The sequence below is a fragment of the Rhinolophus hipposideros genome, assembly GCF_964194185.1.
Source record: "Rhinolophus hipposideros genome assembly, chromosome: 3".
Classification (NCBI taxonomy): Eukaryota; Metazoa; Chordata; class Mammalia; order Chiroptera; family Rhinolophidae; genus Rhinolophus; species Rhinolophus hipposideros.
The window spans coordinates 50244874-50389052 of record NC_138049.1 but is presented as its reverse complement, the minus strand read 5'-3'; the positions used below and the strand labels follow the sequence as shown (position 1 = coordinate 50389052).

The following is a 144179-nucleotide window of genomic DNA, read 5'->3' as shown; positions in this document are numbered from 1 at the left end:
ACTGAGATGCCCCACCCCAAAAAGGGTAAGGCCTTTCCTGTTTTCTATTTATTGAACTATAAAAACCCAACATTTCTGAAGCTAAAACCCCAGCATAATATGTGCAATGTTGGAAATTATAACAAGAATTATTCCTGTTAATTCAATAAGTTCTGTCCATTTCTCACTTTAACATTATAATAATTTTACATAACAGTTGTTAGCACTTGACACAGTGCTTTGTTTACATTATCTCTTTAATCCACACAACAATCCTGTGAACATTTATAGATGAGAAAATGGACACACAGAGGTACTATTTTGATTTTCCCAAGGTCACACCATTTATGGGAGGCATAGGTGGTTTCCAATCCCATATCTCCTGATTTTCAAATCTCATTAACATTCTACTACTACCCAGTCTTGCTTTATTTACTAATGTAAATCTCTACATTGTTAACCAAAACTGACAATAAAAATTAATAAAATAAACTACCTATACTTGAGAATTTCAATGCAAAAGCTATACTTTCTTGACACTGTTCTGACTCTTTTAGAGCTGTAATAAGGACTATATGACTCTCTATATGTCAGTGTCATTAGAAATCTCATACACCCAACCAAGACTGTCCACAGATGGAAAAACAAAAGCTTATAAAAGGCACTGGAATTGAACAGAACTGATAGTAATGAAAAGGTAGAAAGACAAACAGCATTTCAGCAATTACATCGTTCTGCCCAGAAAGCTGTCCATTATCAAATATTGGCCTCTTTATGTTGTCATGCAAAAATCTAATTGCACCATTTACCATTTACCTAGTGCTGAGAGAGACCAAAAAAGCCAAGTGTCATTTCTTTAATATTGTCATTTGCCATGATTCCAACACTAGGAGTAGAGACTATATGAAGCCGTAAGAATCTACTCTGTCCTAATATCGGTGAGAATAAATGTGTGTCCCTGGAAAAGTCCTTAGCATCCACATGGTATGTGGAGTTGGGAACAGCTGAAGTGACTGAAGAAGGCATGGCATGAACTTCCAGTGCCTGTCTCATGGAACAGTGCTGGGAGGGCTCAAATGGCTCAATTTAAAAATATGAATATTTTTCAAGGATTAAAATTTTACTCACTTTTAAAAAGAAATGACTTGTAAATCTTTGACTCAACTATCTCACTTCTAGAAATTTACCTAAGAAGAAGAATCTCTTTCTCTCTCTCTTTCTCTCTTTCTCTCCAGGCCCTTCCCAATCTGGCTTCTCCCTCTCCCTCTCTCCCCCTTATGTGGTAATAGTAGCTGGGATTGTAGGGTGGAAGGGGGAAGACAGGAGGGGTTGAAAGAGACTTAATTTTTACTGTATCCTTTTGTACCTTTGGACTTTTGTCCAAAGAACACCTATTACATATACAAGAAATTAACTAATTTAACAGGATTTTTTTTAACCCATGCTTCAAACACACATATTTATAACCCAGAAATTTCTCTTTTAAAAATATTTACAAATAAGCACCAAGAAATCTGTACAAAGGTATTTGGTGCAGTAATGTTTGTAATACAAAAGATTCAATGGAATATAATTTCTTATCAATGGAAGAATGGCTCAATAAATGCCACCACACCCACTCAATGTAAAACTCAGCAGCCATGTAAAAGGATAGTATGTCCATATGCAAAATACTCTGCAAAATAAGTTATTTAAAAAAAAACAACAAAGTGAAGACCAACATTATTAGCTTGTTACCACTTTTGTAAAAAGCAGAGAATATATAAATATAGATACAGATAAAGGTATATATAAATTCCTTATATATTTAGAGACTTTCTAGAAGGAGACTAAGGAAACTAGTAACAGTGGTTAATAGTTGGGAAGGTTTCTGAGAGATTGATAGTTTTTGGTGTATAACCTTTTTTGTTTTTAATATTTAGTCTTGGTATGCACTAATATTTTAAGTAAAAAATGATTGAAAAAAATTAGTGTCTCACCACAATGACACAAAGAAAACCCACATCAGCTACCTATATTAATCAACCTTGTTCTTTATTCATAAATCTGAGCAATCAAGCATTAACAATATCTGAGGAACAGCAGCAGTCCAAAAGAAAAGAAACAAGATGAGCAAAGGAAACAACTGACCTAATGTGAAAGAGAGCTACTTAGTATTCCCAGAGATATTTAAGATGATATTACAATCTCCCTGCTTCCTTCCAAAAAATAAGGAAATAGAAAACAAATTGCTCTTGAAAACTAAAAACATGATTGATAAATATTTAAAAACCACACATTTATACAATCAAAGCAAAAAGAGAAAATATGAAAGAAGAGTTGATGCACAGATGCAATCCTCAAAACACATATTTATCTAATAAAAGTTTCAGAAAGTAACAATAAAAGCAATAGAGATAAAATAATTAAATAAATTATTGAAGAAAATCTCCTAGCGCTGAAGAAAGACACGCGTCTTCATACTGGGAGCCCCAGTGAAAGCCAAACAGAAGACAGGAACAAATGCTCATGAAATATAAGGAAAATAAGGATAAAGAGAAGGTTCCAAAAGATCTTCCTATGGATGAAACAAACCGACAACAACAAAAAGTTTCTTACAGAGGAAAGGGAAACAAATGGCATCAGATTCATCATCAATTAGACCACGGTTGGCATCAGATAACCAAATAACAGTCTCGAATTCAGAGAAAATAATTTTGAACCTGAAATTCAATACCCAAGAATCCTATCAAATGTGAGGGTAAAGCAGATATATTTTCAGACATTAAAAAAAAAAACTGAGAAAGTTTATTTCCCTTGTACCCTAATATGGTTCTTAGTATGGCTAATCCATATTAAAGAAATATTATGGACAATCTTAAGACATGATGTCTTTCTCATATAAAAGAAAAAACAATCAGAAATGTCAAGAGAAACAAACAAATATAAAAAAAGAATGTGGTCCAAATAAAAAGTGGCATGATTTTAAACACTTGATAGAGTGTCTAAAAAAATTAAAGTCCATTTGAGCTGTGCTTAGTAGAACATTCTTTTATGAACACAAGTTTTGTGACATTAAGATTATAGCTTCTCCATATTCCAATCATATTATTTGGTTCTGCAAAAATAAATACTTACATAATCAGATTGTAAAAACTTTACTGATTTTAAATTTTCAAAATCAACCTACAGACCAACATGGAAGATGTAAATATAATTAACAAAAAGAACATACATATGATATATCTTGACAATATAAACGTTGCAACAATATCTGATGATAACTGAACTTGGTTATATGGGAAAGGGAATTGGAAAGGATAAAAGCGCTAATGTTAATCGTGGGGAGCCAGGATTTTGTCTAAAGTTTGACAGATCAAGAAATAGGGCTTCAGTACATAATTTAAAGATATAAAAGTACTCAACAGAAAAGCTAAAATGCAATTAACCCAAATGGGATTAGTAGGATAGGGGTAGAAAGAAAACATGAAAGTAGGCTACGTTTACCAATTTTTATGACATGGAGTCAATTGACACTTTAAGGTTGATAAATCATCTTAATAAGTGGAAGATATTTTACATGAAAATGTTAAAACATTTCTCATTTGCTTCCTTTGGGAAGTGAAGTTAGGCTATGGACAACGAAGTCTTTTCCTTTTTTTTTAATTCACATTTATGCTGTTTGAAATTTTACTTCAATGTTCTTGTACTTTTTTGTTTTGAAAAATGTATTGCTTGTATAAATGGGCTGCCTCATAAAATCTGATCAAGATATTTATATATAGTTTATGTTATTTATATAAACAATATTTATATAAGTATTGTTATTATTGATTATAACAGTAATAATGAATAATAGCTAAATTTTACTGAGGACTTTTTATGTGCTAAAGGTTTAATGAAGACTCCTATGAATCATCAGAATTATGACATAGATATTATTATCGCCTACATTTTATGCACAAGCAAAATAAGATTTAGAGGTCATTTCCCAAATAAGAAGAAATGGAACGTAGGGCTCAAACCCAGGGTTGTCTGACTCCAAAGTTCATGCTTATAACCACTAAACCCCTGTACTTTTCCTGTGATTTTGAACTTGCATCTTGCAAGTCTATTGTTTCTGAAGGGTATATCAGCTCTATAGATGTTTATTTGAATTCAAGCGTGGCTCCTTTGACTAGAGACGGTTTCCAAGACCATCATTTTATATATCAGTTGCACTCAATGTTAGAAGATAACAGAACAATAACCACAAATTCAGAGAGGAGATGATTTTGACGAAAATTCAATATCCAAGGAGCCCATCAACCGTAAGGGTGAGACAGATATATTTTCAGACATAAAAAGGACTGATAAAGTCTATTTATTTTGTACCCTTTCACAAAAAATTACATGAAGATTTATGCAAGAAAGAGAGAATACACGAGTATGCACAACTGAACCTCTCAAGTTGAAAAAAATTCTGTCATTCTCTTCCTAGGTTTATAATCAGAAAAACAAAATCAGCCCTTGTTACTTCATGTGACAAATTACTTAGTTTCTACTTTTTGCAAATAGGAATGGAGTCTGGTAATACTATTATTCGACAAGTGTTTACAATCATATTGCTTGGTGCTGGGGATATGGCAGTGAACTATAGTTTTAAGAGACTCACCATAAGCCAAGCAGTGGCTTGAGGGGTACTGGAGGCCCCGTCATCTCACCAGCTCCCATGGCTACCCTCACTACCAATTCTCCTGATTGTTCACAATTATTTTAGTACTGAAAAAAACAAAACTTCAAGCCCTTCACTCATTTGCCTTTCAAAGCGATTGCTGCCCCAATCCGGTCCCATATAAAAATTCAGAAAACATCATTAGAGCTTAGAATCCAGTGGCTGACAAGCAATTAACCAGAATTATACAATTCGTTACACATATATGAGTGATGACATAAAGGGTTCCAAGTTTTTGATCATAAGATTTTATTATATTAAGCAGAAGAACAAGAAGTTAAGGGCCAACCCATACAACATAGTTACAAAGTAAAGGATAAGAATAATCAATCACATTTCTTTTTTTCAATATACTTTAATAAGTTCTGAATTGCATTTTTACATTTCAAAAGTATTGAAAATTTCCATGTTTCTCATATAGGTATATACTGTACACCAAAATCTCTTTTGGAAGTATGCTTCTGTTTACCAACTTTAAACAAGCCTCAGGATAGTATATATTATTAAGATAACACGAAATGCATCCTTTTCTGAATTCTTTTGATAAACTCCATGGCCTGATATTTTGCAGAAGGCTCTTCAGTTTAAAATAGAAATTCTCTTCTAGAGATAGCTAGAGAAAGATTTGAGATGAAGAAGATTAACCTCTCTTTTGTGGGTCACAGCATTAATGTGCTTCAGCCCTCAGAGCACAGCTGAACTTTTAATCATTGACTTAGTCCCATTTCTTCTTTCCCCCAATGTCTATAAACTGACTTCATTCTGGCACACTGGTTTATTTACACATGGATCCACATATGGTATATTCATTTGATAGTTCCTCCCAATCCCTTCATACTTAATATTGATGTTTGATTAGAGATGAAAAAATAATGCTACCCATATAAGAGACCAAAATCCAGCCCTCTCCTCTCCTTTGCTAAAAGGATAATGTGTTGTTTGGGTGTCCCATCTCCTCTGTATATCCTGGCGCTCAAGAGAGCCAGGGCCAACTCCATATCCCCCGATTTCCTGTTCCCATTGCCAAGCATTAGTTTGGACATGGGCATGTGGTATAATTCTGGGTACTGTGACATACGGGAAATCTGGGAAAGGCTCTCTCCTTATTAATAATAAAAATGATAATTGGGGATAAACATCCCCTGCTGTTGGATGTCATTGTACTTATGATGACTTCAGGAGCTGAGGCGGCCATCTTGCAACCTTGTGGGTAACTAAGTCAAAAGATCCAGGAGGGCAAAACAGAAAGATGCGAAGAACTTAAAATTTCCTGCTCTTGTTGATTAACGAATCAACCAATCTGGAGCTGCCTCACATTCATTCTTCCTGTTATGTGAGATAATAAATGTTCCTCCTTGCTTAAGCCATTTCGAGCCAGGATTTTCTCTCACGTAACAGATAAGTTCTGTACACATCCAAACTAGTACATATAGGTTAGTTCTCTCTGTTATCCCTTTCTTCCTCCACTCTGCCAACATTTTAAATATTCTGAACATAATTTGATTGGAATTAACATTTTTACATAGGTAGACTTAAGCTTTCTTTGGTGATAAGTTTAAAGTCATCCTCACGTTTTACACTTTACCTTGGCAAACTATTTTAAGAAACTGAATCTTATCAAAGATATCTGGTTACCATACCCATGGGGCACTAATTATATTCTTAGATCATGGAAATAGCGGTATGAGACTACACTGTTTTTTGATGGACCAATAAATCCATTTTGACCAAAGACACATTTCCCCTATTAAAAAGAAAAGAAGAAAGAGAAGAAGAAAAAACTGAGTTATATGTGGAAGCTTTCTAAACCTTATTTGAAATTTTTTTGATAGATTTTCATTACAGCAACTCCTTGAAGCCTGACTATTTGGCTTTCACAGTTTAATTTCTCAGCTTTGAGTTAATATTATTCCCTTAATCTCACTAATCCCCTAAGGAAGATGAACATAATGGTGAACTTCATATAAGAAACAGTCTATTAAATTTGAAATGATTAAATTGTATATGTAAAAATAAAATATGAATCCACATTGAATTTATATAACTTCCTGCCAAAATTCCTGAATTTTAAGCCATTTTCCCCTAATACCATCTCCCAATTTCTCCGTATGTGAACTTCATCACGTGTCAGCATTCATAAAATCAATCAGAATAAATTGAAAGATCTATGTTAATTATAAATCGTAACACAAGTCAAGGTTAATTATAATTAGATTTTAAACGTTTTGCTTGAGGGTGCTAAGTTTATTTAGTCTGAAACATATTTTTAAAAAGTAGATGCTTATGTATGAAAGATATACCACAGCTGCAGGGATGGGGAGAACACACTGTGTAGCACTATTCAAATATTACACATTCATCTCAAAAGTAACACAAAGAAGCAGTTTGAATGTAAATTATTCTCAGGCCTTTTTAGCTGTTAAAAGGAAGTGTAAAGGCCATAAATCTCTTAAGCGCTTCTGGGCACTAACAATTTTTTAAAATTCTAACTGAGATGAAGCTAAAGCGCCAACATTCATTTCTGGAGTTTGAGGCCAATTTTGTCATACAAGTGCTTTACTAATATTTTTTCACTCCTGCATTCTGTTCTAAGAGGAGTCCTCCAGAACAAAGCCTTAAATTTAAATCAAAGGCAAATTATTCAGAATCCACCCTACCATACTTCTAGTGGCTCTCTAGTTCCTTATAAGGAAAACTATTGGAGATGGGATTAGAACTTTTAGATGTACCTATTAGGATGTGACACAGACTAACCTCACCCAGTCTGGAAAGAGGGCGGGGACTTCTAAAGTCCAAGAATAGCAGAGTCTAATATGAAAGTGAATCAAGATGTTCCTTAAGGAAAAAATGAAACACTTCTCCTCAAGGAAGATTTGAAGGAATTTTGAAAATTGTAGTTTAGTTATGCAAGACGTAAACATCTGGGGGATCTGGGTGGAAAATGTACAGAGTTCTTATTTTTGTAATTTTTTGAAAAGTCTAAAATTATTACAAAATAAATTTTTAATGCTTTAAAAATATTACTATTTTGGCATGAGAAATTAATTTAATTGTCTAAAAGATTTTACTTTTCTAACCAAGGTCATACTAGTTAACAAGACTATTGTGCTGGAAAGGCTTCCATCAGTTGTCTCAATTCTCATCTTAGTTCTCAGTGGTATTTAAAGACATCAATCTCCACAGATAGATAGATTTTTATTTTCACACAACTGAGTTCTACATAGAGGAAACATCAAGAAACTCAATGTGATGTATGTCAATTATTTTTCAATAAAACTGGAAAAAAGTTTCATGAACATAAGCGTGAGTTTGGTAGGTATCTGGAATCTGATTTCAATATATTAATCTTTTATTTGGTGGTTGATTGAGTTCCTTTCAAATTACTGCATAACATTTCTACGCATAGTCTTCCTTAAAAATAAACCACAAAATTATAGGTTGAAAATGACCTTAGATAATTTTTGACAAAGAAGCTAAAAACATACAATGGACAGCCTCTTCAATAAAGGCGCTGGGAGAATTAGATAGCCACGTGCAAAAGAATGAAACTGGACTGCTATCTGTCACCATGTACCAAAATTAATTCAAAATGGATCAAAGACTTAAGCATAAAACTTGAAACAATAAGCTGCATAGAAGAAAACATAGGTACTAAACTTATGGACCTTGGGTTCAAAGAGCATTTTATGAATTTGACTGTAAAGGCAATGGAAGTTAAAAACTAAAATAAATGAATGGGACTATATAAAACTTAAAAGCTTCTGCACAGCAAAAGAAACCATCGACAAAATAAAGATTCAACCAACTGAATGGGAGAAGACTTTTGCAAACAGTGCCTCTGATAAGGGTCTAATATCCAAAATATACAAGGAACTCATGAAACTCAACAACAAAAAAACAAACAACCCAATTGAAAAATGGGCAGAGGACCTGAAGAGACATTTCTCCAAAGAGGATATACAAATGGCCAATAGACATATGAAAAAATGTTCCACATCACTAATCATCAGAGAAATGCAAATAAAAACCACAATGAGATATCACCTCACCCCAGTCAGAATGGCTTTCATCAACAAGACAAGTAGTAACAAGTGTTGGAGAGGCTGTGGAGAAAAAAGAACCCTCATACACTGTTGGTGGGAATGCAGATTGGTGCAGCCGTTATGGAAGGCAGTATGGAGGTTTCTCAAAAAATTACGAATAGAATTACCATACGACCCAGCAATCCCTCTCTTGGGTATCTACCCAAAAAATTTGAAAACATTTATACATAAAGACACATGTGCTCCAATGTTCATTGCAGCTTTGTTTACGGTGGCCAAGACATGGAAACAACCAAAATGTCCTTCGATAGATGAATGGATAAAGAAGTTGTGGTATATATACACAATGGAATACTTATCAGTGGTAAGAAAAGATGATATAGGAACATTTGTGACAACATGGATGGATCTTGAGAGTATAATGCTAAGCGAAATAAGTCAGACAGAAAAAGCATAGAACCCTATGATTTCACTGACATGTGGTATATAAACCAAAAACAACAAAAGAACAAGACAAACAAATGAGAAACAAAAACTCATAGACACAGACAATAGTTTAGTGGTTACCAGAGGGTAAGGAGGTTGTGGGGAGGGAGATGAGGGTAAGGGGGATCAAATATATGGTGATGGAAGGAGAACTGACTCTAGGTGGTGAACACACAATGGGAATTATAGATGATGTAATACAGAATTGTACACCTGAAATCTATGCAATTTCACTAACAATTGTCACCCCAATAAATTTTTAAAAAAAGAAAATGACCTATAATTATAGACTCATAGACTGGAAGAGCTCAAAACAATCTGATAGGTCATCCTATACAGCCCAGGAATGTAAAGAGACATACACAAGGTCATACAATACAACCTAACACATCACATCACACAACATAACACGTCAGCCTGTTGCAATGCCGGAACCCACCCAGAGTGGCTCATATAAGAGACATTCTTGTAACAATTGAAGAAATTTAAATGTGAAATGGCTACTGAATAATGTTATACAATCATCATTAATTTTCTTAAGTATAATAAAGTATTTCCATTGTTTTTACTCTTAGATGATGCATGTTGAAATATTTGCGACTTTGGAACTTACTACCAATTTTCAAATAATACAGTGCCAGTGTGTGTATGTGTTAATGTGTGTGTATGTTATTATATTGAGAGGGCAAGATAAAGAAATTATGGGAAAAGGTTAACAATTATTTTATTTAGGTAGAAGGGCACCTAGGAATTCAAATCCGTATGTTGAAAATACACAGTAGCACAATACTTCACCAAAAGCCACAATGGCTCTCATAAAGATTGCAGTAAGGACTTTTCTTAGGGCTTTACTGACTCGTTTTAAACAGACAGTTAACAAAGTTGATTTTTCTGCTTTTCTAGAGTACAACAGATTAGAAGCAGAAAGTTAAAAGAAAGAAATGAATGTTAGAGACAGTCAACATCCATTTAACAAACATTTATAAGGAGGCTATTAGACTTGGGAGACATCACTGGCCAGGCTATGATACTGGCCCTAAAGGGACCCACAATTCAGCTGGCGACAGATACATGCAAACAAGTAGCCATAATGATAACTAAGATACTTAATATAATATTAAGCTGTAGATACAACTGTGTTAACAACCAGTGAGCAATAAAATTCACAATGATGATCCCAAGTCATAAGGAAAAGGTCAAATTGTAATTCATATACATTTAGAAGTTTAGAGAAATTAACAGTATATTTCATAAACATTGTTGTGAAGGTATTTTATTACCTAACTGTTTAAAGCTTACAAACAAAGTGCAAATTAGTAGACACAATATAGCTTTGGGGATATGAAGTACAGTATGGGGAATATAATCAACAATGTTGTAAAGATTATGTAAGGTGCCAGATGGGCACTGGACTTATCAAGGGAATCACTTCATAGACTGTGTAGATACATGACCAATGTGCTGTACAACTGAAGCTGAAGTAGAATAATATTGTATGTAAATACTGTATGTATGTGTGTGTGTGTGTGTGTATATATATATATATATATATACATGTGTATATGTATATATATGGTCACAAGAGGTGGAGTACAGCATAAAGAAGATAGTCAATGGTATTATTGTAACAGCTACATAAGATGTCAGAGGGGTAGTAGCTTGGGGGAGGAGGTTACCACTTTGTAAGGGGTTTAAATGTCTAACTATTATGTTGCTTTGTATACCTAAAACTATAAAAATAAAAATTTTTTTAAAAGCTTACAGACGAATGTTTTTACATGTTAAAAAATGTATTTCCCTGAATAGGAAGACTCAATATTCTTAAGATGTCAGTTCTTCCCAAGTTGATGTATAGATTCAATGCAATCCCAATCAAAATCTTAACAAGTTATTTTATGTGTTAACAAACATATAAAGTTTCTATGAAAAGACAAAAGGCCCAGAATAATCAGCACAGTATTGAAGAAGAATGAAGTCTGAGGACTGACACAACCTGACTTTAAGACATACTATAAAGCTATAATGCTTATCAAGACAATGTAGTATTGGTAAAAGAATGGACAAATAGATCAATGAAGCAGAATAGAGACCCTAAAAATAGACCCATACACAAATATAGTCAAACAATCTTTGACAAAGGAACAAAAGCCAATCAATGAAAAAGAAGTCTTTACAACAAATGGTGTTGTAACGACTGGACATCCACATGTTTTAAAAAAAAAAAATCTAGACACTGGCCTTACATCTTTTGCCAAAACTAACTCAAGATGGATCACAGATTAAATGTAAAACACAAAATATAAGACTTCTAGAAGATAACACAGGAGAAAATCTAAGTGACTTGGGGTTAAGTGATGAATTTTTATGTTGAACACCTAAAGCAAAATCCATGAAGGAAAAAAGTGGTAAGTTGACTTCAAGAAAATCAAAATCATCTACTCTGCAAAAGAGAATGTTATGAGAATGAAAAGACAAGCCACAGACTAAGAGAAAATATTTGTAAAACATGTCTGATGAAGGACTTATACCCAAAATATACAAAAAACTCTTAAAACTCAACAATAAGAAAACAAACAACCCAATTACAAAATGGACAAATGATCCAACCAGATACCTCACTAAAGAAGATATACAGGTGGCAAACAAGCAAATAAAAAGATGTTCAACGTCATATATTACTAGAGAACTACAAATTAAAACAGTACATACCTAATAAAATGGCAAAAATACAAAAAACTAACATCAAATGTTAGTATGGATGTGGAACAACAGGAACTCTCATTCATTGTTGGTGTGAATGCAAAATGGTACAGCCACTTTAGAAGACAGTTTGGCAGTTTTGTACGAAATACATAGTTTTTACCATACAATCCAATAATCACACTCTTTACCCAAATGAGTTAAAAACTTAAATCCACACAAAAACCCACACACAAATGTTTATAGCAGCTTTATTCATACTGCTGAAAAAACTAGAAGCAAACAGATATCCTTCAAAAAATGAATGGATGAACAAACTCTGAGACATCCATAACAATGGAATATTATTCAGCAGTAAAAGCAAATGAGCTATCAAGCCATCAGAGAGTATAAAAGACACAAAGGAATCTTAAATGCATATTGCTTAGAAAAAGGAACCAATCTGAAAAGTCTATCTACTATATGATTACAACTATATGTATGACACTCTGGAAAAGCCAAAAATATACTGACAATAAAAAGATCAGTGGTTGCCAAGAGTTCAGGGAGAAGAATGGGGGAGAAATGAATAGGTGGAGGATGAGATGTTTTGGGGAAGTGAAATTATTCTATAGGATACTATCATGATGAATACAAAACTTTATGCATTTGTCAAAACCAATGAAAGTGTGTAACACGAAGAGTGAAACTTAATGTAATGTATGGACTTTAGCTAATAATAATATATCAACTACAGAGTTTAGTCAACCATATGGTATCAATATTGGTTCAATTGCAACAAATATACCACACTAATACAAGATGTTAATAAGGGAAACTGTGTGGTGGGGTGGAGGGGGGCAGAGTATACGGGAACTCTACTATCTGCTCAATTTTCTGCAAACCTAAACTGCTTTACAAAATAGTCTATTAATTCTTTTAATTTATTTTTTGTGTAATACTCATTTTCCCCAAATGCCAAATAACAAAGCTCTATTGGAATAAGCATGTGTTGCTCACAGTTAAGTCTTTATCTACACTAAACTGACTTTTTATGAATTGTCAGTCACTTTTAGATATGCTCAATAATGAGCACATAAATTATGAGTAGGCCCTGGGCAGTTTTTAAAAAGTATGGTCTTTAAACTACCTGCACCAAAATCATTTGGATGCTTGTTAAAAATCATATCCCTACTAAATCAGAACCTCCAGGGGTGGGCAATCTGCATTTTTAACAAGTTCCCTGGGGATTGTGATACACGACAAGTGTGGAAAGCACTACATTAATAGTGTATAAGGATACTTAAGGAATACTCCTATTTTACTGCTTATAAAAAGCAAACAATTAAAACACACCAGCTGCCCAGTAATTGAGAACAGGTTTCCCTTCATCTCCCTGGCACAAGATGTCAATCAGAAATTCATTTTGCAGTTTCAGGAATTTCAGCCATAAGGACTAAATTCTCCAAAAGCATTTTATTATATAACATCATGTTTTTTAAAATGCTGGTTTTTCAGGAAAGAAATAACTAGGTGGGAAATACTAGAATGATGCTTCTGGCCCTTTTGCATTTTGTACATTTTTTAATTGAAGACTTATGAATAATAGTTTTATTAAAGGATTAAAGAAGAAGCTTTCTGATGCTTTATCATTTATTATTCCCCAAATTGAATAAATATCTTTAATAAAATTTTCAGATGACATTGCCAATTCCTTATTTCCCCCAAGAAAATTAATTTCTATAAAATAATTTCAGTCTTGCTCTTTTCAGGAAAACGTAATTTTACTGTGTCTATATCAAAGAAGGTCACAGAGTCAGAATACAGGGCAATGTTTCACAGTGCCCTAGAACAATCATAGAGTGGGCCTGATCAATCCTAGCTGTCATCATTTCTTTCAGACTCTCCACCTTGCCCTTTTGTGACCTTGGCAATCCACCTTTAAGCTGTATAGTCTTGTTACTACCCCAATTTATCCAGCAGTCAAACTTCAAGCAATCTTAGCCATTCTGAGCACAGCAGACATGTGTCTTGCAAATCTTTGCCTTACCTTTCTGGATCCTTTTCCTCTCCCACCAACATGTTCGAGTCCTTCCTTAGAGGAAACAATCTCATGTGAGTCACTTACAATTTAAGGCAGTGCTGCTGAAACTTGAATGTGCATCACAATCACCTGGAAGGCTTGTTAAAACACAGGTTTCTGGGCACCACCAGAGTTTCTCAGTCAGCGGGCCTGAGATAGGACGTGAGACTGTGCATTTCTAACTAGTTACCAGGTAATGCTGATGCCTCTAGTCCAGGAACCACTCTTTGGGAACCACTTGTATAAGGCAATTTGCCACCTTGGTCCTAATAATGTTGTGCCAGGTGTTGTGATTTATGTAAATTGTCCCAAGACTCATCAAAGTAAGAATCCAGATTAACAACCCCTAGAAAGTATATTAGAGATGATACAAATTGACAACACCTTTTGACAGTGATCAGAGCTACCATACATAATTATTTTTCTATTTTCCCAAAGACAATCATGCAAAAAAAATTTCAAGTTAGCACAGGAGAACTTTGGCCTTTTATTTGTTAAACAAATCTTAACTAGCCAGATTGCTAGTCTGTCTGGCCTAAGCACTTTCACTCAATTTCCCATTGCCTACCTCGTAGCCTTGGCTACTCTGTTGGACTTCGATCCACTCATGAAGACCTGTCTCTTCCCATCATGAACCGATACCCCCACTGCCACCCCCTCAAACCCAATCTGCCTTTCTGATCTCTAGTCATGGATCCTCTCCATCTTGGCTCCCTGAGGACCTGAGAAGTTCCAGCCCAACTCCTTTTAGGGCCCCAGGCTTCTAGGTATGTGATAAACCCCTGGCATCAGCCCTCTTGGCTGCCTCCTCCAGTGTGATTTGTAGAAGGATGTTTACTCTCTTTTAAAGGGAACTAGAAGAATGCCAAAACAGCGGTGAGGCAAAGGCCACCCTGGGAATTGGGTAAGTGAAAGTGCCCCCTCAATAGATGTCAGGAGAAAAGGTAGCTTTCACACATAGGAGCATATTGTTGAAGAAACGTCAAGTCCTGTTTTCTTTGATTTTCTCTGATCCTTTCCCTTAGTGAAGTGCCAACCAAAATGGCTGCTCACCTTCATAAAAGAGTGGCACTTTCTGCTGAAAGAAATTGCACGAGGAAGATCAAGATGAAATCCAGAGGAAACCAAGCAATAAGAAAGGTAGGCAATGTTGCCAGCAGAGGGCGGCAGACCCCATTACAAGAGGGACCCCACAGGAAGTCCAGGTCTGTAAATGCCGGTAACCATGGGGACGCCCAAGGGAGTAAATACATTGAACTGTTATTCTTGCCTCCATGTTCTTATTTCTCATGGCTGGAATACTAAGAAGGAAATGTCAGTATTGTGTAAGGAAAGAGCACAGGACTTGGAGTCTGAAACACCGGATTCCAGCATTTTCTAGCTGTTGAACTTGGCCAACAACCCAGAGCGTCCATTTTCTTAACAATGAAATGGTGGGAAAGAAAATAATAAAACCAGTAGCAACCGCCTGTAGCTCATCAAATGCATAGGTTTACTTTGGGGGCCAATAAGTAAAAGGAAACAATCTGTATGCACAAACATTAGTTATTTCCCAGTTGTGAACTCAAAACAAAGGAAGTTTGTTAACCCCAAAAGGCCACCTCAGCTCTTCATTCCACAGGTTTTGATGCCTGAGAGTTCTTTAACCTTATTGCAACTGTGGAAAGATATTCTGGGCATTGGCCTGCTGAGATAGAGGGGATTTCTAGAATAGGAGTCCATTCAGGGAGGCAACAAATCCCGCTCAGCAATTAATGGCACAAACCACTTCGTCCCAATCCCAGGTACTTAAGTGAAGCTGGCAAAAGAGAAACCAGGAGTCACAGTGCAGAGAATTCAGGGGGAAAGATTTAACAGGAAGATCACATGGAGGGCTGTCTTTTCTAAGCACTCACTGGGAAATTGCAGAACCAGTCCGCCCCAGGATACCTCAGGGAAAATATTACTTTGATTGTGTGATTGCACCTTTCACAGAGCACACCAGAGCACTGCTGGGCACTGCAAAACAAGCTAAGAGATCTGGTAGTTATATTATGCCTTTATGGGGTTGCTATGCTTAGCTAATGATGAAAGAAGCACAAAAATTTAAATGCCAAAGTTAAAATCACAAATTCTGGACTAAACTACAAGACAGAGTTCCAGATGATTTCATGCTATTTTTATGTGACAGGCTATTAATTGCAACCACTGCACAAAATTTTTTTATTTTAGGGCAGCTAAGGATTCTCTTGCCTCTAAATCCCAACGAACATTGTCCTCTCTGCTGGAGAAATTTCTCTAACCAATCTTTCTGTCATTTGCCTCATGGGCTTGTTTAAATTGACAGTTGAGAGTTAATTTACACCTTCCTATTTTAACAAAAACAATCCGAGACAAAGGTACCAAGTGATCTATCCCATTTTAATTAAAAGTATAAACTCTGCCACAGATTACATAAATGGGACCCCTTAAGGGGGCTGCTCAGATAAACTAGGAAAATTTTTCTACCCTTGAAATTATTTTCTCAACATATCTGTGCTGGTTACTTTTAAATCTACCTCTATCTCTTCCTTAAAATCCAGCTAACAAACAAATTATTATAGATATTGCCATTTTAGGGAAACAAAATGTATCACCACTGAATTCTTCTATAAGGAAGTCCTTAATGTAGGTAACTGAATTAGAACAATCTCTAGAACAATCTCTATCTTTTTTGTACCTTATCTTAAGTCATATCTTTTTTGAACCTTAGGACAGAACTAGGGATCTTTTCAATTGCAGTGAATATGTATTGTAATTTATTAAAACAAAAGCATACTTTAAATCAATATAGTTTTCTTTTAAATACATACTATAATGCTATTTACTGACACTGTCTGTTGCCTGCCTTCCCGGAACGTAGTAGGAACACACTTCCTTTCCCCTGTGAAATTAGGCAAGGCAAAATGAATTGCTTTGGCCAATGAAATGAGCGAGGAAATGCACATGTCACTTCCTGGCAGAATGCTATATAACAGCCAGTGTCTGACTGGCCCATTCCCTTGCCTAGTGATAGTGTCCAGCTATGCACACCAGGCTCTGAGAGAGGAAATCATGAATCAAGGGACCCTCAGAGCCAAAATGGACACACGGTGCCAAGAACTAATAGACAATAAATCTTTGCTGTTTTAAGCCACTGAGATTTGGGGGTTATTTATATCCCAGAAATATCCAGCCTACCCTGATACCGTATCAGAAAATTTTACCTCAATAATGCACAGGACACAGACCTCTGTACCTGGAGGAAGTCAGGGAAAGTGTCACTACCAGACACAACTGTAGAGGGATTTCATTCTCAAAAAATGGTAGGGAACTGGAGGAAGAGCTAGGCTTTTAAAATCAAGACAGTCCAAGTTCAAAATCTAAATCTGATACTTACTACCCTTGATTACACAGACATGTTCTTAAATTCTCCGAGCCTCAGTTTCCTCTGCCATAAAATTAGGGTAAGAATACCTTTCTTAAATGAGAACCTACATGCAAAATACCTTTCACATAGTAAATTTTCAACATAGATTAATAATAGCTGCTATTATTATCACTTGTTCTTATAGAAAAGAATCAGAAAATGGGCAGTGCAAGAACAGGATAAACATTTCCGCTTGTTCATCCTTGAAAAATGTTATGTTAAGCACTGCCATTCATATTTTCTAGTTAAGCAAGCCCTGTACAGGAAATATAAATTTTATTAATAGCAGTAGTGGCATCTTATGAATGCATAAAATAATGAATATATAGATGTTAAGTACACAGAGAGTCATGATAGAAAAGGACTTATTTATTTACTCAATTTATGAAATTGTGACCTTGAAACTCTTATGAAAAAACGCCATTAATCCCAATTTGTAAAGTACATGAAACTAGCAACAGAAGTGGTGACATAGATAAAGAACAACACAAGAAGAATTAGAATGGCTTTTAAAGCAACATTTCTGTGCTCTGTTCTCATTAAGCCTGTTTTAAAAGGTGAGGTATATTCCTGACCTTAAAAATTAAAATTTCTCACCCCAATCAATCTGGTTTTGTACATTGAGATATATTACCTTCCTCCACAAGTTCTGAAAGGTTTCATAAGCCCCAGGGTAACCAGAGATGAATTTCTTAATAAAATTCAATTTGTAGGGTTTAGATATTATTTACTCCTTGATTGGAGAGCAGTATGTGAGCCTTACCTAACGTGGCTCCATAACTTCTTCGTCTGGCAATAGGAGTAAAATTGATTGAATCTGTTCACGGAATAACACATGGGTTGATCCAATTTTTTTTCTCTCACATCTCACATATCGCCTTGCTATTTATTTTCTGTCAAAATAATCCTAGCACACCAGCCACGAGGCAAAAACATAGATTTTTATCTAAGAATTTTCATCTTTGTTTAGTAAATGATTCTGTCTGTAACAGGTTTCTTCTGCTCACCAAATTCACATAGAAAAAAAACAAAAACAAAAATTCAGGTTTGTCCATTTGTTTCACCTTAGATAAAAATTTGCTGACCCAAGTGCTTGCTTCACATTTGTACTAAGAACTCCTTTCCTCCTTATGTATTTCCAGAGCTATTAGTTCTCTTCAATAATCACTCAGGGCTTAATTACCCCCTCAGAGCCAGAAAACACCATCTACTAGGCACAGCGATGTGCCTGTCTGTTAGTGACATGGGCCAAGTGGAGACCCTGGTGCTTTGGACTCAGCCATGTTTCACGAAGCACTGGCCAGACAAGATAGTCCATATGGGCACTGCCACGCAGGACTTGCAGAGCCTAAAGGAAAATAAATCCTATCATGTTCTCTCTGAATTTATCAGTTCAGGTCATAAATACTTGGACAGAGCCATGAGGGAATCATTGCCAGGAATGGTAAGCATGAACACATGTGACTCTGCAATGGCATTCTCAGTAAGCTGGGATGCCCCTGAATGATCTTTCTGACCAACTGTTAATCACTCAGCTAAACTTAAATGGGGGAGGGGGCACAGGGGAGAGAATAACAATAATGAAACTAAAACACTCAACTCTCATAGCACCTTTTAGGAGAATATCATACAGCACCCATACGCCAAATAATGTAGATAGGGTATTTCAAAGTTGAAAACTGCCTTTGAGTCCCTCTGGGGCTAGGATAGTGGACACAGTAAAGGAGATATCTGATAGAAACTTCCCAGAAGGCTTCAAGTGCTTCAGGCTAAAAGTTACCAAGCACGATGTGGAAATTGGCTGGATAGTCTGCATTTCCTTTGGGCCACATCCTGGGAATCTGGTTGTAATCATGGTTGTTAATGATCAGAACTGGACTTTGGTTGATGATGTATGAAGTGGTATAAGGATGTGGGCTCTTGCGTGCAAATGTACACACTTCATTGACTTGACTCTCAAGTTCCCACACTGTGCTCATCAAAGTGGTATAGGAGCTGCCCCAGAGAGAAATATCCATCCCAAACAGTCAGTTACAAGATAGGCCAGGGAGACTGCAGCCATAGAAAGGAATTCCAGCATGACAGATGTTTGACTGTTAGAAGTTCAGAAAAGCAAAGAAAATGAGAAACAGAAGTATGAAGCTGAGGTTAGAAAGCCTTCTCTCCTAAAGGAGTAGACCACAAAAGCAGTTGCTCTGAAAGCACAAGTTTCCATAAAGCACCTCTAAGAAGATAATCAACAAGAAGGCTTTCCCCTAAGTGCTAAAAATCAGAACACTGCAGGTGACTTGGTTCCATCTTAGAACATCATAAATCAGAGAGACCTGGCTTATAAGCCTCTGGTAAGAAATGATAATAGTTTGCTTTGAGAACATGCAATCCAAATAGAGTTGTTCCTTCTCCTGCTTTAGGACTAGCCTCACTACAGATCTATTTTAAAAAACAAACAAAAGCCTAACTCTGAATCATTGCTGAAGATTTTCATTAAAGGGGCTGGCTGGGAAGAAACAGAGGTATAAATTACAATACACACCACACAGCAACAGCTTCTAAAAATCCTCTCTACTCATCTCTGTCCCCCAAGTCCTATTTCTTGGCACAGCTGCCCCATTCTCATTCTCTGTCTCTTTACATATTCCAGCATTAGTAAGCTCAACTTCTCACTAACCTGTCAGCGTCTTTCCTTTATTACTTAGACAGTTTCAGGCTCTTTGTCATGATCAGTTGTCAATCCTCTGCCCGCTTCTTCCGTCTTTATCTCCAATCATTTCCCCAAATAGATCCAATAGCTCTGCAAAGAAGAATCCTGGCTCCTGAGAAGAGAGAAGAGGGAAAATGTTTATAGGTATAAACTGCTCTTTGAATATTCATTTTTTTCATTACACACACACACACACACACACACACACACGCAGCTACACACTACCAATATACCACAGTTATAGGCTATATGGAGAAACTAAAGTCATTAAAATACTCAGTGACGATCTGACTGTCTAACCCACGCTCCTCACGACCTCATCTAGCCACTCCCGAGCTGTCTGAGATCAGCATTTTCGTTAGCATCTGGCTGTATCCATTTCATCTGACTACACACTAAGTGCCTTAAAACGCCACAAATGTACTCTCTTACAGCTCTGGAGGTCAGAGTCAGAAATGAGTCTCGAGGGGCTAATATTAAGGTGTTGACAAGGCTTGTTCCTTCTGGAGGTTCCAAGGGAGAATCTATTCCTTGCCTCTTCTCACTTCTAGAGACGGCAGGCAGGCTTTCCTTGGCTGCTGGCTGCATCACTCCAGTCTCTTGCTTCTATCGTCACCTTTACGACTCACTCTGATCTCCCACCGTCCTCTTACATGGACCTTTGTGGTTACAATATACTCACCTGAATAATCCAGGATAAGATCTCAAGAGCCTGAACTTCATCAGATCGGCAAAGTCCCTTTTGCCATATGAGGTAACAGTCACAAATTCTACAGAATAGGATGCTGTCTCTCGGTCATAAAGGGATTGATAGACTGACTCAATGTGTAGACAGTGTACTGTGATAGAAAGATCAAGAATGTAAGGACAGCATCCAATCTTTTCAAATTATAAGTAAATCCTGAGCCTCGGGGGGAGGGGGATTATTCACAATATTAGATGTCACAAACTTTATAAAAATTTGTACAAATTCAATGTAAGACACTTGCAAAGTGAAACTGCCAGACTTGCAAAAGATGAATAAATTCATAAAGTCAACAAAAGTTATGGGTGAGACTGCTAGAATTATGAGCAAATCATTGACAAATGATGATTCAGCAGAGACAGAACCTTTTACAATTGAAAAAACAGAAAATCAGTAGGGATGATAACAGTTGGCTACAGCAAAGAAAAATTATTTAAATAACACCTGACTAAGAAAGAATCTTGGGAAAACCGATGAATCCCTCAAATTTTTGCTTATGATGCAAAAATGTGAAATAAATGATATTTAATGATAGAACTGTCTTAGCAAAAATTTTTACCAAAATGAATCAATCCTGATTAATTTCTTGTTCAATTACAATCTTTTATAATTGTAATTATGTTGATTTTATTTTAATAAGACTTATTTTCATAGTGTTTAGTTTTATTTTCCAAGAAAAATAACCAATTCAAACCTTTTTCACTATTTACTATAAAGATTTGGTCCCTAGTCTAAGCAGATTCATTTTAAATAGGTATTTGCTAGTAAACATTGGCCTTAGCTTCCAATGAAGACAAAATGTACTCCACAAAGGCAGGCAAGAGGCCTGAAGTGATAAAGCAGCTGAATAGGGAAATCTATGGAGAGCAGGACCACGTGCCACCTTAAACAGAGCCCTTTTCCCTATCTGGGCCAAAAATTTCCCCTTGCTATAGCCTGAAACTTTAGCTGGGGCAGGGGGAGGGTGGTAGGGAACCACTAGGCTGTTAAACTTCAAAGTGATCATAAAAACTACAGTATCACATAGGAGAGTATTAACATTTCTCAAGGATGGAAAAAAAAAAACCAACACAAACATTTATTGAGTGCTTCCAACATGCAAAATAGGATAGGTGCATTCTCACTAATCCTCTGCATTTTAAGTACCATCCATTTATTCAAGAAGAAGCTAAGGTTCTACAAAAGTTGAATAATTTTCCTGGGATCTCACAGATAGGAAATAGCGAAGTCAAGGGAGAACTGGAGTCTTCCCCATCCTAAATCTGTTTTTACTACACCATGTTTCTTAGCATGATTGCATGCCATGACAGGTGCACCCTTTGTCTCCCAGAACCTGCCTCTCCCTCTCACAAAGGGATAGATTGACCGACTGGATATGTAGAGAGTGTACTGTGATCGAAAGATCAAGAATGTAACAGAGAACCTCCGATCTAGGCCCTTTTCAAGACTTGTCATTTTTGAAGAATAAGAATGTTTGGAGCCTCTCAGAAGACCTCTGCTTCTTCTATAAAATGAGAATATTATTAATACTTGTCCTCATAGATTTACTGACTTCAAGACAACTCACCTTAAAATTCAGATACGTAGCAGTAAGACTCAGTACTAAGTTAAAGATGTCTATTTCATTCTATCCCAATAAAGACATCAGCAGGAATATTTGGAGGGAAGCAAGCTAATTGCAAAATTAATATGGAAAAATAAACGAGCAAGAGTAGTCAAGAGTATTCTGAGAAACGAGAGTAATGAGAAACCAGGGAGGAAAATACATTATAAAGGTACACTAACTAAAGTAAGGTATGATGCCTGTTAGGATAAGACAATAGAACAGAGCAGAGAGTCCTGAAATGGACTAAAACACAAACAGGAATTTAAAATATGATAAAAATGTCTATCTAAATCAGTAGGTAAAAGATGAGTTGTCCAATAATGTTGTGTCAGAACAACTGAGTAGTCATCTGGGGGAAAATGTGTATCTACTTCTGACCTTACACAAAAATAAATTATGGATGGATAAATAATTTCAACATACAAAATACCATTATAATTGCTCAAAGCAAATGGGAAAAAACTTTTACAATCATAGATTAAGATAGTCTTAAAACTACATCAAAACTTAATACTTTCCCATGTAATATAAAAAATAAGGAATTCTACTGTATAACAATTTTTACTTTCTACTTGAAAAGAAATAACAAAGTGGAGAAAAGTAGCCCATTGTTCTTTCTATTCTTCTTCAATACCCTCAGGGTATTTTTCACTTGCTGTTCTTTCTGCATGAAAACGCTCTTTCTCCAGTGTGCAAATAACAAACAGGAGAAAATATTTTCAATACATATAAAGATTCCAACAAATCAATAAGAAAATATCCACAACTCAAAGGAAAAATTCAGCAGAAACAGTAAGTCACAGAAAATTAAATACAAACGGTTTTCCAAAATATTAGAAAGTAGTCAAGCTTACTCAAAATAAGTGAAACTCCAAAAACTCTACGATTCCAGTTTTTAACTATCAGACTGGAGAAAAACAAAACTTTGATTGTATTATATGGGAAAGGTGAAATAATTACTTTCACACAATGTTGGTGGGAATATAAGTAGAACAACCTCTTTATAGAGAAATTTGGGAGTATCTATCTAAAATATATGTAAATCTACAAATTTTTGACACACAAATTACACTTATATCAAAATTAAATATCTGTGAAAATTTACATGTACATATTCTTTTTATTAAATTTATTGGGGTGACATTAGTTATTAAATTATATAGGTTTCAAGTGTACAATTCTATAATGCATCATGTATATATTGCATTGTGTGTTCACCAAAGTCAAATCTCCTTCTGTCATCACATATTTGTTTCCACTTTACTGTCTTATGGTAATCATAAACTATTGTCTGTGTCTATGAGTTTTATTATGCTAAGAGAAATAGGTAAGACAGAAAAAGTCGAAAACCATATAATTTCACTCATATGTGGAATATAAAACTGAAAATAACAAAGGAAGAAGAGAAAACAAACATGTACGTAGTCTAATCCTAATACATCCTATAAAAATACTCAGATATATACAAGTAAGTATGTAAAGGAAAATGAAAATGTAACTTTTTTTTGTAATAGAAAACAATGAGATAAAAATCAAATACCCTTCAGTTGAGGACTGGTTAAATAAATGACAACATTCATAAGATGAAATATTTTGCAGTTTGTAATAGGAGTGAGATATGGTATGCTACCATTTACGTTTTAAGGGATATATGTATACAATTACATGTATACTTTATATGATCAAGGATGGATAAAAACTTGAATTTTTTTATCGTGTTCATGTATTATCTATTCAAGAAATTGAGAAAGAAATGTTCAAGCAAGGCATTGAAATGTTTGGACAATTACCTGTGTTGTACTGTTGCTGGCAGTACACTGAGCTTTGTTGTTGACATAGATAATGAGGAACTGACTGTATATAATCCTTTTTTGTTTATTGAGCATTGAATTCAGTGAAGTCTGAAATTCAATAGGAGATAGTATAATGCAATGCAAATGCATAGTAAGCATTTGGAGTTAGAAGACCTGTGTTCAGTTCCCAGCTCCATGTCTTAAAAGCTGTGTGATCTGGGAAAAGGCACTGACATCTTGAACTGCAGCTTTCTCAACTATCAATAGGGACAAATGCTATCAGGATTTCTTGTGAGGTTCCAATTAGGTGGTGATAAAATTGAAAGTGTCATGTAAACTTCTAGTGGCATAAACATGCTAATTAATATCTAATTAATAAATATCTGAATTTTTCCCTTTTCTTTTCTTTTTATTGTATCTATATGAGAAGATGCATGGTAGCTGAACCTACTGTGGCACTCATTTCACAATAACTGTAAGTCAAACCATCATGCTGTATGCCTTAAACTTGTACAGTGCTTTATGTCAATTATTTTTCAACAAAACTTGGAAATAAGTAAATAACAGCTGAGAATTTAGTGTCCTATGAACTTAAAATGACATAAACAAGCTAGTTAACATATGATTAAATTTTAAGAATTAAGAGACTCAGTGGCCTGAGGAAAAGACAATAATCTAGAAAATCTTGATGAAGGCCACGTGGCAATGAGGATAAATAGAAAATCCTCAGCTGCAACAGTCAAAGATGTTCAATGTACCCAAATACAGAGTGCCATTCACCCATTTGCCCAAAGGGATGAGAGTGGGACATACATTTTTTTTTTCTCTCCTTAGCTTGAACTCCAACCAAGATATTATTCTTCCTCGTCAAGGAATCCATCTGCCCTGGCAGATGTTGACACAAAAAGATACAACTGAGAGGCAGCTGGCCAGAGAGCAGAGAGCTCACCGAAAGACAGAAAACTGACAAGCCATTTCCAGGTGGGCCAGAGCATATCGTCAAGAACACCTTAAACTCATATTTCCATACAATTGTTAAAGGCATGTTATTTAAAATCTAAATTTGACTAACCTCAAATAAAAACTGGGAATAAAAATGTGCAAGGAGTACTAAGGAGCCTAATCTAAGGAAAAGATAATAATACTCAGGAAGCAAGAATGAAGAGAATGATCAGCAGAACACAGACAAGTCAAAGAAAGAAGGAACCAAAGGAATCTGGATGTGAGAATTTTAATACATGCCTGCAAATTCTCTGACACTCTTGTCATCAAAAGGTGGGTTCTATGTTTCCTCCCCTTGAGTCTGGGTTGACTTTAGTGACTGGTTCACCAATAGAATCTGGTAAGAGTGACACTATGTGACTTCCATCGCTGTGGGAACTATGAAGTTCATAGAGGGCTCAGAAAGGTTTGATGCTCTTCTGTTTCAATCTTGAAATTCTTAATAATTTCTGAACAAGGAACCCATGCTTTCATTTTGCATTGGGTCCCACAAATTATGCAGCTAGTCCTGCTCTGAACCTGGGTCAAAAAAGCCAACGTGGCTCCTGCTTGGTTCTCTGGAAGACTGGGGCTCTAGCCCTATGCCACCACAGGAGCACTCTGAATAACCCTGAGGTCACCATGATGGGAGGAAATCAAACTATCCCACCCAAGGAGACCACAGGTGCTCAGACTGCATGAAGAAAGAGGTGCCCCACCAGCCCCCAACTGCTCCAGTTCTAGCCACCATCTGATTGCAAGAACAAGAGAGACCCAGAGCCAGAACTGCCCGGCCGAGCCCTTCCCAAATTCCTGATCAGAAACTGTGAAAGATAATAAAATGGTTATCAATGTGCTAAGTCTTTAAATTTTAGGCTGCCTATTTTTTTCCCCAAAACAACAGTTGACTAGAACATTGGATTATGCCATAAATTCTTAATCTTTGGGGGAGAGAGGAGTAGGTAAGAAAGATTTTCTTTAGATCTTTTTTCTCTAGCTATTAGACATTAAAACAAGAAAGGGAGGTACTTTAGGGGAGGGCCTGGCCTGGAATCAGGAAACAAGGCACATCCTGACAAGTCGCTGCTGGTGCTGACGCTTCCACCTGGAGCCTGGTGAGCCAGGCATCAACTCCAAGAGCCTAACTGAATGAGGAAAAGAGAGTGAAAAGGGACCATGTCTTATTAACCTAACTAATCTCCATTTGGTTTGTGCGTCTCCTGGGATCAACCCTCACGCTGCAGAACCCGTCCACAACTCCACCCTCTGACGCAGTCTGTAGGGCTAAGCGATAAAGGCCAATATTCATCAAGGAGACTCATCCTGAGCCAGACTCTCGACCTACACTAGTTCTACTTCCACAAGCAACTCCACGGGGAAGGTTTTACTGCCCCCATTCTGGGAGTTAGGAAAGGAAGCTTAGAGTAATGAAGTAACTTTATAAAGCTGGCATCTATTGAGTGCTGATTATGTGCAGGCTCTGTTGAGAGCTCCATAAGCATTATCCCACTGAATGCTCACAGCTGAGCTCTAAAAAGGGAATAACGTCATCCCCGTTTTACAACTGATGTACCTAGTTTCAGAGATGCTTGGTAACTTGCCACGGGTCACAGAGTGCTCTTGAGAGAGCAGAGACGCTGGTTCAACACCCTGCTCAGAGCCTCTCTGCTAGGGCAAATCCAAAGGCCAGGCTTGGCCCACAGGGCACGTAAAGCTCCTTCTTCAGGAGAGGGAGGCAGTGACCTCAACATCAATAATACAGTCTTTGGAGACGGGAAGGGGATATACCTCCCTCAATTCCCAAGGCCCTGTTACGACATTGTTGAAATGCATGAACGTTACAGGTTGGGGGATGCATGAAGCCGATTTTATAACAGACAGATACCATCATAAAACTTCAGTGAGTTCATTTTGTGCCCCACAAGGGCTCCCATCAACGGAGTCTGCCATTCAGACTCTCTATAGTTACCAGTGTAAGATTTGGCAGCGGCCTGGAAAAGGCTCTCTGGAAACACACAGGCTCATCCTACCTCTACCTGTGTGAAATGTCTTTGTGTGGTTATAGACCTGAACATTGTTTGGTTCCACTTCTCTCAGAAGAGCAATGCAGCACCTCTGAAAACAAATGCAGTCAGCTGTCCTGTCCAGGCTGCGCCCTGTCACCATTACAAGGGTAATGTGGATTGACACAGACCCTAAGCTTTACCTGTCTCTTCAGCTTATATTCACAAGTTTTTTATAACTTTCAGGGTTGATTATGCTGTCAGTTCCTAAGGTTAGCGACATCACCCCCCCATCAGACACCTCTTCTCCATGTCCTAGATGGGATCTAACACCATCTATTCTCAATCATGGCTTCTTGCTTATTGTGTAAATTGCATTTATCACTCTAACAGGACTTGAAACATCTTGACTACTTTCTCCTATGTGGAACTTGAAATGCATCGATTTCTTTTGCTACAGCCCTAGCTATTGTTTATTATCTGTCAGTTCTAGTTTACTTAGAAGTTGCCTCTACAGAACCTCGCAGTCTAAAACTAGCTCACAAAAAAGAGAATCAAAAGCCATATTTCACCCACATGTTGACACTTGCCGTCCACCTTCCCAATTGTACTCAATTTGTTTCTACAGGAAAGGCCCCTGGCATCTAAGGGTTCTCTTTCCTTCAGTGGCCAGCAGACAGGCCCTCTAAATGCCTCCCGTTGCTAGAAGAAAACAAAGTTGTCATCTTGTGATCAAATTCAGAACTTCTTGTTATTGCTGCCACCATAATGTGTATATCACACAGCAAAGCCATGTGAGCTTCAGTTCCCAGGACTCCCATAAAGTCAGGAATATGCTTATTCCCAAGTCGGTCCTGGGAAATTCCCTCAGAGAAGTAAAGGCAGGTTTAGAGCACAGAGGGGGGACTTTGGAGCCAGAGAGACATGTTGACAAAGTCATTTAATTTCTCTTGATGGGTAGTTTTCTTCTCTGTACATGGAAATGATAATAGCTCACTTTCAGGGTTCATGTAAAAATTGGAAATAATGTCTGAAAAAAACGTATTTTCATGCTTAACAGATAGAAGGTACTCAGTAAACAGTAGCTGTTATTGTTAGGAAAAGAAACTGGTATAACACCTTTCTTTAAAATGTTAGTTTTATTTTTAACAAAGTTACACATGCACATTTTTTAATGGTCAGATGGGGCTATCAGTCTTATTATAAAAACACTACCCCTTGTGTATGCCTACTTTCTATGCACAGACAACACAGACAACACAAACTATTTTCCAAGTTGATTGGATCTGTTTACACTCCCACACTCCATGGGCTCTTTCATTCTAGAAACTCCTATCCTTCGATACTGGGATATTTTTATAATTATTTTTTTATCTACATTCTGACTGATTTCTTCAACTTTGTATTTCCGATCTTCCACTGAATTTTTATTTCTTCTCTCACAGTTTTATTTGTCTAGATCTCTTATTGTTTTCTGAATGTTACATTTTTATAGCCAGTATTTTTTGTCTATGGCTGCAATATCTTCTTTCATCCCTCTGACTATATTAATAACTTTCTTTGGTCATATTTTCTTCTTCCTGTTGCCTTTCCAGTGCCTACTCTCTCCAAGATGCTTCTTTAGGTTGTTTCTGTCTCTCTGCCTTATTGGATGCTTTCCTAAAATCTTTGAAGATCCCTGGTTATCTGCCTCTATTTAAAAGTATTGTACTAACAAGTTTATTAAATTCTGTGTGCATGGGTAGGGCTTGGTAAGTTCATTCTTTTGTGTAGTCATCAGTCTAGGCTGTTTCTCTGGCAAACTCAATGTCAGAAGATAAAGGTGTTTTCTCCTGGGCTGGTCAAATTTTTCAGACAAGACTCTTCCAGGCTCTTGCATATAGGTGCAGCCGGACTCTAATTCTGGGAATCCCTAGGAGAAATAGAGGGAGAGTGGAGTCACAACTGTCAGTATGTAAGCATTACCTTAATCTCCCCGTTTTTAGTTATGGTCCTGCATAAATAAACCTTCACTCTCCTGCCAAGGTTGTACAGAATAGGAGAAAAGACGTTAAGATCTGTTTCTATGTTCATTAGGAAGATAATTTATTCCTTTCTCAAAAAATAGTTCCGAAGTAGACAGGTGGTCCTGGATAGGTACACCTTGCTCCATGAGATAATCCAAAGATCCTAGTATAGTCTATCTGTTGCTCCTCTTCTCCTAGGAAGTCCTCTTCATCTACATGGTCAAAACTAACTCATCACATGATATCTACATTCCAGTCCACCGGAAGAGAGGAGAGATACTGAAGGGCAATTAGCTTCTTTTCTAAGGGCCTAAACCTATCACATCCCATTAGCTAGAATTTATTCATATAGCCATATCTCTCTACAAGACTGGGAATGTAATTGCCAGCTGGACAATATGTGCTCAGCTAAAATGTGATGAAGGGATTCTATTCTAAAAAGAAGAAAGGGAGATTGGATTTGGGGATAGTAGCTTTCTCTTTCACAGCTTCTCAAACAGATTTTCAAGCAGTTCTATTCTTGGCCCCACCACTACAGTTCCCCTTCTAGAAGAATCTGTGACACCAATTCTGTGGCTTTCTTGGGATTTTGCAGTGCTAATCAGATTGCTTTTTTAACTTTCCCAACTCTGGGTCAGGGTTCAGATTTCTCAAATCTGCTTTGCCATTTGCAACTAATCCATCTGCTCTCCAGATTCCAGAATTTCATGGGTGTTGTCTTCTTTCTCCTTTTCCTTGGAGATTTATTCCTTGTTAAAGAAAACCTTTCACTCTTATTTTAGTGCGGAGGTATTTGGGGAGGGAGTGGTGGTTAAATATATGTGCTCAGCCAATTTTAAACAATTCTCATTTCACCAATTCTGACTTTTAATCAGGATTAAAGGTGATACGTAGGCATCTGCTTTTGGTCTTTCACTGGTCATCTTTCATTTGCTCATTTATTCATTTTATAAGTATATATTAGGTGTTTGCTATATGGCCATCATTGTGACAGGCACTAGAGATAATGGCTTTATCAACCTGATAGCCCAGAGGCAGAAACAGATAATAAATAATTAAGAAGTAAACGTAAAAATTAAGAAACATGAGATAAAGAAAACAAACGTTACACTGGAATGGACAACAAAGAGATAAGAGAAAGCCTCTTTGAAGTGGTAACATTGCAGAGAAGCAAGGTGCATGTGCTAAACTTGCTTTGTTTGAGGCACTAAAAAGACTCCGATGACTTTATGGCTTCCCAGCTTTACAACTTCTTACTTTCTGACTTCTAAATAGTTCTATAAAATTTCCTTTTTTTCCTCCTCAACTTATACGTGGTAGTGTTATAATGAATAGAACATTACGCTTTGGCTGAGAAGACAAGGGTTCAAATGCCAACTCTGCCATTTTCCAGCATGTGACTCAGCCAAGTTATTCCTCTTCTCAGAATTTAATGTCCTCAGTTGAAAAAGTGAAAAATTACAAAAGGCTTATAGTAAGAACTAAATTAGATAATTCACATGGAAGTGCCTGGAGTATAGTACGTACACAGAAATTGTTTAAACTAAATCTGAATATTGAATACATTATCAGCTAACATTAAACTTGGATTCTCACCCAAACTGGCAAAAGACTCATTAATTAGTTTTCTACTCAGATGAGGAAAAAAGAGAAAAATGCAAATGTTTCAAACAAGTATCCTAGGTAATGACATCAGAATGATGGCGTCAGATCCATGGCTTCTCCATTTAGAATGAAATCTCACGGTGACTTACCAACCATATTGTGTAAGGCAGAGTTATGCCGTTGGACTTCTAGTTCAAGGGTAGGGATGTAACATGCCTCAACATTGTCTTCCCATAACCTATTACAGAACTACAATTAATGGACTTATCTAATGTGTTTTAAGTAATTCCTTTTTCATCACTTATGAACTCTTAGAAGACATAAAAGTTTGGATTTGAAGTACTCATTTATTTTTCCATGACTTAATGTCTTGAATATCATGAAATGCCCCTAGTGGTTTTATTTATTCTTAATTCAACAAATCCTTATCATTCATTTTGTAGATATACAATACTGTGTTAATGTGCTGGGAAGAATACAAAAATTATCCTAATATTTGTGGTTGAAAATATAATACAGTTTACTCCAAAGTCTTTTTTTCAGTGATTCAGAGTGAACTTTATGATGTTACAACATCTCAGAGTAATCATTATGAACACCAGTTACAATTCTATATGAACCTACTTATAAAGACTGAGTAAGATCTATAAAACATAAAATATTGGCAAAAGAGTGACTTACTCTTTTCTCTGTGCTGCCATAGCACTCTGTTCTGTAGAGAATTTGGAGATTTGTGTTGTAGTAACCCAAATATAGACTGCCCCCAGATTCTGTTCAGTGGCCAGATCTGTGTCCTGTCCATTTTTACATCCACAATACCTAAAGTCAAGTGAGTCATGCAGTGTACACTCAATAACTACGGAGCATTGGATGGATGGATGGATGGATGGATGGATGGATGGATAGATAGATGGATGTCTAAAGGCTTTCGCTTTCTAATTATTGCCCTAGAAAATGTACAGTGGTAAATGTTGAAATTAAAGACACCCTACTAACACAATGAAGCTTAACATAGCATTACACATAGTGATGCTACCATTTCTACAGCAGCATATGTGAATGTGAATAAAGGGTTAATATCAGGCCTGGTGGAGGCAGGCCTGCCTGAGAATGACCTCAGTCTCCCATTGCCCTGTTTCCTTGGAAACAGCAGAGTTAAGATAAATGGGGAACAGTTGTCTCTTCCTCTGTATTGTATGAAACAAAAACCTGCTTTGGGGGATCTGTGAACTGGCATGCAGACTTTAGGCTTGATGAAAACCATATACGAGATTGGTGGGGAAAGGGACTGTGGCCTCTCTATGACAGGTGACCCCACATACCTTGGCTCTCACACCTTGGCCCTGACTGGGTGAGGAGCAAAAAACAACAACAAAAGAAAGGGGAAAAAAGAAAAAAAAACAGAACGATACTAGGGTAGCTGCTGTGCCTCCTCATCAGTTGACATGCTATATCTCCTTCCTGTCTTCCACTGTTTCCTTCCAGAAAGCTCAGTAAGAGTAGTTATTAGATGAAAGGCTATCTGTCTATGTCTCCCGAGCGTGATTTGCCAACTCTGAACTCATAACAGCAGCTGAGGTATGGCAGTCAGTAATCTTCATACTTGGCTTTCCTACTCCCAAATGTCACTCGCAGCACAGAGAAAAGGGATTTTAAAAAGAAAAACAGAAGAGAAGAAAAATCTCCAATACTTTGTTCCCAAGGATGGAAAATAAATTGTAAATTTGGGATACCATGAATCCCATGCAACACCCAAACCGGCTCCCAAACGGTCAACGTCCTTGATGGTCAAGTCCCAGCATAATCAGAATGGAAGGGATTAAAATGTATCCAAGTGGCAATGTCTGAAGTAAGTAAGCACTGCACAATTTAAACTGCAGCACCAAAGAAAGGCCATTTGGGAAAGGAAGTGCAAAAGAGAAAAAGCAGGATGAGGGTAATTTGACGACTAGGAAAAGGTCAAAGGGGCATATTCACTGAAGGTCCCACTGGATTGGTAAAACAAGAGGGAATAAAAGTATATGCATGTTCATTGAAATTAAAAACCCTTTTAGGTTGTCCTCTCTGCTAAATTCTTTTGACTTGAACATGATTTTAAATTCCTAAAGCAACTCTTGCCCCTCTGAGTGAATGTTTAGACACTTAAGATGCTTTACCTGGGAGTTTGGTATGTGCCTTAAGCCAGGAAAAGTTTTAACAGGGTTTAATATTCCTTGCAGGCATACATTTTTTTTCAAGCACCAAACAAACAAAAAGAATCCATAAAGCCTAATAAAGCCTAAAGAGACCACATAGGTGACAGAATATCCCACAAAGCACCTGGCTCAGAGCCCTTGGAACTCACACCCACTAGGCTGACCATCTTCACTATTATTCACTCATTATCATTCTTTTTATAAATGTATTGAAAGCCCACCATGAGCAAATCAAATTGGCTCTAAATTTCTTTTGCTTCCTTTATTCTATGTGTTTAGTTCCAAAAAGAAGTGCATTATCGGTCACTACTCTCAATATATTTAAAAACATTTTAAACAACCTTCAGTGGATTAATCCAAGCAATACTGATAATTTTAGTTACATCAACATAAAATTAAGGTAGATGTGAAATGATACATCTTTCTCCAATGAAATCCTAAGTGCAATATATTTAAAGTAGTCTATACATACTAATATAGTTTTAAGTAAAATTGCTTATACTCCTATAATCCTTTATACGCCTAAACATTTTGCATAAATCATTTCATCTGACACTTTCAATAACCCTGTGATATAGTAAGGCAGATATTATTATTACTTTTCAGCTCTCTTGGAAACAAAAAAGTGGTTTAAAAATGTCCATAGGAACACAGAAAGTTGTTAAACAACTTTAAACTACAACCCAGATATTCTGACTTCTAGCAAAATACCTTCTATATTAGAACTTAATAGAATTAATACTGTTTTCAGTTCATGTCTACAAGATTTAAATCATGTCTACAAGATTTAAAGTTAGTAAAAACAAATAAAAATTGGTAAACATCTTTCTCAGTAATAAGGTAAGTAAGCAATTCATCTGTAAGCTATTAATTTAAAAATTCAAGCTTTTGAAAAATATGTAGCCATTTTTGTGAAGTTACTGGGTGAGGAACTCATTCTATTTCTTTTTTTTTATTTCCCAGGAGGGATTTATTAGACAAATACCAAGTTTAAACATTCATATAATTCAAGCACCAGTTCAAAAAATTTAATTCCAGCAATATGAATACTTTCATTTCCTGAGAGTAAATTTTAAAAAAAAAAAATCAAAATTGGGACCTTTGGTACTTATTCTAACAGTTCACCAAGGTCTGTATTTTGTTTCAGAACAGATCTAGTGGGCATTTCAACCCATTGAGGCAATCTTCAGATTTGCTTTAAATTCGTCTGGAAGATTCATACTTTTATCGCTGGGAAAGGAAATTAATAACTTCTGTAAAGGATAGAAAGGAAGTATTTATAATGGAATGTAGGGCAGGAGCTTTGCAATTAAAAATACCATTTAAACATTCTACTTAAATCCAACCAAACTGGAGTGTCAGCGCAATTCTATTCGTTAATTTTGACATGATTTACTGAGTGTAATCCCCTTAAGTCAGAAGCTGACCTCAACAGCATTCAAGCTTCCTGTGGGATCAAAAGGAATAATAAGAAACATGTTACTACTGTAAAATAAGCAAGTCTGGTGTTGTGTGCAGGTTTGTTCCTATGTTGTCAAGTAGACAAGCATGCAGCAAATACTCAGCAATAACAAAATAAATGTCCAGAGAGCTTTTTCCAACCAATAAGCCGACAACTCAGCAACTTCAAACAGATTTTTTTTCTTTCAGAGCCAATTCACTTGCAGTGTAGGCTGATAAAGCAGTATTAATCTCCTGCTTTAAATCAAGTTTCTGTCACTGGGCTCCATTAATCTCCCCCCTGTTATCAAGTGTCTCCATGGCAGGAAATTATATTTCTAAATTGAATTTTGTTCTGTTTCGATGTAGTAAGAAATATTTTCCAGACTACTAATAGGATGCATAAAGATGGTGACTCTGACAATACCGTTAGATAAATAAAAGCTATAAATTAAAACCACCTACATTCTCTAGCCACCATAATAGAAAAATAGAAAGCATTCATTACCTGAAAAGAGTAATCAAATAAAAGATTTTAAATGAAAAGTAAGGTAGCAGATGGTTAACTTTTTAATTTACCTTTTTATAGCAAGTGCCCATAAAGGTAAAAAGAAAAAAAATCAATCCAATGAGTCTCTTAGTGCTAATAAAACACATATTGATTCTTAGTGCATATGCTTACTCTATAGGGCGCCTGAACTTGGTCTACCACCGGTAATGGACGCAGCTACTATTTACGAGCACTTCAGTGGACACAAATTTACAGTAAAGAAATGTCTTTGGGCTAGATGTATTTTGAAAGAACAAAAACTTATAACTACAAGCAACAAAGAGATTTCATTTTATGGGCAGAGATTCACTCATAGCAGGCCAGGACAATTCAGCCAAATGGCAGTTCAGTGACTGGGCGATACCTTCAAAATTAGTCTCCTTTTTTGTCAGTGAACAATACTGTGATTTCAATAAAGTTTACATTTTTTTTCCATCGATATAAATTGCTTTGTACTGTCTGCTTTAATGCAGGTCTAGGTTCTCTGACAGTAGCAATTTGGGGAAAGTCTCTCTAACATGTTGTTGAAAGCGTTGTCCCAAGGCAGTCCATTTAAAACTTCCCATATTTAAAGAAACATTGCATGAAAGCAGCTTTTCATTGTGCATCAATGTAAGGAGTTTGTAAAACATGTAATTAATGCTACCTGTGTCGAGAAGCTTAAAGGATAAGTAGGATTTGATAAATACCGACCAGTGGTGCCCTTGGCACCCTTGGGACCCTCTGGAGACAAAGGAATCGGGGGAAAGTTTTCCAGACAATAGCGAGATGAATGGATAGATACCAGCACCTCTTTCCCACTCTAACCTATAGATCTTGGCCTGAAGAGATACGTGCATCAAATCACTATACCCTCTTCAACTTCACATTCAGAATATTTCAAACAGAATGATCATGGTAGACTTAAACCACTGTTCTACGTACGTACTATCTTCATCAATTTAAGTATGTGGAAGCATCAATAGATTAAACACATAAACGATATTGATAATGGATAAAGGAACAATAATAATTTTAAGTCACAGACCTTAAATTTTACAAAACTAAAATTAAGAGTACGACGATGATCATGTAGAATACCTTCAAAATAATAAATAAATAAATAAATAAATAAATAAATAAATAAATATTAGTCAAAACTGGAAAGCAAGCTGAAATGGAATAAATTACTTTCAGAAGAGGGAGAAATACAACATGTTCTTTTTTATAAATAAAAGCAAGTGATAAAAGGGAAGTCAGCATTTGGGGAAAAAATTCCTCCTTTACACATTGAGCAGATATATCTCTATGCGTGAGAAAGAAACTGCAGCATTCCACAGTAGAAGCTGCAGGTCACATTCCTTAAAAGCAACCAGCTGAGAATGGCATGTTTGGAAAGCTATGAAGCTTGCATTTTATTATATTATTATTATTATTATTATTATTATTATTGTTATTATTATTTAACTGAATTTTGACAGGAGAGCAGACAATAATGTGCTCCTGGGAGGAATGGGGGCAAAAGAGAATGACAGTCATTATTTTTCTATATGCTGCAATTTGACAATGTGTTTCGCATAAACACCACCATATGTATAGCCTCTGGACTCACTTTTTATCAGAAAGGTCAGCCATTTCATGAAGTATGATATACATTTCAAACATTTACACCATGCTCTGTTTAATGGCGAAAGTTTTGGTGGGGTTCCACGTGGAATTAATTGGTGATCCTGAAAGCCAGTTTGGAACAGTTGCAATTTTATGCTAAGTTCCTCTGCCAAAATGTTGCTTCACACATGAATGTACTTGCTAGTGGCTGATTTTCAGAAGTATCTCGTAGCCACCTATTGGCATATAAAATGTGTATACTTCAATTGCTAGTCATTAAGGGTGAAAAAATCTGTATTATTACCTAAACAGAGTACAAAACAGAAGTCACAAACAAGGGTGTAAACGCACTTCTATCTTTCAGTAGAGATTCTTACACTGCATTTATTAGTGTTCTCCAGCTTCAGGAATTCTCCTGGGCTGAATGTTCAAGATTTTCATTTTCACCATTAAATGGTCCCATTTTAAAAGGATTGCCTTACTTGGCAAAACGTATTTAGATATCCAGTTGTGTTGGTTGAAAGGTTTCTAATTCTGTTTACAGGTAGAAAAGAGAAGTGTTAGGCGCCTACTTCACCTTGCCTTTTTCTGAGAGCTGAAAAAAGACTGACCAACTACACACTAGAACATCAGGATGTGGCCAGAGGCTTCCTTCTTCTGCCATGAGACACAGTTTCCTCAGGAAGGACATATTAAGTAAGAAAGGTATCAGGAAACTAAGGACTATGGCAATCACCTGGGAAGAGCTCAAAATCCTTCAGAGAGCAGAGTGTTCAACCAAGCTCATTTTCTGCATGGAGAACTTAAATCCCTAAATCAGACAAGGAGAAAAAGATCATAAGAAATACTCTATCTCTATCTCTCCCCCAAAACGACACCCATTATCAATTTTTAAAACATCAGTATCTTTAGTCACTTCCAAGTATGGCTTTAAATACATTGAGAGCTTTGCTTTGAGTGATGGTGCTGGGGGGATTCTCCATGGACAAGTTTCCCAAGCCACTCTCTTTGAATGTCAAATTGTCCAGGATGCTTCTTATGAGAGCCTTACTTCCAAAAGGTACCAATCCTTAAAACTTGAACTGAGTAGAATACATGCTTGATTTTAAAGCATTTCATCAAGTTCTAGCTGAGTAGAAGGGACAACTCCCAGGGCTACCATAAAGTGTCTTTGAAGATCCAACTTTATAAATGACTAGTTAATCAAGTGTGAAAGCTTAAGGAGAGAAGAAAGTTCACTGACATGACTTCTTAATAGCCATCTGGTTCCCAATAACCAATACTTATATTAAAAGGCTGAAGCAAATCATTTTTCTTGTCTGCGTCAGTCTTAAAATCTAGCAAGACCTACAATCGCCTAGAATCCCTCTAACTATACTCTGCAACGACACCTATTACCAATTCACAATATGCTGAGGACAAAGGAAGATGCAAATAAACTAAAAGAGCAGAGCCCCGGCCTTAAGAGAGTTTTAAGAGTTTTGAATTCACTGCTGCCATGTAGAATAAAATTTTGGAGATTTACCATAAATACCCAGAGTTCTGGTGTTGGTTTTTTTTAAAGTTGGAAGATCCAGCATCACTGGGTCCTTATTGCAGCCTGGCAATAATTGATTGGCACTGAGTGGCTGCTGCTTAATCCCTGCACCACATAATCTCCAAAATCCTTCCAGAAACAAAATTCTGAATATTAAAATATAACTGCAATAAGTTTGGTATTAAACTTTGTATTCAAATAGAACTAACAAAACAGAATTCATAAGTGGACACTGAGAACATTTCTCTGAAGTTAAAGGGAATTCCAGAATTGTGATTATTTAGGATGACACGGCAGTTCCTCTTATGCCGAACAGGATTACCATGGCCATGACACATCATCAGTAGGGTAAAAGTAACCTGTCTCACCATGGTCTAATCCCAACTCATGTTCCCTAATAGTGGGTGAACAGTTCAATGGCTGGTGAATTTTGCTTCACAATGATAGTAAGAACCAACACAGAAGGATCAAAAAGCAAACTCACCGTGAACGCTTTGCCGCCACAAGCCAGTTACCCCTGTGGTAACTTTTCTGACACCTCTTGCTTAAAAACCAAAAAGGTCAGAAGAATCTGAGGCCCCACTTTCACTGCCTGTATTCATACTGAAAATCAAGATAAAGTGAGCCCTTCGGCTGGGTGGGAGGTTTCTGTCCTTCCTGAGCTTGCTTTAAGATAACTGCATTATCATTTGATAGGTGTACCCTCCCAGTCTTGGACAACGGCCTGCTGGCAGTACCAATGTTTTTGTTGAAGGAGATGATGTGGGGGGAGGAGGTAGCGATTCTTAGTACTCCATCATGTCGAACAGGGCTGAGGCACCATCTTCCTCCGGGTTCCTCTGCTCAAGATCTATGACCTTGAACGTCAGCCTCTTGAAGGCCTTTTATGGTCCAGCTTCTGAGCATTACTCCTAAAGCTCCACACACACCACTTCTTCAGGACAGAGAAAAGAGGCAGCCGGGAGCTAGGAGGTGTAGGAAGTTGTGCTGACCACGGTGGACGCAGTGGCCCCAAAGCTAGCTGTTCCAACACCCATGGTGCTGACACAGAGGCCGACAAGTGCACGACCTGCCTGGTCAGTCTTGTTCTGCAGTGGCCCCTGCACCCCAGGCTGCACGGCCTGGGCCACCTCATCATGGGCTGGGGCTATGTCACCATGATGGTATGGAACATCACCTGCCATAGCTGGCTGACTTCTGTGCTGTTGTTCTGACCCTCGCTCTGCACAGCCGCCACCCACTAGCATGCTCTGCTGCTCCTTCATCCCGCTCTGCAGGCTGGCGCTACATGTGGGCCGTGGACCTGAGTCCCCAGCTGCCCACGACAGTGGGTCCCATCAGCCTGCGCCAGCTGGGGCTGGAGCAAACCCACTCCCCCTGCCTAGACCTCAGTGCCATGTTCCTTTCTGCTATGCCAGTTTGTCGAGGAGAAGCTGCTGAAAAAGGCAAAGGCCCCCACTGCACTGAAGGAGGTCACGTGGCACACACAGAGCCCTTGTGGACACAGATGCTGCTCCGGTTATGGGTCCATGCCAAATACTGGGTCTACACGTATGCCGGCATGTTCATGGCGGTCAGCTTCACTGGCAGCCTCATGGTCTACCAAACTGTCCACATTCCTCTTCCTGCTGTGCCTCCTACGGCCTGTGGCGGAAGCCGTTCAAGGTGTTCTGGTGGCTGCTGTTGGTCATGCTGGTGCTCACTGCCGTCTGCAGCTTCCAGTTCCAGGCCTTCCCCCTGTGCTGGCACACTCTGATGCGCTTTGCTGGTAAGCACATGGGGAAACGGCCTGGAGCAGAAGCGTGTCCGAGTGTCCTCTATAGCATCCCCATCCTGGCTTCCTCTGGCACACCCACACGCTGCAGCTGCACTACTTCCACCAGCCCTTCACGCAGCTCAGCGACCTGATGCACGTGTCCCACCCCTGCCCCACCCGGTACTAGCTCCCCCACTGGGCTGACTGGCGATACTGCTGTAAGACCACACTGCTCTAGCAGCAGGAGGAGGCCCCAGAGATGACAGGCTGAGCATAGCTGGTCTCTGTCAGGCCATGCAGGTCCTGGAAACCACAGTCACAAGTGGGGCCTGCTGGCCAAGTGGCTGCTAGACCAGGCCGCTGGCTTCTAGGACATCCTTACCTGTGCATGCAGGTGTTTATGCACACCTTCATGCTGGTGGCCCTGTATACCATCTAAGTGGCCCCAAAGGTGGTGTTGGTGACGTCCCTCCTGCTGGTCCTGCTCTGGGCCTTCCTGCTGCCCTGCCCCCACCTCGGGCCCATGGCCCCCTGCTTGTCCACCCTATGGACCTGCATCATCATCGTGTGTAAGATGCTCTACTAGCTCAGGATTCTCAGCCCCATAAGGACTTCAGTAACTGCAATGAACCCCCCAACAGCACCAACCTGCAGAAGATGGCGATCAACCCAGTCCTTGCTGTACTGGTGTCCCATTGACCCCACAAACTGGTTTGTGGTGCAGAAGGGCTTCCTGAACCTAGGCTACATCTAGAACCATCTACACATCCTGTTGCTGCTGGTGTTCCATGCATAGTGTACCGGTGCCAGGAGCGCCACTGCCCACAGCACCTCTGGTCTCACTGCCTGCCTAGGCTGTCTGCGCTGACAACACTGCCAGCAGCTGGACCAGGAACCTGCTCAGGTACCTCAAGTACTTCAAGTTCTTCCACAATTCGGGGTTGGAGATCTGCTTTCTGATGGCTGTGAACATGATTAGGCGGCTCATGAACTTAACAGTCATCCTGCACAGCTGCTGGCTGGTGGCCGTCCTCACCCACCGGCACTGTGGGCCATCCCCCCGCTGTGGCCCAACTACTGCCTCTTCTTAGCACTCTTCCTGCTGTCCCAATACCTGGTGTGCCTGGGCATCTTCCCTGCGCTGTGCACGGACTACCCTTAACACTCGAGTCAGACCATCCCATAAACTCCACAGTCATCAAGTGGTTGTACCTGCCTGACTTTTCCAAGGCCCCCAAATCCACCAACTTCATCAGTGACTTCCTCCTGCTGTTCTTAGCCTCTCAGTCATGGCAGCTGTTCTCCACCAAGTGCACTTTAGAATGGCAGTGTGTGGCGGGTATCAACACTGACCACCAGGAGCATGGGGGGCGGGGAGCCCAACCCTGTGTCTAACTTCATTCACTGCAGGTCCTCCCTTGACATGCTGAAGGCGGCCATCTTTCAGTACCTCTTCTCACATGTGCTGGGGAGGGGTGTGCATCAAGGGAGCCCCCCACATCAGCATCTTCAGGCTGGGCTACCTGCTGGCCTGCTTCTACCTGCTTCTCTTTGCCCCCCACCTTCAGGATTTCAGACTGCCCAGGGGAAGGGACCGAGTCCTTCTGCTGTGACACCAGAGGGGTGTGTGTAGACCAACTGCCCTGTGTCAGCTGCCAGGGACACCCACTGCCCATGAGTGACTGATGATACTGTTAATGCTAACCTTGTTCTGTCTCTTCTGTTCTGTGAGGAAAAGCATGGCTCCATCCAGTGCTCGACTGTGTTGTGTTTTCCTTGGAGATGCTGATACCAAGATGTGGTAGGCAGAAGTGTTTGGACTTCTCTTCCTGACGGCTGGCGTTGTGACGGTCTCTGCTGTCTTCCATGTATTTGGAGTCCTCCCCAGGCACTGATTACGGTACAGCATTCTGCTCGACAGACTGCTAACGGATACCTGGGTTGCTTTCGGGTGATGAAAATATCCAAACTTAGATCATCATGGTTGCAAAACTCAACAAATACACTAATAAGTGGACATGGTAACAATGTTTTTTGAGAAAACTTCACTAAAATGAAAACTGTATAACCAATGCTTTCTGTAGTCTACGTCCATGTAAAGATGATACTCTCAGAGGACTTATACTCCAAAGAAAGAAGAGAGAGGACATTAGCCAGGCTTCTCACCTCCTCCACTTGAAACATTCCAGTCAGCCTCCACGTACAAAGAAATCAAGGAGCCCAAATATCAAAGGACACCGTGAAGAACGGGAGGTATGTATGAGAATTTCCTCTTACTCATACTAGGTTCAACACTCTATGTATTTGCCGATCCACAGGAGACAGGTTGTGTGTCTGCTTAATATCATCTCTGCCTCCATTTTAGCTCACGCCGGCTAGGAATGTTATATTAGGCATTAGGCTTAAATTTCACTTGAATCAGATATTCATGTTTTTTAAAAGGTGATTTCAATTTTAGCACACTTCTATTTCAGTCCCCTTGATGCTTTTGTTTCTTCTATTAAATTCCTGGGCCCATTCAGAAAGGGGGAAGAGGGAGACACCTACATCCCAAAACTGCACATTGTTCAGCCCAGAAAGCGATCCTTTCTACTCCAGTTCTAATGGTGGTCAATGCCATATGAAGGTGGAGCAGTGATACCAAAAACACTGTTATAGACTTAGCAGTACCCTGGGCACAGATTAAGTTGCAGTTAAAAGCAACGTACTCTTCCCTCTCTCACATATGCCTGGGGTCACTTTTGTTTGGCATATACATTCCTTCATGTTATTACAACACCATACCTCCGAGTATTGCTAACTCAGTTTTCACGACATGCGATGTAATTTTCACATCAAGTGTTTCTATAGACTGGACAGAGCTTGAGTTCAGCCTCTTCTAGCCAAAGTATTGAAATGTAACTGGACAGCAGCAATTGCTTTTTAATCTAAGCAAACTGATCTGTCAAAGGCAATCAACTCAGGGAAGTTATTCCAGGAGGATCCTAATAATCCTGATGAATCACACTGCCCTATATGAAATTCAGCCGCTGAACTCTTGACACGGTATGTCACAAGTACTTAGAGGAGTAAGTACATACAGCTGAACTCTGTGTTGACACACACACTCTAGCCTCTGGTGCACAAGTTAATAATCACCGCATTTGGTCTGGCAGAGGAGCACACTGTTGTGTGTGGTGCTGTCAATTCGGGTTTCATGATGTCACATCAACTAGACTTCATGTTGCATAAACCCAGTGTCCTTACAAGCATTTATCAACAGTGTGCTTGATTCCTACAAATGGAAATAAAGGTTTCCTATTTTTTAATCACCTCTTATCTTTTAAACAAGGGTTCCCCCCCAACCTCTTAATAATGCCCATACCAATTTAGGGCTTTACAATAACCCAAATCTTTCAGTCCTTTATCTTATTTAATTATCGCAACAACACTGAGAGAGGTCAGTAGAGATGGTAGCATCATTTACATCATTGGTAAATTACAGAACTGAGACTCAAACCCAGATTTGATGGCTTCAGTTTTGGGGATCTTCCCAATGCTGTAAATGTTGTTATTGAAGCTTTTGTTCTAGTGTTAGGATTCCTAGGGTAGGTGGGGTAGGGTGAGGTAGCCGTATTCAGAGTCCCGTCCCTGAGTAGGGCAGCAGTGTTAGAGAACACCTCACAGAGAACTCTACCACACTTTTGATAAGGAACCAGAGAGCAGCTGGGGAGGCAGCAATAATGAGTGGGTCTGGTGGAGGGCAGGGCTGAAAATTCTCCCTCAGAGATGGAACAAGAGTTCTTGGAGAAAGACCTCTTATTACGAATTGGAGCTGTAAGAGAAATAACAGCACCCTCACATTAATCAAAGGGCAATAAAAAGACTAGATTGGCTAGAAGGTAAGCTTTCAAGAACAGTATTACTTATAGCTAATGTATACTGAACACAATATTTTCCACCATTCTAAGTGCTTTATATGTATTTATTAAATTCTCATCACAACACAATGAAATAGGTACTGTTGTTCTGAGAGAATGGGAGGCAATGGGAGGTTGATAAACTTACCTGTGACCACACAGCTAGTGAATGTTAGAACCAAGATTCCAATCTAAGCAAAATGATTCTCCAACTTGTGTGTGATTGTGTGGCAGTATTGATGAATTTGGAGACTTCCTGAATATTAGCAATTTTACTAGCATTTCTGACTGAAAAGCAACAATGAATATTTCCATTTCAGGCAATATTGCAGCCTAGATCATCTGACAGACCCTCTCATTGAGAACACCCAAAATTGATGCAAAAAATTAAAAGGAAAAAAAAAATTTTTAAACTCTAATTAGCTGGCAAGGAAGGAAAAAAAACGGAAGTGCCTAAAATTACATGAAAGTGTTGATCCAGAGACGTGAGCTGATAGTTTTAGCAGCTATTGCAGGTAGTATCTAATTTCCAATTAAATTTTCTGATTGGTTAATGCCAATAAAAACTAATGCTATCATTCTTATCTCCCATTAGCTCTAATAGTTGTTTTGTTCAATCCACTTATTTCTTATGTACGTAATCAGAGTATCTGCAAATACTTGCAATTTTGTTTTTCTTTCCAATGCTGATTTCTTCTTTTCCTTACATCATAGCACTGGCCAAACTTTCAGTGTTATATCAAACATTAATAGTGATAGTGAGTATTCTTGTCTTGGGGCAGATCTTGAAGAGCAAATTTCCCACAAATATGGTTATTTGCTGTAGAATTTTTGGTATATTGTCTTTATCGAAGTAGTTCTTTAAAATTTTGAATTTTATGAGCGTATTCATGTAAACATGATTTTTCTTATTCCAATACTGGAGACATCTAGAACTGTTAAGATAATAAATGTGTGGTTTTAAGCCATTAAGTTTGTGATAATTTGTTACAGCAGCAATAGGAGACACAATATGTAATTCTTACAATTTTACATCTTGTTTATAAATTGTAGTATGCAGAAGGGTTAAGAGATATACCCAAGTTCATACAGCTGGAGTCCAGCTCCTGGTTAAAAACCCAAGTGTGATTTTTCAGATCTCTCCAGAAGCAATTACAAAGGCTGTACCTGGAGGCCTCCAGGGGGAAGGCTGCCCACGCTCCCGCCACACACACACACCAGACTTGGTGCACAAGCAAAGCACTGCGGTCTCTAAAGGCAGTTGCAGTCAACAACCCAAGCTCCCCTCACCAGTCACGCTCATCGCTTGTCACGCTCTTTGCGTATTTCTAGCCGACACCTTCATTCCTTGGTCTTTTTATCTAAGGCCTTGAGCAGAGATCTTCAAGTGTGTAGGCTTCTTCTTTATAAGGGGAGAAGGAACTCTTGAAAACTTTCACACTCAGACTTTTCCACTCCCCTTTCACTCTCTCTTCAACCATAGGGTACATAGAACTGCTGGAGCTTTTAGGGCTTCCTCAACACTGAGACAATCCCCACTTCTGTGCTGCTACACCTGACTCGGGATAAGTGCACCCTTCCATGGGGAAAGGGAAAGGGTGGGGGGATGCTTTCTCATTTGAGACTCCCCCTTATACCACTGCCATAGGTGATTAAAAGGTTAACTCTTTCATTTTTGGCTTGTTACATTAATCAGGTACTCCAACACCTAACATACCTGACAGCTCAACTCTCTCCCAGCCCAACTGAGCTCTTGACAACAGGCAACACTGGAAAAGGTGGAATTCAAACACAGGCCGTCTAAGCCTGTACTCCAACCATTATGCTTTATTCCGTTCTTTTGTGTTAAACCACTGTAGTCCAACGAACTGAAGATGGCAACTTGGACAGGGAAACAGAAGTTGAGTAAGATATATTAAACAGGTAAACTCAGCAAGAGTTGGTGATGGCCTGAATGTAGAAGATGAGAGAAAGGGAATAAAGAATGATTTCTTGATTTGTAGCTAGACCATAGTGCCCATCTACTGAAATAGGAAAGATTAGGATAGGGTGACAGGTGGCAGGTGAACACTGGGGAAACAAGAAATCCTCTCTGGACATATTTATGGTTTGAGATTTTTAATAAACATCCAAGTGAAGATGTTACATAGGCCACTGCATATAGAATTTTGGAATTTGAATGCAAATATCCATTTTATTTTTTTTCTCTATTCCTAGATATTAGGAAAAGAGAATACTGTGCAGACACCAATTTAAGCACCCTCCCCACTCCTACAACAAGCTTTCCAGAAAGCATCAGATATTGACACTCAGAATTCTAAGAAAAATGGAGAGCCACCTTCCAATATGATTGGCATATGAACACAACAGTCTCCAAATCATGGAAACTACCAGATCAGAGTTCTCAAGGACCTAGAACTAAGCAAGCTAATACTTCACTAATTAAAAATTTGAGAACTCAATGACTGCCACACATTATCCTTATTTAACTGTAAGCTTTTTTTAAACCTTTTCACGTATTTGTTCAATCAACAGGCTGATCAATGTATTAGTCTCCATTCTAGACAGCAATTTAATAATCCAGTTAGGCCAAATATTTGAAGCTGTCTTGGACACTCAGTTTATATTAAACGCCGCCTCCCCTAGACTAATACATTTCTGTAGCTTTTCTGTAGGTTTTTACACTTAATCATATGCTACACTGCACAATCTTAAAACCTACTTCAAATGTCTTCCCTCTGACCAAATGAATTTTATTTCCTTTGAGAGTAGGGATGGGTCACAGTCCCTAAACCAGTATTGAATACATAAGAGGCATTTAAGAGGAATTTGTTGAAGTTTTCTCTACTAATTGTATACCCAGCACCCACCTAGGACTACTTCGTTCTATTGCATTCAAGGAAACTTGATTCACTCACACATGTATACAGTAATAGTCATTGTGTTTTCAGTTTGTGGTTTTAATGGTTTTGCGACATTACAAGAACAACGTATTTCCAAGCACCAAGTATGCTTAAAATTGAACATTTTTATAAAGATAATAAAAGTTAATGACTACCCATGATCTATGATCTGACAATACATCTGTTCTTTTTCATCTTGAGATGGTAAAATACCCGCCCTAGCTTATTGTCGCACAGTGGGTAAGAAGAAATATAGTCCTATTAATCACTCTTAACTATCAGCTTATTAAGTTATAGTTTCCCAAAAGGCTTATCCTACATGACTGTTAATAGGCTGCAGGTGTTTTTCTAAAAGAGTCTTTTTATAATGCAGTTATGTCATAAAGACAGCATGGAGTAAAAGAAAACCTAGTGGAGTAAGAATCAAAAAACCTAGGTTCTAAATTCTAGTTTGGTTAAGTAGCCCTGAAACTTCAAGCAGTTACCACCTCAATGGTCTCCAATTTTCTGATCTGCAAAATGAAAGGACTGATTATAAATAAATTTGTGCCAAATTGCACCAGACCAACAAGCAGGTAACCAGGACCTAGGAATTTCACAAAGGACCTTCTAACAGCAATCTGTCCACATTGAAATAGCTTAAACAAAACTATAAAATTGGGATTTCTGTTACTATTGTTAACCTTAAAAGTAAATTTTGTTGACTAACAACTGTGGAAGTACACAGGAACAGAGAAGCATGATGTTTCACATGGAAAAAAAAATGACTACTAATATATATTGATACGCCTAAACTGTGGTAAAAATAACCAAAAAAAATTTTTTAAATATTGGCTGAATACCCCCACTCATGAGAGACAGGTATTATAAATATATTCTCCAATGGACAAAAAGATTGCACTTCAAAAGCTTGTAAGTAGGGAAACTTTATAAATGGAGGCTAGGGGTTTCTAGTTTAACCCATAAGAGTCTAAAGGACCCTTGATATAGCTAAACTATAATATAACATAGTAACAAATGCTTGAGTTTGGGGTCCTGAGGGGGCTTATGTCATATAAAAGATGAGTTTCCTCCTGTTCTTGGGGAAAAAAGACTGAAAGCAATTATTAAAATTAATTTAGTTTTGTTACACGTTTCTATCTAACTTTCTTATCCTTTTACACTCAGAGTGCACACAGCCCTAATTGTGCTGCTGGAACAATCCTATCTGGTCCTACCTACCAAAGGTTCTGTGTTCCAACAGCCCTTTCTTGAGGATTCCAACAGTAATTCCGCAACCATGGAGCAACGATAAACATTTTGACAAATAACCCAGAAAATGTGGCCACTCCTAGACTGTAGTGCTGAAAGAAACCACATGTTATTTATAAAAGCAAAAGTATTAGAAATCTAAGTGTTAAAAACAAATGAGAAACAAAAACTCATAGACACAGAAAATAGTTTAGTGGTTACCAGAGGGTAAGGGAGTTTGGGGGGTGGGAGATGAGGGTAAGGGGGATCAAATATATGGTGACGGAAGGAGAACTGACTCTGGGTGGTGAACACACAATGGGATTTATATGATGTAATACAGAATTGTACACCTGAAATCTATGTAATTTCATTAACAACTGTCACCGCAATAAATTACAATAGAATACTATGCCACCATTTAAAAAAAAAAGTTCACAAATAAGCTGTAATGACATAGAAAATGTTTAAAAGATAATGATGAATAAATAAAGAAGATACTAAATGCTATGTTCTTTATAAACTCAACCATGGAAAAAATGCATTGAGAAAGACTAGAAGAAAACACCATTGTTGGGTAGAATTATAATTTATTGCTTTTTTCTAGCTAGTACATAAATCCATGCTTACCAGACTTTCCCATATTAAATAAATACCACTTTTGTTATTTAAATAAAAAAAATAAAATTGGGGGGAAAGTGTAAATTCAAATAAATCTCTACAAGTAGAATTTTAGAGAGCTATAAATAGTGCTAATTATCAGGCAATGTGGAAATAGAGCTCTATAGGCAAGGGAGCATTCCTTTCTTTTTTACTTTGTTTGTAAAAGAGTTTAATTGTAAGACTTATTTTTAAAAAATACATTATAAAATAAGTTGTGATTATGAAAATACTGCTTATCACCATGGTTACTGCATTTTATAAATTCAATAAAACCTATTACTGATACTTATTTCCCTTGATTAAAGATAGTGAATGTTTCTTTTAATGTATCTATCATATATTAATAGAAAATAACACAGGGTTGAGACTTAGACAAACAGGAACTAAAGGTTATATATTGAAAAGGTCTTTATCCCATTTTACAATGGTTTCAAATCTTTATCCCAGATACAGTCATAGTCTCTGGCCCCAGAACTTTTCTTGAATGTAACCCTATGTATATTGTATTTACACACAAGTTGCTGTTCTGTACACCTTATTTCACTTACCAACTTAGAAATATTTTCATATCAGTATGTATAGATCATTCTTTATAAATACTAATTAATATTCTATTGTATGAATGTAACACAATTTGTTAGTAACCCCTCACTGAGAGACATTTAGCTTATTTCCAATTTTCTCTGTAACAAACAAGGCTTCAGTGACATTCTTGTACAAATATCTTTATGTACATGAACAAGTACATCCTTAAGATAAATTCTTAGAACTGTTGAGTCAAGTAGTATGTGTACATTTTAAAATATCTGGTACTGCCAAATTGCCTTCTAAAAAATTTGCACCAATTAATGCTCAAGGGGAACATTTCTAATCAACATAGATTTTTTTAAAAGCAAATTCCAATGCTGTCAATGGCCAAGAAGGTAAATTAGTGAAGCAGGCTGGGGTAAGAAAATGTCAAACTGGAGAGCACATTAGATCATTAAAAGCAGCAGCTTCTACTCAAGTCCAGCCTCCTAATAATGCCTTCTAGGAATCTGTGCTCAATGTTGTTAGATTGCCTAAAAGCCAAAAATCTGGACATCTGCATGAAATCTCCAGATTTTTTTAATGCTGATAACTCATTAAAATTTTAAAATTGGTGTAACTAACAAAACACATGTCTGAGTGGGAATATTAGTACGAAACCTGGGGAGCTTCCCTGGTGAAATCTGAAACCAGATTCTACACACAGAGGGCAAGGAGAGACTCAAGGAAGAGGCAGACCACTCCAGATTGGTAGGTGCCAGCTTTAACAAGCAAGTGAACTTACTTACTAGCTTGTCTTGGGCAGCTGCCAGATGAGTAGATCTTCATACCCACCTGCCAAATCCTGGAAGTTTATGTAGTGGCCTTACCAGGGCTCAGTCACATATACCTTACAGATGGTCTTAACACATTCTTTCAAGACTATGTCCTTGACAATGGCTCCCACTGTGGCAATGGTGGGAAAAATGTACATTCCAAGGAAAGGGGAAGGGGAGAGGAGCTTCTGATTGCCCAGGTCCACTTCTTAGGCCAGCTGGTGGCAAGGTCTTCTCGATTATCTCCTCCAACAGGGAATCATCGTTGGACCTCCAACTTTTGACCTATGCTTTACAACTTCCATTCTTCCCCACCCCACATCCAATAAAGATTCATGGCAATAGGCTGTATTCAACATATTGTTTTAAAGCTGGGATTTCCTTGGAATACATTACATTTTGTTTTTGGATGAACTAGAACATAGGTTTTATTAACTACATGGTCACTAACCACTCAAACTATTTCAATAACAACTCTTGCCAGATGTTTTCATTAATTGTTTTCATTATTGTTTCCTACAATATGCTCCCTTGATTTACATTTTTATTCCTTTAGAGTGCTGTGTTTCTGTTTTCTTCCTTATATGGAACTACAACACATTTTAAGACTTGAGTTATTTTCCTATTAAGTGCAATCTTCTTTTACCCAAATGGAAAGAAAATCTTTAGTCATTTTTTTATACTACCTTCCATTCAATATATCCATCTATTTACAGAAGAAATTGTGGAAGTAGAGTAAATTTAAAAGACTTACTGCCTCTAGTTTAAATATTGTTTTAATCCCCATAAAATCTTTTTATACTAACTATATTTTTATAGTTTAAAAACTAAAAACAATGTAAAAGAATAAATCCTAAAACTGCTAGATCTATATAAAAAAAATTCAAATTCATGGATAAAATACCATGAGATTTTTAATGTTTTATTATCTCTTCTACATAAATATTTGCAAAAGGACCAATCTGAGGAAAACTGTATAATTATAAACAGAAATTAATGTTTGTAAACACTAAAATTATAAGCAATGCGGTATTAAGGAAGTCACTTCTTTGAAAAGACAGAAGGCAAATGACCTCTTCTACAATTAAATTTTGAAAACCAAAATTTAAAAAATCATTAACTTTATTTACTATAAAAAAGCACATGAATCTTATAAGAGCTAATACAAATTTTTAAAGAATTCCTAGTTTTTAATGTAATCTGTGGAGAGATGTTTTCTTAATATTAAAAAAACAGCAACAAAAGAGGACCTAAAAATATGTAATAGAAAAGCTTTATAACTTAGCAAAATTTTCAATTTGTATGTCCATATACATACTACCATGTTTGCCCAAAAATAAGACCTAGCCAGACAATCAACTCTAAAGAGTCTTTTGGAGCAAAAATTAATGTAAGACCGGGTCTTACATTACATTACATTCTATTCTATTTTATATATACATTATATTATATTATGTAAGACCCGGTCTTATATTATAGTAAAATAAGACTGGGTATTATATTAATTTTTGCTCCAAAAGACGCATTAGAGCTGATTGCCTGGCTAGGTCTTATTTTTGGTGAAACACGGTACTTATATATACACAATATGTATTTGTGTATATGACATATATATTGTCTACATTTGTCAGTGACAAATATACCAGCTGCTCATACTAGAAAATATGCATGGAGATGCATATCCATGGATATGCTACTGGATAGTCTACTTTTAGTTTCCAGATACAAGGACCTAAACATTACAAATTCCTCCATCAGCATTTTTCAATATGTACATGTTCCTACTTACCTTTAAAAGGCATGCTGTAACTACTCAAGTATGTCTTTTCAAAATAAAAACTGATTTAGATCACCCTAAAATTTAAAACCAACACTCTGTATTAGTATATTTCACTGGAACTAAACATTTAAATCCTAAAAAACAAATTTAAGAGAAATTACATATTTAAATTGTAATCTGCTCATCGGATTACTTCTTTATATGTGTCATCAGAACTCACAGATAAAACAAACGTAATTTAAAAATATGGTAAAATATATTTTAATTTTACCTAAAATATAAATTAAAATTAGGCATAAGAAAAACTTTGAGACCCTATATGTATGGAAAACTGACCACTGAAAGATGCAAATAAATCATACAATATAGTATAAGCTTTAGTGTATAAATTTAGATGTTAGTCACATCAGTCTAAATTTTACATTACATATTAAAATATTAAAAAGCTAAAAAACATCGTTGCAATATACATTCAAACGAGAAAATACATATTTGTGGGTTTGTACACAATCTCAACTAATACATTCTATACAATAGTTTTCCAAAATATAAATGGCACTTTACATGCAATAGAACATACCAGGCTGGATGTTCTAATATATTTTAATATATAGTAAAATAAAGAGAAAATATTCTTTCAACAAGACAGTTACATAGTAGAGGAGGAATGTATTAATAAAATTTTACCTTAACACAATCTTGGATAAGATTAAAGAAATATCAATAAAGTCATTTTCTAATACTTTCAATTAGCATTTTTTAAAATGAAGACTACTGTGATTTTATATTTTCTAATTGTATCACAAACTGAGAAAACACAAAAAGGAAAAAGGGGTGGGAAAAGAAAACCTGATCCTTTATGAATTTTAAACATCTGCCCTGCCTATCGGCGGCATTTAGGCTGCTTTTCTGTTGACAGTTTCCTAAATTACTTCTGCCACTCTGATTTGTGCATCAGTAGTCAGATGAGTTCTCCAGACTTCATTATGCCATTGTGTAACCATAGCTGCCACAATGTAGTGCCACTAGAAGTCTGTCCTTGAGTATTTCTTTACTTGGGTATTCAGGTAACTTGAGCATGTTGATGCTTTAAAAGAAAAATGCACCACTATTAAATAGGAACTCTATGAAGTTTCTGATTGTTTTGTCTAGCAGTGAAAACACTATACAAAATTAACATAAGACCACCCTCTGAAATTTGCATTCAAATTGGAAAACCCTGAAGTAGTATTTAAAAAGTAGAAAAACAAAACAAAAACTGCTGTATTGCAGTTTCCTTTAGCATGCAAATGTAGTGGAAGAAAATAGGTTCCTTTCAGCCAAAAATAAATAAGCAACAGTGTGATTTAGTTTGAAATGATGGTATAACTCAGTGATACTATGACAGTTTAACTTTAGTGATAGTTAAACTATATTCAATTAAATTATAGTTTCCTCAAACATATTCCCTACCAAAAAAGGGGGAGGCAAGGAACTACATAGCTACTTATTTACCAGTGATTCCAAAACGCTGACAGAGATCTCTATTGAGGTTTCCCTTTCAATGTAGCAATACAGTAGTTAGACTTCTGATCATTCAAAATTAATCAAAAATATTCAAAATGCATTTATGTAAAACAATTTAACGTACCACGTGCTTGAAGTCGGTAGAAGATTTGGAGTATATGGCACAGCAGCAATTGTAAAGTTTTGCAATCCACTTCCACCCATGATATTAGCAAATCCACCATGTGGTACCCTGGAACTAATAGTTCATATCTTAATAAGTTGTAATCATGAAAGGAAAATCTTTGTGATAGATATATTTCAAATTCTAAGTTAGGGTAAGGATATATTCAATTCTAAGTTATTGACAAGGTAACATTTTTCAATCTGCAAAACTCTTAACTGGTTACTAAAAGTTGCTCTGTGGCCAGTTAGCAAGCTTCCATAGACACCCTTCCACATTTCTATAAGCTATACTAAGCTTTTAAATGGCCACAGCACATACCTCTACTATTGCATTTAACATACTGCATGTATAATTATTTTCTTTCACGTGTCTCCCTACTAAACTGGGATTGATTTGAGGGCCCAAATACCTCATATTTGTATTGTGTCCTGGGGTTAGCAAAATGGCATCAAATAGATGTTCATTAAATATTTGCTGAATAAATGAATGTTTGCTTACTTATAGCAACAAAGGCTTTTACATGTAATTCAAATAATTAAAGTATCTAGAGGGGTTTTGTTTTGTTTCTCAGAGTGGAAAAACTAGAAAATTCTTTACATTTTTCTTTCCAGAGATTCACAGTATCAGATGTATTATTTTCTTAACTGTCACCTAACATAATAAGACCAAAGGAAGGCTAACACTTAATACATAAATACCAATAGAAAAATTAATCTTGGGTACACAGCTATAGAGAATGTAATTACAACTTCTGAAATTCTATTGTGTACATTTGAAAGAAAATTAGTATTTCAAATTAGCCTTTGCATATATATCATGATTAAATAAACTGATCCTGGAATGAATTATGTTGTTTTTAAAATGAGATGCTATAGTGCTTCTGGGGTAAATTACAATGATGACAAATATTTAATGTACAGGTATTAAATGCATACTCAAAGGCAGTGGACAGTCTAATATTAAAAATGTTTTCTAACATGATTCATAGTACAAAGCATAATTCAGTTCACTTAAAAAAACTATTGAGGGGTGGCCAGATGGCTGTCAGTTAGAGCGCAAGCTCTCAACAACAAAATTGGCGGTTCAATTCCCCCCATGGGGTGGTGGGCTGTGCCCCCTGCAACTAAGATTGAAAATGGCCACTGGACTTGGAGCTGAGCTGCGCCCTCCACAGTAGATTGAAGGACAATGACTTGGAGCTGATGGGCTCTGGAAAAACACACTGTTCCACAATACTCCCCAATAAAAAATTAAAACAAAACAAAAAAACTATTGAAACTTTAATAACCAAAACAATCTTAAAAAAGAAGAAAAAGGTCAGAGGTCTCATAGTTTCTGATTTCAAAACTTAAACTACAAAGCAACAGCAATCAAAACAGTGTGGCACTGGCATTAAAGATAGACATACAAACCAATAGACTAGAATAGAACAGAGAACCCCAAAATAAACCCTCACTTATATGGTCAAATGATTTTTGACAAGAGTGCTAACAACATTCAATGGGGAAAAGACAGTCTTTTCAACAAATTTTGTTGAAGTTGGACCCTTACCTAAGACCAATTACAAAATGAACTTCAAATGAATCAAAGACCTAAACTTCAGAGCTAAAAACTACAAAATTCTTAGAAGAAAATATGGGGGAAATGCTTTATGATACTGGATTTGGCAATGATTTCTTAGGTATGACAACAAAAGCACAGGCAACAAAAGAAGATAAATTGGGCTTCATCAAAATTAAAAACTGATATGCCAAAGGATACCAGAAGAGTAAAAGAGGTAACACAAAATGGGTGAAAATATTTTCAAATCATAAATCTTATACGGAATTGATATCCAAAAATTATACAGAACTCCAACTCAACAACAGCAACAAAAACCCAATTAAAAAATAATAAAGGACTTGAACAGACATTTCTCCACAGATACACAAATGACCCAAAAGCATTTTTGAAAAGATGCTTAGTGGGCACCACTAGTGAAATGTAAATCAAAACCACAATGAGTATGACTACTATTAAAATAAATTTAAAAATCAAACATAGAAACACCAAAACCCCCAAAACAGAGAATAACAAGTATTGGAAAGTATTATGCAAAAGAACTGAAAGCAGAGAGACAAAGAGATATTTGTATACCCATGTTCTTAGCAGTATGCCTGAATCTTGCTAATAAAACACTAGTGCATCAGCAATTCCTACTTAGGGCAAAAGAATACCTGAAGAAGGCCTGAATATGTCTGCAAACTGAAATAAAATTCAGCTTTAGTTAATCTGTGCATATTAACCTTTGCCTAAAGTATTAACTAAGGCAAGCAAAAATGAAAAGAGATAAAAGGCCAAGTTGTTCTCAATTTCCTATAGAGACAGAATTTTAAAACAAGTGTACATACCACTTTATCAGGACAAGAAGAGAAAAATGAGCCTTGACACTGATTCCTACACATATTATTGCACAGTATTTCAATATTAGGATGATCAATTTAATGTCTTTCATATAACTAAATTTTAAAAATAAGCTTAAAAATATCAAAGATTTCCCAATTTTAATATCTAAGTTGAAATTATTCTGTAAACTGATATTCATAAGCCATCCCTAAAAACTTACTCCTCTTCTTCTAAACTAAAAGCAAATATAACTGGGTTGTATACTTGAATAATCAGAGGATCTTATGCTAAGATCATGGCTCATCAAGCTTAAGCATATATGAGAAAAATAAAATAGTTTGGCTGAATATTTTGACACCTGGGTTATACAATGTGAAATTACAGTGAATAAAAATGACTTGTCCCTTGGTATCTGCAGGGGATTGGTTCCAGGACACCTGAGGATACCAAAATCCATTGATGCTCAAGTCCCTTATTTAAATTGGTGTATTATTTGCATATAACCTATGCACGTCCTCTGGTATATTTTAAATCATCTCTGGATTACTCATAATAGCTAATACAATGTAAATACTACATAAATAGTTGTTCTACTGTATTGTTTAGGGAATAATGACAAGGAAAAAAGTTTATACACATTCAGTACAGACCCAACCAGCCAACCATCATAGGCTTAACTACATAGAACACATCAGCAACAACGTAACGTTTTTTTCAAATATTTTCCATCTGCGTTGGTTGAATATATGGATACGTAAAGCTACATCTATTTTATGCACAGGGAAATCATCAAGTCTGGTGATTTCATTTTTCTTAAAGGACAATGAAACAAAAGAGTAAGACATTTAAGACAGTCTTAAAGACCAAGAAAATAGTGTCACTACCATAAAAATATTTAAAAACTGCTTTTTATACTTATTCCACAATTGAACACATTTAACTTTTCAGTTAAGTTTGCACTAAGTTATACTATGGATATGGAGAAAGACATTTTAGTATAAATATAAACAAATGGATAATTAGAATTATGAAAAAAGGACTAAAGGAAAAAAAATACATACTTTAGGTTTAGAATGGCATATGCTATACCTATACTGACTGCAGGTCTAAGGAAAGTTAAGGTTTAAAAGAAATTAAGACTTACACTGTTTGAATTCAAAACAAGGACTCTATGTAGACTAAGTGTTGAAAGGTGAATTCTTCAATATGAAGGTAAAGCTTAGCTGTGCTGTTCCCCTCAGATTCCTTGGCTTATACTCTTTACCCACATCCTTCACTTCAGCTTAAACAGATTCACATGCTATACTTCATGACCAGTTAAATAATAAGCAGAGCAGTTCTTTTCAGCACTTCTAACAATGATTCTACTACTGACATATGAGGGGCATTGTGTATTACTAATCGAAGTGATTTTTCATCCTATGAGTGCAATTTAACAAACATTTTTAGCACCAAAGAACTTAACTAATTGTTTTCTGCATTGTAAAGACACTGACCAAATTGTGGAGTGGGGGTATAATAATTCAATAAATGGTGTTTAGATATAAATCACTTAGAAAAATAATAAGAGTCCTACCTACTTCACAACATAAACCAAAATAAACTCCACTTGGTTTAAAACCGGAATGTAAAAAAGGACCCTATAAAAAAATTACAAAAAAAAATGTAGATAAACATATATTTAAAATCTTGAATATAAGAAAGGATTGGTAAAAACTATAAAGGAAAGTACTGATAATCAACTTGCAACATAATTTAAAATTTTTATTTTATAAATTTTATAAATTAAATTTATAATTTAAATTACATGAAAATCTCCACATTTAACTTAATAAAGTTAAAAGGCAAGTGATAAATTGAGAAAACTATTTAACGTACCTAATATAAAGAGCACTTAAGACCCATTTCCAATGGGCAACGTAGGTAAAACGCTGTGCTTGCCTCCTCTCTCACGATTACATCAAAATTACAACTAAACTACAGAACCGTCATTGAGAATCGTCTAAAGTCTAACTGAACAGAAGTTCTATAACTAAGGATAGATATACAAAAGAACCCACCTCAAGAATGGTAGGAGAAGCTGAGATGAGGACAGAGCTGGTCCCACATCTGTGCTGTGGTTAAAAATCAGGAGGGACATCTCAACTGTGGAAAGCCTCCTAGAGGAGCAAGGAGTCCTAGCCCCACACCAGATCCCCCAGCCCAGGGTTTCAGAGCCAGAGAGAGAAGTCCTCACAACTTCTTGCTACGAAAAACAGTGGAGGTCCTGGCTGAACGAGACAGAGAGTGGATGGAGTCCAAGATGTTTCTCTTAAAGGGCCTGCACATGGTCTTACCCACTGATGGACTTACTTGTTCTGCACTCCAATATTGGGGCAACTGCAAAGGTGCAAGGGCCATATCGGGAAAAACTGAATTGTCTGGCGTCAGGGCACAGGCTGGAACGGCAACTTTCTCCCAGAAAGAAATGCTGGCAGAATCCGTTGCTTCTCTGATGAGCTCTCTCTCCCCACAATGTGCAGACACAGGCACCATATCTAAGTCTCCATCAACCTGGTCGACACTCTTCGCCCCACCCTGGTAATTCCAAGATCCAGCCCCAGCCAACTTCCAGGGACACCCAAGTTGCTTCCAGTGGCTTTTCCATACAAACGGACTGTCTTGGCTCATGGCCAGACTTTCCTAAAATCTCTCAACGGTTCATAAAATCCAAAAAAGCAACATATGGCCTTGGCATGCCCCATCCTCTTGTTGAGCAGCCCCAAGGCCAGCACTAATGGCAACAGGTCACAGTTCATGACTTTGCCTCTTGAGGCACCTCCAAGCACAGCATGGGTGGCAGCCATCTGCAGATTGCTTTGTGGCTCATGCTAGGTGGCCCTGTGCAGGGCACAGGATGAAGCTGAACTTGGCCTGTGGCAGGGCCACTCCCCAGGAGGTCCTGGAGCTAGCAAGCCCAGTAGCAACTTCAGACCGAACAGGAACATCACCTAGTCACTGCTGAAAATGACACAACCAAAGGCACCAGAGACCTGATAAAGTGAATCTTGCTCCATAGGGTCAGCTCCTGTGCCACAGCTCCTCCAGTGTAGTCACAGCCAGTTCTCACAACCAATCAGCCGGAGGGGCGATCCCTCCATTGATATGCAAACAGCAATGAAGGCTCAACTACAGCAGAAGGGCACACACAATCCACACAATGGACACATCTAGAGCACAAGGCTCAGGTGACCAGAGAAGACTGTGCCATTAGGCCCCACAGGTCACCTACTACATAAGGCCACTCTAACTAAGACCAGGAAACATAGCAGCCTACCTAATACACAGAAACAAACACAGAGAGGCAGCCAAAATGAGGAGACAAAGAAACATGTTCCAAATGAATGAAAAGAACAAAACTCCAGAAAAAGAACTAAACAGAATAGAGACAAGCAATCTACTAGACACAGATTCAGAACACTGGTTATAAGGCTGTTCAATGATCTCAGAGAGAGCTTCAACAAGGAGATAGAAAACATAAAAATGGAGACAGAAAACATAAAAAAAACCCAGAAAGAAATCAAGAATACAATAACTGAAATGAAGGCTACATTAAAGGGAATCAACACATCGGATGAAGCAAAGGATCAAATCAGCAGTTTAGAAGATAAAGTAGCAGAGAACACCCAATCAGAACAACAAAAAGAAAAAACAATTTTAAAAAAATGAAGACAGTTTAAGGGGCTTCTGGGACAACATCAAGCATACCAATATTTGCGTCATAGGGGTACCAAAAGGAAAAAAGAGCAAGGAATTGAAAATGTACTTGAAGAAATAATGAAGAATGTACTTGAAGAAATAATGACAGCAAAGTTCCATAACCTGGTGAAGGAAATAGACATACAAGTCCAGGAAGCACAGAGAGTCCCAAACAAGAAGAACCCAAAGAGGCCTATACCAAGACACATCATAATTAAAATGCAAAGGTTAAAGACAAAGAATCTGAAAAGCAGTTAGTTACCCACAAGGAATCTCCCATAAGACTGTCAGCTGATTTCTCAACAGAAACTTTGTAGGCCAGAAGGGACTGGCACAAAATATTCAAAGTGATGAAAAGGACCTACAACTAAGATTACTCTACCCAGCAAAGCTATCATTTAGAATTGAAGGACAGATAAAGAGCTTCCCAGACAAGAAAATGCTACAGGAATTCAACAACACAAAACTAGTATTACAAGAAATGTTAGAGGGACTACTTTATGAAAAAAATATATATATACATATACATATGTATATACATATATAAATATATGAATAATAAAATGGCCATAACTAGATATCCATCAACAATTACTTTAAATGTAAATGGATTAAATGCTCCAATAAAAGACAGGGTAGGTAAATGGACAAAACAAGATCCTTATATATACTGCCTACAAGAGACTCACTTCAGAGCAAAACACACACAGAGACTGCAAGTGAAGGGATGGAGAAAGATATTTCATGAAAATGGGAACAATAGAAAAAGCTGCAGTAGCAATACTTATACCAGACAAAATAGATTTTAAAACAAATGATTAACAAGAGACAAAGAAGGACCCAGTAATCCTACTTCTGGGTATTTATCCAAAGAAACCCAAAACACTTCTTTGAAGGTACATGTGTGTCTGTATGTTCACTGCAGCATTATTTACTACAGCCAAAATATGAGGGAACCTGGGTGTCCATCAATGGACAAATGGATAAAAGAAGAGGTGGTACATATTTACAATGGAATATTACTCAGCCATAAAAAAAGAATGAAATCTTGCCATCTGCAAAAAAATAGATGGACCTAGACGGCATTGTGCTGAATGGAGTTAAGTCAGACAAAGACAAATGCCATATCATTTCACTGATATGTAGAATCTAAACAAAATAAACAAAACACCAAAAAAACCTCATAGATAGAGACTATTTTAATGATTTTCAGAATGGAAGGTGGGTTGGGGAGGTAGGTGAAAAAGGGGAAGGGTTAAGATGTGCAATTTGCCAATTATGAATACAGTCATGGGGATGTAAAGTACAGCATAGGGAATATTGTCAATAATATTGTAATAACAATGTATGGTGTCAGATGGGTACTAGACTTATCGAGGTGATCACTTTGTTAGTTACATAAATAGCTAATCACTATGTTGTACACCTGAAACTAATATAATATGGTATGTCAACTGTAATTGAAAAATGAAATTATTAAAAACACTTAAAATTAAATTTTTGAAACTGACAGAATGCATAAAAAAATAAAGACTGACAATTCACACCACACATAAAAGTAAAAAGTTGTATGAAAATAAAAATGATTACATTTGTTAACAGAATAAAAGGAATAGGCCCTCCTATTTATTCCCTGCTGATATTTTTCTGAAGGGTAAATGAGCAATATGTAACATGGTTGTAAAATGTATATACTTTTATATCCAAAATTTCCCTTCTAACAATTTATCCTATATAAATAATATAGGATATTGGCCTGCAAATATGCAAGCACAAGAATTCCTTATTTGTTCAGTATCATTCATAAACAGTAAAATTTTGCAATAAAGAACAATATCAATTAAAGGAGGTCCATAAATTGAAGAATAGGCAGTGATTTAAAAAATTAGATCTATAAATAGAACTTCTAATAAAACAGGAATGTTATTAAAAAGTAAAAATTTATATATAAGAAATATTCTAGAAGAATAACCAAGGTGTTAACTGTGATTATCTTCAGTGATTGAGATTAACAGTGACTTTTTAAAAAATCTGAATTGTCTAACCTTCCTACATAGAAAACAGAATTTTAAATTATTTTTATTAAAATACTCAAATTATTTTTATTAAATTACTTGTATTTCTTGCCACAAAGCAAAAAAAAACCCCAAAACCCAAAAACTTAACGTTTTCTTTCATATCTTTAATCTACAATCTGTGAATAGTTATGTTTTATTTATTCTTTAAAATGAGATGTATAGTGTGACTCCAAATATTTTTCTAATTATATAGTTAAAAAATTAAGAAAATAAAGAAAAATGTTAGAAGTGTTATCTCTGTATGGTAGAGTTAATTTTCATTTTGTTCTATCTATATTATCCATTTTCCAAATTTTCTATAATTGTTATATATTAATACTACTTTTAAAATAAGACGATAGTGGACTTTAAATTATATATGTGTATATATATATATAAATACATATATTTTGTATATATATATGTATTATATCTATACAGAAGTAAAAACAGAAGTAAATAACATCAAATTGCTTATAGTAGTTATTGCTGGCAGGGATGGTTTTCTTATGCTTCTTTCTGTGTTCCAACTTTCCCAGGAGAACCATGTAAATTTATAATGAAACAATTGAGCTGTATTTTCATAAGCAGAAGGACACAGATGAAATTCTAAGTTATCAAGAATGAAAATTTTAACTTTTTTTACATCTTTCAGAAATATAACTTAAAAGAGGTTAAAATCATCCAGTTTTCTAATTATGGTATTTAATTGGTTGCAAAAGTAGACTTTTCAAAGAAGTTTGGTATCACAAATTACTTTTTAGGCCATTTGAATCTTGAGAATTTAAAATGAAGTCTGATAAGAATTAGAGAAAAATTGCTGTGTTTGGGTATTACATGTGTTGTATGTGCATGCATGTGCGTGTATTTTGTCCAGCAACATACAAATATTAAAAATTTGGCTACTATTATTGCCTTATTCACAGAATAAAAAGATTACCAAATTATAAAATACAATATATATGCTGCTAGTCCTCGTTGGAACACAATTTATTTTTTTATACATTAAATAAACATTTATTGAGAACTACTGTATATTCGGATGTTTTATCTTAAATGCTTGAATAAATCTTTGTTTAATACCAAAAAAGTGTAAAACGAGGTGAGAAACTGCCAATTCAGAATAATAATTCATTTTGGTTGTTTATCTCTAAGCCATTAGAAATGACATTCATTGAATTCTTTCCACATTATCATAAAAACACTTTTTACCTGCCAGTAACAAATTGCAGGAGAAGAACTCTCTCCTCTGGTGTAATATCTTCCACAACTTCCCAGAACCACTAACAACAACAAAAAAAACTTAGTTCATTATTTCAGAGTAATTGTAGACTTAATACCAGAAAAATATGCAGCATTCATAAAGCATATTATATTATAAGAAACTCATTTATCAAAAACGACTTTGTACAAAGCTTTCATATGCAATTCCCATGAGGAGAATTTAGGGTAAAACTTTACTTTGTTAATTAATGTAGGTTTTCATCCAATAGTGCTGAAAAGCTTACAAAATTAAATGGCAAAACTTAACTTCATTCTAAGCTCTAGAGAAATTTTACCTGAATAACTGGATCTTCTCTCTCATAGCCACTTGTGTATTCTGTATTTTTTATCCAATCACTCACATCAATTTCTGGCATGCCAGAAAGCAGTAACTCCTTTGGGGAAGAAGAAAAATATTTCATTAATCTTCTTTGGAGGAAAAGAAACCTATTACATTTAAATAGTAAATTTGCCATAATTAGAAACTAATTCCATGTAAAACTGATTTATTTTTCTGACAGCTTCTGCATGTCATCAATAATAAGTGCTGCATGGGAGAGAACCCTTGACACTGATAATCTCAAATACTGTGAGATGTGGAGATGTCTCTACATTGATACAATTAAAACATAAGAGACAATAATTATGTTTATATATAAATGCACTTGCAACAACAGTTTATACGTGCAACAATTTTATGAACATTATCTTTGTTTAGTTTTATTTTATAAATTTGTTAAATTCTGTAGAGACCATACTTTCAATATGAAAGTGATAACAAAGACCTGAATAAATCCTGGGTTAAGCAAAAGAAAAGATCATCAAGAAACCCTAATCATTGGGGGGGGGAGAGGGCGGGGTAGGTGATAAAAATATTTAAAAAAAAAAAAAACAGATTCAGGCCTCTGAAGAACTCTATTCTGGAATAATTTGGATCCTTTAAAGTCAACTTTCCCCTGGGTAAGAAAAAAATGCAATTTCCCAAGTAACTTTTGGTAGGCTTCTTTTTTCCAGTGAGATCATCAAACAAACAAAACAGCAATCAAATAACTAAAAATGAAATTAAAAATGGCAAAAGTATTTGCCATTGTTTTCCAAGAGGAAAGAGAATATGAAAAAGAGTTTGTCCACACTTCTAAATCAGTCCATTTCTCACAGCTGGATGTGTTTACACAGTCAGCTAAGGCCATAACTAGCCTACACTTAACTGAAACACTAACAAGCAAGAATAGCAGGGTTATTACAGAAATACAGATATAATGCAGTTCAAAATCATGTTTCCTACAGCAACTATTTGTAATACATACCTGACTAACATGAACTGTGTTCGAAGATTAATGAAGGTTAATGTAAGGCAGTGTCTGAGAACTCTTGGGGGTTTCTGAGCTCTACTCAAGGATCTGCAAGATTCTCCCTTTTCCAACTTATCTGAGACTGTATTTTCTCCACATAGTTCAACCAAAAAAAAATACCAAAACAGATAATGTGCAGAAGCAGATATGAGAACCCAGTTGACTTCTAAGCCAGATAATAAAGCAACTTGCAAAAATGTACCACAATGCCACTCCTCACTATTTTTGTTTTATTCTGGAAAATGAAGTTTCCATTCAAAAAATGTTATTTAGGTTAATATGTAATGAATTACTTTTATATGAATTAATAAGATACTTTACATTTTCTGTTTTCATTTGAAACACACTAAATATCAATTAATATAACTCACATAAACAAAAAGGCTTTTTTTGTAAGGGTGTTCTAAGACCAAGAAGTTTGAGAATGGCTAGTGCTTTGGCTCTCCTTGTCATAATACTTGTAAAATACTTGTACTATATAAAGGTGTTCTGGTTGGTGTCCATTTACTACATTCTCCACCTTTCTTTACACTGTTCTGTGTCCTCGGAGGCTGCTTCTAGCACAATGGCGCTCTTCCCTGTTGGCTTCAGGTTGGGCCCGTTCCTGAGAACAGGCGAAAGTGTGGAGATGAGGGTATTTTCTGCTCCCTCCCTGCTTCAGCACATCTTTTCAGTAGCCATGTCTTCTCATCACAGGGCTCCTTACAATAATTCTTCCACCTGCCTTTTCAATTCTAGGGGTGATAAAGGCTTTCCACTGTTGCTAGTCTCTGGATGCCGCACCAAATCTTGTTATTCTTAACACTGTCCACACCTCCGGAATAATCCCTTTGTTAAAAAGCTTTTTTATTTGAACCACCTGGGGAAATTCTGTTTTGTGGCAGGACCCTGGTATGGATCTGAGTGAGAATGCATTTTACACGTTTCTTACAATCTGTGAGTTTAATCTTCCCTGCTAAACTGAAGATAAGCTTTTAATAATCTTAAAATATTATTGTTAATAATAATGGATGCTTTCATTGTTAAGAATGCTTTGTTAACAATTATGAATAAAAATGACTGAGGCTATATTCTCTCAAGAAATTTGAACTATTTCATAACTTTATGAAGAGGATGAAAGATCTTTATTATCCTATTTAACACATGGGCAAAAAATAAAGTTATTCAATTAACTGAAAACAAACTGATGAATAGGGAATTCCACAATAGCAAGTACATATGCTAAAGAGATTGTAAGTCCTAATTAATAATTTATTATTTTTAAAATATAACAAAATAACTGAATTATTCTGTTGGAACTGGGTGCACAACACTATGTAACCCATACTCATGGGTAGAAACTGAGTCATGCTGACCTAGTAGTCACATGGCTCAATGTTTTAATATCTTGGTACCACAGATACATTCATAAACAACATAGTATAAAAGAAGGACAGTCCCTCAGACACACGGTAGGAACCCCTCAACTGCAATATTATTATAGATGTATTATAACAATGTTGTCACCATTTTTGATCTGATAATCATCTCCTGACTTGGGACTGCATCTGTCCGGTGGATGAATACACCTCCAGTTAAGGACACTAACGCTACTAGATACTCTCTTCTCACTAAAACTCTAGAATCTAACCTGCATCCTTTACCTCAGATGCATATCAAAGCTTAGATGTTTGCACCAACTTTTTTAAAAAAACTTCCTATCCCAGTGTAGCATCCAGTTTTCCCATGAAAGACACAAAGTCACACAAAAAGTTCTAAAACCAAGTCCCACTTAGAATTCATGCCACTGAAAGGCAGTTTGGCGACACTGATGCAGAGACACTGGTTCTGGGTCAGAGAACATGGGTTCAGAGATTGGCTACAACACAGTCTCCAGGAATGTGGGCAAGTTGAGCACTTTCCTTGGCCTAATGTTCCTCAAGTGTAAAATGGGAATAATAATACTTCAGAGGTTCATTGTGAAGATTTTAAAAGTCAATACAGATAAAGCATTTGGCAACTACTAAGTGTTTAATAATAAAATTATCATCACTGCATAAATCAGGGTCATATCTACAACACGGCTCCTCGCAAATAATCCCACCATCTGAACCAGCTCAACTAAGTAAAATAAAGCTGGAGTCTAAGACAGTCTAGGAATCCTGACCTAACTTCTAATATAAGAACCACAATTAACTTACCAGTAGCAAACCTGAATGTGAAAGACAAAGGATTAATGCTTTTAGAACAAAATATAGAAAAATATCTTTATGACCATGGAGTAAGAAATAGTTTCTTAAACAGAACACAAAAAGCTCCATCCAATAAAAAACAAAAGGAAAAAACAAATAACAAACTGAACTGTGTCAAAAAAAACTAAATTCACTAAAAGACACCAGAGTAGATGTTCACAATACATGTATTTAACAAAGACTCCCATGAAGAATCCTACAAATCAGTTAACAAAAAACCCAGAAAACACAATAGAAAAAATGACATATTATTTAAACACTTCAAAAACAGAGTACACAAATGGCTAATACACATATAAAACACACTCAACTTCATTAATCACTAGGGAAATACAAATTAAAATCACAATGAAATACCACCTACTGATCCACCAGAATGACAAAAATGAAAAGACAGAAAATATCAAATGCTTATGGGGAATGGGAACACCCAGGACTCGCATACTACTTGTTGGTGAGAATATAAATTGACACACTTTAGAAAACTATTTGCTAGTATCTACTCTAATGGAATAAATGTACACCATATATGCCAGCAATTCTACTCCAAGGTATAGGACCTATAGAATGCCTATGTATATTCTCCTAAATACATGTCCTAGAGTGTTTGTAGCAGCACTATCTCAAATGGCCTGAAACTAAAAAGTACCCACCAAATGTTCAAGAATAGAAAAGACAAAAAAGTATACTGACACAATGAAATGCTATTCAGTAATGAAAATAAACAAACTGCAACTGCATGCAACATGTATGATTCTCACAAAAAAGCTGAGCTAAAGAAATCAGATATATTCTAGGTGATTATTCCATTTCCATCAAGTTCAAAACCATGCAACCTAACTTATGATATTAGAAGTCAGGAGAGTGGATACCCATGAAGAGGGACAGTGAGTGGACGAGGGCATGAGAGGGACATCTAGGATAATTTCTTGATCTGGGTGCTGGTTTCATGGGCGTAGTCAGCTTGTGAAAATTCATCAAGCTATACATTTATGATGCATGTACTTTTTCTCTATGTATATTGTAAGTCAATAAAAAGTTTCTTAGAGCTTACCAGTTTCAGCAAATTATGTGGCAAAGCTTTTGTCAATTATTTATGTTGTTGCTTTTTGTTTATTACACCATAGCTCCAAGAAATAATGTAGTTCTCTGTTAACAGTTCATAAGTATTCTTCCATTTTTAAATACTAAAAATAACTTTTATGGTTGTGTAAAAATTAGACAAGTCTATGCTAAATAAAACCATTAATCATAAACCTAAGAGCACAACCAAAAAAACTCAAAACTGGTATTTAATGAAACTAAGTCACCAAGTACTTCAAAATTAATTAGCAAATTCTGTCCACTACTGTACTAAGATACACTATAAGTGATATATTGAAATACCAGGATACATGTAAAATCAAAGGTACATACCAATGTACTTATTCATATATTAAAATGAAAGGCATAGGGTAAAACTAATTTTATGAGAATAAAACCCAAAAGATACTTCTCCATTGATCTAAAATTATTGTAAATTATACTTTTAAAAATACGGAAATAGCTGTACTCTATTTAAAACACTGTGTTTTATTAAGGAGTTAGAAAAAGAGTTTGAAAACAATTTATTACCAAAAATAAAAGAGAAAAAGAAAATGGGGGAAAATGCAGGCACAAATAACATAGAATTAAAAATTTCATTAGGTAACAGTAAAAGGCAGGCAAATTAAAGAAACATAACAAAACATTCATTAGAGACTAGGGATCAGCAAGGAGAGTAGACGCTACAGAAGTTTAAAATGGAAAATTATATATATGACGAAATAAGCTGGAGAAGATAATACAAATACAACAAGAAAAATACTCTTAATTAATTCTTCTTTTTGGAAGTACAAGTATCAGGATCCTCTACCTCATATGGCCAAATAAAACATTCAGAATAATGTGAATATGGCTTCTGGAAAGACTGGCCTTCAATATCTCGCATGTATAACACTTTGGAAATAATATTCCATTTTTGTTTATCATCAACACACTCCATTTCACATTAAGGAATTGCTAATCTGCTTACTGAGCTTAAATGAAACCCAATCACAAACCTTTTAACAAATCTCTAAGCATGAACATTAAACCACGTGTCTTATACATTATTCCATTCATCATAGTTCTCTAAAATTACTTCTGAATTACATCAATTGGAGTTTTATATTGTTGCATAGTAAGAAAAGAACTGATGTTTTCCCTTACCAATTCATATTCATCAAAAAGTTGTATGAGGGAAGGTGGAATAAACATATGAAAGCCCTGTAAAAAAGCATTGATCTGAGGCTGAATGGCTCTTGTCATTCGAAGTTCAGTAACAAGCTGGACATACTCCGCCTATTAAAAAAAAGATTTCTGATGACTTTTAAAAATTCCACATACTTAAGATAATATTGATACAATTATTTCTCATTTAAGAGGTAAAGGTTTAGAATTAATTTAGCACCAATATTCAGACATCTCAGCAATCTAGTACTCTATCCTTCACTAAACTATTTGGGCCAAAATCCTAGGAATCAATCACCCATGATTTCTCTCAAACCCTGTAACAGCAAGTGCTATCAGATCTACTTCCAAAAAATATTCTCAATCTGGCCTTGTCTTACCACCTCCACTTTCAGCACCCTTGTCCAAACCATCACCATCTCTCACCTGGATTATGGTAACATCTGGTGTCCCTGTTTCTATCTTGCCTCTGGAGTGCTTCTTCGCCACATCACAGAGTGATTTGTTTTAATATATGTTTTATGTATAATTTTATATATAATTCAGATCGCAGAGCTCTCCTGCTCAAAACCCTACAATGACTTTCCGTGACACTTAAAGTAAAATCCAAATTCCTTTCCTAGTCTATAAAGTCCTAAATGACCTAGCCTCTGTCTTGTTCTCGCTCTCATTTCCTTCCACTCTCCCCTTTGTTCACTCACTCTATTTCCTCAACACAAGCTTGTCTCAGTGTCTGTATACTTCCTGGTGTCTGACCAAAATGTCGCATTAGGAGGTAATCTCTCTGCAGGCTGGGGTTCTCTGTCTGATTTACCAGCTTATATCCTCCGCTCCTAAAACAGTGGCGGTCACTTTGTAAGTGTTCAACAAATACATGATAAATACATACATTCAACAAATTCATTTAATACACACTTAGAACTTGATGAAATAGCTCATTTAAGCACAGCAGATTTGATTCTGAGTTAAGGGAAGCTATTTGCACACATTTTACTTAAAAACACATCATCGTCATCATAGAACATAGTGTCACTTAAAATTTCACTGGTAATAAAAAATGCATTTTGGCTCAGACCAGAATGAATTATCATATCTATAGATAGATAGATAGATAAACTCTATCAATTGTTATCATTTATATATTTTAAATTACATTTAAGTAAAACTTTGTGAGTTAAAAGCAATGATAGTTCTCACATGCCAGGAACAAATGTTCTAAACACAAAGGGGAGAAAGCCTGTTTTTAGACCTTTCTTTTATCCTTTACTTATTATTATTTTTTTGGCACTAATCTGACGTTCTGTTCCTCAGCCCCCTCCCCCCAAAAAACCCACAGGCACTGAACCAGCAAGTTATATATGACTGTTTATGATTACTGGTTATGAACTCTCCATAGAGCTACAGAAGTGTCACGGTGAATTCCTTACAGCTTTCCCCAAGCCCCATATGGCTCCTTGTACAATCTGGAACAGGGAAAGTTGCCGTCTCTGCTATTCTGTTCTTACCCAAATCCCACTCCCTATCACCCAAAGGTTTTTCCCCACTATATAGAATTAATCAGTTACCACAAGTTACATACAGGTAGTTACTAGAGAGAGGGAGACAGAAATGTATGCCAAACAATCAAACAGAAATATAAAACTAAATTTTCAGGGTCCAATCAAGAAATAATAAAGAACAACACACTTCTAAATAATAACCACCAGTGATTTCAGCATTAGCACCTAATTATCTTATAATTTATGTCTGCTCTAAAACTGCTTACTAAACATACAATTTTTCTCCTCCATTCATTCATTCATCAATCATATGTTTAAGGTGCTGTACGAGAACAGCTTTTTCCCAAGAGGTTTTACTTTTATCATCTCAAGGTACCATTCAATAGTCATTGCTCAATACCTTAATAAATTATGAATACTGAAAGTAAAAGATTTGTGAATTGCTCAAGTACACCTGAACTATTTTAATTTGCCATTACATTCCATATTTATAAAAATAGTACATTCTTTTTTATCAATTCCTATTATTTCTGCATACATTCTATTTTTAGAAATTAATTTTCAGAAGTATACTAAACTTTCCTCACATGTTCCCTTCTATTCCAACTAATATTAGTTATATTCTACATTTATTTCTGCAGCTCTGGCCCATAGTTATTCGATATCAGTTTTTGTGAAAATTAGGTCCTTCAGATACCAGACTCCATACTAAGTTAATTTAAATGTGAATACATCTTGTTCTAAATTATTTCTCAATAAAATAATAACATCCTAGCTATTACAAATACTCCTGAGTGTAGTAAAATAAGTTTTCCAGATAGTTGAAAGATAACTGTGTTTAACACAGTTAAAATCTACAGAAAACAGAAAAAAATCTACATCTAACTGCTTCTAAAATGACTCTCTGCCTCCTTAAACAGCACATCCTTAAAACAGAATAACACACATGAACATTTTCATGATGATACAATTATTACTATGAATATCCACTGTTATTATACACTAACATTTTGACTTCATCCCATGCTATAGAAACATTGGCTGCATTCCCACTTCCTATGATGGCAGCCACATGACTCATCTCCACACTTTATGCCCTCTCATAACCACATCAAATATCTTATATGTCTTATGGAAAACAGTGGACATGTAGACAACAATCAGTCTACAAAACAAACACTGGCATAAAGAGTTGCACAATTAAACATTAAATATAAACCAAACCTAAAATCTCACTTTGTTCTCAGGTATTAAAAGAGATGATATAACTTGGGGGAGGGGAGATCTTTTATCCCCAACAGATGGCATATTTGCTCCCACTTGAATTTTGTTATTAATTCTTTGAGGGCATAAAATAATACCAGATGTCATAGACTTAAACTGGAGAGTTAACCATATAGAAGAATCTGAGTAAGTACTTGTGTTAACATACAGAAAGGTTTCAACTTAGAAAGCCTCAGCATGGAGATAAGAACAACAAAAAGCCCTAGCAACTTTTTTCTAGTTCAACCTCTGAGTCTGATAACTGATATTAACTTAGGTAAGCAAAAAATAACTGCAATGGAAAAAATAACACTTAAGATTAAGATGTAACTTTCGGACATTATGTTCTAGGTAAATTATCTATCTAGTTACAGAAACATTCTGTTTAATGGTCTCCTAGTTTCTGAATGTGTGAAATGAATAACATCACCCCTCAAAATGTTCCTTAAAATTCTAACTTATTTTCAGGCTTTGGATCTACAGTACGTCTGTTTATTAGGGATAGTGGTGATATTGAAACTTGACGTATTTTTTGAAGCTATTTTTCTTCTTGAATATCTTTTTATTTCTAGAAAAAATTTCTAAATAACTCATATTTATTTAAATAATAGTCAACTTTTTTTTTAATGACAGAATTAATCTTTTTTTTTTAAATTTATTTATTGGGGTGACAATTGTTAATGAAATTACATAATTTCAGGTGTACAATTCCGTATTACATCATCAATAAATCCCATTGTGTGTTCACCACCCAGAGTCAGTTCTCCTTCCATCACCATATATTTGATCCCCCTTACCCTCATCTCCCTCCCCCCCCCCTTACCCTCTGGTAACCACTAAACTATTGTCTGTGTCTATGAGTTCTTGTTTCTCATTTGTTTGTCTTGTTTTTCGTTTATATACCACATATTAGTGAAATCATAGGGTTCTCTGCTTTTTCTGTCTGACTTAATTCGCTTAGCATTATATTCTCAAGATCCATCCATGTTGTCACAAATGTTCCTATATCATCTTTCCTTAACGCTGAATAGTATTCCATTGTGTATATATACCACAACTTCTTTATCCATTCATCTATTGAAGGACAATTAATAGTCAACTTTTAATAGTGAAAACAAGATGCTATTCTTTCTCCCCTCTAAACAGACTGATAAGCTTGGCCACATTTGTAAAACTGTCTGCCAGGTATTTTTTTTTAGCAATTAACAGTTTAAATGGCATTATTATTGGCATAATTCAATTCACTGAATAGAAATCCTTTGGTAATATAAGCTCTTTCCTGGGTTTATCTACTTGATTATTGTTGCTCTGGTATAAAAGAGTTCACACTGAAAATTTCTCCACCTAGAACTCAAAAGAATATCTGGTTTCTTTTGTAGGAATAAGTAGATATAAGAAAAAGGAGAGGCATGTTCTTACAATGTAATTTTTCCAATCATTTTTTCTTTCCCAGTATATTCTTATTTTTAAGGTCACAAATTAATTAGTTATTAGGTTGGTGCAAAAGTAATTGCAGTTTTTGCAATTATTTTTAATCTTTTAAACCACAATTACTTTTGCACCAACCTAATACAAAGACTGATAGCCTGGTAAAAATCCTATTACTTCAGCTATCTTGAAAAAAAATTTAGTCATTGAAAATAGAGATGCTTCAGGTTACCATTTCATAGATTGGGTGAATTTTTAGATACTAACTAAATACTAACTAAAATGCAAGGAAAAGTATGTTCTCCTTGTTGACAGGAAGCTATTAAAGATCATTTAAAACCCAATTTAATAATACACACATATATTCAACATGGAGAATCTCAGACCTGAACTGTTTTAAAAGTTTCCAGAGTAATAAAAAAAATCTCTCACAGTATACTTTTATGAAGATAGAAATAATGAATTCACTTTAAGTCAATACTATATATACACACAGGCCTTTATCTTGTGCTTATATGTGCATCAAATGTGTTTCTGTGTGAAATAAATCAAGTGAAACCAGCAATAAAACATAAAGGTATTAACCATACAAAAACTAAGTAGAGGAAAACATGCTCAATTTGTATTTGCTATCTTGTTCATATTCACTGACTTAGTAAATGAAAGGCCTATCAGTTATACAATCATAAAGACCTTGATTTAATCTGAGGGTATACCACTTAATAATTCTGAACCCTTAGACAGTTAACTTCTAAAGAAATATAGTATCATGGTTATAAGCTCAGGCTTGGAATTTATAGTCTGCCTGGGTTCAAATGCTAGCTTCAATACTTATTAACCATGTGATCTAAAAGAAAGCTACTTAAACCCTTTATGCTTCAGTTTTCTGACCCACAGAAAAGGGTATCTACACTTCATAGGAGTGTTTAAATATAAGTTAATATACATAAAGCACTTTGAGCAGTGCCTAACACATTATAAGCACCTAATAAATGTCAGATGCTTTTAATATTAAAGCTGTTTCCACATTCAATATATGGAAATAACTATCTCAAAAGGCTGTTATAGTAAATGAGAAATGCACAAAGAACACATCTCAAATACATGAAATATATACAAATCACTCAATAGGCAATAGCTTTTATTATCACTAGAAACTAGAATTGATGAGGTTGATAAAAAGGAGGATGGCAACACCACTAGTCATTCTGGGGGCCAATCCATATAAGTGGCAGTCATCCTTGAGTAGTTATTTTTCACCTTCCAAAACAATTAATTACCGAGTTCTATAAATTCTATATCCTTGAAAGCTATCTCACTTTCTCCATCCTCACTGACACTGTCTTATAAAATCCCTCATGCACACTCCACAGACCAATGCCACAACCACCTATCAGTTACCCTGACTCCAGTACTGCCCCATTTCAATCCATTTCTTCACAAGCCAAGTTGAGTTTGTTTTTCTTAAAAAACAGAAGTTCGATCATGTCACTCTCCTCCATAGCATCTACAACTATCCATCCCCATTGCCTTCAGAATAATTTTCAAATTCCTAATTGTGAAGGCAAAGCCTTTCAAAATTTGCCCCCCCCCGTTTATCGCCTTGACCTCTTTTTCCACTCACTTTGCAAAGCTAAGATCTACAACTTTCAACTATCTGTGGTTCCCCAAACACATGCTTGGTCAACTCGGTGCCTTCCTGTAAGCCCAGGACCCTTCCTTCTCCCCTTCCTTACTCCTGTCTGACCAGTTAAAGTTTCTCCTCTGTAATTCAACTTCCATGCTAGCACCTCCATTCTGATATTCTGTCCTACCCTACCCTACTTTTTCCCCCTCCCCGCCTGAATGAACTTTATGATTAGTATTGTAAAAGTGTTGTTAACATTTAAAATCCATGTAGCTTACTCTTTAGTTCTAACAGGTAGAACTAGTTCTAACAGTTAGAACAGGTGTCACTTTTAACTCAAGATTTTATGGTTCTATGATTTCAGCTTTTGATTAAGAATTTAAAAGTGAAAATAAAAATGTGAAAGCAAAACTTAAAAAACAAAAGATGAAAATACATTTAAATGTAAATGGTCAGCTCCTGGTAATTCAGCCATTTTCAAAAGTGAAAGAAGGAGTTTTTCCCCCTTTAGATTTTAAAATAAATCATTGACAGAAACAAAATTAAAACAGCATTATAGCTTAAATGTGGAACTGATAGTCTTCTGCCATACATTACTTGTATTTTTTAATGTACTGCTTTTTAAACAAAGATATTTTCACCTATTTGGTTTTACTCTATAATTATCAAAGCCTTTCAATAAAATTTAGGAATAAATGACTCCCCCATGTGGAGATCAGCTTACATAGACCTTCTCTCACTAACAAGCTTGGAAAGTCATTTAAGCTTCAATGTGCTTATACATTTTGAAGTTGAACTCCAAACGTGACAATTATAACTTTATACCTATAAAGACCCTAAAGTAACAGAAAAGTCATGACAGAAATGTATGTTAAAAAACAATACCTCTAAAGAACATGGTTTGAAAATTTTATTTGTAAATTGAATACTTTTTAATAATTTTAAAGTGAGATGTAGGTATGTTTTCTAAAGACTTTTAATATTTAAAAATTAATCAGGTAGCTTATTGAATAAGCATTAAACGTTTCAGCATCAACAATTAGACATAAAATTATACTTGACTCTTACTGGTAATATTAGAAAGTGAAGAGGCTCAATCATTTTGAGAAATGTTTATACCAGAAAAATGAAAGCTGAGAAGTATTAACATATTAACGATTGAGATCCTGCTTTTACCTCTATTACCAAAAATAATCATTAAAAAAGAAGCCTGTAATCAATCAACCAGGGAATTAGTTAATGTAGTAAAATAAAAATGTATTAAACTTACAAACAAAAGTTTCAAGTTCTTTAATACTGCAATAGTATTCCAGCCTCAGACTAGAATCAAGATGAGGGGTATACCTTCAATGTGAATATATTATTTGTTATTATTTTTTCAATATCTTCCTTCTTCTGGATTTCAATAAAAAACACAAATGCAAAAGAAGTAATAAAATACGAATTAAAAAAATCTAAACAAATATCACGTCATAGTGGGAGGGAAGGTTTTTAGGAGAAAGAAGTATAAACATAGCTATCTATCACGTAACTGTTAATCAGTAAAGACCCACTGTTAATAGAAAAAGACCACTTTCTCATATAAAATCTCTATGAGAGGAGTGACATGCACTCATCAGATACAGTATTCACAGACAGAAATCATGTTTGAAGTTCTCTCATGAGATGCAATCACTTATTTATAATAAAGATACTATGACTTCATTATCCTTAGTTGAGAGTGGGTCTCCAGTGTAAAATAAAGTAAAAATGCACTACAAGGTGGACAATCTAACAATTAGAAGGTTTAAAAAAATATCTTCATTCACTAGCAAATTCATATAGATTTAAAAAATTTAAGCATTTTATTATTTTAATTTTCTAGAGCTTCACCTGACTCATTGTATTACAAGTAAGCGCTTCCTCAACATGATTAATTTTGCAAACAGTATGAAGAACATTAGACATGAAAGTAGGAGACCTGGGTTTTGGCCCCAGCTTTAGGTTTCAGTGTGTTCATGTGTAAAATGAGTAGACTAAAAAATTTCTAAGCATAAATGTGCAAAATTACTCAGCTCCTGATTTTATTTTCAAAAATTAAACTTCATGCTTTTGTTATATGTAGTAGCCAAGTTTCAAAAAGTAAAATTATGTAGCTTAATATAGGTCTCCAATTCCCTGTACACCAGGGGTGCCACAAAAAAATGTATACACATTTTAAGATAACATCTCTTAAAATGTGTATACATTTTTTTGGCATCCTCTGTATATCTGAAACTAAAAGCCTATTTTTATAGAAAACCATCCAGTTAACTAAATTGTATTGTGCTCTTCAGTTTACAAAATGCCAGTAACAATTCTGTATGGGAGGCATTATCCCAATTTTACAGAAAAGAAAACTGAGACTCAAAGAGTACAGTTAAAATTTGGCCAAGTCTTTTGGCCTTTAAAAAAAAAAAAAACCTACATTTTATTAAATCTCTAGTATACAAAATGGTTCAATGAACTTTATTTTTTATAGTTGATTTTGAAGCTATCTTGGAAGTATAAATAACTACAGGAAAGAAAAAAGGTCTTAATCTTGTTTAACCATAAGCTGCTACTGGTAAGAGACAGAACTGGAATCCTAAAACCAGATATTCTTCCTATATATCAAAATATATTTTATGTATCAAAATATAAAATAAAACTATATTATATGTTAGACTAACATGATTTTCAACAGTGTGATTTAAAACATACGCCAAGATTTAAAAATAATATGCACAAACAGGAGCTATGATAACATATAAAAATAAGTTATAAAGTTAAAAAAATACCAAGTTCAGTGACAGATTTATTGTATCCTAAAAGTATGTGCAAAATTTATAAACACCAGGACTTCTTCTTTTCTCTATTGAACTCTTTAATATCTTACTTTTAAAACATGAAATAGTGATCAGTGCAAACATGATCTTGATATAAGCTTTACTTCTAATCAAACTGTTTAGTAAGTAGACGCCCAATTTATACAATCAACTGAATTATGCTCTAGGGTGCTTCAGAACCTGCCTCAGCATATCTAACACATTATTGAAATGATCCATTCTAATTTCAAAGTTTGATGTTTGATGGTTTAGTTAACTTAAATATTTTCTTTTACAAAAATGTTATCAAACTCTGTAACAGTAAATAAAAGATTTTTTTAGCTAGTGCCAGGAGACTTCAGAGTAAGTAGCAAACTAGTAGGGCCAAGTTACAAACAATGGTTAAGGTGAAAATTCAGATACTCACTTTGTTATTTTGTGTCACAAGAATACTTCCGCCCCCAGGTTTCAGAGGCACCTCTTCCATTGCTCCAAACACATCAGTCTCAACAGAAAAAGTTAGTTCTAGACCCAGATCACTAATATCATTATCTAAAATCCACTGCAAATTTTTGGCATATTCGGGATCAATAGATGCCACATCTTGGTAATTTACAGGAATACCTAAAAAGGCAAGCATATAGCAGTTATATTCTAAATATTTCTGTTTTCCTTCTCTGTTTAATGATAAAATACTGCCCTCTGCAGATACTCTGCAAAACTGCAAAATATAACCCAATCCACAGCATAATTTAAATGAATGCTAATTCCTGAATTTAAAGGTCTGTTAACTGAAGCTTATGTTTCTTCCACATTTTTCTTTGAAGTAGCTATTCAGGGAATAATTATAAACTTCAAAAATTCCAATTCTCTTAAGTACATTCATATTAAAATGCATTCTTAACATAAACATATATACACTAAGATGAAATAACAATTTTATTTTTTTAAGGAAAAGTAGGTTGTTTTTTCTTTCCCTCAGGTCTCCAAATGCCTTACATACACAGACAGTCTCCAACAGAAATAAAAACTATCTCATCCACATTGCCCCCCCTTATCTATCTACTTAGTTTTCCCTAAAAACTATAGGAAAAACACTTGAAATAAATGCATATGGAAAGAACAATAGAACCATACCAAGAATGTGCTTGTAGAATGATCTTGTGAAATAAATGTTGACCAGCTGCCTATGGTTCAAAGCCAATCCCAAAATCTGGCCAGCAAATCGGAAATAGTTCAAGTGATCAGGATTTACATAAGAGTTGCTATTAGGCTGAAAAGTTGTTCCTATTAAAATAAATACAAAACAGTTTATTTTTAAGAATCTATATGCAGAAGAAATATCATTTCAAAGCAGATAAATCAGTTCAATAAAACTTTAGCTAAGTTTACATTATATATAAACTTCCACAGGAATGCTTTGTTGAATATATAATAGGCAATGGATTGAAAATACAAAAGATAATCATTAATTCACACACACAAATCACAGTAAGTCTCTATGCAGAGAGAAGATTTCAGAATACTTTTAACTAAAAGTAGTTGGAAGATGTATCACAGAGATCCTGAAAATAATATATTAAAAGATCACTCACACACACACACACACACACACACACACACACACACACACACACACACACACAGAGTTTTCCTAAGGGGAATAACCACTAGGCGGGGAATAACCACTAGGCGGCGAATTAGGGCAGACATTGTCTCATTCACGTATATAGGCCCAAAGCAGTAGATATTCACTACTTTTTGCTCTGCAATGAATAGAGTACTACAAGAGAATAACTAAACATTTTAAACTGTTTTTAAGTGATAGACTTAATCAGTGAATTTCCTGCCTTTTAACAATTATCAGAAAATCACCGAAGAGCACAAGTCAGCCATTTCATCCTCATGACAAATAATCAAAGTTAAATAAGTACTACTGAGGTATAAAAGTAAAAATGGCAAGGGCAATAGTTACTGATTACTGTCAAAATGTACAGCAATGGAGTATGATTCCACTTATATGAAAAAGGTCTGGAAACAGATAGCGGTGATGGTTACACATGACTGTGAATGTACTTAGTGCCACTGAATTATATACTCTACAATGGTTAAAATGGTAAAAAGAAAAAGTCGCAAAAGAAAAAATCTAGTGCACTGGAAAATCCTAATACCAAGACCTCAATTTTAAATAACCCTCCTTCCTTGTTTTTCTGTGATGCTCCCTAACTCAGATTATAAATTCTCTCATCATTCAACAAATATTTACTGAGCTCATGCTATTTACTACTCTACTAGGCACCTGGGCTAAAAAAAAGAAGAACTGATACACCTAATGAAAGAGAATGAAAGAAAAATAAAGGAAAAATGGAAAAGTTTTGAAAAGTGAAATGTTTGGTCATTTAGTATACATATTTGCACAATAATTCACTTTATGCTTCATTTATCTTTGATTTATCAGAGTTGACATTAGACTAAATTGTTGTGGCCAGTTTACTTAGATATAAGGTATAAATTTGGAAGCTCATGGCTGAAGGACTTAAAAGACACAGATGAAGCCAGCTAGTCATTTACTGCTAAGTACACCTTTGAGAATCATTCCTAGTCATAATGCAAGAGTCAAAGCAAAGTTCTGAGATAAAGACTTCAAAGACAAATATAACCATAATTTCAAAAAAATATAATGTTCTCAGAATAATCACAAATATTTTTTTACCTATTAAATTAGTGATGTTTAGGGTTATTGATGAACCAGCAAAGATTTTTGATGACTCAACTTTCCTCCCCTAGGTGTGTGTATAATTCCTTCTCTAAGTACTTTCTGGGCAGTCTGGGTTATTAAAAGAATAGATAAAGGGAAATCAAAAGAAGAAAAAAAAGGGAAACAAATGGGGAAAAATCTTCAGGAAACAAATAATAGTTTTTAATTTGAAGACTAGTTAAAATATAAAGTTTATGTTTCAAGTTCAAAATAAATGTAACTGTGACACTCCTGGGTATTTTCATCACTTCAGAAAAATCCTATTGCACACAAAAATATCATTTTCACAGAATAATACCATCTAATAGTTATTTCTGCTTTCTATGTGCCAGGTACTGGACTAAGTATTTTTATACAACAACTAAATGATTTCTTGCTGTATTACAAAAAAAACAGGTGATCACCATTTCAAATAAGGAAACTGAACTGCAGAAAGTTACATTTACTGGCCCAAGATCATAGCAAAAACAGGGGCAGAGGCAGGATTCACATCCAGTGTAACACCAAAGGCCAAACTCAGCCACTATACTATACATTACTTCTCTAGAGTAAGCACCTTTTAATTTAATTAGAAGCAAGTTTTAAAAAAATTATTATAGACATTAGATCTATTCAAACATTTCCCACATTTAGGAATTTTTTACTTCTTAAATGTAATTCTCTTCATATCAACTAAATAAAAGAAGAATTTCATCTAGATTTTAATTTATCAATACTATGATCCCAAAGAGAACACTCATATGGCTAAAGAACAGGACAAATCATAATCGTCACAGACTATGTTCTTCAATATATGTTCTGCTATATAAATTTATAGTATGAGGAAGTACCTCAACTAATGATTCCACACCAAATCTGTTTTTCAGGTAGGTAACTAAATAGACTCAGAACAAGGGGCCATAAAGAAAATAAATAAATCTTAAAATGCAATGTTTTAATGCTAACCTCTTACATCAAAGATTAGGCCTAAATAACTAAACTTAGTGCCTCATCAATCTTTTCCAATTCAACAAATTCACCTCAGAGCAAACAATCAAAGGTTACCGAGTTAAACCATACCCCTAAATAATTTTGAATACACCAGGTGTTCCTGAGGAGCCCAGCCCACCTCCCTTGCCTCTCTTACAGTCACCCTTCTTACTCAATGGAAACTTGCTGCTCTTTTACTTGGATGCAATCAGGAACTACAATTAATGAGGCACGAATGCTTACAACAGAATTGAAACACTTGGGAAAAAATGTTTCAGGAAATAAAAGCAACTGTGCAAAGCATATGAAAACTGAAATCCCACCTTCACTTGGGTATGTCTTTATTAAGTTACAGACCTCTCGCGTATACCTCACACAAACAAGGCAGTATTAACCATTTCCATTTAGCCTACAGTATCAAACTATAATTCTTTAGGTCACAAACACCATTTCAACAAAGAGAGTTTTTTAAATCTGTATTACATGGTTAAATAAGAGCTTTCTAGTTGTCACGTCTTCATCTCTTAAAAGGACTGAAAGCTGAGTTACTATACATACATGATAAGATTTAACACCACGATTTCTAGATTTCATTTTTTATGACCAATAAATTTTAAGACTTGGAAACTCAAAAAAGGGTTACCAAATTTTAATTTTTCCAAATGAGGACTTGTGTTTTTTTTTTTTAAGTCCATCTACTATCACTATTTCACAACAGGAAATTTTAACTCAAAAAAGTCAACTATAGGACAATCCTTAAAAGGAATAAATTTAGTTTTAGTTTACAAAGGACTGATGAAAACGTCCTTGAGGCTAGCACTAGTACCTGGGACAAGCATTTGAGAACCAACTGTTTAGAGGAAAGAATGCTAGACTGAGTCACCCACCACTCATTAACTATGTTAATACAGACAAAAACTGTAAATTTCGATTTTCTCTTCTATGGAATGACACTATCCCTACGTATCTAACAGGCTACTATAGGAATCAAAGAATAAACTGCACTGAAATAGTCTGAAAATGTGACAAGTCACAGAAAAAGTCGTCTAGACTGTACAACTTACCATCGGCTGACTGGGTAAACAACGCATAATCAGGATTGACTATCTCATTAGACAGAATATCAAACCACTCACGCACAACACCTTGACCCTGAGTTCAAGAAAATAAAATTAAGTATCAACAGAAATATATAATATGGGGACATTTTTTTCTAAATAATAAAATTAAAATCATATTAACTTCTTTCCATTATCAATTAAGTATTCTCTTTTATTCAAGTGCATTTCAATCTGTTATATACAGTGACCATCACAGCACTTATTTTTACACCCACCATGCCTTCTTCTCCATGGAAGCGTACAGCAATTCCTTGCTTTAGTTTTGCACAATTTGCTTTTGACACAACTTCACAGCTACTCCTAAAAATAGAATCTAAATATGTAGCATTGGTTAATTTTGCGTATTAAAATTTACAATAATTGGTATTTTGTGCCTCACATACATATCCGTTTCTCCATTAAACATACCTCTGTGAACCAGCAGGATATCATTTTCATTCACTGGCCTGTGCACCATGTCTGAATCTGGTTGTCCTGAATGCAAATGTTCATAGAACCATTCACAGCGATCTTTAAACGGCTACCCCAACAAATAACAGTAAAATATGTTAGCAATATTTCAGTCACCTACCGATTAAATTTACTTAACTAGCATGCTAAATGCCCTTTCTACAAATAATCATTCTTAGACCTTTATTTATAAGTTGTTCTACATAACGTCCTGACATTTCAACAACTATTCACAAAAGGCAGAGTTTAGCTGAAATAGTTTGATTATCTAAAGTGTATTTTTTAAAATTCCCTATATTTTCAATAGAAAAGACTTGATAAATTAGGTTATACCTAAGAACTTACTATCAGATATCAGATATGTAACTGAACACATTTACTTCCGATTTCTTTTAAACCCAACAAGGCTTATAAAAATGAATTTCCAAACCCAGAAAAATTATGTTGCATATTTCATTTAATTTTTCACGAAAATCTTTTATACCTAACTTTATTCTTCTATCTATCCTTTGACTATATGCAGCAACTAGAAAAAAATTTGTCATCTTTTTCTTTCCTTCCTCCTTCCCTTCCTCTACCCGAAAAATAAAGGAGTAAGATCTCTTAAACATAGAAAGTCTCTCTACCTTTTGTTCATTTGCCAGATATGCAACTACAAGGAAGTTGCAATTTTTTATGACTAATCAAGAAGTATTACTAAGTACCTCATTTGTGCCAATACTGAAGGTAACATAAGAGCAGTAAAAATCTCAATTTCATTGCTAAAAACCATTTCATAGAGTTAAAGAGACGATACTAACATTAGAACAACACAATATGTATATAATATTAAGTTCTAAACAGGTACAAACAGTGAAGTGCATTAAGAATTTAGAGATTATGCAGATTAATGGAGTACGAAGGCTTCATGAGGTCATGGTTTAAACTAGGATTTAAAGCTGGGAAGGACTTGCTCAAGGAGGAAAAGAGCACAGCAGGCTAAGGAAGACAAGGAAAAAGGCACAGAAGGAGAAACTGTGTCTCCCTGGAAAACATAGTGAAGGCTCTGGCATAACCAGAGTTCTCCCTTTCACGTGCTGAAGGAAGTAAGTTTGCGCACGTAAATCGAGGATATAATTATGGACCCTGAAAATCAAGTAAGAGATAAAGGGGCCATTGGGGACATTTGGTCAGGGGAATAACATGGTAAACGCAATCATTAAAATGAAGTAGCACAGCATAAAGGGAGCCCATCTAGGCAGCAGTTGAAATAATAAGTATTGAGTGATAAGGTCCTGGCCATGGTAGGAAAGAGGAATAGCAAAGTAAATCTGAAAAACATTACTCCTTTGAATAAAGATGAAATATAAGATTTCTAGGGATAGACCTTAATAAAAGAAATAACTTAGAAGCGGAAAACCCTCCCCTCACAATCTACCCCACACTCCTAGGAGATACTGGTGGGAAGATAGTGAATGAGGTTTTATATATTCCGAATTTAACGTTATTTGGGATGTAACTACTAAGGACTTAGAAATAAATACTGGATTGTGCTGCAGCTGAGACACTGGAAATAGAGTCATGAACAAAGATGAAGCTGAAGACAAGATAAGGTCCCTTGTTGAAGAAATTAAAGATAAAGGTAACAAACACGAAGAACGGAGCAGTTTATAATCACAGGTCAGGACTGAGCATTTGCTTAGCAAATGATACACATAGCTAAAAAGTCAAAGGAGAACCAGGGTGGTGCAATTATCACAAAAACCAAGTTTCAGGAGATAAATATGATCAATATCCAACACCACAAAGAAGTGATCTTTCAGGCAGTTTTTAGGACACTAGTAAACTTCTTCATCTGAGCTAAACTAAATATTAGTTTTAACTTCAACATTATCATTATAAAGATAACTGGTGAGAGATTAACTTCTGCCTTTTAATATATGCTTTCAGTAAATGTTCCCTTTTAAAAAGTTAAAAGTATAATTTTGTCCATACTTCTAATAGTCTTCCATATTTTGAATAAAGCACTGCCATTATTATATTCACTACTGGACATATAAATTGAGTATTTCATTTTAAGTAAACAGACTAGAATGTAAAGTGCTTGAAATATTAATGCTTATTATTTCTGAAACTTTGGTAAAAGAGGCGGAAAAAACATTATGCATAAGTAATTATTTAAGTATGGGCTTTGAAGTTTGATAGACATAGTTTAAAATCCTGGCTTTGTCACTGCTAGGTTTGGGAAAATGATACCTCCCTTCAAGGGCTAATTGTGAGGATTAAATGAAACATGCAAATATAGAACATAATAATGATAATCATAAATTAGCTAACACTTATTGAAGCACCTCTAAGCCAGCTACTGTTTTAAGCACTTTAGATGCATTTTGACATGTAATCCTCACAATGCTATGAGGAAAAGGGACTCTTACTACCATCTCACAGAAGAGAAAAATGCAACACCAAGAGGTGAACTAGTGTAAATACTCAACACCCAATACTCAATAAGAGGTGCTGTTCTTATTATCACTCGTAACAATGTTAAAATTGTTGTAAGTATTTAAAATGACAGTAAACTTACTTGCCATTATAAGATTAAATATTAAACTCTACCTACAAAATGTGAACCAAAAAAATAAAAGCAAATTGCAATTTTTTAAAAGAAATTCAAATGGAACATCAGAAGGTACAAAATGCTACCTTCAAAAGCTAATAAGGTATTTGTAAGATCAAAACATCCACACACATATACACAAAACTACAAAGACAAAGGGCACATTTTTGTATGTAAACTTTCTGAGTACCTGCATCTCCATAAAATAATTCACAAACCAGAACTGATTTACAGAAGCTCCTCTTCATAGCATCTGTATAGCAATACAAAATGTTTCTCCCTCTTAACTACAGGCACCTGAAAACTACCAACAGAACATGAATTCAACCTCTTAGCAGAAAGTTTTTATTTTCACTTTTCTGGAACAGCCTCCAAGTTACAGAAAATTTCTAAGTAAAATAGAATACAAAGTAATTTTTTTCCTGATGTACGTTGCCAGCATCATGGTCAGTCACCCCTAAATACTTCAGTGTGTATTTCCTACAAACAAGAGAATTCTCCTACACAACCAAATAACCATCAAAATCAGAAAATTAACAGACACATTACTATATATCTAATCCTTAAACCCGATTTTAAGTTTTGCCAGTTTCCTAATAATGTCCTTTATAGAACAATAACTCATGAATTGCATTTAGTTGTCCTGTCTCTTTCATTCTGGTAGAGTTCTTCAGTGTTTTCTTAATTTGCATGACCTCAATACTTTTCAAGAATGCAGGTCAGTTATTTTGTAGAATGTCCCAATCGGAATTAGCCAGACATTTTCTTATGATTAAATTCAGGTGTGCATCTTTGGCAGGAATGTCAAAGAAGTTATACCATGTTCTTCTCAGGGCATCCTATCAGCTGGCACACTTACATGTCTGCTTTGATCACTGCCAAACTTGTCCACAGTAATGTTCCTTTTTAATCTTTGTAATTAGTAAGTATTCCATGGGGACATACTCTGAGACAGTAAAAATATCCCACACATCATCAAACTTTCCATTTATTCATTAATTTTTTTCAACACAGACTCATGGGTTCTGACTTTATTTATAATATCATTTATTTTGATGCTCAAATTGTTCCAGATTTAGCCCATGTAATCCATTAAAGCTGGTGCTGAGTCATCTTTACCACAACTCCATCATTCTTTAAACAACTTTCTTGCACAGTAAGAAGTTCCAGGCTCATCTGTACTTTCCCTGACCCAGCCCTGGAATTAGCCATTTCTCCAATGAGTCATGCTTCATTGATAATGGTACTTAGAGGCCAAGAACTGGGTGCCAGGTTTGTTACATCTATCTAGCCACATTAAAAACTAAGTTTGCTATATAGTTAGCAAACACTGCTATCCTCCAATTCCAATCCAGCGGCACATGGTTCATCCTATTTTCCTCCATTTTGTAACTCCTTTCTCCAACAGCGAGAAACTAAGCTCCCATAATCTTTACTATACTTCCTTATTTGAGCAACCTGTATATAACCAATATCCTATCGTTAACATGAAGCCTATTCTGCATAGACACCTTTCATCTCTCTTGGGCTCTGTCAAACTACTCTGAGCGACTGTCACCACCCCCTCCATTGGACATCCTCCGTATGTCATTCCAACCCACATACTTCATGCTGAGCCCCTTTCTACACAGATACCTCCTGATGACGCTCAAGCTCCAAAACTCCACACTGCAACACCACGATACATGTGGACAACTTCCTCACCCTGGTCAGGCAACAAAATCCCCTCTGTGGGTCAAAAAGGTAGATAGCTAATACAGACTGAATTGTTCAGGAAGAGAAGGGGGAGAAGGAAGTGAAAAGCAGAGATGGTATTACAAAATAGCAAACTACCTCTTTCAAAAATTAAGTTTCTTTCACCTATCATCTCCTTTCCCTAGAATGGAGTCACATAGTATAGAGTAAGAAAATGAACTGAAGAACCAGATAGACTTTTAAATTCTGGTTCTCCCATTTAGTGGCTGTACGACTTCAACAACTTACTTGACCTCTTCAGCTTCAGTTAAGAGTACCCATCTCACATGATTGTTATGAAAATAATGCATGTAAAGCAAATGAATAGTATGTCATCTAAAGTTAGCACTGAATAAACGTAAGTTATTACTACCTTCTCCTTACATTATCATCATTAAACAGATACCTATATATATGTGTATAGTTTTATAAGAACTAGTTCTTAGCTTTCTTTAACTTCTGAAAGGTCAATGTCCCTAAAGACATTTAAAAACACCCACAGTATTTATCTTATGACTACTAACCAAACCATAGCCTCTGGTCTATCGTACATTTTGGACAAATTATTTCCTAAAAATTTGCCAGGATCATGTCATTCTCCTGAAGCAGTTATGAGTGACTCCTGACAGCCTAACAAAGAAGATCCTTTAATCTGGCAATCAACGCTCAACACAGTATGACCTCAATCTACCTTTCCAGAATTATATCTCATTCTTTACTTACACAAAATTTCTGCTTCAACCTCTGTAGTTTTAAACACTTTTCCACCTACATGCCCTGGTCCGTATCTTGGTTAAATGGTCGTCTTCCCCATTTACTCCCATCAAAATTTTGCATGTTTTCCAAGGTCCAGTTTAAAATCCACTTTCTCTTTGAAACTTCTCTTGATTATAGCAGCCAGAAACAAGCTCTTAATCCCTTAAACTTCTGAATAACCAGGTAATACTATAATTACTACTTTATTGGTACATGTATTATCCCCCTTGCTAGACAGATTAAGTCAGATTAAGTAAGATTCTCTTGGAGAAAGAGAATGTCTTCTATCTCCAAAACTACCACCATTTATTGGTATATGTATGTATGTATATGTCAGTATTTAAAACTTATTCTTCAAAATAATTTTATGAAGTTGGTGTCATTATCTATTTTACAGATGAAGAAACCAAGGCTCAAGGATGTTGGAAATGTGCCCAAAGTCACATAGTTGTTAAGTACCAAAACAAGCTTTTCCTAACATGTTTCACAAAACACGGTATGTGGAATGAATCCTAGCAGGGGAAAGGTTCTCAGGTCAAATAAGTTTGGAGGATTAACAAAGTTAAATCACTATTTTTATCAAAGGGCTTCTCAAAGCCTTTAACAAGCTGCTGATAAACTTTATGAATCTCCAAAAGGGCACATGTTATATTTCCCAAATGTATTTGGGGATGAAATCCTTTTCTCAAGGACTATGAGCCTTACAGGACTAGTGTTCCAGGAAATTCACTTCAGGAAATGTGGCAACATCTTCTATTGTCTTTGAACAAATATTTGCACATCGTAGGCCCTCAATACACATTTCTTGAAGAAAAAAATTACTCCTCACACTAAAGTAACACACTAATGTAACCCCACATACTAAAGAATAAGGTACTTTCACTCCTCTTATAGCAGGAGGTCTCAAGTACAATAATTACTTCATTACACAGTACTCAAAGATTCAAAAATTAATTTTCATGAGACAAACTAAAAACAAAAGTAAGAGAAATTTCTACCTGTGCTTTTATGATATGCATGAATCTTGACATCAACTCCGGACATTCAAGTAGGAAGTGAAAGTGGTCAAATATAATTTTGGGATTTCTAAAAAAAATATATATTTTGTTTACATGGACAGGAAGGATGAGTAGAATTAAGTGAAATGCAGATTCACATACATAAATACTGAAACAGAAGAATAACATACATTAATCCACACCTACAATACTTTCACTTGTCACTGCGCATGTTTTTTCAGAGTTTAATAGAAGTAGCATTTATTTTGTCTTGAGATGAAAACTATAAGAGAGAAAAGGCTGTAAGGGCAGTCCATGAATCTGAAAGAGCCTTACCTGTTAACAAAGCATTTTAAAACTTCATCATGTTTGCAGACAAATTCAATGAAACGGGGTGAAGTCATTCTATGGGGGGAGGTAAAAAAACAATCAGAATACATAAACAAAAGTTGGTGATACAGCAACTTTGATAACTATATATTGAACTGGACTGGCTTCTAGACAAACAAAAGGGGGGGGATTTGGAGTGTCTTTATAAACTCGAGAAATTGAGGCTTGCCTAGTCAATCTGTAAGATGAAAAAATATATGTAAGTTTTCATTAACAGGTGATACATAAACAAGTGACTTTAAAAACCTTGAAATGGTTAAGCATCACTGCTCTATACATTCTGAATACATAATGAAGGGATCCTATATGACGTGGCACTCACCATTCTACATGTTAAAAACTTACATAATGCTTAAAACTCAAATATTTTGGACTAATTCTAGATCAGTCCAATGAGTATCCTAAAAAAGATCAGAAAAGAACCTAAAATAAACAAATCACTATTTGTTGTTACAGAAATTACAAAACAATCACAGCATTTCTTCATCTATCAGGGAAATAATAAGCATACAGTGTAAGCCTTGACAGTTAGTTTTCTCTTTTTTGTAATGCAAGCGCCTGACTTAAGGTTTGGTTGCCAAGGGTTCCACTTCAAAGAGGCATATACTTCAAAGATGGCTATTTTTAATAAACACATTGCCAGCCACACAACTAGGTAAAGAGCCAGGCCACCTCTCCCCACTGAGGCTCCTTTGTTTGAGAGATCTTGGTTGATTTCAACAACTGACAATTTCGCCCACTTGCTTTTTCTCTTCCCATGCTTTAAATTCCTGTTCTTATGTTTTAAATTCACCAACAGTGAGCCCCAGAAACCCTAGGCCTCCCACATTCTCAACCCCCCAAAAAGCAGAACTCCAGGGCCATAGGCACTCCCGTTGTGCGCTAGCTCTCTAGTGGGCCCACACTCTCAGTCTTGCTCTCTCCCTGCGACCTCGCTGTGTGGCCCCAGGTGTGCCATGTAATTTCCAGACCTTGTAAGTAATAAACCTTTTTTTTTTTCAAAGTTTCCTGATGGTTATTGCTGAAGGGCGCCTTGGAATTATAATAAGAACCACAAGGGCTAGTCCAGCCACAAGATTGGTTATTGATAGGCTGAGACCTGCACACAAAACAAAGCAGAAACCCTCTTACCCTGGAGGCATCTGACAAGAACAGCACATGTAAAAAGCTTGAATGACAGCACTTAGCCGATTAGCTGTCATAGAAATAACATCCTGACAGTCTGCACTGGCTTCCTGTTTCCCTCCTAGAGCATCTGGTTTAGATTCCCTGGTGCCAGTGGATAGATTTTCATAGCTCCCAGGTCCTGGAGGTTCAAATGGAGGAATGGAAGTACCATCTTGATCTTGGCCTTTTTGTTTTAGTAAAATAGAAGTGATATCCGTTGAGTCCTTTTTGTTTTTCATCAGTTCTGTAGCTATTAAAACTAGCCATTCATCTAATGAGTGCCAAAGCAATTCAAGAGGCTAAGAGAAAAAGAAAAGTGTTTTTTAAATATCATTCTGAAACTCCAGGATAAAAATCCACATAGCCAAACAAATATTATAAAAGAAAATTTACTATAGATACTTCTATTTTCCCAAGTTAATGAAACATGAATGTCCTATAAATGACAATTTCTTCATTTATAGAAAAAATTTAATTTGCATTTATTTATTCCTTGGACTAAAAAGGGAAAACTAAAACCTAACAAAAAAGGTATAAACAATCTTTCTTCTTTTAAACATTTTCAAATACTTAGTTTTAAGAGCACACATTACTTTTATATATACAATCCCCTTAACCTTTACTCTATTAATGTCTCAACAATTTTCAATTACAAATTTTTTTCAATTAAAAAAAATGAGAATCTCTTAACAGCCTAATAAACAGTTTAGTTTACTGTGTTCTTTTCTTTACATCTAATTCCTAGAATTTTGAAAATGTATGACAATTTTTAAAATGACATATTTATATACACACATACATACACATACTTACACACACACACACACACACACACACACACAATCCATCTCTAATAAACAGTAACTACCAAATACTGACTAGCAAGTTCTTGAATCCGAATAAAGAGTAATAGCTTAAGAAAATAAATGTGGGGACAAAGTAAATTATTTCTTATTTCTACACTATTTAAAATATTCCTTTGGAGAATAGTAAAATGTCTTTTGTAAACTAACAGCAAACAAAATTTTATTTTTTAAATATTATGTGATCACAAATGCTACAACAGGACTAAGTACTAGAGAAGATAAAAAATATACGTTGTCTCTAATAATTAGTGGTTTTTAACACAAGCAGAAAATAACTACTATTAAAAGACCTGCTACCTGGAGTTTAATGTACAGCAACGTGACTGTAGTTACTATAGTTATCAATACTGTATCATAATTGAAAGTTGCTAGCAGAGTAAACCTTTAACGTTCTCACCATAACAATAACAAAATGGTAATTATGTGAGATGAAGGATTCATTAACTAACCTTATTGTGGTAAACATTTAGCAATATATATGTGTATCAAACAATCACATTGTGTACCTTAAATTTACACAATATTATATGTCAATTATATCTCAATAAAGCTGGGGGGAAAAACAACCCGTTAGAACATTTCTAATCCCAAATAAAGGTTAATAATGGAGGTTAAGGTTAAAAGGTCCTTCTTTCCTACACTACTTTAAATATTCCTATTGAGAATGATAAAATTTCCTATAAATGAATGTAAAAGTTAATCTTATTTTTTGATTCTTATATGATCACAAAATGCTACAAACGAGGACATGTCCTTTGGAGAGACCCACCCTTAAAATACTTCAAATAAAAGAAATAAACTTACTTTCAAAGACCACTATGGAGATTCCACAACCGTATTTGGAACCTTAGAAAATGTTTAAATAACCTGTTCTGCCAGGAAATTGTTTCCAATTGTTATCTAACAAATCCCTCTGCTATATCTTCAGCCTTCTTCAGGTTTCCAGAACATTCTTTTTGAGAATATTTGACTTAACTGAATTTGAAAACAATTAAATCACCCCTAAGTCTTCATTGAAACATTAAACCAAAAAGCAGAAAACAAAAGTGGAAAGAAAAAAAAAACCTACCATCATCAACAAAACCTAATTCACTCATTCAACAAATATTTAGTATTAGGTAAACAGGTAAGCAAAGGGAGAAACTATACCCTTTCTGAGGTTGAATTTAGCACCCCTCTCTCCCACAAGAGGGCTTTTTCATGATTAGGCACAGACAGCAACTGGAAGATTCAGGGTCCATGAGCTGCTCAAAGAAAGGGCAAAAGAACTGGCTGCCATAAACACTGACATGGTACTTTCACTGAAAATGTCTTAATTCTAATCATGATCCAAGTCTGAGTCTATAGTTTCTCTTCATGAGCAATACATTAAACCTACTGTCAGAGATGAAAAATAACTTTTTATGTCAACAAAACTATTTAGTTTTACACAGAAAATGAACTAAGATAGAAAGAACGGGTGGTTGTGATGTAAAAGTGCTTAAAACAAAAAGAGTACATGGCCTCTATATTAGTAGGGCCAAAACCCAGAAAATCAACACACTGGACGGAGACGAGCCTAAGGCACAAAATGATACCTGCTACTCCTACAGACGGCAGCGCTGAGCCTGAACCTACGGCAATCCTATTTTCAAATACTGACAATGTGCAAAACTTAAAGGCAAATTCTTAATAATCCAGAAACAATATTAAAAAACAGATCTCTGTAAAAATTACAGTGACAATAAAAATACTGAAAACCTAGGAAGAGTTTTCAACAAAGGAACACAGCAAAGAATTAAAAGAGAAGACAAAAAGTGAAATGGTTAAGTCATCTTAGACCCGTCTCTTCTCTTTTTCCCACCTTTTCTTCATTCACACATGTACTAAAACTAAATCCCATCCCGGAGGTATTTTTCACCTAGGAAGTTGTCCCTTGGAAGATTTGTTCAGAAAATTCATTCCTCAGCAGTAAAAAGAATACTGTGAACATACCTTTAATTTCTAACTGTGGTAGCAGCCACAGACAAAAAGGATTATAATACACTTCTAAAATTAAAAATAAATCATGGCCAACCATAGCTATGATGCTTCCTATATTTAAATAACAATAACAACATTAGATAAGATACAAAACACTGTATACATCAATTGTTGCTGAAAAAAGAGTCAATGACTATGGAAAATATTAGCTGGTTTCTTTGCCTGCTGTGAAAATATTGCTTCTTTTCATATTACTGACTGATCTTCACAGAATTATATTCTCCTTCATATACAATTTTCAAAACATTTCAAGCTGTATTTCAAAGCTATAATACATAATCCAAAATTTATCAAACAGCTAAAAAGTTTTTCAACATCCATGGACCAAAGTGAGATACAAGTTTAACAGGAAAGTGTTACTAACTTAAATTCATTAGTAGTATCTTAAAATCCTGTTAGTCTATTCTCAACTTGATAATGTCAAATGCCACAAGCGAAAAGATAAAATCTTAAAGTTAAAAGTTTCTCAATCTTTCTTGGCTTCCAAATTTTCCCATTTATTCCTCTATGAAATTGTTAACAGTCACAGCTTATTATTCACTAAAAAGAGTATATCCAGGTTCAGGAAGCTGAAACTGTCTTCCCCAGGCTCACCCTGCTTCAATAACCAGAACTACCTCCTCTTTCAAATGCTCCAAAGGCACTAGATAAAAATCTCTTAATCTCTTAAAAATCTCAGGGAAAAAATGGCTAAGTGTTAAGATTAATTTAAAGGACTTCTAAGATAAATCAGAAAACTAATAACAGGATGTTAAATAATTTCACCTACTAAAAACACATGACCTATAAACCCTCTCATATTAATGGAAAACTCATTAGTTAATCTTAATAAAGTGACATGTTAGAGTATCTTGTTAATGAAATGGAAAGTGGGGATCAATTGCTACCCTGGAAAAAAATGTGGTAAAAATTAAAATGGCATTTCCAGTCTAACATTATAGCAACTCAGCAAATGTTTAAGGTTTTTACAACTTGAATCACCCCACAATGAACTGAAAACCTTATATACATACATGACAATGTAATTTCTATTTTTATCCTTATATAAGTAGAAGGGTAGAAAATTTTGTCATCCTCCAAAAAATCCACACCTAATTCATACAATTAGATGGAAAGAGACTAATAAATTCCTAAAGAGTAACACTGTCACTTAAAAAAAATTTTAACTAAATTTTATAAAATGTTTTAACAATGTGACAAATGAAAATTTAAGAGAAAGTAAATGGTCAGAGGCAAAAACAACTGTCACTGATGCAAAAACTAATACCTTAAAAAAAGAAATAAAGACACTAATAAATGAAATAAAGTAGAAATAACATTGTACATTTATAGTTGATATGTGTATATATATGACAATCAAAACACAGAATCTGGATTCCATAACATCGCTAAAAAAAAAAGTGATTATTTTTTTTTTTACTCAGTTATATCTGTATTGATTGGGTAGGTAGAAAACTAACATTTAAATCAAGCATTAAATGCCTATAAAGAGGCTGTTTATTTTAGCACATACTTATTTTCTGCTATCAGCAAAAAGTGGCAGATTCAAATTTTAATTAAAAAAAATCAGACAATAGTGAATATAGATAATAGTGACCATATCTCTACCTGATTTGATTTTTCTATTCATCATTACAGATGAATAGAAAGAATGAGTAGAAAATCAAATCGGGTAGATTCAGTAACTATGTAATAGCATAAGCTACAGCAGAACACATTAAGAACAACTTCATGTAATGTGAAGGCTTGAGCAGTAAAACTCACTTAAAACAGCACTGACAAAACACTGGATCAATAATTTAGATTAGAATTTTACAAAGATAGTTATCATTCCTAACTAGTGTTCAAGGAAGTAGTATGTGAAAAGCCAAAATCTGAATTACAAGAAGATGCATAAATTCCTTCTTCCAGGAGGTGGCACAATAGGGGAAGAAAAAAGAAAGAAAAAAAAGGAAAAAAGACACAGCTGAAAACTTTCTTTCCTACACCAATTAAAAAAAGAAGAGAGTGAAGCAGAATAGATACACAGATACTTATACATACCTTCCTAAAAAGCTATCATAACTACTCTAGGTATTAAAGAACCTACTAGTGTCAAAATGCTTGCAAACCATTTATTTGTGTCTGCCAAAAATTTTCCATGTAAGAACCATTTAGCATAGTTCATTAATTTAACTTCAAATTTTTACAGATAGTAAAGTTATCAAATCTAACGAGTTTTATAGGAAGTGGCACATAAAAGGAGTTTTGTCACTTTTTGGACAGATAATACATATTTATACTAAAAAAACTGTTTAAAGAACTATGCGTCTTCATGAACCCCAAAGCAAATTTTATGCTAGGAAAATCTCCTAAGATAAATTACCTTTTAAAAAAATAGCATGGAAAAAGTTATTAAATTACACATTTGTCCAAAATCTGAGTTATCTGAAAATATAATGCCATGAAAAAGCATTAACAATAGCAATTCAACAACAGCCATGTTCACTTTGTGGACTTCATTAAACTATAATTTACCATGGGGAACAACACTGTCTTGGGTTTTGTATGGAATCATTTTTCCAAGGGCTCAATCCACAAACATGCTTGTACAGGAGATGCAACTGAAGCAATACAAAATATTTTACGAAAATATATATCTCAATGATTCTTCCTTGAAATGATCCCAGAAATTAACTGGTGGTAAAACCAGTAACTGAAAGTAATCGTATTTTTAAAAACATATATGTGGACACACACATAACACATACATGATATCAAAATCTAAATTAAAAAAAACTGAATTCTTTTCTTTCCTTCGAATCAGAAATAATTATTTTTTTTAGAAAAGCATCATGGCTGTATATTGCCACATTAAAAAATCTAGAATCCAATGAAAAAGTAAATTTAATTAGATTTAAACACTGAATATCTTTATCTTTACTCTTAGAAAAAAAGACTAACGGAATTAAAACTTTACTTGTAAGAAAAATATAAAGGCTCACCAATTAAGACTTGCTGTTGATTAGACAGAGATGAAAGGAGAAAGGTGTGCCTAACTTAAAAAGTGTTACAGGTATGAACCAAACTTACGTTCTGTGTATGAGGTTTCTGATTAATGAATGCATGCTTTGTCAAATTCATCTCTTTTACGTCTATCTTCCTAACAACGTCATACACTTTTCTGACCTTGAACACCTGGCTTCTTGGAGTTTTATTCCCGTTGTAGCCCATATCGATTCCATTACTGGGAGAGGATGGACCAATTCGAAAGACATGACAAAATATCCTCACAATCCTTAAAAGGCTCTTCATTTGAGCATCATAATTACTAGATAGGCTAAAAATAAAAATATGAACAGATTAGATGAAATAAAACAAATTACATCTTAAAATACTTTAAAACATTTTCATCAACTGACCACCTGTTTCATGAGTAAAATTCCTTTCCTATTATGATAGAGGATGGAATATTTTGTTTAATAGGAAGTTACCAAATATATATTACTTGGATTGCATATGAATAAATGATTAATTTTTAAGTCACCAGACTATGATCAATGATCAAAGCATAAAACATGAAGAAAAGCTCCACTGTAGAATAGGTGGTTTCTTGAGATGCCAACTTCAAAGCAATCTCAAATTCTCACTTCCAAAAGTACAGTTCTAAATTAAGTTGATTCTTTAGAACTCTGGGAACACTTCACAGCGAAACAATGGGGGAAATGTTGGCCTTATGTTTTTAGGTCAACCCTCAACTCAATTGCAGAGGCTGAACTCTGTACTGTTCTATCCGTAACCCCACATCCCTTCCCCACCCCAGAATAACCACCAATTGTCTCATATAGAACATTCACAAATTGAATAACCTTAAAGTTACTATCTGTATCAGGGTGGTTCTCTATAGAACGGGTTGCCTTATGACTCTAAGTAAGTATAAGAAATACCCCATTACATAAAAAGAAGATTCAAATCCAGTTAACACTAAACCATACTAAATACCATATAAACTTTCTTTGACAAATCACAACACCCTACAGAATCCCATAGTGCCTGGGGATTGCTCATCATCATGAATATCAATCATTAGTCTTCGACAGAGAAACTGTAGGAGACAGGCTAAATTTATATTGAATCTAATGTTACTTTTTTTTTTTAATTGCTGTTTAAGGGGTAACTTTATTTCAAAAACTCTAACATCAGTTAGACTGCATTACAACCGCTGCATAAAAGCAGAGTAAAGAGCTAAATAAACTTTTGGGCAGAATGGTATGATTGTCTTTGCATAAATTTAATTATCAAAACTTACCCTATCTTCCCTTAAGTGTATTAAAACCAAGTTCATTAAAATCTTCCACTATGATATTTTTAAGTATCTTTTCTAACATTGAAAAAATAAGGATTAGTAATGTGGAAATAGCAAATGCCTACTTCTAAGCATTTCAGTGTAATAAGTGCCTGACAACATGTGAACCAAAATTTCCTGACATTTTCACTTCAACATTCATGTTGTTTTCTCATTCTAAGAATGATTAAATTGTTAAAAATAGTCAATAAAAATGAACTATCTATCAGTTACACGTATTAACAAAACATAATAGCCATTGACTGGGACAGCTACCACATAATAACAAAATTCTTAGTAACTTTGAGTCAAATTCTATATGAGACAATTAGTTTGGCTTGCACTGATTTTTTACATATTTGTCTTTACAAAGAGTTTCTAATTTTATATCATAAAATTTTGAGATTGACAAAATAGGTAGGCTGGTTCTATTTCCTTCTTGTATTATGTTGCAGCTCTTGGAAAAGTTAACTACAATGAGGCTCAAATCTTCCCCATGAGAAAAGTGTGATTTGATTTTCCTCTGCAAAAGTACCATATATATGTACTTGTTTTAAGTACCTGACCAAAAGATATCTTAAGAAGTATTGTCTTACACAATGTAATCTGTCTAATAATAATCTCTCTATTAATATAGTCTAATAATTTTATATAACTTTATGCAGTTTAAACTTCCAAGTTCATTGGTTGGTCTAAAAATGTCATTTTTCACTTTCCAACCAGTGAAATATCTCTTTTGTATTATACAAAAATATTATGAAATCCAAACTTCATCATATACTTCCCCAGTTGATCCATAAAATAATTTCATCCAAGCCACCAGGTTCTCAATATAAAAGTTTAAAAATGAGGTTCCTAATTCAAAGCCCTAACAATGTACCTATCACCTGTGGTTTTATATGAGAGTATACTTTCATTCAGTTACTTACTTAGCAAATAGCTGTGATCTGTCTGTTTATTTGTACACTGATAGCTATCTTTGCCTTCAAGCATAAATATATAGAAAGCAAGATACTCACTTAATGAAACATATTATGTGCAAAAGGGACCTCAATAAATGTATTTAACAAATATTTCCAGAATCAAACAAAAGGCTATTCATATTTCCAAAACTATGCTAAATAACATCTCAATTGTCACTAATTAATACATATTTGAATCATTTTCTTAATTAAAATTTTGATTAAAATGGCCCAAATTAGATCACATTGTGGTTTAAGAAACATAAAATGAATCACAAATAAATGAACAAAAGAAAGACAATCTGCAAAAATACTATTAAATATACATTGGCGAGGAGAATGATTTGTATTTGAGATCCTCTTAAGAATCTACCTTGGTAGCTCTGAGTTCTGTGAGCTGTTCTAGGAAATAATCGAATTCAAGGGGGTGGAGGTCATCAGAACTTCCAATCTGCAGTCAAGTCACACAGAAGTTGTGGGTAAACTTGGAACCTACTACTTGCGATCTGAAGTGGAGGTACAGTCCTGTGGGACTGAACTCTTAACCTATAGGATCTGATGCTATCTCTAGGTACTAGATACGATAGTGTAAGAATTGATTAAAATTGTAGGACACCTAGTTGGTGCTGCAGAATTGCTTGGTATAGGGAATAAAAGCCCACTCATCTGGTGTCAGAAGTGTTGTGAGTGTGGTAGTAGTGTAAGTAAAGGAGAAACACAAGAGGAGGACTGGGTTTTCCCCTAACAGCAATACAATAAATTCTAACACAATAACCAATACTCACTCTGATCCCAACACAGAGGTATTTACAGGCCCAAAATGACCATAATAAAAGCTTCTATAAAGCATCTGAAAAGCAGCATTGTACGTGGTGAGGCAGTACAGTTTAGCAAAGTAGCTTTAAAACTTGTGCTGGCCATGGATCCCTTTTCTTACCGTTTCACCTGTTCCACTAATCTCCCGGTAATTTTGAAGAGGTAATCTGGAACCCAGGACATACATTTTTTTTTTTTAAGGGAGGAAATGAATGCTGGTTCTTCTATGTATTAGCGTGGCAAGTAATTGAACTTCAATTTTCTTATACGTAAAATCTCCATTTTATATCTAAATCACAAACTTACTATGAGGCTTAAATGAAATAATGTATTTCAATGTTCCTTAGCTAGTGCCTGCTTAATAAGTGTTAAAGGTGAACTTAAAATTAAAACGCACATACATAAAAACATAAATGCTTTCTGATAAATGAAAAATTAAAAGATGATAAAGTTTAAGTAGAAAAAGCAAGTAAGTCTTCTAACGTAGAAAAACAGGTTAAAGGTATTAGGCGGTATTTAAAATAATCATCATCATTGTCTGTAGCATTTTTCATCTGTATCATTATCATCTCCTTTGCTACGTGCCAGACACTATGCTTGGCACTTTAAAGCACCAAGCTTTATTTCATTCTTACACCAATTTATTAAGATATTCACTGCCATTTTCCAACAAGGAAATAAAATCCTGACTAGACTGTAAATTAAACACAGGGAGAGATTTTGTCTGTATTGATCATGATCACCTAGCAGGTGGCCTGATCGATAGTAAGCACTCAGAAATAAGAATTAGATGGATGGGTGGATGAAGAGAAACTCTACAAAGTTACTTGCTGAGGTCACCCAGTAAATGGTGATGTCTGGATTTACACCTGAGTCTGGCTGACTTCATGCTTTTACTTAGCAGTGTGTCTAAATCTTAGAAAGTCTTCATCAAATAAATGAATGAATGGAAATGACTAAATAAAAGAAGGGCATTACATAAAGCTGGAATTCAGTGACTCTTAGAGACAGAGTCTAAAGTATTTCAAAGGCAGAAAAAGAATAATTTTAAAAAATAGCAAACAGTATTGAGTGAAACTGCTGAAGAAAGACTTAATGGCTAAAAGAACACGAGAAGGTGACTTTGGTACCATGATACATAAGGGGTCTAGCAAAGATTCTTCTAAGTAAATAGTATAAAACATGATTCTGGTCTAAAGTATATGAAAAGTCTGAAGGAAGACAGAAATAAAGGGTTAACATGATGGATTTGATAATGTGGTTGATTTATAGAAGCAGCATGGAGATGGGAGGAAGAAAGTCCAGTTGTTGGAACTAACAGAGATAAGAGAAGAACATGACCTATTCTTAAGACTGCCAGTGTATCAAGAATATAGGTGAAAAGAAAAACTACAAAGGGGAAAGCATCCAAATTCGAAGTGGGCCAAATGTGTAAGCCACAAAATACACATTAACCATTTCTAAATGGCTCTTTACTCCTAATTGAGATAGCTTATCACGTACAAAGAAGTGTAGTTGCAGGAAAATGTAATACATATATAAACGCAAGTATTATGAAGGCATTAACTCCATGGGCTTAGTGATGAGCCATTAAAACCACAGAATCTTTTGGAAAGAATGAAGAACTGAAATGAGGAGGACAGTTCAGGGAGAAAACTTTGTAAGGAATCATGAGGTACCGAGGGGTTGAAAAGTAGCTTATACCCAGTTTTATAATTAGTGATCAAGATTCCTAAACTACTTTCTTCATTCTTCTTTATGCACATTTTACTTACATGACTTACAATCATTTTATAAAATTCTAGACACCCATGCCCAAATCCATTTAAGTAAGTCCCTAGTTTTAGTCGCTTTAGAAACTAAAGTCTCCTCAGTAAAACTTGACTGCCTGGTCCTTTAAAAAACAAACGATGTGTCAGCAAATTCTGAGAACACCTTACCACTGACAAAAGGCATCCAACAAAATAAACTGTTCCCAGAAAAGCTTAAAAGGAGACAAAGCAGGCAGATACTGGTACCTATTGATCTGTTTGTATTTTGAAACACTTACCTAAGCAGTTTATGACCATTTGTTGTGGCAACTTCAGCAAGGCTTGTTAAAATCTTTAGGTACTGGCTTTCACTTTGCTGAGACAAATGTTCTAGAACTTGCCGTAACTAAAATTTTCACAAATAAAAAAATGTGATTATATAATAATCCATTAAACTTTATCAAGAAATTAAGTACCTATTAGTTTAACAAGTATCCCACAGCCAATTAGCTGCAATCGAGTCCTTTACATTTTGCCTTGCATATACGTAGAGATGACATAAAATCTTTGTTCAAATCATCCAGTAAAACAGCAATAAAAAATATAAATAGAACAGAAATCACCAAGTTTACAGAAATTTAATTCTACAATTTAAGAGAAAATTAAATTCTGCAATTTTTCAAAGAGTAAACCTATTCTAAATACAAAGCTCAGTAAACTAGTGATTACCAATCATAATATAATATTCCTCCTTAGATTCTTTTCCTCTACCTATAGGGAATATTCTAATTATCTTAAGAAGATAGCAAAGACTCAGTGGACAGAAGATTCATAGGGCCAAATATTAGCACAAGGTTTATTAATTGTTATATAATTCATACTTATCCTACAATGCAGACAAGCAAATTCACATATTATTATATTAAAATATTTATAATAAAATTACAAAGCACATTTGTAAACTGCCATATACACACTAAGCATGAATAAAGTTTGTTCATTTACAAGATTACATTTACACAATTACATTACCATGTTTTCTCGGAGATCTTCATTCTGTGTCATTTGAATAATCGTCTGGAAAAGCCTAGGATGATACTGAATTAATACTTCACAGGTCTCTCCATACCCACCCTAAAAAAAAATGCATATATTTAAAATTATCTAGATTTAAAAACAAAGTTCCTAAAGGAAAACTTGTAGACCCCACAAGTTAGGTTACTCCCACAAGAGTGCCCCCACTTCAGAAGCCAATTACAAAGTTCAGGCCACCCAAACTTCTGACAAACCAGCTATAATTCAGGAGTTCCCACACCTCCCCCTTGAGTTTGATTATTTGCTAGAAGAGCTCACAGAACTCAGAGAAACACTTTACTATTACCTGTTCATTACACAGGAGACAACTTGGGAACAACCAAATGGCAGATTCATAGGGCAGGGTATGTGGGAAGGGGCACTGAGCTTCCATATTTTCTGGGCATGCCGCCCTCCCAGCACTTTGATGTGTTCACCAATCCAGAATCTCTCCAAGAACCCCACTGTTTAGTCTTTTTAGGGAAGTTCCATTATACAGCCATGATTGAGTAAATTATTGGTCACTGGTGATTGTACTGATGCTCCAGTGCCAGCTACCTGGGAGTGAAGCCGAAGAGGCTGCCCTCTAATCACATGCTTGGCTCCTCTGGCAATCAGCCGCCATGCTGCAGCTATCTAGGGCCGTTCAGTCACTAGTCATCTCATTAATACACAAAAAGATACTATCACTCTGGAGATTCCAAGAGTCTGAGAAGGTCTTGCGTCAGAAACTGGGATGAAGACCAACATATATTTTTTATATCACAGTTCCTTATAAAGATCATATTCTTCACACACAAAAAAAAAATTGTGCCACCCTCTAATTTGAGAAAAAAAGTGAGTTTATCAGTCTCAATTTCTATTATAAAGCAGGGAGCTAAGAATATATATTAACAACATACCTGTACACATAAATCCAGAGGGGTTACTCCATTTTTATCTGGCAGATATTTGGCTCCTCGTAATAAAAGAATCTGTGCTGTGTCTCTCTGACCATGACTATATAGAAATAGAACCAAGTTAAAAATATAATTCTTTTAAATTAGTCTTTATGAATTAGGGAGAGTTAATATGAATAAATAAAGAATTAACTATTTCAAAAAATTGAGGTAGATCTGAACTATATCCTCAACAATCAGGAAAACTTTTCCCAATGTTAAGTCATACTTTCACTATGTCCTATTAATTATTAGAATTTAACATAGGACACATTATCTACAAAAATCATAATATTTGGGAATAAGTAGCTGCTACTCAAGTTTATACTTTATTTTTTTTCTTCCAATCACTTTCTTCTCAACTCTAACCTGACCTTCTTCCTATCACATACATCTAAAAGAATCTCAATACACAAGGGTACATTTTATGGCATTTTTATACCTGGTTGAAAAATAAAAAGGAGAAAAAAAAACATCAAAGTTGAGAGAATGGGGGGAGAGGAAGTTAACTAGCCAAAAATACTCTCTAGTGTCCAATCTTTGTTTTATCAACTCACTCAGTTTGGTTTCTGCTGATTAACTATTCAATCTGAGCTAGAATGGACAACTCTTTTATCCACATGCCCCGTTCTCTCCAATTACTCTCTGTCTAGCACAAGTAAAATTAGTTAACTACCATTCTTTCAGCTAAAGGAAGTTACTTTGGGTGTAGCGACCACTAGACCCTGGGTCTTGTAACTCAATGAACTAATCTGATCCTTTTAGATACAGGCAATAAAAAATAAATTTACAATCCAGGGCATTAAAGTTTAAAGCTAATTTTACAAAACAGCTAAGGAAGTCATATAGTTTGGAAGACTATCTGATCAAAAATTTTATTTTGCAGATGAGAAAAGCTACTACCTCAAGCACACGTGAAATTCGAACTCAGAACTCTGGTCTTGTAGACCAATACTCTTTCCATAATACCATTACCTAAAAAGGTATGTCATTTCACAAAGAGAAAGACTACATGTTTCCCTGAAACTTTAAAAAATAAAAATAAACCTATTGTTTTCTATAAAATCACACTGCATGAGGTACAACATAACCAATTGGAATTAAACTTAAAATATAGGATCCTGGGGCAGCTGGTTAGCTCAGTTGGTTAGAGCGTAGTGCTCTTAACACCAAGGTTGTTGGTTCGATCCCCACATGGGCCACTGTGAGCTATGCCCTCCACAACTAGATTGAAACAAAACCTACTTGACTTGGAGCTGATGGGTCCTAGAAAAACACACTTAAAATAAACAAAAGTTAAAAAAAAAAAAAAAAAAAAGGATCCTACTATACATCTGGTGGTACATCTGGTGGCATATAATCAGTTACATCACTCTCTTGATACTTTATTGTAATATTGATTATCTTCCTTAATATCAATATCAATAGGCCAAAACTAACAAGAAAAATATCTAATTTACTCCAGAAAAAAGAGAAAAATCAAGAAACAAAGTATTTAATATCTATGTATCCAATTTTTCCAATTAAATCGTAAACATTTTTTTTTTTAAGATTTTATTGGGGAAGGGAGATAGGACTTTATTGGGGAACAATGTGCACTTTCAGGACTTTTTCCCAAGTCAAGTTGTTGTCCTTTCAGTCTTAGTTGTGGAGGGCGCAGCTCAGCTCCAGGTCCAGTTGCCATTGCTAGTTGCAGGGGGCGCAGCCCACCATCCCTTGCGGGAGTCAAACCAGCAACCTTATGGTTGAGAGGATGCGCTCCAACCAACTGAACCATCCGGGAGCTCAGCAGCAGCTCAGCTCAAGGTCCCGTGTTCAATCTTAGTTGCAGGGGGCGGAGCCCACCATCCTTTGCTGGACTCAAGGAATTGAACTGGCAACCTTGTGGTTGAGAGCCCACTGGCCCATGTGGGAATCAAACCAGTAGCCTTTGGAGTTAGGAGCATGGAGCTCTAACCGCTTGAGCCACCGGGCCGGCCCAAATCGTAAACTTCTTGACAACAGAACTTATTTCATAGCACTGGTAGTGGCTTATAATATGTATTCAATACAATTATTGAATTATATTACTGGTTTTAGCATTAGATACCATTCGCTTGACAAGCATTTAAGAAAGTGCTGCACTACAGAAAAAATAATGGAGAGCTGAATCGTAATTTATTTAGAATCTATTAGATAACAAGCATATTGTTCAGGTCTTTGTATACAGTCTGGTTTAATCCTGACATTGTTATTTTAAAAAAGCATTCACTCTATTTTTCAGTTGCGAAAACAGTATCTCAAGAGTATAATGAAGTAGCTCAAGATCAACAGTTACAAGGTGGAGCAGAATCTAAATCTAGATCAGTCTGATTCCAAAATCCTTTATCCGTATCATTCTATTCCAACCAAGATGAATATACAGAGTTTACCCTCAAACAGTAAACAATATGTTACTCAAGAAAGTATGATATAATGTACAGGGGATGCATATATACTATGAGAAAAATATGGTGGGGATCACACAGTATGAACAGATAAGATCACCATGTAGAAATGGGATGTTGTTCAATAAATACAGTTTTAAAAAGTCTCAAAATAATTTTGTACCATATATAGCAAAGGAGATAATTAGCATGAAGAAAAAAATAACACTATGACATTTTTAGAAAAGGGGTAATTTCTAAAACTACATTAAAATATCATCTATGATCAGGTGACACTTCATTTCAAAAATATATTAAAAGCAAGAAACAATAGCTAATAATACACAATCTGCATAACCCAATTACCACATAACCTCAAGTACCACATTCTAACACGGCAAGAGATTAGACTACCCTACAACAGACTGCTTAGTGTTGCATAAAAGATTTTTCAGTTCAGATAACTGCAAAAATTTGCTCAATGAATAATTTTTCTTTACAATTCAACTTATTTTTAAATATAAATTAAAATAGTACTCCCTTCAATGAAGTGCCAATGTATTTTCTGGAAACTAAGAAGTTGGCAAAGATTTAACTAATAAGAAACCTTCTAAAGCACTTAATAGTACTGATTTCTTAAGCACTTTCTTTCAGTCTCTTAACTTTTTAGGCTCTTTCAGCAATACGATTTGAAAACTTGGCTAAAGTGCATATAATACATATATTGCCATATTTCTTGGAGTTGATTATGAAACAGAGATCATCTTTTCTAATGGTTCTTTCCTGTTCTAAAAGTTTACAATTTTGAATCTATGGACTGCTTTACGCGGCTACTTTTTTAGTTCACTAATTGAAAGGAGTTGCTTGATGGTAGCTACAAGTCTATTTGTAGAACCTTACCTATTTCTCGCTTTATCACAAACCTCTAAAATTCCATTAACATCTTATTAATTTACTCTATCTACATAATCCCAGCTAAACTTTGCTTTTCCTAATAGAATCTACAGATACAGAAAATGCTTGAAAATCATTATACATCCAAAACTTTATTTGAAGAACCCAGTTAAGGGAATGGAAAGCATTATGGCTGAATATAAAACCAATTAATAATTTAAGGACTTGAAACATCTGTAGATACCATATAAAAGTCCTGAAAACAAAGGTGCCTAAAGATAGGGGGAAATCAATGTGTGCCTATAGTACACAGGAAAGAAAGTTAGTTAATTATAATATTTTATGCAAAATACTTAGAGAAAAAAAGTGGCTCAGAACAAGTTCCTATAATTTTAGGTCAAAATCAGTCTAAAAATGACTCACTCACAGAAATACTACATTATTAAATAGTGCTCGGAATTAGAATAGAAGTGATACAAAGAAAAACAAAAAAGGTATGCATAGTGGGAGAAAATTTCTTAGAAAGACAACTCTGTATAGCATGAAATGAAACTGAATGTAAGAAATTACAACTTTGTGCTCACTGGGGAGTGGAAAAGTGTGCTAGTAAGCACTTACCAAGTACTAGGGGCAAAATACTCTGCAGGATGTTTTATACAAGCCATCTCATTTAATTCTCACTATAGTCCCACAAGGCAGATATCAGCATTTCCATTTCACAAAGAAGGAAACAATGCTTCAGAATTCAAGACACTTGACTAAAGTTGTATAGCTTTGGGGCTGGGATTTGAACTCTGCCTCCAAAATCTTGCTAGGCTCTTTCTCCTATATATCTCAATACCTTTTGAGTTTAATTCAAAATTCAAAAAAATAGTTCTGATAGTTGATCTCTACTTAAGATATATGATAATATAGCTAGCAATATCTCTCAACAAATAAAAACTTACATTAAGTTTAGCTTTTTAATCTCAGAACCCTATAATTTGTCTGCAGGTTCAATCTGTCCTATTTCCCATATTCCTTTCCCTTTCACTTATCACAGACCATACATAGGGAATAATTTATATTTTTAATATATACCTATATCTAGATAACACAAGTGCAATTAAAAATTTGCCTACAAATGAACCATGTTCCATATCTATCATCCTGCCACAAAAATGAATTTATTTTCCAGTTTCTATTTTAACCAGATTTGCTTAACCATCTTTGTTCAAAGAGATCCAATGTTTGTTAGATTAAAACTTAATGACAGCAATACAATACTAGCAGTAAGTACTTCTAAAAAAATTATTCTACCATATCCCTATGCTCAGACTAATTATATAAATATCCCAGTTCTGTACAATACTAATATACTTATATTTTACTATTATATATAGCATTGTTTTACATACTTTTCAAAGATGTAATCACAGTGATTCAATAAAAAACATTTAGTCTAAGTATTTAAGCACAAAGCACTGTACTTACTACACATTGAATATAAAGTGGTGAATAAAATAAACAAAAATTCTTGCTTTCATTGAGCTTTTGGTCTAGTAGTGGAGACACGCTGTAAACAGTAAATAAACAATTACAAAATACAAAGTACTATGAAGGAAATGATCACAAATGCTGTGATGGAAAATTTGGGGAGCGGCCTATCTAGGCTAGTCAGGAACTGCCTTCCTAAAAAGGAACAGTTAAGCAATGACATGAAGAAGGAGTCAATCACATAAAAAGCCTAGGGAAAAACATTTCAGGCAAAAAGAACAGCAAATAGAGAAAGCCTGCTGGAAAGAGTCGCTGTCTTTAGGAGCTCAAAGAAAACCAATGTGGGTGAAGCACAGTGAACCAAGCAGGGGTCAGGCCACGCTGGTCTCACACATCAAGGTAGAGTTTATATTTTATTTGAAATGCAACAAAGAGGCACTGAAAAGTTTTCAATATGGGATTTAAACACAAAGTGACAGAAGTTAAAAGATCACTCTGGCTGCTGAGGAGAGAACAGATGGGAGGGAAACATAGAGGAATCAGAAGACTAGTGAAGAGACTACTGCAGTATTCTAGACAAGGGGTAACAACTTTAACTAACCAAGGTGGTTTCAGTGAGCTGCAGAGAAGAGATTCAGAATATATTCTAAAGGTGGAATTTACGGAACTTACTAATAAATTCCAAATTGAGGGTCAGAGAGAGAGAAATAAAAATCACTAATCTATCATATTTTGCTGTACACTAGGTGCACTTTTTTGCCCAAATTTGTGAGGGAAAAATAAGGATGTGCATTATACATGGGTAGTACTAATTCTGTATCTATATAAATGCTTTCAATTTTTTTATTTACGCTTATGAGTTAAAAGTATAACTCTAGAAATCAATAACAATATCCGTATGGAAAATAATACCCTTGAATACGATAATCAGTTTTGTTAAACTTATGATGAGTTCTTGGCCTTCTATGATGCATAAATATTGTAAATTTATTACCAGTACATAAAATTTCTTGTACCTTGTATCTGTTCTTGTGTTCTGTAATTATTTGTTACATAAAATTTCTTGTACCATAATGTTAAACAAAAAAGCTAAAATTCCCTATAACACAAAAAACAAGTACCTAAATGTAAACAAATAAAAATTTGAATTAAAAAATTAAAAGATTTTTTCCCTGAAAGTCTGGGCCAAAAAGATAGGTGCACACTACACACAGGAGTTCATTATACACAGCACAATATAGTAGTTTCTGCTTTAATCAACTGGAAATACGAGGATTCCAACGACTGAAATGAGAAAAACTAGAGGTGGTTTCAAAAGGAAAATCAGCTCTATTTTGGACATGATAACATCTGAGATTCTATGAGACTTGCAAGTGATGATGTAAATCAGTTAGGTGGACATTCAAATTTGAAGCTTCAAAGAAAGCTCTGATCTAGAGATAACCCCTCAAGACAGGATATGATATCAGAGAATCAAATAGTGATATTATTCATAAATTCAGAATACTATGGAAGGAATTGGTATTCTACCAAGCAACAGAATCATAAGTTTAGAAAATGTCTGGATTCAGATAAGATCTAAAGTCCAGAGAGCCAAAGTCCTTATATTCTAACTCAAAGTTGTTCAATAATGATTTGAATCAGTCTTATCAAAGTAACATCACAGACCCTAAAGAGAATCTAAACAAGAAGAAAAGCAGGTCTTTCAGTCTAAACCAAATCTCTAATAAAATGTTATAAAACTGGAAAAAGACTAAGAAAAGAACAGCTTTCGGGAGAGCTCTATATTTGAATTTAAGGGCCTAAATAAGTATTACAAAATACAACTCAACAACAAAAAGACAAACAATTCAATTTAAAAATGGGCAGAGGACATGAACAGAAACTTCTCCCAAGGAGACATACAAACAGTCAACAGATATATGAAAAAAATGCTTAACTTCACTAGCTACTAGGGAAATGCAAATCAAAATCACAATGAGATAATCACCTCACACCTGTTAGAATGGCTATCATCAACAACACAAATAATAACAAGTATTGGAGAGGCTGTGGAGAAAAAGGAAGCCCCATACACTGTTGGTGAAAATGTAGATTAGTGCAGCCTCTATGGAAGGCAGTGTGGTGGTTCCTCAAAAAATTAAGAATAGAATTACCTATGACCCAAGAATCCGTCTCCTGGGTATCTACCCAAAAAATCTGAAAACATTTATCAGTAAAGATATATGTGCTCCGATGTTCATTACAGCTTTATTTATAGTGGCCAAGACATGGAAACAACCAAAGTGTCCTTCAATAGACGACTGGATACAGAAGATGTGGTATATATACACAATGGAATACTACTCTGCCATAAAAAAAGAATAAATAGTGCCATTTGTGACAACATGGACGGATCTTGAGATTATTGTGCTATGTGAAATAAGTCACACACAAAAAGTTGAGAACCATATGACCTCACTAATAAGTGGGATATTAAGCTGAAAGCAACAAAGGAACAAGACAAACAAACAAAAACTCATAGACACAGACAACAGTTTACTGGTTACCAGAGGGGAAGGGGGGAGAGGGGATTGTACAAGAGGGTAAAGGGGGTCAAACATATGATTATAGAAGGAGAACGGACTCTGGGTGGTGAGTACACAATGTGATATATAGATGATGTAGTACAGAAATTGAAACCTATGTAATTTTACTAACCATTGTCACCTATAAATTTCATTATAAATAAATAAATAAACATAACAATTCATTTCAATTCACATATTCTAAACCAAAGAAAATAACTGCTAGTGTATTATGAACTACTCCTAACTGCAAACTACATTTACATTATATATATAAACACTTTATCATATACATATATATATATATATATGGTGTGTGTATATGGGAGGAGGGGGTATATGTGTATAATTACAATATTGCTACCTCCTTAAGGACTAGGGTATATACATTCCAGTATCACTAATGTCTATAACAATACATGGTACACAGTGAGTACTAACTAAACGTTTGCTTACTACATAAATGAATCAATGAACAAAATGTATGCTTCAAGGAAATGAACCAAGACAGAGTACAAAAATAACTTAATGCATAACTTAATATCTAACAAGAATGATTCAAGAATTTTTTTTTTTTAAAGTTACATCCAGTGAAAGCAAAGACATGGCTCTGGACTAACACATACTTTAACAGCTATCCCACTGGAACTGACCTGGTACTTAATAAAGAATACAGGAAGTACTGATTATGTCTTCTCTTATTACTTAATAATTAGTCTAAAATTCAATAATGGAGTACATAAAAAACTCCCACTTATACCATATAAAAACACTGACAAGAAAATACTTTCCTCATGCAGTTAAGTAACAGAACCATAGTGTTATAATTCATTTTAAAAGAGAGCATAGTATTTGTGGGAAAATACACACAAGTGTTTGTGTTTGGAAATACAGCAGACGATACAGCATTCTTTAATGAGAGCATCTGGAAATACAAAGTATCATACCTGCAAGCAAAGTACAATGGAGTGGCTCCTGATACGTTTGGCCTGTTAATATCAGCACCACTGTCCAGCAAGCACTGCACTGTCTGGGGGGAGAAAACAATTAAATGTAAAGCCAGAAAAGTCAAAGACACAATTATCATCATTTTAATTCATATAAGGAAACTTCTTGCCACACCTTGAAGCTTTCAAGAAGAACAAGTAGGAACATGACCATTACAAAGGCTGAACAAATCCAACTTTTGGTAAGCTCTCACAGACACTACACAATACATGCGGTATTATCAATGGAATATAAATTGTATTAACCTGGGAAGGCTCCAGAAAGTTGACACATGTAGCTACCAAGGACTTCAAATTTGTCTAGTAAAACTGAGACAGTGAATTTTTAATTTCATTTTATAATTAATTTAAGTTAAACAGCCTCATGTGGCTAGTAAATTGGACAGTGCTGCTCTAAATGCCTGAATTTATAAACAAGAATTTTTTGCCTCTTAAAAGAAAAAATAGCTACGAAAGCTGTAACTCTCGCAAAGTCAAAGAGCACAATATTTAAAGTACAAAAATGTTAACAAGATAAGAGTCTTTTTGTTATTAACAGTAGCCAATCCTGACTGTTTTTCTGATAGTCATTCATATATATTCTGTCCCCTAAGTTTTAGTTCTGCAATCATCTGACTAATACTAACGAAAAATAATCTAATATAAACCTTAATATCTTAAAAATACATATCTGATGATTAGGGATTGGGCAAGTCTCGTCTGAAAACCTTAAAAAAGAGAATCTTTTCTGTTTTTATTCCTATGATCCTCATTTGAGTTTCTTCTACAAAAAGGAAGAAGATGCATAAAAACTTAAAAGCTTTCGGAATTCGACAGCTAAATATTACTTCTGGAGTGGACACGTGTTCATCCTTGTTGCTGCTCTAAAAACTTAATGCAATGTAAATACAATAATAAGACTATAAAAACCCACAAAGAAGAATGAAAAGGAATACAACAGCATACTAAATAAGTCAAGTTTGGGGGAAATGGCAAGCAAGCAGAGGAACAGTAACTGACTTAGCAGATCAAAGAAAGCTAAAGTTTAAGTTCCTGCAAATGGGGATTCCAACAATAAACCACCAATTCTCACTATAGGACACATACACAAAATACAGGAGCTGGAAATATCAACTACCATGGAAGATGGGAATAGTTACATAAAGTTAAAAACAGGAGGAGTAGTAAAAAGCCTACAAAAGAAACAATTGGACCATCCCCCAGGACCCTTCCTCCTCATCCCATACTGTTAGCTACTATTCCTCCCTATACTGTCTCAGAAGTAGAAAGGTTTATTCTTTGGACAAAATGAATAGGGAGGCTCTGGACTGGCAACAAGAAATACAGGTAAGAGCAGGGATAAGGAGCCATGCTGAAAACAACTAATTAAGTGAAAACCTCCAGCCTCCATATTCCACTGGACTCCCAGAAATCCAGTAGCCAGGCTTAAAACCTCAAGCAGGAGGAGACTAAAAGTTTCCTCTCGAGACTGGCACCAAAGAATTCGACAGATACTGGTGTTACAGAGTCACCAGTGAAATTGCACGATTGTCTCCTAAGGGGCATTTGATAATACTAAGAGATTTTTTTGATTTTCATGACAGGGGAAGGTGGAGAGCAATTGGTAGCTAGTGGGTAGATGTCAGGGATAAGTCTAAACATCCTACAATCTACAGACATCCTGCACAACGAAGAATTTTCAGGCCCAAAATATCAATAGTGCCAAGATTAAGAAACACTGCACACTGTAAGGCCAGTCAACAAACTCTGTCTATGTATACAATGCTTTCAGCTAACATTGTAGTGCCTCACCACTATGCACGAATGGACAGACAATATTTAAGAGACAACTTGAAGCAGGTCTCTAACATAAAAAGCAAAAATAAAAAAATAAAATATTAGAAAAAGGAAGTCAGAATAATAAAGACAAAAAAGGGAACCAAAAAATACAATAACAAAAATTAGAAAAGTAACAGATACTCTCAGAGAAAAAGTAAAAAATTTTAAATGTGAAAGAAATAAAAATTCAATTGAAGTTGAGAAAGGCAATGTTGAAAAACTACACAGGAAGTAAAACAAAAATAAAATAAGAAAAAAATGTGAAAATTAATAGATCAATCCATGAAGACACACTGTAGAAATTGAGAATCAAGAAAAAAAAGGTGGGAGACCCAAGGGAAATAATCAAGAAATAATACCAAAAAATTCACCAGTACTGAAGGACATGAGTTGCCAGATTGAAAAGACTTAACACCTACCCAGTCTAATAAATTAAAAGATCTTCAACAAGGGACATCAAAGTGAAATTTTACAATACTGAGGATATGAGATTGCAGAGATAAATAGAAACAGGACTGCTATTAAACTTCTCAACAGCAACACTGGAATCTAAAAGATAAAATGCCTTTAGAATTGTAAGGTATATGACTTCCAATGTAGAATTCTATACCTAGCCATACTATCATTTAAACATGGTTTTAAACAAAAAAAACGTGCTTAGCTATGTGAGATTTCAAAAAATAATTACCTCCAATGTACCTTTTCTCAAGAAGCTAGTGGAGAATATCCTCCTCTAAAACAAGGGAATACAATAAAATAGAAGATGTGGAATGCAGAATATTGGAGCTCGAACATAGGAAAGACTAAGAAATTCCCAGGTTTAGAGAAAAAGAATGAAACTGACATTACCTAATGAATTTGTCTCTGTAGAAAACAGTACTGAGATATCTCTCAGATCTTATTTTGTAAGAACATATAAGAATTACTGATTCATAAAAAGAAAACTGAGCAAAGCCAATTATTAATTTTAAGAAAAAGTCACCCTAGATAGGAAATATTATTATAGTTCACTTCTTGACTCAGCAGTAAACAATATTTATCTAACTATATATATATATGTATAATTGATACTGTCTAACCAAAGTTTGTGATATAATTTTAGAAATTGAAGGAGAGGGCCTGGGAAGAGTACTTAACTTAAATCCTCACTCACCATAATGAAAAATGATTTGGTGATATCTAAAAGTCATGAATTGAGAAAGAGCAGTAGAAACATATTATTTGGAAATACATACCAGAAGGAAAGCTAAAAATGTTGAATACTGCTGCCTGGTGATCATCACTTGGCAAAGCCGAATGAGAGTTTAAGGGACTATCATTTTTTTATTACAAACATTTTCATAAAAATGAAAATTTTAAGATATGGTATTAATGTTTTGTATCTGAATCTACTTCTATCTCAAGAGAAATTCTAAAATCTATGTAATATAGGTAACGTTATATAATTTATAACATAAATTATACTGTTACACAAAATTTTATCAGCTACATAATTCATTTAAACTGAGCACAAGTGGTCAAGTACAGCTTTCACATATAAGAAAAATATGCATTTAGGTCACTATAACATAAGGCCTATTTGAGCCTTTTAATTATGACTTTCCCCTTTTTGATTTCTGATTTAGAAACTATGTCTGTATGGTACCAAATAGATGGACAGCAGCAATAATGTTCACTAACTTATAGAAATTATAGTCAATAAACTATCTTTCAAAAGGCTCAGGAGAGATGAAAGCAAATTACCAAAAATATACATTAATATGCAATTAAAACCCAGCAATCCAGAGACAGAAGCTGAAACAAAATAATTATTAACATACTATGCATTCATAAAAATTATTAAAACTGTAATACTATACAAATACTATGTAAATACTATATAAAACTATAAGCAAAAAATTGTTAAAACTATATAATGATATAATATTATGATTAACCTTAACATATGCCTGGACCCTGTACTAATAAGCATTTATCATTTTATTTAATACACCCTATGAGGAAGTCGATATTCTCTCCATTTTTTACAAGCAGGAAACCCAGTCTCAAAGAGTAATGTGCACTCCAACACAAATAAACAGAGAAGCAGAGACTAAAACCTAAGCCCATGTTTATAAGCACTATGATATTTACCAAAAAGTAGGAATTCTAATTTTTCTGAATTTAGTTTACTAAATGTATTATGGCTAATTTGGCATACAGTCTTCATAAGCTGCATTAATCATAAATGATTTAATAATTCCTATTAAATAATTATTTGAGAGTCAAGCTCAAGCGCTTAAACATCTATTTATGTTTAGTTTTTAAATAATGTCATTTCTATACTTTTTACAGTACTTCTATTTTTATTTATAGTGTAGACCTTACAGTATACAAACAATTTAGCCCTCAGACTAACATATTCCTCTACTGTTCTCTTCAACAAAGTGGTGAGACAAACTTGGAACAAATAACAGCAAGAAAGCATGATTTACAATATGAACTGTCATCGTATCCTTGTCTATAGGAAATATTCTACAAAGACAGTAGAAATAGTTTCTGTTCTTAAGAGAGAAAAACACTTAAGAAAGTGGATATAGCTCATTCCAGCATTTTCTTTTCCATTATAAATCTTTCTGCTTTCCTGTTTTAACAGAATTATGCCAATTAAGGCCCTCAAAATACGCTACTAAAAAAAAAATACATTAAAAAAAAGTTTTCAATGTTGCTTGAAGACAAACAGGGAGGAAAAGCCCATTTCCCTCAGAGTAAAGATAAAAAATACATAAAGGGATTTGACTGTGAAGAATAAAAAATTGCCTTGCAACACTGAAATGAGTGAAAAGTCATCATCAATCTTGATGATTAAAAAATTTTTTGCAGATTTGTTTTTGTAAAAGCTCTCAAACAGGAGGAGAAAGTATAATACAGCATTCAATTATCAATGAAATGGCATAATGGGAGAAAACAAGAGTCACAGAGAACCTTAATCAGTTATTTAAAAATTTTTTCCAGTCTATGTGTAATTACTTATATGTATACAAAATAAAGTAACTTTGAAACCAGTAAAACTCAGGTGGATGAAACTGAGTATTTATTAAATTGAAATAAATACGTAAAAGCTCTTTAAGAAACAATACTGCTTGAAGATTTTAAACTATACACAAGCGTAAGGCAACAACATAACTGAAGAGAATAAATTCTGGATGCAACTACTAAAGTCCCTAAGGAATCCCCAAAGCAAAGATTTCCAACAACAGTTACAAACAAATCAGATATGACCTTTTATAAGAATCAGCACTATCAATATACACTACAATTAAAGGTACAAAAGAAAAAAGTGACACTCAGAAATGGAAACAAAATAGCAGAAAAAAGTTGGTCGAAATGATACTGCATATGACTAGCCCATTCCACCTTTCAACAAAAATTTCAACGTCTATTATGTGCGAAGGACTACTCTAAAGCTGGAGTTACATCAATAAACAAAATAGACAAAAAACATTAGCCCTCATGAAGCTTACATTCTTGTGGAAAAGGAAGACCAAGAGACAAAAGAATTAAATTATGTAAATGGTAATTAAACCTATCCAGAAAAATTGATAGCATTCTAAGACAGATTTGAATTCAATTTGTTTTAGCAAATTTCTCACCCCTAGAGCCCTAAATACAAATACTTCTGTGAAAACTGTACTGTCTGCTTAACAGACTATAAGCCACTAAGTCCAAAAAAACAGAATTGTGATTTACAGTGGTCCTAAGCTCTTCTGTTTTCCAAATGTTATGATGTCTCATTTGCAAATATTAAGCTCAGCAGTTACAATTTAATGTAAACATGTAAAAATATACCAACATAAATACTTGTGACTGATAGCTAACTACTATATTTTTCAAGTTATGGTTTAACACACAATTTTAACAACTACACTGAACTGAAATCATTTTATATGCCTAATTTAGATCACCAAAATATCTTTTTAAAATAATTCAGAACTTCCAATTCCCTGTCCAATCCGCTCCCCTTTAAAAAAAAAAAAAAAATAGAAAACTATTCTCCTATTCTTAGATAATCAACAATGGGTGTCTTTCACCATACACACTAAGAAACTGCTGGGAAGGAACCTTGAAGGAAAAGCATTGAAAGGGGATTTTCATATGGCCTTCAAAAATTACTTAAGAAGAAAACAACACATTTTCAACAAACTTCGTGACCTTTCAAGTGTTAAAACAATATCCTGAGTAGAAAACTAATGTGCAAAACTAATGTTCGGGTCAATCACAAAAGTCATTTAATTGAAGGCAATGACTAACAAAGACCACCTGTGTCCAATACACTGATAAATTACAAGGTAAGAAATCCAAGGCAGCTCTATTTTATCAATGTCAAGTCTCTAAATAACACTTAGCAAAGTAAAAAGGAATAGATAATTCAATATTAAAACTACAAGTAAAAATCTGACTGTGGTATTATTTGCTAAAAGACCAAAAAACAAAAAAAGCAAGCATATTTGTTTTATCTTTTGTTTAAAAATAATTCTGGTTATTAACCAATGTTATCCCAATAAATTTAATTAAATTAAAAAAATCCTGAACATTAAAAAAAACTTCTGATGACATGACTTAACAGAAATGCATAAGTAACTTATGCACTAAAAAAACAAAAGGCCAACTCACTACTCAGTGACTGGTTTTTATAGGTCTTCTCTAGAAATTTGTCCACCTAAACCTACAGAAACTTTAAACTCTTAGGTAGTATCTAGCAAAAAATCAATATTGTCCAGGTGTGCTAGAAAAATCAGAGAACAGGACAACTTTCTACTATTTGCTTATATTTCCCAGGAGTGATAAACGAGAATTTGAACATTAGAATACATAAAATTACCCTGAACCTAAAAATACATTATGAAATGTTAGTCTATCTACCTGTGTGTCTCAGAGCTGAATCCAATTAATGTTTTTGCAAAAGCTTTCCATTAACCATGGCTGTCCTATAATCTCTGGATGAAAGTTGGAAAATGGCTAAAGGTACCAACAATCAATACTTGGAAGCTGAACATAGGGGAGCACTGTTCCTTAATAAGCCTACAATTTCAGTAAAAAAAGCGGTTTGGTTCTATCAAACAACTGCTTTTAAGATTCAGGAGCTTAAATTTGCTCTAAGCAGGGCTCAACTATCATTTTATATGGTTGTGAAGCTTCATATTCAGCTATGTAAATTCAGCAATATAAAGTTTATTCTGATAAAAATAGAATTTCTTTTATAAGTTAATTGAAATCCGTCCATAAACTAATCCTGCTATGTACTCTAACTTACATAAATTGAAATTGAACCATCTGACAGCTCTCTAGGGTTTCTAAATTCAAGTTATTCCAGAAAAACAGTAAGCAACTATTTGTGGTAATTCAACACATTAATAAATCCTAGCTAATGACAAAGAAAAAATTTAACCATAAAGTAAGTTCAATTTATGGCCAAAAAGTTGGAATCAATTATACCTACGTAGAATAATATTAAGTTTTACTACTCTTTCTAAAAATAAGATTAAAACTCAAACAACACACGGGACCTAGCTTACTGCACAAGAGTAAATGAATTAAGGAACCAGATACTGCTCTCTGTGCTTTTCTTGCAGAATCACATCTTCATGTTAATAATGGTAGTAACAGTACCAATACTATTGTTGCTCTTAAGTGTCTTCCAAAGACACTTCACAATACTTTCCTTAATTATGTAATCAGTAGACACAATATACCTTAGGAGGTCAATAAGAACAGGGAAAGAAAAGTTGCCAGAGGCTATATAATAAGCTAGCTGAATAATCAAACTCTGAATTGATTTGTTAAAATCAATATCCAAAGACTAACCATAATTCTGGTATTGTACAGCTAATAACAGCTGACCTGTTATTAGGAAAGTTATAAAGAATTACATTATTAAGGAGTTGTTACGATTGTTTCTTTCATCTGATCATTTATAAATAGTAATAGAAGTTGTTTAAAATCACAATGCTATTATGTTGCAAGGACAAAAAAAGGTCAGAGTGCACTCTTCAATTGCCCACACTGCTTCCTTCCAACAAGAGGATGATGACACCTTTATCTCAGTTTACCTCTAATGAAACAGATAGTCCTATATGAAGTCATGGCAAAGGTTACTTCATTTCTTGAGTATGGCAAAAATGAATGAATCTTCTAAATTTTTTATCTTTAAAAAAGTAATGTAAATCTGAAAAGCATTTCTTGTCATTAAAGCAAGAATATAGTATTCAGTTATAAATTCTATAAAGCTTTAGAACTCTTTGCCAATTACTCAAAATCTTTTCATGTACGCCTGAGATTTACCCTAAAATGAGATTAGAAGGTAAATTTCAGAAGATTCTTTTTTTATCACATCTGCCCCTTCAATTTGCAAAGAAATGATATGCTTTAAAAGTGTTTTTAAATGGAGTTTCTTTCCCATTCAAAGTTTTGTATTTCATTTTATAAAACATAATATGAAAACTTTTACGCTTAAAAATAAAACAATCTCAAAATCTATGTCTACATGGATACAAGTATTGAGTATCTTTTAATAAATTGATGCAAGAACTGACTATTTTGAGACATTAATGAAAAGACTATTTTCACTTGCCACTAAAATAAGTCACTATGAAACCTGACAACGCATTTTAGACTCAGTATTCAACTTATGGAAAGATATACAAAGTATTTTAAAAAAATCAATAATCCCTATCGTGTAATAACTTACCGTATCTCATAGCCCAGTAAATCACATCAAACTCAAGACAAAAAGATATGTTCGCCTACTGAGATTTTAGCACATCCCAAAAATATACGAGTAATTATGAGATATAGGTAATATCAGCATAACTATCCAAAGATGTTTTAGAGGTATAATGCATCCTGGAGGCTAGGAGATAAACTAATTTTTCAAGGTTTCTTCTTGCCCTAATTGGAAAAGGATTAAAGATGAAATGATTCATAAAATAATTTTCAACATTATCTGTATATGATCCTTGCAGATAACTATAACTGATGAACTATGACAAAATGGAATTCACTCACCAATACCATAAACCACAAGTTAATGTGAGTTTTTGTACACTTCCTCTTTTACTATATCTGCAAAATCTCACCCTGTGAAATTCATCACCACAGTGAAGTCAGGCTCCCTTTAAATCTTCTGAGAATACAATTCTTCAAAGGCATTTAACTATGAGGAATTCTCCCTTACTTTACCACACCTGCTTTAGGTTGCACACCATATGGAATATATTATACTTACACTAACTACTCTTCAATAATTTCAGAAGGCAATTCTAAATTTCTAATGCAGCCTGCAATGCTCATGCTTTGAGCCAAGGTCTTCTTAGTAATTCTTGCTTCTTCACTGATTCAAGGCAGCTAAAATTGTCTTTTGTACCTCATTTCTAATCTGAACTCCAGTTTTCTCCTGCACAAGTTCCTGGGCAACAAGTAGGGTTTGCAATCTTAGTAAATGACACTCCACTTATCTGTTAATAGCAGACAGTGCTTATATTAAAGTAGATGCTTTTCTGGTCCTATGAGAGCTACAAGCACAATTCACTCTGTAATATGTGTAAGAGTTGCTTAAAAACCTGGGCCATTCAAGATTAGCACATTTCAGGTAATTTTTTTCCACACAGAACATTTTTTAAATTTAATAATGTTAATGCTGAGAAAGTGAAAACTAATGGGAAAGAATACTCCTTCAAAATACTGGGTTAGTTTTCAGATGATAAAAGACAAAAAAATAAAAATGAATACTGATGTTCAGAAGAAATTTCAGGAGAAAAAAAAATCCTATATTCCTCCTTTTATAGAACTCTTAGTATACATATAAGACTGTCAACTACAGCCTCACTATCTTAAAGTAAAATATTCTGTGAACTGAGGTCAAAATAGTGTCTACACATGTAGGATCCCACATCCTGAACCCAAGTTGGGAGAAATGTGTTTGCAGAGATAGAAATTAACAATTCCACTGGGAATTCTCCCAAAAAAAAGATAAAACAGTGTACAAAAAAAATGTATGGGGCGGCCAGATGGCTCAGTTGGTTAGAGCGTGAGCTCTTAACAGGGTTAGTGTTAGTGGTTCGATTCCCACATGGGCCAGTGAGCTGCGCCCTCCACAACTAGACTGAAGGACAACTACTTGGAGCTGATGGGCCCTGGAGAAACACACTGTTCCCCAATATTCCCCAATGAAATTTAAAAAATAAATAAAAAATAAACAGACTTGTATCTTTGTAGTTGTTGGTGGTGATTTTTTGTTTTTGGTTGTATTTTGTTATTGTTAGCAAGTAAATAAACAACATTCTATAACCAATAACATTAAATGTGGAGGGAAAAACAACACCCTGAAAGTAACCAGGATAGCAAATTATTGCAAAGCACAAATTCTTCTAAAATCTTAAGCTAATAACCATTTAAGGCAGCAAAGTCTCCTAATGAGAAAGAAAACTACTAATAATTTTAAAAGCCAAACGTTTGTACATAGGAATAACAGGAAAGTATTGCTATAAAACAGATGCATGATTTTAGAAATCAAACATCAGAAAGAAAACAACTGTCACTCTAGTCCTTGTATCATATTCCAAGACAGTAGACAAATACGATAACCCAAGTTGAACTATTTTAGCAATGTCAGTGCTCATTTTTTTTACTATCTAATCCCAATAGAAGCTTAATAGTAAAAAATAAAATATGAAAAATTTATTTGATAAAACTGAGAACATACATTTAAAATTTTAATACATTCAGCTATTACAATCTATGAATCAGAAATAAAATTGAAATCCAAATTACAAATATTTTGAATAGATTTAAAAGCACTGTTTTTCTATTCCTTTTATCCACATAAAATACTATGTGGATAAATAATCAGAAGTCTGTATGATATAGAAAATGTAAGAATTTGCTATGACGCTTCACGTTCCCAGTTATTCACAGAAAAAAACGTTTCATGGATTCAAAGCTTTCAATAAAGACATGCAACTGGAAGCTCTCCCCGCGAAGCTTACCGTCTTGTGACCATTCTGGCAGGCCACATGCAGCGCCGTCTGCCCCATGGCGTCCTCCACGTCGACGTCACTGACGTGCTGCACAAGATCATGGAGCAACTCCGTCCGCCCATTCACAGCCAGCCAGTGTATCTGTGCAGCCATTCAGTTACTTAGCATTTATGCAAGAGTGTTTCATATAAAAACAGCAGATAAATAATGTGATTATTTCTCAACTGTGGGTATGATACACACAGTAAACACTAAAATTAATATTCAAGCCTTTATACTTTTTCCCTATATTTTTATATGGGGAAAAATACGCATCAAGATGTAGGTTACACCAAAATCAAGCACCTTCATGGTTAAAAGTAGTTAAGTATAGACTTAGAATCATCAAATATTCCGCTTCTTAGATGACTCTGGACTCTATGCATAGCTTCACTCTAGAGAAAAAGCAATGGATATTTTCCCTTCCCCAGAAGTAAACATGAGTCAAAAAGTAACACAGTAGATGTCTTAATCTTTACATATGATGCATGTATCCTGTATTTTACAAGTAACATGTGCATCATATCCAAACAATAAAATATATAGGAAGGATAAAAATATAAAGCATGTAAATCTACTGCTCAAGGACAGTCAATGTTAAAACTTTGGACTATGCTATCCATGCATTTTCATTTTACTTTTTTCCATTAAAAAATATGTCATGGAACTTCCCCAAACACCATTGAAATAACAGTAAAGAGCACTTAAAGGACAGACTCACTAAGATAAAGAAAAGAATACAATAGCAACGAATTTTGGAAGCTGGAAGCTTTTGACTTGTCAGAAACAAAAGCTAAATCCTAAACCAGAAGCAGAAAAAGCCAAGGAGGAAGGTGATTCAGATCACAGAACTCCCAAAAGCTAGGTAGGGGTTAAATCAGTAGTAAGCACCCTGCACCTCTTGAAGCAGGGGCAAATGTGGGACTAGAACCACATCAGTTGAAAGTTTATTTCATAAGATTTAGACTCATAGATCCCCATCCCTTCCCAACTCTGCATGGCCAATAAATGCCCCTCCCCAGTCTGACAGAACTGAGGCTTGAAAATAGAGATGTCTAGATAAGAGACACCAGGCACACTGACGCAAGAGTACCACACTGAAAAAACAGGTAAAGTGCAAGTTTACACACTGAATATTGAAATCCCAAAGCATTCTTCTCTACCCAGCATCAAGAACGCCAGCATCCTCCGGGTAGAAGAGCTTTCTCAGAGGAATCTAACCAGCTCGTAAGTAAATGCCAAAGAAACTGACATCTGGAAGGATCCTAAAGGCAAATATCCAATAGGATCCCCCTATACTGAGGCCAACAGTGAACAAACCTCACTCTTTCGAAGAGCTTTTTCCTGTTGTTCTACCAAACATTTGACAAATGCATCTAATTTGAGACCAAATAAAAATATAAATAAAAAATAAAAAAAGCAAAAAGTAGAGGAAAAAGGAACTATGAATATTCAAATAGAAAACTTCCAAAAAAAACTGTATTTAATACTCTGAGAGAGAAAACATACTGACTGCATCCTTGAAATAAGAACAGGATACTATTAAAACAACAACAACAACAACAACAACAACAACAACAAAATAGTTCCAAAAAAAGAAACAAGAAAAAACTCTCAGAAATTAATACTGTGTTTAGAGACATGTAAACTCAAAAGAAGATTCAGAATATTGAGGTCTTCCAGAAAGCACAAAAAAGACAAAGAAATGGAGAAACAAGAGAAAAAATAAGAAAATCAAAAGGCTATCCCAGTCCAACGTTCAAATAACAGAATTCAAAAACAGAGGAATGGAAATCACTAAAGAAGTAATTTATGAAAATTTCTCATGAGCTCCCATTACATGAGTTTCCAGGTTGACAGAACCTCAGTATTACCCAGCCAAAGGGATAAAATTAATCCAAAACAAGACATATAATCATGCAATTTATAACTCTAAGGACAAAATAAATTCGATACGTTTCTAGAGAGAAAAAAACAAAACAAGTTTCCTAAAAAGAATCCGAATCAAAATGGCACCAAACTTCAAAACTGAAAGCCAGAAGCAATGCTTTTAAAATCCTAATGGAAAACAACATCTAGCCTAGAATTTTACTGTCAGCTAAATTATCAATTACATAATCAGACAGACTGAAAGACTCAAGCAATATTCAATCATGCAAAGTGTCAACAAATTTACCTCCCATGCATCCTTTCCCAATTAACTATTTGAAAATGAGCTCCCCCAAACTGACAGAATAGCTGTGAAAAACAGAACCTATATAACAAAGAACCAAAAACTAGAGAAAGGCCAAAGGAATCTCCAGAATGATTGTGAAAAGACATCCCAAACAACTGTGAAGCAGCCTAAAAATCAACCAATCTGGCTTACAAAGACAGAGGTCTTCATGAGAGACTCCTTTAAAACGAATCAAGATGAAAGGTACTGAATATGTATTATGAGGATATTTACAAGTTCAGGGAAAGTTTGGTATGGATTAATAATTAAGTACTTAGAAAACTTCAAAAAAAATTTAAGCTGCAATAAGACAAGAAACAGAGATAAAAGACATACAGATAGAAAGGAAAAGATAAAACTATCTTCTATTTGCAGATTACAAAAAATCCCAAGGAATCTACAAAAAACTCCTAGAACCAATAAGTGAGTTCAGCAAAGTCACAAGATACATAATCAATGCATAAAAAGCAACTGCATTTCTACATACTATCAGTGAACATGCAGGAATCGAAATTAAAAACACAATACCATTTACAACTGCTCCAAAGAAAATGAAATATTTAGCTTATACACTTAACATATGCACAAAGTCTGTATGCTGAACAGTAATGCTAATGAAAGAAATCTAAGACCTAAATAAATGGAGACATACTGTGCTAATAGATTGGAAGACTAAACACAGTAAAGATGTCAATTCTCCCCAAACTGACCTATAGGTTTAATGCAGTTCCAATAAAAACCCCAGCAAGGTTTTTTGTCATAGACAAGTTTATTCTAAAATTTATATGGAAAAGGCAAAGGAACCAGAATAGCTAACACAATCTTTACAAAGAAAAATAAAGTGGGAGAAATTACTCTGCCTGATAAATAGCTACAATGATCAAGACAGTGTGGTACTGGCAAAGGGGCAGACACATAGATCAATAGAACAGAACTGAGGACCCTGAAATAAACCCATACAAATATGCCCAACAGATTTTTTGAGAAAGATGCAAACCCAATTTCATTCAGGATGAATAGCCTTTTCAACAAACAATACTAGAATAATTGGACTTCATAGGCAAAAAAAAAAAAAAAAAAGAACCTCGATTTAAGTGTCACATATTACACAAATATTAGCTCAAAATAGATCATAGATGTGTCATTTGTTCCATGCGTCAAATTATAAAACTTTTTGAAAAAAGGAGAAAATCTTCAGGATCAAGCACATAGTAGGTATTCAAGAAATTCCTGTTGAAAGAACAAATGAAGAAACATGAGGGGTCCCTTGTGAGGGAGACCAGCCTAGAAAGCATGTCGTCAACAATTCTCTCCTTTTGTACAAAAAATCCTGGGGCTCTTGGCTCCCGGCTGAAGGTTTATTCCTTCTCAGGAGCCTTTGGCTTTTCCTCCCCCATGTTTGTGGCAACTATTCAATTCTGCAGCAGCATATTTTTGCCATCCCAACTTCCTTCAGCTGATGTCAATGAGCTGTACTGTGGAGTTCATTTCACCATGGTAGTCTGGGACTAAGGAGGAACACGCACGGCGGCCAGGATGGTTTCCAAGAGGAGGTACACCACACCAAAGAGGGCCACACGAGAGAACACCGAGGTCTATTCCAGGTAGAAAGAGAGCAGATGCTGTTTTGCTATAACAAGCCTTATGGAATCAAATGACTCTTTACATATATGCATGAGTCATTTTTTAAACAAAAATTGGATTTGAAAAAAATTTCTCTCTACTTCCATTAAAGTTCAGAAGTGAGGAGAAGAAATTAGCAGATAAAAACTTAGGAGATTAAACAGATGATATGAATTTTGGACATCTTACCTTGCTTATACTAGATAGTGCCCTAAGGATTGATCTATGTCAATGCCATCGTTTTCTAAACCTCTGTGGTACCTATCATATCACTAAGCATGCTGTAGATATTCAAAATACAGTTTTTCTTTACAGGGATGGTGTTATATTGTTAATCTGTAACAACACCTGGATTATCACAGGAATTGGGGATTCCATATAATCATGATTGAGCTTCTTCTTTAATAAGTCATTCTCAGGATAATTCAAATCTTAGGGAAACTTTTCTTTTTCTGCTCCACCCTCCAGCCCCTCAAGCAAAAATTCTTAATCAGAAAGGTCTTGAAAACTGTCAAGGTATGAAAATACTCAATGTTCTTCTTTATTCATAAATTAAAAGATTTAAAACCTATAAACACTACCAAAGGGAGGTAAAAAAATTTTTTTACTGAGTTAATTATTAATAAAACATCCATCACCTTATATATAGATAAGTAAACTTTAATAAATAAAACTTAGTATCTTCCGTCATGACTTCAAACCAATTTCCAGTAATCACATAATTCTATTTTATCTCTACTTCTAAAACAAATAATGCACCATTGAATAATAACAACTTGATTAAAATTTTTGGACTTCAATCTCTTCAGAAATATCACATACCTCTCTATAATATCTATGTGGATCAAAAATATAGTAACTGGTTTTTTAAAAGTAAGTGACATGGCAAAATGAATAAAAATACTAAGTAAGACCTAACAAGCCTGAAAGGCTATAGGCCAAAATATTAACAGCAATTAACTCTGAGTGCAAGGAATACAGGTGACATCATTCCCTTGTTACCTTTTTTTTCCTTTATGCCTACCCATCCAATTTTCCCACAATGTATATATTAAAAGAATTCAAAAGGACAGAATGAAAAACAGCTCTCCTATAATGACACATTAGCAGAGATGTTCCTAAGAAATCCCTTGAAAGTCAGTGACAAAAGCTAAGGGAATTAGACTTCAAAACAAACAAAGGTCAGAAACTTAAAAAGAAGGGAAAAGGAGAAAGAGGGGAAAAGGTGAACCAAAACTCCTCTTAATAAACATTCCTAAAGACTGTATCTCAAATCATTCCACATCTTCTTAATTACCACAAAGAACTGAGCTGTAAAAACACTTGTACTATATTTTGCATTACTATCACCTTCAATATTATTTTCTAAAAAGTATTTTTAAAATCTCACATAAAATACTTAGCACTTACTGCTGTAAGGCCTTCATTATTACAAATGTTGACATCAGCACTGTATTCTAATAATTTACTCATGCATTTCTTCTGCCTGAAAAGAGAAAGAGACAGTCACAAATAACTAATGCTAGAAAAATAAACAAATGACAATTATTTTAATGAAGTATTAACTACATTCAACATTAGTTGATGGTAAATTATCAATCCTGCAATAGTTAAATAAACCCTATAACAATATTTAAATAAACTGCAATATTTAAATAAACCCTATAACATTTGAAATAAAATATAAATTGTTTCTATAACTCAAAGACAAGATAATGAAAAAGCACACTGAGATTTTCATGTCATTGGGACAAATTCGTCACTCAAAATGCTGAAATTTCTAGTACTGACTGAATATTTGGAATAGTAATCTTCATTACAAATACAAGACAAAAAATGTAAGTCTAACAAAAGGGGAATAGATATAGCAAAAGAATGTCTGAATGTTGTATTATACACTCTTGATTGTGAACTATTTAAAAGTTAATACTAAGATAAATTATAAAAACATAACCACAAAATTAATAAAATGCATATGTATGCATCCCCCTAACCCACTTCACTATTTTTAATTATCTTTACTGTGGCAAAATACACATAACATAAAATTTATCATCTTAACTATTTTTAAGTGTACAGTTCAGTGGCATTAAGTATATTCATATTCTTGTGCAACCATCACCACCGTCCACCTCGAGATCGCTTCATCTTGCAAAACTGAAGCCCACTGATCAGTAAGTAATTCCCCATTCTCTCTGCCCCCCACCGCCCCGAGCTACTACCATGTTACTTTCTGTTTCTATAATTTGGGCTTATCTAAGTACTTCATAAAGGTAGAATCAAACAGTTGTTTGTCTTTTTGTGACTGGCTTATTTCACTTAGCATAATGCCCTCAAGGTTTATCCATGTTGTAGCATATGTCAGAATTTTCTTCCTTTTTAAGGCTGAGTAATATTCCACTGTGTGTGTATATGTGTGTCTGCGTACCACATTTTCCTTATCCATACATCCATCAATGGATACTTAAGATTGCTTTCATTTTAGTTACTGTGAATAATGCTGCTTTGAATATGGGTATACAAACATTTCTTCGAAACCCTGCTCTCAATTTTACTGAGCACATCCCCAGAAGTGGGATAGTTGGATCATATGGTAATTCTATTTTTAAATTTTTGAGGAACCACCAAACTGCTTAGCAGAGCATCTGTACCATTTTACATTTCCACCAATAGTGCACAGGGTTCTAATTTCTCTACATCCTTGCCAACACTTGTTATTTTCTGTTTTTTTAATGAGTGTGGTATCTCATTATAGTTTTGATTTGCATTTTCCTAATGATTAGTGATACTGAGCACCTTTTCATGTTCTTAGTGGCTATTTGCATATTTTCTTTGGAGAAATGTCTACTCAAGTCCTTTACCCCCTTTTGAATTGCCTACCCATTTCATTCTGCTCACGTTTCCTCTTTGCCTGATCCATTACTAGTCACTATTCAGTATTCATCTCCATTTCCCCTTCATTAAATAATTAAATGAAAATTCATGTGGAAAAAAGTGATATGCACAATACATGTATGTATGCATACATGTATGTAATATCCATTTTACACATATATGCTTTGATTAAGAAACTATGATATCATCCATGGCATGAAAGTTGGTGATCTAGTTGAGTAAATAGTTATATGTATAACATAGAGTGTATATGTAATAGTATATTATGTGTAGTACCATGTTTTCCCCAAAAATGAGACCTAGCCGGACAATCAGCTCTAATGTGTCTTTTGGAGCAAAAATTAATGTAAGACCCGGTCTCATTTTACTATAAGACCAGGTATAATATAATATAATTAATATAATATAAACTGGGTCTTATATTAATTTTTGCTCCAAAAGACACATTAGAGCTGATTGTCTGGCTAGGTCTTATTTTCAGGGAAACATGGTATGTTTGTTAACATAATATAGTACTGTACATATATGTATTATGTATATATAGCATTGATATAAAATATACGAGGACAGTATCTACATATATACTACATGGTATATAGAGAGCATTTAGTACATATAGTATTAATATGTATGTGTATACTCATATATTACTATTTACTCAATTAGACCATAAGTTTTTCATGTCATGGATTACATATTTCTTTAATAAACTCAATACTAAGCATAGGTACTTTCAATAAAACTTTATTAATTATCTATAAGTCAATAGCTAAAATTTTTATTGACTGAATAAATCTTTTATAAGAAAACAAATTACTTTTCTTGCTTTGCCTTTTGTATCTGAAATGAAGTTAAACCTCATTTAAAATCAGCATTATAATCAAAGTAATGAAAGAAAATAAAGCTCTGAGTAAACTTGTAAGTTCGAACACTTACGAAGTTCTTTCATCTAACACACTGTTTTGAAAATCTTAGAAAACAAATCTTCAATAATCATGAGACAACAGACTAGTCCTATTAAAATGAACATATGGTTTAAAGTGTGTCTGTGCGTGCCTGTATCCATATTGCTGGATTTCTAAAACCTCCTCAAAAGCCTGTTGTGGACCATCAGTCTGATGCCAAAATAAGCACATAGGTGGAAATGGGTCAGTGACATAGTTCCAAAGAAATGTTAAGGGTAAGGGTTGGTAAAGGAAAGCAACAATCCATAATGTTCCCCCTCCCAAAAATGAACAGCAAAAGGTAGAAGGCAATAAGAGAGAACTATATCCTCTTTTTCTTAATAATCATTATTGCTATTTTTCCAGAACCTGAGTAAGTCAAAACAACCCACTAAGTGAGCACCTATTTTGCTAAAAATTGGAGTTAAAATATTAACAAACGGGCTCTGCCCTTTATGAGCTCACTATCTAGTCCAAAAAATTAAGAAAAAATCATGTTTCAAATCTGACCAATATGAAACCTAAGGATACACAATAATTTTGAAGTCTTCTCTTTAACATTCTCATACAATCGTGAACAATGCAGAATCCTCCTAGACAGAAAGCAACTATTTTCCTGCCCTGATTCTGCAACAATTTTAGGAAGCTTATGGGAACCCAAATGACACAGGGACCAGTCATCCAAGTGCTCTGTGGCAGCCTAATGGATCTTCTACTGGAAAGGACGGCAATTTAGTACTAATGCACCCAGCACTAATGGGTAAAGAGAGAAATATTAAAACAGGCCATCTGACAATGATAGCTGAGGGAACAAAACAAAAAACTAACCCCCAAAAAACAGATGGACCAGCAACCATGGCAAAATTCCCCTATGACTTATACTTTAGTCTACACAAATATGAACTCATGAAGAAATTAAACAGCTATTTCTGAAAACATGAGAAGCAAACATTTATTGAGTACTTCTAAGCTATACAAGGCACCCGTTCAATAAATAATCAAAACTGAAACAGTTAAGTATTAAAAGGCATCCAAACTGATGTTGTTAGTATTATGAATTCCTCTTATTCCTTTTCTCTTCACTGACTTGCCATGTGAATCATGCAAAATCTCTCATATTTCTTCATCTTTAAAATGTTAAGTCTCCAAGTTAAATGTTATCACCAGAAAAAAAAAGAAAAACATGTGAGGTGATGGTGATGGATGTGCTCATTAACTAAATGGGAGGAATCCTTTCACAATATATAGGTATGTCAAATCATTACAATGTACACTTTAAAATCTTACTATTTTGTCAATTAAACCTCAACAAAACTGAGGAAAAAGAAGTAATAGTCTCCTAAATGATTATGTCTTCCTCCTACAAAAACATTTTATTCCTGCTGTGTACCAATCTGTCCTTTCATTTCCAGTTGTTAAGGAAGAGTACTGAGATATTTTTCGATATGTAACTTTTTCAGACCTTTGTCACTATCCTACCAACAACTGGGATGATATATCTAGGTCTGAGATTAATTCACCAAGTTAATGAGTGATTTACTCTATGACCTTGGGTGTGATACCCTACAACGTAGCTGATGTGGCCAATTATTATTAATGTTAAAAACAACTGTTTAATCAGCACACTATTACCTATTAGAACAATGGACAATTAAACTGTTTCCTGTGCTAAATCAGGAAATGGGACAGAGCAGATAAGGTCAACACTATGCCTTTCCTTGTTCAACACAGACATCACTATGGTTCTTGTCTTTTTTATTTCACCGTAATCCTTGTATGCAAAAATGTGGCCTGAGATTGACAATTTTAGATAATTTTAGTCCCACACCCATCTCACTTAGGCAGCCAGGTCAACTACTTAGAATCCCAATTCAAAATAGGAAACTAATATATTTTTAAGAGTAATCAAAAGAAGAGACACAGTGATATATACCTTCACAAGGAAGTTTTATAGCATTCGAAAAATGTTTATAAGTTCCTCAAGTCCTGAATCAAAAACTATTTATTTTCATTTTAAACATATTCCAACCATTTTTGTCTGTCAATCCAACAGAGTGTTAAGTGAAAAACAGTGGTAGACGCAGACAGAAATGTGACATCTGAATTTTTTTTTTTTTTTTAAGCAGAACGCAGCTCACAGTGGCCCATGATGGGATCGAACCAGCAACCTTGGTGTTATCAGCACTACGCTCTAAGCAATTGATATAACCTGTCACCCCTGAAATTCTTTACAAAAAGGACCCAAAAAAAAACCCTGTAGAAAAATCTAGTAGGATTTAAAATAGCATACAATAACATAAGGATGTTCATGATGACGACCAGGGTTACCAGGGAAAGGCAAAAATATATTCACATATTAGAAATACTTTCATATGGGAAAAATTTTATTTAATAAAAAAATAAAAGGAGGGCTAGTAAGCACATTTAATGAGAAAACTAACAGTCATAATTAAAATGAAAACTAGTTTTGGCACTGAAAAGAGTAAGCTACCGTTACCTAGAAAGCTTACTCTAATATAGCTCATTCTCAAATAATTACTACAAATAAACTGGGTATAATATATTTATTCTGTCTTTAATTCCATTAATAAAATTAACTAAACAAGCAATTTGGAAAATAAGACACGGAGTTAGATGTGGCAAAAGACTAGCAGGAAAAAGGACACTAAAACAAAAAGGTGAAAATTATACTTTTCAGAAAATAAAATATTACAAGTAAAAATGAATTTTGACAAATACATTTTCAGAAAGAAAAATATCAGTAAACAATTTAATAAGTTTTTAAATATAATAGTTATTTAAAAGTTGAATATAATGACCAAAGATCCTCTTCTCAAGGTAAATACTGGGTAAAAAAAAATATCACCACATTTTTGTAGAATACCTTGAAAACTGATAATACAATTTAATCTACTTAAGAAAACATAATATTTACCCATTTCTAGCTGCCAAATGAAGGGGCGTACAGCCTGAAATATCTTGATAGTTAGGATTTGCTCCTTTCTTTAATAGCAGAACCAAGCATTCCACTGATCCACAACTAAAATAATATTAAAAATAGTTCAGACACATTCAACAAACAGCCTAAGTTGATACAGCTTAATTAAAAAACAAAAAACTCTATTAAACACATTATTTTTGAGGTCTACGTTAACCTAAAATTTGTCTTACCTCCGTCACAAATACATATCCTGTCACAAATAATATACACCCTCTATTTTAAAATATAAAGCTAATGACTTCGTGTGCAGTTAGCATATAAATTCTCATATTGGTTGGATAAAAGAAAAATTTCAGTGAATACCCTCTTAAGTACATCCAGGAAAGACAATTCCCTTGCCTAACCTACTCTGATCTGATCTAGAACAAGCTAAGACAGTAGATATGAGACTTGAGTCTAATCCCAAGGTTAACAATTTATTTAGAGAAAGAATGCAAGCATAGCACACTACACCTTAAAGAGAATAAAGAACCACTCAGCTGTCCTCATCTCTCTTCATAACTACTGTGGACCAACACTGATTCAAAGCTTACTGATCATTACCCTGGACCAGAGTTTAATCCAAAATATCTTTAGTCTTACTTTGCTGCAATGTGAAGCAAGCTTCTTTTCACACGTCCAAACGCATAATTAACATCAAACTTTGAATTTGATAGTAGTTCAGAAACAGACCTATGCCAAAGAAAATTAAAAGTTGGTATTAAAAAAAAATTTTAAAACATAATAGCTACAGTTATTCTTTAATTACTCTTACTAATTATTCAAAAGATTCTGTCCCACATAAACCAAAAAAATAGGCACTATTCTCTAAGTGTAGCATGGCAGCCAGCATAGTATCATCCAGAAACCAACTGCCCTGTCCTATAATTAGTGCGGAAGGTTTCCTTGTCTGTGCTCTATGTTGCCTGCTCTGAGGACACCTAAGTTGCCTTCAGCTTCCCCTAGATTCCTGAGAAACAACGAGAATACGGCTGGCATCTCCACTTGCAGAAAGCTTGGCCCATCTATATTAATTTTGGCAAAATAAGCAAAATCAGAGACAAAAACATATTTTAATTATATCAGATAGGAAACTTAACGCAAAAAAATCATTTATACTTTAAACTTGTTTCAAAATATAGTATGTCTTCACTTTCTTCTCATTACACTAAACTACTCAATGCTAACCACAGCAGAACCGTCTGCTATTAGTGTAAACACCTCATCCCTCTGTCAAATAACTGTACCTTACATGACCAAACAAGTACTTGACTTAATATCTGCCTATTCATTTAAGAAATCTCTTACCATAGAATTTTACATAGATTTTACAAGATCTTGGAAGATCTTGTTTCTTAATTCACAGGCAGAAAATTATAATGGAGGTTAAATAACTTGCCTCAGGACAACATCTGTGTCCAAAGCCTGTGTGTGTGCATGTGTGTATTTACCTAAAATTTTAGGTAAATTTATACTTCTCAAAAAAGTACAAATTTGTGAAATAGCCACTTACCTGTGTTGATCAGCCATAACCATTGGCATTAACGTATAAACAGCAGTTTCATTATCTGAGTAAAAAAAAAAAAAAAAAAACAGAAAAAGAATTTATCTCGTACTTTTTCCAAAGGATAGAACTTAAGACTATTTTAGAGTTGTCGTAACTCCACATAAAACATGAGAAGAAGAGGTTAAAAAAGGTTAAGGATAGTGCAGAATACCAGAGGTATTGCAAAACTTGCAAGACTGCAGGATTTCTTATCCCCTGTAATGCTCGTCCCCTCTCCATCACCACAAAAGTGCTTAGCATCTGGATTTAGGGGAAAAATATTACAGTCTTAATATTTTCTGTAGCTTTAACAAATAAAATTTCTTTTACTTCCAATGAGGTGTTTATTGACTTCATATTCTATCATACTTACACGTACTTTGGGGGAATTTTAAATATATGTGGATATTAAAGATATATATGCTAAATAATTTTTAAAACATTAAACATACAAAGTACTTGCTTTTTGCCAATATTATAACAAAAGAAATTATTTTTGAAGCTTTTAGTCTTAATGACAGCAATAAAGTCTTACTTTTACTTATTGGTTTAAACTATTCACATTTTCATTTATATCTTTTATAGAATAAAGTCACAGAAATATAATCCCAAAGAAAAGGTTAAAAGTCAACAACATCCGTGATGCCATATTATACTTACATAAATTTCACCTAGTGTTTGAATTTATTTTTATTCATTAGTAATGGTCATTTCTCAATTCAATGCATTTTAGATGTTTATGTTTTTTAGTAAGTTATTTGCAGAGAAGTAACCCTGATAACTCCCATTTATCCCTTAAAAAGTTACCACTGGAGCTAAAATTAAAGTTTGAAGAGAAAGATACTAGTTGTATAATATCCAAGTATCTCCCCAAAATATTAATTACAAAGTAAAAACAGTAAATTTATAGTGGAGAACCTAACAGATATCACCTTAATTAAGTGATAAGTGGTAACTTCACCAAAACTAACACTGTGTATCCCTGAAAATAAGACTAGGTCTTATACTAATTTTTGCTCCAAAAGACACATTGGGGCTTACGTTCAGGGGATGTTATCCTTAAAAATCAGGCTAGGGCTTATTTTCTGGTTAGGTCTTCTTTTCGGGGAAACACAGTATACGGATTGATATCATGTAGCTCCTGATATGACGCACTGAGAAGGGCACATCACTTTTGTAATATTCTTGCCAAAAATGCATAACTTGAATCTAACCATGAGAAAACATCAACAAACTCAAATTAAGGAGAATCCCACACAACATCTGATTAGTACTCTTAAAAAAGTCTCAAGGCCATTAAAGACAAGGAATAACTGAAGAATTATCACACAGTTGGGGGCAGGCCATGGATATGAAACCTGTCAACTAAATGCAACACGGTATCTTGGTTTGGATCCTAAAAAAGAAAAATGATGTTAATGGGAAAACTTGTGAAATTCTAATAAAGTCTGTAATGTAGTTAATAGTATTATACCAATGTTAATTCCTTAGTTTGATAACTGTACTATGGTTGTACAAGATGTGAACATTAGGGGAAGACAGGTGAAGGGTGTATGGGAACTCTGCACTATTTATGTAGTTTGTATGTTAAGTCTAAAATTACTTTAAAATAAAAAGCTAAAAAAAAAGAAAAAGGAGGGGGAATTGTTATGATTAAAAGAGTCTTAAGAAATGAATCAACCAAATACAATGTACATACTTTGGATACTGACTCAAACAAACCAACACTTAAAAAGTATTTTTGAGAAGGGAAACTGAATATGGACTGGGTATTTGATGATAATAAAAACATTATTGTTAATTGTGTTAGCTCTAATAATGGTATTGCAATTATGTTTGAAAAAACTTATATATTTAGAAATATATTCTGAAGCATTTAGAGAAGAGAAGGAAAAAAGTTATTGCCACTTCTTCACATTTTTTGTTGTTGTTGTTATTTTACTATTTGGGAGTAAATACATGAAGAGCAATACAGTCCTAATCCACATTCACAAGTTCAGTGTGCAGACCCAATAACTCAGTATAAAAATAAAATACCAAAGAATCCTATTAATTAACAGCCACCATGTTTTAAACTATTATCTTAAAGGCACTATTCTAAACACTACATGCATCACTTCTTTTACCCTAGAACTACCTTATGATGTAGGCACTATTATTATCCATCCCCATTTTACAAATGAGAAAACTGAAGCATTAAGTAACAAGCTGGGTGATGGTTGCATTAAGTGGCTGGAATCCAAACCTGGATGATTCCAAAGGCCTCATAATAAAAACCTTACAGTGCACCCAGTATACACTATATATAGTAACCAAAGGTCTAAAATACAACACTCGTTCTTCAAATATGCAATATATTCTAATCTTTTTATTCTACTTAATTTTTTAAAAGTGGTAACTGCAACTACTAAATTGTTCCCATTCACTACCAGTGAATAACCCTCAGGAGTTGAACAACACTAAGGCCCCTGGGCATGGAGACATTCTTTATGTCTCATATAATACATGTCCCAATAAAAATCTGAACCTCTAAGCCATGACAATTTCAATTAAGTCACTCCATAATAAATAAAGTCATGAACAGGAAATACCTTTATTTGTGAGTTAAAACTTACATACCAAGATGGTACATAATTTTAAGTGAGCATGCGTGAGCATCACAAAGTTCACATGGATTTTATTTACAGGGTGTTTACTTAGATAAAATTTAGATGTAGATCTTATTTTTTAAGTCACATCTAACCTTATGAAAATAGAGCTCAAATACACTAAAACATATGAAGAAACAAATGTCACCACAACTGTGGTGCTAGAAGGAGACTGTCCAGGATATACTATACTAAGAACAGAATAAAATTTGTTTTCAGGTGCTTCCTTCTCTACTCCCATGAAGACACCTTGAGAACTAGGTATATAATTAAAGTTTTCAGAGTGATAAGAAAAGTTTAATCTTTCACTTTATCACATATATTGCCAATTTTTATTGATGAAGTTTCAGAACTCAACAACTAAAAGGAAAACCTTAAAAAAACAGGAAGCTCACATTTATTGTATTTTATACAATTTCTCCTCAAACCATCAAATGGGAGTAATTTTTTTTAAAAAATTATAATTATCCTAATCATTATTCAAATATGTACTAAAATAAGCTCAAGTTCTATTTTATTAAACAAACTACATTCACTGTAATACAGGTTCCACATATACTTTTTCCACATAAGTGAACAGTATACTTACTGTAAGCCAACTTTTTAAAATCCACTGAGAATCCACATCCCAAAGTAAGTTCACCTGACTTCCTCTCTCAGAAGGAAGATTCCTACGTCAGCCCTGCCTAGGATGACTCCACAACCTGGTCCCTGGAAGTTAACGGCAATGCTCAGGTTTTCATCATCCCAAGGAAATATAAACATGTCCTCCCCAGTATTCAACTCAGTAAATCAAGTATCCGCAGTTTAATTCTACACAATAAAGTTAATTTTAGAGTAAAGGCTGATTAAAATCTTCCAACCTTAATAATTTGTTCCAATTAGAGCTTAATCACTGAATTCTAACAAAGCAAAATAAGTATCTGATTATTGCCTAAATTTAGAGAGACCTCCTAACTTCTGCTCAGCCTTTAAAAATGCAAGCACAACAATTTGGATTTTTATAATTAGAATGTTACACACACACACACACACACACACACACACAACACTTGAAAGAGCCAATATCAAAGAATTCAAAAAGATTCATCAGAACTTAGGGACAAAGACAAAGGAACAAGATGAGCAAACTCATTATAATCAGAGAAAAAAATGTAAGCAAGATGTCACTTTTATCTAGCAACATGGGAAAAAGTTTTATTTCAGTTTCTCTAGTGTCCAGAGACTCTCAGACTACTGGTAGAAACTTCCAAAGATTAAGCTGAGAGGTGGATACTCAAAACCTTAAAAAAGTTGATGTAATTAGATCTTTTTTGTTCTTTTACATATTAAATTCTAAGGAAATATTTATAGAGGCAGACTAAGACTTTAAAAACTACTAAGCTGCTCCTCATAAAATCTATTATAAAAACAAAAATTAAAGATTCAATACTTGTTACATATATCCTATAAAAACCTACAAAGTCATAAATCATATTTAAAGATACAAAAAAAGTGATGTTTTCTAAAAGCAAAATAAAATACGATATGCAATATGATCTTAATTTGGTAAACAAAAAAATAATGGAAGGAAATAAAAATATTAACATTGTTTATTACTGAATGGTGGAATAACAGATTTTTACTTTCTTTTCAAAAGTTTCTACAGTGAAAATATATTACTACTTTTAAAACCAGGAAGCATTATCAGTCTCCTAAATCACATTTAGGTAAAAACCATTAGGAATTAAACTAAGTGATACAAACTGCTGTCAATGAACCTACATACGCAGTCTTCTACATCAACCTATACCAATAATTTGACCATGGAAGATGAGTGAGCGCAGTATTTAAGAAATGGACTCCGGGTGGCTGGATGGCTCAGTGGGTTAGAGTGAGAGCTCTTAACAAGGTTGTCGGTTCTATTCCAACATGGGCCAGTGAACTGCACCCTCCGCAACTAAATTGAAAACAATGGGTTGAGCTTGGAGCTGAGCCACCAGTGGGTGAGTGTGGTTAGAGTGCGGTGTTCATAACACCAAGGTTGCCAGTTTGATTCCCACAACAGCTTGAGATTGGAGCTCAGCTGCTGGTTGGGCAGCCAGTTGGCTCAGTTGGTTAGAGCGCAGTGCTCATAACACCAAGGTCACCAGTTCAAGCACCAGATGTGCCAGTGAGCTGCACCCTCCACAACTAGAGTGAAAATGACTTGACTTGGAGTTGAGCTGCCCCCCCCCCACAACCAGATTGAAAAAACAACTTAACACCCTGGAAAAACACACTGTTCCCCAATATTCCCCAATAAAAAAATAAAAAATAAAAAATAAATAAAGAAATGGACTCAAAGGTAGAAGGTGAAACCAGAAAGAAAAAGTTGAAGCTGGATACATAATCACTAAAATTTATATATATATATATATATATATATATATATATATATATATATATTTAGGTTATTTTCAGTCAACTACTTCAAACTAGCAAAGTATCAAATATAAAATTATTTTTGATAAACAATCACCACAAATCATCCCTGTTCTGAATCATAAGTAGAGACCAGGGAAAATTTTTTCACGAAAGTTATCCCTAAAGTCCCCAATCCTACATTTCTTTGATGACTCGCTTCCAAGGTCTCCTTCCCTAACCTACAAATCACCTCTCCAGCAGCAATTCAAGGAAAGCTCTGAAAAAAATAAAATTAGACAGACTAATAAATTCACTTTAAAAAATTACCAGCTATAACTCCTTAACCTTTCTCTCATTCGGGCATACATAAACGAAAGCCTCTTGGAGACAGACTGCCATCTCCCACTGCCACTAAAACGTCTGAATTCAGGAGGGGGCAAACAAACCGGCTTGCTTCCTTCACCTCCTCTATTACTAGTGTTTTACCTGTACTGAAGGAACCCTCCCTAGCACACGGAGCTAAAAATTCCGGAACTACAGGGATCGCGCCTTTTTCCTCTTTGTAGGAGCCACCGAGCCCCCACCTATGTCTGACGGATACATAATGGAGGCACGCATGCATCTTTTTAAAAAGTGGAAATATGTACACACAATTTTAAGAGTACAAGTTTGATATGTGACACTCTCTTATCTGTTTATTGCTAAAATACAATAGTGTGCTACCTTCTAAAACAGAAGACTGCTTACTCCCCCCGCCCCTCTGCAGTTTGAAGGAAACAGCACTATCCCGGGCGCATCCCCAGCCCCAGCCAGCGGCGGCTGTAAGACGGCCCACCCGTAACGCTTCCCGAATCCGGCTCCCCGTCCTCCGGCCGCTATCTCTGCCCCTGCGCCAAAACCCCTAATTGACAGTCGGGACAAACTTCTGTCTGTTCTGCTGCTTCCACCAGCAGCACCCGCACGGTCCGGGCCCCTCCCGCAGACCCCCACCGGCCTGGGCCGGAGCGGCAGGCGAAAAGTGGGGGGGGGGGTCCCCGCCCGACCCCTTCCATCCCAGGAGAGTAAATGCGGGCATCTTCTCAGCTTTCAGTCGGTTTTCCCAGCCGACCTCGCCACGGCCCGAGCCCCGCCCCGGGTCCCCCCTCGCCTCCGGGCGCCGGCGTCCCCAGCCCCGCCATCCTGCTCACCGTCCGGCAGCTCCACGGTACGAGCGCGGCGCAGCGAGCGCGTCAGGCGGTTGAGCTGCTCCATCGCTCTCTCCATCCTCGGCGCGCCCTCCGTTCTCCCCCAGCCGCGCCGGCGGCCTCTGAGCCCAGCGCCCTACATCCCGCCCCGGCCCGTCTTGCGGGCGGAGGCGCCGGCTCGCCCTGGCCACCGCCCCGGGTTGCAGGGACAGATCGGGGCCGCGTCCTCCGTCCGGGTCTCGGGGGCGGCCGGACACACCACCGAGGACGACACCCGCCACCACCGCCGCTCGAGCCCTTCCTGCCGCCGCCGCCGCTTCCCTGCTGGACTCGCACGGCCTTCTGGGAACAGTAGTTCTGAGCCTGCGGATGGGGGCAATCGGGGCGGAGCCACGCCGGGCGCGCCGGGACTCGGCGCTCCCACCACGCTTAAGCCTGGGAAGGACGGTGCGTGCGGGAAGCAGTGCCAAGCCTGGGCATAGTCCCAAGTTCCTGGAGAAACTTCCTGGGTGTCCCCACGCCCCCACCTCCTGTCCTCCAAAGTTGTACGGGAGCCGCTTCCTTCAGCTGCCATTAATTCACTGCCCTTATAGCAGATTGGGGATTTGCACAAGTGTTCTTAAAATAAACCCACCATCCCAGTTTTGGTATATTTGTTTTTCACATACATAAACTGTTGAAATATACTATTTTCATATGTAAAATTTAAAGAATGAATAAAGTCAAGCAAAAGCAGAACACACATTTTTCTTCGGTGCAAGTAATTTAACCATAGCTTAATCATTTGTCTCCCCTGCTGGGTGACTTCATGAGGACAAGAACACCACTCTCTTGTGCACTTATCACAACACCTGACACAAAGTTAAACATTGGGGAAGCTGTGGATGGTGAATATTTTGGTTTATTTGGTACAATGCTGAAGTGTCAAGGTGATGACAGATCCCAGTGAGAAATCCAAAAACTCTGACTTGTAAGTTGCAAAAAAAACGTGACAATGCCAACAAAGTATGGAAGAAATGAATTATAAGAAAATCAGTTGGGGGGGGTTGGAATCATACTTACCAGCTCTACAGAAGCTCATACAGAAGCTGAGCACAAGGCAAAGTAAAAACAGAAATTTGAGCAGCTGAGATGCAGCTGAGACATGAAAAAATTAATCCATGCAGGTAAATATGAGCTTGGCTAACACCACCGACAATGAAAAGTTAAGGCTGGAATTTTCTCTTCTTGGCTATAACCAGTACCAGGATGATGCCAGAGTAAGAGAGAAGCAAAGAGCTTGAACTTTCCCAGCTTCTCCTTCCTCAGAGGCAAAGTTGCTCCAGGAATGAATGGGCATAGGTGTGTTGATAACGTCGGCTAGCCCAGAGGAAGAAGCAAGTCTCACCTGCCAACCCAGTCTGTGCAGGGGCAGACAGTGGCAGGCATGGGTGTGCCTTGCCAGTACCGTCCTAAATTAGTTCCAACCTGCAGCTATCAGTCACTTGTGCCAGTGGTGCAACAGGCTCAGGGTAGACCTCCTAACCAGTTGGTTCAGATGAGACCTAACCAGTCTGGCAACGAGGTGGAGAGGTCAAACCTTCAAAGGAATGCCAAATGCTATGAGACAATCTGGGCCATGCCCAACCCTTTGCAACCTGGCTTCAAGTGGAAATGCTCCAGCCTTTCTTGGCCTCCCATTCCATTCACAAAGTCAAGATCTTCACTGCTGTACAAAAGTTAGCACATCATTCCCTGTTATCACCACCACTGCTTAAGCTGTTGCTCTGTATAAATCACTTCTAATGTCCTGTGGGCTCCAAGCCTGGAGTGTGTGTGTAGGGACAAGAGCCCCCGATAGCCTCCATGGTGGCCATTACTCCCCATGCTTGCCACTGTTTGCCACAGAAGCAAACAGAATGCTGCTGTAGATTGTCAATGATAAATTCTGTAGTATGATGCAGCCTCTCAAATAGCTCTGTTTCAAGGTGTACAAAGCTGCAGTATTACTATAGGTTTATCAAGGACTACCAAATAGGACTTTTTGCAATGGTATAAATGTTCTGTAATCTGCACAGCCCAAAATAATAGTCACTAACCAAATGGAGCCACTGGGTACTTGAAATGTGGCCAATGAAAATGGGTTTTAAATATGTATTTAAACGTTATTAAATCAAATAGCCACAGGTACCTAGTGGCTACCATATTGTATAGGGCAGCTTATCACACCAAGAGGGAAGCTGCCCAGGAGGACAACAAAAAAGCCATAGTTCCTCATAGGTTATTAGCTAAAGAATTCTTAAATATTTCTTAAATAATTCTGAAAGAATTGAAGATTTTCTCACTTGTCTTGTGGAAGCCATCACCAAGAATATCAAACGAAAGCTTTGAAAGGTCATTTCGTATCATAAGTTCTACTATCAAAATCATTAAGTTTTCACTTATAAGATTCCAGATTTTTCTGTAGTTTCAATTTTCTTTTTTCTAATTCTGGAATTTTTTTTCTTCCCTGGAAATTGGTTTTATTGGAAATACCCAAGCTTAAGCTTCTCCATTTAAAAGAAGAAAACAATCACTTCAACAAAAAGCAGGAACAGAGCAGGAAAAATAAAAAGCCAAGAACAAAGACCAATCATTGTAAAAACAAAACACAAAAATAAAATGGCAGAAATAAGTCTAAATATATCCATGGTCATAGTCACAGAAAGTATAATCAGAGTAAAGGCAATGATTAAAAGACAGAAGTCTTAGGTTGTATGAAAACGTAAAACAAAACAGCTATTTGCTATTTCCAAGAGACCACCATTTCCAGGAGACCACCATTTCTAAGAGGAAATGGGAAAAAGGATCTACCTAATAAATACTAACCAAAAAATCTGGTTTTGCTGTGTATTATTCAGGGTTCTCCAGAGAAACAACCAACAGGATGGATACCTATATAGAAACAGATTTATTACAAACAATTGACTCATGCGATTATGGAGGCTGTCCAGTGTGGGCTGGCAGGCTGGACACTCAGGAGACCAGATGGTGCAGATGAAGTCTGAAGGCAGTCTGCTGAAGAAATCCATCTTGCCAGTCTTTCTGTTCTATTCAGACCTTCAAATGATTGAATGAAGCCCACCCACTTATGGAAAGCAACCTGCTTCATTCAGATTTCACTGATCTAAATGTTAATCTTATCCAAAAACATCCCCCAAGTGGACACACAAAATTAACCATCACAAACAGCATTAATATCAGCAAAACAAACTTTAAAGCAAAATATATTACTAGAATCAAGGACAATCACCAAGAAGTTTATAATAGTCCTGAGTCTATACTTAACAACTATAGACTAAAAATAAATCTACGCTTGACAGAATCACAGGAATAAATTCCACCACCAACAGTGGTAGATTTTTAATACCGTTCTCTCTGACACTGACAGAGCTAGCAGAAAAAGATAGGTAAGGAGATAGAAAATTCAAAAATTTCAACTATAAGCCTCACCAAGAGCATGTGCATGTGTGCAACATTTCACTCCACCTAACAAAGAGGGAATACACATTCTTTTAAAAGCACA

General features: G+C 35.2%; 1 protein-coding gene across 5 annotated transcripts; it reads right to left on the bottom strand.

The window, feature by feature from the left end:
* Positions 1-51040: 51040 nt before the first annotated feature.
* HACE1 (HECT domain and ankyrin repeat containing E3 ubiquitin protein ligase 1) lies at positions 51041-140969 on the bottom strand. 5 transcript variants are annotated; one of them, XM_081044916.1, is made up of 24 exons: positions 140639-140969; positions 134386-134440; positions 133476-133565; positions 132828-132932; positions 127464-127539; positions 122186-122317; positions 111285-111367; positions 102960-103056; positions 102016-102117; positions 101283-101389; positions 96203-96449; positions 90207-90541; positions 89022-89090; positions 88686-88773; positions 82560-82671; positions 82367-82464; positions 82095-82182; positions 78441-78590; positions 77731-77927; positions 68641-68772; positions 63125-63223; positions 62778-62848; positions 53344-53457; positions 51041-52800 (listed from the first exon to the last, which is right to left on the bottom strand). In XM_081044916.1, the coding sequence occupies exons 1-24, from the start codon at positions 140712-140714 to the stop codon at positions 52698-52700; spliced, it is 2826 nt and encodes a 941-aa protein (XP_080901042.1). In that variant the 5' UTR covers positions 140715-140969; the 3' UTR covers positions 51041-52697. The 5 variants fall into 5 exon arrangements, with proteins under 5 accessions (XP_080901042.1, XP_080901043.1, XP_080901044.1 ...); XM_081044917.1 differs by having other exon boundaries at positions 96299-96449; XM_081044918.1 differs by lacking the exon at positions 68641-68772 and having other exon boundaries at positions 96299-96449.
* Positions 140970-144179: the final 3210 nt, after the last annotated feature.

Excerpts from the sequence above, each read along its gene's own strand:
- HACE1 (XM_081044916.1), bottom strand. The coding sequence starts at position 140,714 with ATGGAGAGAGCGATGGAGCAGCTCAACCGCCTGACGCGCTCGCTGCGC. Across the intron at positions 122,318-127,463 it reads ATAATGAAGGCCTTACAGCA|ATACACTGGCTGGCTGTGAA; the intron begins GTAAGTGCTAAG and ends ATGGCTGCACAG. Across the intron at positions 89,091-90,206 it reads TCTTGTCAGATGCCTCCAGG|AATGACTTCACCCCGTTTCA; the intron begins GTAAGAGGGTTT and ends CTCCCCCCATAG.